This window comes from Arachis ipaensis, chromosome B9 (genome assembly GCF_059453495.1).
Source record: "Arachis ipaensis isolate K30076 ecotype BB chromosome B9, ASM5945349v1, whole genome shotgun sequence".
Taxonomy (NCBI): domain Eukaryota; kingdom Viridiplantae; phylum Streptophyta; class Magnoliopsida; order Fabales; family Fabaceae; genus Arachis; species Arachis ipaensis.
The window spans coordinates 10,871,947-11,016,125 of NC_142444.1; the positions used below are offsets into that span (position 1 = coordinate 10,871,947).

At 35.1% G+C, this 144,179-nt stretch overlaps 8 protein-coding genes, 1 long non-coding RNA gene and 1 pseudogene across 11 annotated transcripts; 7 read left to right on the forward strand and 3 right to left on the reverse strand.

Moving 5' to 3' along the window:
• The first annotated feature begins 37,472 nt into the window (after positions 1–37,472).
• NS2 (asparaginyl-tRNA synthetase 2) lies at positions 37,473–42,373 on the forward strand. The gene is made up of 8 exons (XM_016321966.3): positions 37,473–38,125; positions 38,859–39,095; positions 39,358–39,930; positions 40,537–40,722; positions 40,796–40,860; positions 40,970–41,099; positions 41,347–41,405; positions 42,003–42,373. The coding sequence occupies exons 1-8, from the start codon at positions 37,655–37,657 to the stop codon at positions 42,184–42,186; spliced, it is 1,905 nt and encodes a 634-aa protein (XP_016177452.1). The 5' UTR covers positions 37,473–37,654; the 3' UTR covers positions 42,187–42,373.
• Positions 42,374–43,758: 1,385 nt separating this feature from the next.
• LOC148543719 (uncharacterized) lies at positions 43,759–45,480 on the forward strand (the record flags this gene model as incomplete). The annotated part of the gene is made up of 3 exons (XM_088498679.1): positions 43,759–43,945; positions 44,811–45,086; positions 45,200–45,480. Coding segments are annotated over exons 1-3 (744 nt in total), but the record flags the coding sequence as incomplete, so codon positions are not given.
• Positions 45,481–46,374: 894 nt separating this feature from the next.
• Positions 46,375–46,966, forward strand: LOC148543720 (uncharacterized). The gene is made up of 4 exons (XR_015899360.1): positions 46,375–46,486; positions 46,562–46,636; positions 46,710–46,763; positions 46,920–46,966. It is a non-coding gene; the product is annotated as an uncharacterized LOC148543720 (long non-coding RNA).
• Positions 46,967–53,532: 6,566 nt separating this feature from the next.
• On the forward strand, positions 53,533–56,757 carry STIPL1 (GC-rich sequence DNA-binding factor-like protein with Tuftelin interacting domain-containing protein). The gene has a single exon (XM_016320139.3). The coding sequence runs from the start codon at positions 53,966–53,968 to the stop codon at positions 56,573–56,575; it is 2,610 nt and encodes an 869-aa protein (XP_016175625.1). The 5' UTR covers positions 53,533–53,965; the 3' UTR covers positions 56,576–56,757.
• Positions 56,758–58,977: 2,220 nt separating this feature from the next.
• On the forward strand, positions 58,978–60,277 carry STOMAGEN (stomagen). The gene is made up of 3 exons (XM_088500016.1): positions 58,978–59,288; positions 59,688–59,761; positions 59,852–60,277. The coding sequence occupies exons 1-3, from the start codon at positions 59,210–59,212 to the stop codon at positions 60,020–60,022; spliced, it is 324 nt and encodes a 107-aa protein (XP_088356142.1). The 5' UTR covers positions 58,978–59,209; the 3' UTR covers positions 60,023–60,277.
• An 18,141-nt stretch (positions 60,278–78,418) lies between these two features.
• Positions 78,419–80,331, reverse strand: LOC148543722 (uncharacterized). Its single transcript, XM_088498680.1, has 3 exons — positions 80,205–80,331; positions 79,382–79,843; positions 78,419–78,690 (listed from the first exon to the last, which is right to left on the reverse strand). The coding sequence occupies exons 1-3, from the start codon at positions 80,329–80,331 to the stop codon at positions 78,419–78,421; spliced, it is 861 nt and encodes a 286-aa protein (XP_088354806.1).
• Positions 80,332–81,026: 695 nt separating this feature from the next.
• Positions 81,027–85,259, forward strand: LOC107619108 (uncharacterized). Its single transcript, XM_016321326.3, has 5 exons — positions 81,027–81,436; positions 82,011–82,171; positions 83,303–83,333; positions 84,028–84,130; positions 84,794–85,259. The coding sequence occupies exons 1-5, from the start codon at positions 81,116–81,118 to the stop codon at positions 84,931–84,933; spliced, it is 756 nt and encodes a 251-aa protein (XP_016176812.1). The 5' UTR covers positions 81,027–81,115; the 3' UTR covers positions 84,934–85,259.
• A 2,337-nt stretch (positions 85,260–87,596) lies between these two features.
• LOC107619112 (protein PEP-RELATED DEVELOPMENT ARRESTED 1, chloroplastic) lies at positions 87,597–92,097 on the forward strand. Its single transcript, XM_016321335.2, has 9 exons — positions 87,597–88,009; positions 88,483–88,638; positions 89,161–89,229; positions 89,335–89,505; positions 90,226–90,369; positions 90,566–90,697; positions 91,084–91,149; positions 91,370–91,429; positions 91,885–92,097. The coding sequence occupies exons 1-9, from the start codon at positions 87,722–87,724 to the stop codon at positions 91,930–91,932; spliced, it is 1,134 nt and encodes a 377-aa protein (XP_016176821.2). The 5' UTR covers positions 87,597–87,721; the 3' UTR covers positions 91,933–92,097.
• Positions 92,098–93,466: 1,369 nt separating this feature from the next.
• LOC107618785 (Spc97 / Spc98 family of spindle pole body (SBP) component) lies at positions 93,467–101,730 on the reverse strand. Of its 3 annotated transcripts, XM_021110993.2 has the most exons (20): positions 101,320–101,608; positions 101,085–101,159; positions 100,593–100,727; positions 99,719–99,850; positions 99,308–99,391; positions 99,128–99,226; positions 98,894–98,985; positions 98,111–98,183; positions 97,870–98,022; positions 97,621–97,740; positions 97,451–97,504; positions 95,866–95,949; positions 95,626–95,700; positions 95,411–95,542; positions 95,189–95,314; positions 94,985–95,092; positions 94,582–94,644; positions 94,396–94,470; positions 93,923–94,107; positions 93,467–93,829 (listed from the first exon to the last, which is right to left on the reverse strand). In XM_021110993.2, exons 3-20 carry the CDS (start codon positions 100,692–100,694, stop codon positions 93,694–93,696), a joined length of 1,893 nt encoding a protein of 630 aa, XP_020966652.1. In that variant the 5' UTR covers positions 100,695–100,727; positions 101,085–101,159; positions 101,320–101,608; the 3' UTR covers positions 93,467–93,693. The 3 variants fall into 3 exon arrangements, with proteins under 3 accessions (XP_020966652.1, XP_016176426.1, XP_088355933.1); XM_016320940.3 differs by lacking the exon at positions 101,085–101,159 and having other exon boundaries at positions 101,320–101,730; XM_088499807.1 differs by lacking the exons at positions 99,719–99,850; positions 100,593–100,727; positions 101,085–101,159; positions 101,320–101,608 and adding an exon at positions 99,550–99,702.
• A 9,935-nt stretch (positions 101,731–111,665) lies between these two features.
• LOC148543723 (uncharacterized) lies at positions 111,666–112,714 on the reverse strand (annotated as a pseudogene).
• Between the last annotated feature and the right edge of the window lie 31,465 nt (positions 112,715–144,179).

Sequence of the window (144,179 nt, forward strand, 5' to 3'; positions counted from 1 at the left end):
TAGTTAAAGTATTACATACACCAATTTCACAGGATTGACACAATCCTTTCACACTCAAGTTCTAACCTAACTTGACATTGGCTATGCTAATACCTAACTCTTCACTCTTAGTGCTCACCCAACTAAGAAAGGGGCACCTCACTGGTACTAGATACAAGACACAGACTCACCTAAAGAAATCTGAAAATAACTCTAGGCTTTTCTCTCAAGTGTATCACTCAGCCTCTTTCACTCATTTGGCTTTTACTTGAAAATTTTCAATATGTCTTTTCACTCCAGAAATTACAGAAAGATAAACATTGAAAAGTAAATTACAATTTGTAAAACATGAAGGAGATTGACTTCTTCAACAACCTCTTTGCTATGTGATAAACCAGATTTGCATGTCTCTGATTCAGTTCTTCATTTTTGGCGGAATGCTTCTTTGAAAGAAAGTGTAAGACCCGGTTAATTAACGGCTAATTAACCCATAAATGAGAATTTATTCTAGAAAGCCAAAAATGTTATTTTATGGCTTAATATGATAGAGGAGATTGAGACGAGAATTTCGGTACCAATTTTATAGAAATCGGACCAAGATTGGACTGAACGGGCCAAACCGGACCAACCGGACCCAAAGTGGGCCCTTGGCCCAAGTAAACTAAACCAAAACCCTAGTTTTCAGCACTCTCTCTCCTCATTTACTACACACACACGCTGAAAATAGTGGAGAGGAAGGGAAGAACACTCTCTCAAGTTCTCTCCCTTGGTTGATCTTCAAACCACCATAACTTTTGTTCTAGAGCTCCGATTGCCGCTCCGTTTGCGACCACGCGTTCACCGTGGAGAGCTCTACAAAACCCATACAATCAATCTTGAGGTAAGCCACGTTTTACTGTTCGAAATTCCAGCCCTTGATTTCGAGTTTCATGGGTGAAATGTTGAGATTTTGGGTTCTTTGATGTTATAGGACCCAACTCTCTTGAAGGAGAAGGTTAATCTTGTCTCCTTGGACCTTGGGTGTGGTAAGATTCTCAACCCTAGTGTGATTTGTTGTTCTATGATGTTTGGGTATTGAGATGTTGTGTATGGGTATGATGATTATGGCTTAGGTTGTGTATATGTGAATATTGGAGCTTGATTGGTGATTTTGGAAAGCTTGGGAGAGGGTTTTGTGTGACAAAATCTGTTCTTGGAGGTGTTGAGACCTTGAGAGCTTGTGGACAAGTGGTTTGGAAGTGCTCTGGTTGAGCTTGGGAAATCGGCTAAGGTATGGTTTCGGTTTCCCGTATCTAATATGTAATGTGGTAGGAAATACTTAGGCTAGAGGCCCTAAGATAGGCATTGAATTGTTGGTGTTGTTGAATGGTTGAGATATATGATGTGTTCATATATGTGATTATGAAAATTGATGCCTTGATTGTGTGATATATGAGAAATGCATGTTGTGATATATGCTTGATGGATGATTGAGGTTGAATTGATGGGTGGTACCATATTGATGGTGAGTATGATGTTGATCATGTATAATGATGGTTGATTTGGAAATTGATATTATTGGAAATTGGGATGAGAAGGATGTATGACATGAGATTGTGTTTGTCCTTTAGCCATTGATTGAGAAGTGTTAAAATGGTTGGAGGTAGTTTTGGGAATTTTAGTAAAATGTCAATGTGTGAGTTGAGGATGGCTTGTTGTTGATTTTGGTACATTTTGAATGATTTCAAAGAAAAGGGTTGAAATTGGCATGTTTTGATTGATTTTGAAAAGAGTTAAAAGTGGCTTGTTTTGAAAATGGCACTTTGTGGTTTTGAATGAAAATATGGTTTTTGGGCATACTTTGACGGGACATAACTTGGAATACGGATCTCTGATTTGCACCAAATCTGTTTAGAAATGAAATTGGATCCGGGATGTCCATGCCGTTCGAAGAACGGGTGAAAAATGATTTAAAATGAGAGAGTTATGACCGTCGGAAGATTGGGGGTTGAATCTGTAAATTCTGCAGCTTTTAACTTAGAAAATTTTTTAGCAGAATGACCCCTCGCGCGTAGGCGCACTTGGCGCGTACGCGCCGTTCTTCGAGAAAGCATCATCCACGCGTGCGCGTGGTGTGCGCGAGCGCGTCGATGCGCTGCATCGAATGCCCAGCCATTTTCCAGAGAGTTATGACCGTCGGAAGATTGGGGGTTGAATCTGTGAATTCTGCAGCTTTTAACTTAGAAAATTTTTAGCAGAATGACCCCTCGCGCGTAGGCGCACTTGGCGCGTATGCGCCGTTCTTCGAGAAAGCATCATCCACGCGTGCGCGTGGAGTGCACGTACGCGTGGCCTTGTTTTCATCCCAAAGTTGATTTTTGAGTTTTAAAAGTCAAATTTCATACTTCTAAGCCTCCGATCTCACCACTTATGTCTTGAATCATTATGATATGCCTAGCTATGAGATAAGGAGCTAGTGAATGTGGTAACTTGCGAGTGAAGCAAGGGAAAAATGAATGATCATTGAGGATCAAAGATGATTATGTGAGATGCGGAGAATGGCGGTGGAAGTGCTTGTTATGCCATGGGCCGAAGGGCCATAATTGTTAATGAATTGGCTGGTTATGGATTTAACCGTGAGCCGGATGGCTAGATTATTGCCGTGTTACGGCGGAGCCATGTTTATGGCCAAGTATAAATGCATATATGCTGTTGAATGAATTGTGAATGTTTGCACTTCCACCATTGGAGATGAGGGTTTCCCTGGGTAGTAGCAATGGCTAGCCACCATGTGCTCCAGGTTGAGACTCGAAGCTCTGTTAACCCAATGTCGTAAGTGTGGCCAGGCACTGTGAAAGGCCCGGATGAGCTCGCCCCCGTAAATATTCACCAGTGATGGTGATGGATAAATATTCACCAGTAAGGGTGATGGATATGGATCATGATTATGATCAAGTTTATGATGAGTATAACTTGAGTTGGGGATGCACGACAGAGGGACAGTCCAATGGTTAGCTACCAGGACTTGTCGGGTTGGCTCTATAACCGACAGATGATATCATCAGCCACTAGGGACAGGCATGCATCATAAGCATACTACATGAATTGTTTGAGATTGCCTATTGACTGCATATTACTTGCTAATTGCCTAAATGCCTTATCTGTTCCTATTTGTAAATCTCTTGTCTGATATAACTGTGTTTGCTATATTATACTCCTGCTGGTGGTTGGGAGGTCTGAAGGAATTGGAAAGGGAAGTATTACTTAGAATGAAGGATCTTTAGTCAGTTGCCACTTACGGTTTAGCTTGTTTATAAGCTTTGATATTACCTGGAGGAAGTTCTAGGATTGCCTTCGGCTTTCCTCTATTATTATGTATTATATATGTGGAAGCTGTTACCGTACTGGGGACCTCTGGTTCTCACCCATACGGATTTTGTGGTTTTCAGATGCAGGACGCGAGGCTTCTCGTTGAGGCATGCTGGAGACTTCTGGATTAGCGAAGATCCTTTGTTCTCGGGACTCTATTTTGATTTATATATCTTGTTTAGATACTTTTATCTCCATTAAATAATACAAACTGTGATGACTCCTTATAGAGGGGATTTTGGAGAATAGGTTTTCTGTATTTGTGTCCCTTTGGGTTTCCTTTGGGGTTTTCCTTATTTTATTATTTGTATATATTACTATGCTCGGACCGGTTATCTTCGCGGCCGGATTTTGAGTCTTAATATTCCTGTTTTTGACACTCCTTTGTATATATGTGATCTTGCGTTAGCTTATCCTTTGCTCGTTACGTTATCGATCGGAGTGTTGCGCGTTCGAGTTACGGTTTTTGTTTATCCCTTTTTCTACAAAGGCTCCTAGCTATAATCAATTATTCATACTACTATACGTACTAAATTTTTGTTTTAGAGGTCGTAATACCTTGCCATCTCTGAATTATGACTTAAGCATAAGACTCTGTATGGTAGGGTGTTACATTATGGTATCAGAGTAGTTCGTTCCTGTAGAGCCTGAGGAATGGACTGACTATGCTTCTGTGCATTCTCTGTGTGTGTGTTATGTGCTACTAGTATATCTGCTTGATATAATTGGCATAAACGTTCATGAGCATGCATTTGGGACTTTGAAGCACTAGACTTTCGATATTGAGACTGATCAACTTAATATCGATTGTTTGGTGTGTATAGGGACCAGATGGCGCCTCGTGTACGCGGTAGAGGTCGTGGGAGAGGACATACGAATGCTCGTGCGCCGGAGACTAACCCTAATGACCCGATGAACTTTATGAATGTGTTGGAGAACATGGCTGCTGCTATGCAAGCCACTGCTGAGGCTCTTGGCCAACAGATGAACAACCATGGTAATGATGGAGGTGGAGTTCAGGGCCCGATGACACTGGCAAACTTTTTGAAGGTTAATCCACCGAAGTTCAAGGGAACTACTAGCCCGACTAAAGCCGATACATGGTTTCAAGCCATGGAACGAGCACTGCAAGCGCAGGTGGTACCTGAAAGGCAGCGTGTAGAGTTCGCTACCTATTTGCTCACTGGGGAAGCGTCGCATTGGTGGCAAGGAATCCGACGCCTCCTGCAGTAGGGTGATGATTATATCACCTGGAATGTCTTCCAAGAGGAGTTCTATAAGAAGTACTTTCCGACTTCTGCTAGGACGGCCAAGGAGCTTGAATTGTTGCAGCTGAAGCAGGGTACTATGTCCGTATCTGAGTATACTGACAAGTTTGAGGAGCTGTTCAGATTCTCTCGTATGTGTCAAGGGACTCCGGTGGAATATGAGGAGTGGAAGTGTGTTAAGTACGAAGGAGGACTCCGGAGTGATATTTTCGGTTCGGTGGGGCCAATGGAGATTAGGACTTTCTCCGAGTTGGTGAACAAGTGTAGGGTTGCTGAAGAGTGTGTGAAGAGGGCAACCGCTGAGAAAGGAAGTCACAAAGGATCATTTTTACAGAACCGAGGGAAGAGCTTTGCACCTAGAGGTCCACCTTTCAAGAGGGGAGGTTCTTTTAGGAGGCCCAACAACAACTACTTCCAAGGGAAAAGGTTTGGGAAGCAGCCTCAGAATGATCAAGCTTGTACTAGGTGTGGGAGTCACCATCCGGGAGTACCATGCAAGGCCGGATGGGGTTTGTGCTACAATTGTGGAAAAGCGGGGCATAAAGCCACAAGTTGTCCGGAGAAGCAAAAGCAAGGTGCTGGGAAAGCACAACAGACTGGTCGGGTGTTCACCACCTCAGCTGTGGGTGCAGAGGGATCTGAGACACTCATTCGAGGTAACTGTAAAATGGCTGGTCAAACTTTAAATGCTTTATTTGATTCGGGAGCATCACATTCATTTATTGCATTTGAGAAAGCCCATGAGTTAGGATTGAAGATCGTAACCTTAGGTTATGACTTAAAAGTGTATAATGCTACCCATGAGGCCATGGTAACTAGGCTAGGATGCCCGAAAGTTTCGTTTAGGTTCAAGCAGCGTGATTTTGTCCATAATTTAATCTGCTTACCGATGATCGGTCTTGATCTTATCTTGGGATTGGACTGGTTATCTGAGAACCATGTCCTGCTTGATTGTTCTACAAAGTCGGTGTACTTTATGCCGGAAGATACAGAAGGGCCGGTCGTGGTGAATAATTATTACTTGAATTCGATGATGGTGAACTGTTCTGGAATCGAATGTCAGGGTATCCTGTTGTTAACCGCTGGTGTTTCGGGTGATGATCAAAAGTTGGAACAGATTCCGGTAGTGTGTGAGTTTCCGGAAGTGTTTTCCGATGATATTGAGGAATTTCCACCTAACCGAGAGGTCGAGTTTGCTATTGAGTTGGTGCCTGGGGCGGGACCAATCTCAAGTGCTCCTTATAGGATGTCACCATTAGAGATGGCCGAGCTAAAGTCTCAGTTAGAGGAATTATTGGTAAGAACTTTATCCGACCAAGTGTTTCCCCGTGGGGTGCTCTAGTGTTACTGGTAAAGAAGAAAGATGGAAGTATGTGGCTCTGTGTGGATTACAGGCAGCTGAACAAGGTTACAATAAAGAATAAGTATCCATTGCCGAGAATTGATGATCTCATGGGTCAGTTACAAGGAGCTGGGGTTTTCTCCAAGATCGATTTGTGATCCGGTTATCACCAGATAAGGGTGAGAGTTGAGGATATCCCTAAGACCGCTTTTAGGACTCGTTATGGTCATTACGAGTACACTGTGATGTCTTTTGGGTTGACGAACGCTCCTGCAGTGTTTATGGATTACATGAATAGAGTATTCCGTCCGTTTCTGGATAAATCCGTTGTTGTCTTCATTGATGATATACTAATTTACTCCAAGACTGAAGAAGAGCATGCGGAACACTTGAGGACCGTGTTGCAAATTCTAAAGGAGAAGAAACTCTATGCGAAATTGTCTAAGTGTGAGTTTTGGAAGGATGAGGTGAAGTTTTTGGGTCACGTGGTGAGTAAGAAGGGAATAGCCGTAGATCCAACTAAGGTGGAAGCTGTGATGGATTGGAGGTAACCAACCACAGTAACTGAGATAAGGAGTTTTCTGGGCTTAGCTGGCTATTACCGAAGGTTCATCAAAGGCTTTTCGCAATTAGCTTTGCCGTTGACAAAGTTAACCCGCAAAGACACTCCGTTTGTTTGGACCCCTGAGTGCGAGGAGAGCTTTCAGACATTGAAGAAAAAGTTGACCACTGCACCTGTGTTAGTGTTACCTGAGCCGAACGAGCCTTTTGAGGTGTACTGTGATGCGTCGTTAAAGAGCCTAGGGTGCGTGCTGATGCAGCATCATAATGTGGTGGCGTATGCCTCACGGCAGTTGAGACCTCACGAAGTTAGTTACCCTACGCACGATTTGGAACTCGCTGCGGTCGTGTTTGCCTTGAAGGTGTGGAGGCATTATCTCTATGGGGTTAAGTTCCAAGTCTTCTCCGATCACAAGAGCTTGAAATACCTCTTTGATCAGAAAGAGCTTAATATGAGGCAAAGGAGGTGGATGGAATTGTTGAAAGACTATGACTTTGAGTTAAATTACCATCCTGGAAAGGCGAATATAGTGGCGGATGCGTTAAGTCGGAAGTCGTTGTATGCGTCTTGGATGATGCTTCAAGAGGAGAAGTTGCTCAAGGGATTCGAGAGTCTAAAAATTGGTGCTCGAGAAGTATCTGGAACCTTGTGTTTGAGCCGATTAGAAATCTCAAGTGACTTTAAGTCCGAACTCCTAAAGGCTCATGAAAATGATGAAGCACTATGGAAGGTGTTACCGGCTATCGAGCAAGGAAAACAGTGGAGAGTGTCGGAAGAAAAAGATGGGTTATGGAGATTCAAGGGTAGGATCATTGTGCCGGATGTTGGCACTTTGAGGCAAGATATCTTAAAGGAGGCACCCAAAAGCAGATTCTCCATTCACCCGGGGAGTACTAAGATGTACCATGATTTAAAGGCGATGTTTTGGTGGCCAGGTATGAAGAATGATGTGGCGGAATATGTTTCAAAGTGCTTAACTTGTCAAAAGGTAAAGATTGAACATCAAAGACCTTCCGGGATGTTGCAACCCTTAGAGGTTCCGCAATGGAAGTGGGAAAGTATTGCAATGGACTTTGTGTCGGGATTGCCAAGGACTAGGACTGGTTTTGATGCTATCTGGGTGATCGTGGACCGACTGACGAAGTCAGCTCACTTTTTACCCGTTCGGATGACTTACACCCTCGAGGAGCTAGCTCGGTTATACATAAAGGAGATTGTGAGACTCCATGGTGTACCTGCTACTATAATCTCTGATAGAGATCCTCGTTTCACTTCGAGGTTCTGGGGTGCATTTCAGAAAGCTTTTGGAACCCGATTAAGCTTGAGAACAGCTTACCATCCTCAAACAGATGGTCAATCCGAGAGGACGATCCAAACACTAGAGGATATGTTGAGAGCTTGTGTTTTGGACCAACCGGCGAGTTGGGATCGGTATATGCCGTTAGTGGAGTTTGCATACAATAATAGTTACCATGCGAGCATCGAAATGGCTCCGTATGAGGCATTGTATGAGAGGAAATGTCAATCTCCGCTATGTTGGTATGAAGCTGGAGAGAAAGGCTTGTTGGGACCGGAAATGATAGCTGAGACCACTGAACAAGTCAAGAAAATCCGAGATAGGATACTTACAGTGCAGAGTCGTCAGAAGAGTTACGCCGATCAGAGGCGGAAGCCCTTGGAATTTGAGGCAGGAGATCATGTTTTCCTTAAGGTTACTCCGACCATAGGAGTAGGTAGAGCGATTAAAGCAAAGAGGTTGAATCCTCGATACATTGGTCCATTTCAGATCCTAGAGAGGATTGGGCCGGTGGCGTATCGAGTGGCTCAACCGCCTCATCTTTTGAACCTGCACGATGTGTTTCACGTGTCGCAGCTTCGGAAGTACACCCCTGATGCTAGCCATGTGTTAGAACCTGAATCAGTTCAGTTGAGAGAAGATTTGACGCTTCCAGTGGCTCCAGTTAGAATTGATGATACTAGTATCAAACGGTTGCGTGAAAAAGAGGTTTCATTAGTCAAAGTGGCTTGGAATCGAGGCGGTGTTGAGGAACACACTTGGGAACTTGAGTCGGAGATGCGTACGGATTATCCGCACTTATTCTCAGGTAATTTGATTTGAATTTTGTGGGCAAAATTCCCAATTAGGTGGGTAGAATGTAAGACCCGGTTAATTAACGGCTAATTAACCCATAAATGAGAATTTATTCTAGAAAGCCAAAAATGTTATTTTATGGCTTAATATGATAGAGGAGATTGAGACGAGAATTTCGGTACCAATTTTATAGAAATCGGACCAAGATTGGACTGAACGGGCCAAACCGGACCAACCGGACCCAAAGTGGGCCCTTGGCCCAAGTAAACTAAACCAAAACCCTAGTTTTCAGCACTCTCTCTCCTCATTTACTACACACACACGCTGAAAATAGTGGAGAGGAAGGGAAGAACACTCTCTCAAGTTCTCTCCCTTGGTTGATCTTCAAACCACCATAACTTTTGTTCTAGAGCTCCGATTGCCGCTCCGTTTGCGACCACGTGTTCACCGTGGAGAGCTCTACAAAACCCATACAATCAATCTTGAGGTAAGCCACGTTTTACTGTTCGAAATTCCAGCCCTTGATTTCGAGTTTCATGGGTGAAATGTTGAGATTTTGGGTTCTTTGATGTTATAGGACCCAACTCTCTTGAAGGAGAAGGTTAATCTTGTCTCCTTGGACCTTGGGTGTGGTAAGATTCTCAACCCTAGTGTGATTTGTTGTTCTATGATGTTTGGGTATTGAGATGTTGTGTATGGGTATGATGATTGTGGCTTAGGTTGTGTATATGTGAATATTGGAGCTTGATTGGTGATTTTGGAAAGCTTGGGAGAGGGTTTTGTGTGACAAAATCTGTTCTTGGAGGTGTTGAGACCTTGAGAGCTTGTGGACAAGTGGTTTGGAAGTGCTCCGGTTGAGCTTGGGAAATCGGCTAAGGTATGGTTTCGGTTTCCCGTATCTAATATGTAATGTGGTAGGAAATACTTAGGCTAGAGGCCCTAAGATAGGCATTGAATTGTTGGTGTTGTTGAATGGTTGAGATATATGATGTGTTCATATATGTGATTATGAAAATTGATGCCTTGATTGTGTGATATATGAGAAATGCATGTTGTGATATATGCTTGATGGATGATTGAGGTTGAATTGATGGGTGGTACCATATTGATGGTGAGTATGATGTTGATCATGTATAATGATGGTTGATTTGGAAATTGATATTATTGGAAATTGGGATGAGAAGGATGTATGACATGAGATTGTGTTTGTCCTTTAGCCATTGATTGAGAAGTGTTAAAATGGTTGGAGGTAGTTTTGGGAATTTTAGTAAAATGTCAATGTGTGAGTTGAGGATGGCTTGTTGTTGATTTTGGTACATTTTGAATGATTTCAAAGAAAAGGGTTGAAATTGGCATGTTTTGATTGATTTTGAAAAGAGTTAAAAGTGGCTTGTTTTGAAAATGGCACTTTGTGGTTTTGAATGAAAATATGGTTTTTGGGCATACTTTGACGGGACATAACTTGGAATACGGATCTCTGATTTGCACCAAATCTGTTTAGAAATGAAATTGGATCCGGGATGTCCATGCCGTTCGAAGAACGGGTGAAAAATGATTTAAAATGAGAGAGTTATGACCGTCGGAAGATTGGGGGTTGAATCTGTAAATTCTGCAGCTTTTAACTTAGAAAATTTTTTAGCAGAATGACCCCTCGCGCGTAGGCGCACTTGGCGCGTACGCGCCGTTCTTCGAGAAAGCATCATCCACGCGTGCGCGTGGTGTGCGCGAGCGCGTCGATGCGCTGCATCGAATGCCCAGCCATTTTCCAGAGAGTTATGACCGTCGGAAGATTGGGGGTTGAATCTGTGAATTCTGCAGCTTTTAACTTAGAAAATTTTTAGCAGAATGACCCCTCGCGCGTAGGCGCACTTGGCGCGTATGCGCCGTTCTTCGAGAAAGCATCATCCACGCGTGCGCGTGGAGTGCACGTACGCGTGGCCTTGTTTTCATCCCAAAGTTGATTTTTGAGTTTTAAAAGTCAAATTTCATACTTCTAAGCCTCCGATCTCACCACTTATGTCTTGAATCATTATGATATGCCTAGCTATGAGATAAGGAGCTAGTGAATGTGGTAACTTGCGAGTGAAGCAAGGGAAAAATGAATGATCATTGAGGATCAAAGATGATTATGTGAGATGCAGAGAATGGCGGTGGAAGTGCTTGTTATGCCATGGGCCGAAGGGCCATAATTGTTAATGAATTGGCTGGTTATGGATTTAACCGTGAGCCGGATGGCTAGATTATTGCCGTGTTACGGCGGAGCCATGTTTATGGCCAAGTATAAATGCATATATGCTGTTGAATGAATTGTGAATGTTTGCACTTCCACCATTGGAGATGAGGGTTTCCCTGGGTAGTAGCAATGGCTAGCCACCATGTGCTCCAGGTTGAGACTCGAAGCTCTGTTAACCCAATGTCGTAAGTGTGGCCAGGCACTGTGAAAGGCCCGGATGAGCTCGCCCCCGTAAATATTCACCAGTGATGGTGATGGATAAATATTCACCAGTAAGGGTGATGGATATGGATCATGATTATGATCAAGTTTATGATGAGTATAACTTGAGTTGGGGATGCACGACAGAGGGACAGTCCAATGGTTAGCTACCAGGACTTGTCGGGTTGGCTCTATAACCGACAGATGATATCATCAGCCACTAGGGACAGGCATGCATCATAAGCATACTACATGAATTGTTTGAGATTGCCTATTGACTGCATATTACTTGCTAATTGCCTAAATGCCTTATCTGTTCCTATTTGTAAATCTCTTGTCTGATATAACTGTGTTTGCTATATTATACTCCTGCTGGTGGTTGGGAGGTCTGAAGGAATTGGAAAGGGAAGTATTACTTAGAATGAAGGATCTTTAGTCAGTTGCCACTTACGGTTTAGCTTGTTTATAAGCTTTGATATTACCTGGAGGAAGTTCTAGGATTGCCTTCGGCTTTCCTCTATTATTATGTATTATATATGTGGAAGCTGTTACCGTACTGGGGACCTCTGGTTCTCACCCATACGGATTTTGTGGTTTTCAGATGCAGGACGCGAGGCTTCTCGTTGAGGCATGCTGGAGACTTCTGGATTAGCGAAGATCCTTTGTTCTCGGGACTCTATTTTGATTTATATATCTTGTTTAGATACTTTTATCTCCATTAAATAATACAAACTGTGATGACTCCTTATAGAGGGGATTTTGGAGAATAGGTTTTCTGTATTTGTGTCCCTTTGGGTTTCCTTTGGGGTTTTCCTTATTTTATTATTTGTATATATTACTATGCTCGGACCGGTTATCTTCGCGGCCGGATTTTGAGTCTTAATATTCCTGTTTTTGACACTCCTTTGTATATATGTGATCTTGCGTTAGCTTATCCTTTGCTCGTTACGTTATCGATCGGAGTGTTGCGCGTTCGAGTTACGGTTTTTGTTTATCCCTTTTTCTACAAAGGCTCCTAGCTATAATCAATTATTCATACTACTATACGTACTAAATTTTTGTTTTAGAGGTCGTAATACCTTGCCATCTCTGAATTATGACTTAAGCATAAGACTCTGTATGGTAGGGTGTTACATTATGGTATCAGAGTAGTTCGTTCCTGTAGAGCCTGAGGAATGGACTGACTATGCTTCTGTGCATTCTCTGTGTGTGTGTTATGTGCTACTAGTATATCTGCTTGATATAATTGGCATAAACGTTCATGAGCATGCATTTGGGACTTTGAAGCACTAGACTTTCGATATTGAGACTGATCAACTTAATATCGATTGTTTGGTGTGTATAGGGACCAGATGGCGCCTCGTGTACGCGGTAGAGGTCGTGGGAGAGGACATACGAATGCTCGTGCGCCGGAGACTAACCCTAATGACCCGATGAACTTTATGAATGTGTTGGAGAACATGGTTGCTTCTATGCAAGCCACTGCTGAGGCTCTTGGCCAACAGATGAACAACCATGGTAATGATGGAGGTGGAGTTCAGGGCCCGATGACACTGGCAAACTTTTTGAAGGTTAATCCACCGAAGTTCAAGGGAACTACTAGCCCGACTGAAGCCGATACATGGTTTCAAGCCATGGAACGAGCACTGCAAGCGCAGGTGGTACCTGAAAGGCAGCGTGTAGAGTTCGCTACCTATTTGCTCACTGGGGAAGCGTCGCATTGGTGGCAAGGAATCCGACGCCTCCTGCAGTAGGGTGATGATTATATCACCTGGAATGTCTTCCAAGAGGAGTTCTATAAGAAGTACTTTCCGACTTCTGCTAGGACGGCCAAGGAGCTTGAATTGTTGCAGCTGAAGCAGGGTACTATGTCCGTATCTGAGTATACTGACAAGTTTGAGGAGCTGTTCAGATTCTCTCGTATGTGTCAAGGGACTCCGGTGGAATATGAGGAGTGGAAGTGTGTTAAGTACGAAGGAGGACTCCGGAGTGATATTTTCGGTTCGGTGGGGCCAATGGAGATTAGGACTTTCTCCGAGTTGGTGAACAAGTGTAGGGTTGCTGAAGAGTGTGTGAAGAGGGCAACCGCTGAGAAAGGAAGTCACAAAGGATCATTTTTACAGAACCGAGGGAAGAGCTTTGCACCTAGAGGTCCACCTTTCAAGAGGGGAGGTTCTTTTAGGAGGCCCAACAACAACTACTTCCAAGGGAAAAGGTTTGGGAAGCAGCCTCAGAATGATCAAGCTTGTACTAGGTGTGGGAGTCACCATCCGGGAGTACCATGCAAGGCCGGATGGGGTTTGTGCTACAATTGTGGAAAAGCGGGGCATAAAGCCACAAGTTGTCCGGAGAAGCAAAAGCAAGGTGCTGGGAAAGCACAACAGACTGGTCGGGTGTTCACCACCTCAGCTGTGGGTGCAGAGGGATCTGAGACACTCATTCGAGGTAACTGTAAAATGGCTGGTCAAACTTTAAATGCTTTATTTGATTCGGGAGCATCACATTCATTTATTGCATTTGAGAAAGCCCATGAGTTAGGATTGAAGATCGTAACCTTAGGTTATGACTTAAAAGTGTATAATGCTACCCATGAGGCCATGGTAACTAGGCTAGGATGCCCGAAAGTTTCGTTTAGGTTCAAGCAGCGTGATTTTGTCCATAATTTAATCTGCTTACCGATGATCGGTCTTGATCTTATCTTGGGATTGGACTGGTTATCTGAGAACCATGTCCTGCTTGATTGTTCTACAAAGTCGGTGTACTTTATGCCGGAAGATACAGAAGGGCCGGTCGTGGTGAATAATTATTACTTGAATTCGATGATGGTGAACTGTTCTGGAATCGAATGTCAGGGTATCCTGTTGTTAACCGCTGGTGTTTCGGGTGATGATCAAAAGTTGGAACAGATTCCGGTAGTGTGTGAGTTTCCGGAAGTGTTTTCCGATGATATTGAGGAATTTCCACCTAACCGAGAGGTCGAGTTTGCTATTGAGTTGGTGCCTGGGGCGGGACCAATCTCAAGTGCTCCTTATAGGATGTCACCATTAGAGATGGCCGAGCTAAAGTCTCAGTTAGAGGAATTATTGGTAAGAACTTTATCCGACCAAGTGTTTCCCCGTGGGGTGCTCTAGTGTTACTGGTAAAGAAGAAAGATGGAAGTATGTGGCTCTGTGTGGATTACAGGCAGCTGAACAAGGTTACAATAAAGAATAAGTATCCATTGCCGAGAATTGATGATCTCATGGGTCAGTTACAAGGAGCTGGGGTTTTCTCCAAGATCGATTTGTGATCCGGTTATCACCAGATAAGGGTGAGAGTTGAGGATATCCCTAAGACCGCTTTTAGGACTCGTTATGGTCATTACGAGTACACTGTGATGTCTTTTGGGTTGACGAACGCTCCTGCAGTGTTTATGGATTACATGAATAGAGTATTCCGTCCGTTTCTGGATAAATCCGTTGTTGTCTTCATTGATGATATACTAATTTACTCCAAGACTGAAGAAGAGCATGCGGAACACTTGAGGACCGTGTTGCAAATTCTAAAGGAGAAGAAACTCTATGCGAAATTGTCTAAGTGTGAGTTTTGGAAGGATGAGGTGAAGTTTTTGGGTCACGTGGTGAGTAAGAAGGGAATAGCCGTAGATCCAACTAAGGTGGAAGCTGTGATGGATTGGAGGTAACCAACCACAGTAACTGAGATAAGGAGTTTTCTGGGCTTAGCTGGCTATTACCGAAGGTTCATCAAAGGCTTTTCGCAATTAGCTTTGCCGTTGACAAAGTTAACCCGCAAAGACACTCCGTTTGTTTGGACCCCTGAGTGCGAGGAGAGCTTTCAGACATTGAAGAAAAAGTTGACCACTGCACCTGTGTTAGTGTTACCTGAGCCGAACGAGCCTTTTGAGGTGTACTGTGATGCGTCGTTAAAGAGCCTAGGGTGCGTGCTGATGCAGCATCATAATGTGGTGGCGTATGCCTCACGGCAGTTGAGACCTCACGAAGTTAGTTACCCTACGCACGATTTGGAACTCGCTGCGGTCGTGTTTGCCTTGAAGGTGTGGAGGCATTATCTCTATGGGGTTAAGTTCCAAGTCTTCTCCGATCACAAGAGCTTGAAATACCTCTTTGATCAGAAAGAGCTTAATATGAGGCAAAGGAGGTGGATGGAATTGTTGAAAGACTATGACTTTGAGTTAAATTACCATCCTGGAAAGGCGAATATAGTGGCGGATGCGTTAAGTCGGAAGTCGTTGTATGCGTCTTGGATGATGCTTCAAGAGGAGAAGTTGCTCAAGGGATTCGAGAGTCTAAAAATTGGTGCTCGAGAAGTATCTGGAACCTTGTGTTTGAGCCGATTAGAAATCTCAAGTGACTTTAAGTCCGAACTCCTAAAGGCTCATGAAAATGATGAAGCACTATGGAAGGTGTTACCGGCTATCGAGCAAGGAAAACAGTGGAGAGTGTCGGAAGAAAAAGATGGGTTATGGAGATTCAAGGGTAGGATCATTGTGCCGGATGTTGGCACTTTGAGGCAAGATATCTTAAAGGAGGCACCCAAAAGCAGATTCTCCATTCACCCGGGGAGTACTAAGATGTACCATGATTTAAAGGCGATGTTTTGGTGGCCAGGTATGAAGAATGATGTGGCGGAATATGTTTCAAAGTGCTTAACTTGTCAAAAGGTAAAGATTGAACATCAAAGACCTTCCGGGATGTTGCAACCCTTAGAGGTTCCGCAATGGAAGTGGGAAAGTATTGCAATGGACTTTGTGTCGGGATTGCCAAGGACTAGGACTGGTTTTGATGCTATCTGGGTGATCGTGGACCGACTGACGAAGTCAGCTCACTTTTTACCCGTTCGGATGACTTACACCCTCGAGGAGCTAGCTCGGTTATACATAAAGGAGATTGTGAGACTCCATTGTGTACCTGCTACTATAATCTCTGATAGAGATCCTCGTTTCACTTCGAGGTTCTGGGGTGCATTTCAGAAAGCTTTTGGAACCCGATTAAGCTTGAGAACAGCTTACCATCCTCAAACAGATGGTCAATCCGAGAGGACGATCCAAACACTAGAGGATATGTTGAGAGCTTGTGTTTTGGACCAACCGGCGAGTTGGGATCGGTATATGCCGTTAGTGGAGTTTGCATACAATAATAGTTACCATGCGAGCATCGAAATGGCTCCGTATGAGGCATTGTATGAGAGGAAATGTCAATCTCCGCTATGTTGGTATGAAGCTGGAGAGAAAGGCTTGTTGGGACCGGAAATGATAGCTGAGACCACTGAACAAGTCAAGAAAATCCGAGATAGGATACTTACAGTGCAGAGTCGTCAGAAGAGTTACGCCGATCAGAGGCGGAAGCCCTTGGAATTTGAGGCAGGAGATCATGTTTTCCTTAAGGTTACTCCGACCATAGGAGTAGGTAGAGCGATTAAAGCAAAGAGGTTGAATCCTCGATACATTGGTCCATTTCAGATCCTAGAGAGGATTGGGCCGGTGGCGTATCGAGTGGCTCTACCGCCTCATCTTTCGAACCTGCACGATGTGTTTCACGTGTCGCAGCTTCGGAAGTACACCCCTGATGCTAGCCATGTGTTAGAACCTGAATCAGTTCAGTTGAGAGAAGATTTGACGCTTCCAGTGGCTCCAGTTAGAATTGATGATACTAGTATCAAACGGTTGCGTGAAAAAGAGGTTTCATTAGTCAAAGTGGCTTGGAATCGAGGCGGTGTTGAGGAACACACTTGGGAACTTGAGTCGGAGATGCGTACGGATTATCCGCACTTATTCTCAGGTAATTTGATTTGAATTTTGTGGGCAAAATTCCCAATTAGGTGGGTAGAATGTAAGACCCGGTTAATTAACGGCTAATTAACCCATAAATGAGAATTTATTCTAGAAAGCCAAAAATGTTATTTTATGGCTTAATATGATAGAGGAGATTGAGACGAGAATTTCGGTACCAATTTTATAGAAATCGGACCAAGATTGGACTGAACGGGCCAAACCGGACCAACCGGACCCAAAGTGGGCCCTTGGCCCAAGTAAACTAAACCAAAACCCTAGTTTTCAGCACTCTCTCTCCTCATTTACTACACACACACGCTGAAAATAGTGGAGAGGAAGGGAAGAACACTCTCTCAAGTTCTCTCCCTTGGTTGATCTTCAAACCACCATAACTTTTGTTCTAGAGCTCCGATTGCCGCTCCGTTTGCGACCACGCGTTCACCGTGGAGAGCTCTACAAAACCCATACAATCAATCTTGAGGTAAGCCACGTTTTACTGTTCGAAATTCCAGCCCTTGATTTCGAGTTTCATGGGTGAAATGTTGAGATTTTGGGTTCTTTGATGTTATAGGACCCAACTCTCTTGAAGGAGAAGGTTAATCTTGTCTCCTTGGACCTTGGGTGTGGTAAGATTCTCAACCCTAGTGTGATTTGTTGTTCTATGATGTTTGGGTATTGAGATGTTGTGTATGGGTATGATGATTGTGGCTTAGGTTGTGTATATGTGAATATTGGAGCTTGATTGGTGATTTTGGAAAGCTTGGGAGAGGGTTTTGTGTGACAAAATCTGTTCTTGGAGGTGTTGAGACCTTGAGAGCTTGTGGACAAGTGGTTTGGAAGTGCTCCGGTTGAGCTTGGGAAATCGGCTAAGGTATGGTTTCGGTTTCCCGTATCTAATATGTAATGTGGTAGGAAATACTTAGGCTAGAGGCCCTAAGATAGGCATTGAATTGTTGGTGTTGTTGAATGGTTGAGATATATGATGTGTTCATATATGTGATTATGAAAATTGATGCCTTGATTGTGTGATATATGAGAAATGCATGTTGTGATATATGCTTGATGGATGATTGAGGTTGAATTGATGGGTGGTACCATATTGATGGTGAGTATGATGTTGATCATGTATAATGATGGTTGATTTGGAAATTGATATTATTGGAAATTGGGATGAGAAGGATGTATGACATGAGATTGTGTTTGTCCTTTAGCCATTGATTGAGAAGTGTTAAAATGGTTGGAGGTAGTTTTGGGAATTTTAGTAAAATGTCAATGTGTGAGTTGAGGATGGCTTGTTGTTGATTTTGGTACATTTTGAATGATTTCAAAGAAAAGGGTTGAAATTGGCATGTTTTGATTGATTTTGAAAAGAGTTGAAAGTGGCTTGTTTTGAAAATGGCACTTTGTGGTTTTGAATGAAAATATGGTTTTTGGGCATACTTTGACGGGACATAACTTGGAATACGGATCTCTGATTTGCACCAAATCTGTTTAGAAATGAAATTGGATCCGGGATGTCCATGCCGTTCGAAGAACGGGTGAAAAATGATTTAAAATGAGAGAGTTATAACCGTCGGAAGATTGGGGGTTGAATCTGTAAATTCTGCAGCTTTTAACTTAGAAAATTTTTTAGCAGAATGACCCCTCGCGCGTAGGCGCACTTGGCGCGTACGCGCCGTTCTTCGAGAAAGCATCATCCACGCGTGCGCGTGGTGTGCGCGAGCGCGTCGATGCGCTGCATCGAATGCCCAGCCATTTTCCAGAGAGTTATGACCGTCGGAAGATTGGGGGTTGAATCTGTGAATTCTGCAGCTTTTAACTTAGAAAATTTTTAGCAGAATGACCCCTCGCGCGTAGGCGCACTTGGCGCGTATGCGCCGTTCTTCAAGAAAGCATCATCCACGCGTGCGCGTGGAGTGCACGTACGCGTGGCCTTGTTTTCATCCCAAAGTTGATTTTTGAGTTTTAAAAGTCAAATTTCATACTTCTAAGCCTCCGATCTCACCACTTATGTCTTGAATCATTATGATATGCCTAGCTATGAGATAAGGAGCTAGTGAATGTGGTAACTTGCGAGTGAAGCAAGGGAAAAATGAATGATCATTGAGGATCAAAGATGATTATGTGAGATGCGGAGAATGGCGGTGGAAGTGCTTGTTATGCCATGGGCCGAAGGGCCATAATTGTTAATGAATTGGCTGGTTATGGATTTAACCGTGAGCCGGATGGCTAGATTATTGCCGTGTTACGGCGGAGCCATGTTTATGGCCAAGTATAAATGCATATATGATGTTGAATGAATTGTGAATGTTTGCACTTCCACCATTGGAGATGAGGGTTTCCCTGGGTAGTAGCAATGGCTAGCCACCATGTGCTCCAGGTTGAGACTCGAAGCTCTGTTAACCCAATGTCGTAAGTGTGGCCAGGCACTGTGAAAGGCCCGGATGAGCTCGCCCCCGTAAATATTCACCAGTGATGGTGATGGATAAATATTCACCAGTAAGGGTGATGGATATGGATCATGATTATGATCAAGTTTATGATGAGTATAACTCGAGTTGGGGATGCACGACAGAGGGACAGTCCAATGGTTAGCTACTAGGACTTGTCGGGTTGGCTCTATAACCGACAGATGATATCATCAGCCACTAGGGACAGGCATGCATCATAAGCATACTACATGAATTGTTTGAGATTGCCTATTGACTGCATATTACTTGCTAATTGCCTAAATGCCTTATCTGTTCCTATTTGTAAATCTCTTGTCTGATATAACTGTGTTTGCTATATTATACTCCTGCTGGTGGTTGGGAGGTCTGAAGGAATTGGAAAGGGAAGTATTACTTAGAATGAAGGATCTTTAGTCAGTTGCCACTTACGGTTTAACTTGTTTATAAGCTTTGATATTACCTGGAGGAAGTTCTAGGATTGCCTTCGGCTTTCCTCTATTATTATGTATTATATATGTGGAAGCTGTTACCGTACTGGGGACCTCTGGTTCTCACCCATGCGGATTTTGTGGTTTTCAGATGCAGGACGCGAGGCTTCTCGTTGAGGCATGCTGGAGACTTCTGGATTAGCGAAGATCCTTTGTTCTCGGGACTCTATTTTGATTTATATATCTTGTTTAGATACTTTTATCTCCATTAAATAATACAAACTGTGATGACTCCTTATAGAGGGGATTTTGGAGAATAGGTTTTCTGTATTTGTGTCCCTTTGGGTTTCCTTTGGGGTTTTCCTTATTTTATTATTTGTATATATTACTATGCTCGGACCGGTTATCTTCGCGGCCGGATTTTGAGTCTTAATATTCCTGTTTTTGACACTCCTTTGTATATATGTGATCTTGCGTTAGCTTATCCTTTGCTCGTTACGTTATCGATCGGAGTGTTGCGCGTTCGAGTTACGGTTTTTGTTTATCCCTTTTTCTACAAAGGCTCCTAGCTATAATCAATTATTCATACTACTATACGTACTAAATTTTTGTTTTAGAGGTCGTAATACCTTGCCATCTCTGAATTATGACTTAAGCATAAGACTCTGTATGGTAGGGTGTTACATAAAGCACTGTCTAAGTAGATGAACTTCTTCAGAGAGTTTCTTCGCAAAACAAAACATCAATACTCTGAGTTATCTCTCCTTGATTCTGAATGAAGAAAAAATCTTCTTTTATCTCTTTGCATGTTGCTGGGTTGCTCTCCCTAGGTCAACTTCTTGAGCCTTGTACTTCACCAACCCACCATCTCACTTTTTCCTATTAATCCTCAAAATAGAAACTTTTGTTTTGACCTTCTCTTGTTGACCGAAAGCCATAGGAAAACAGAAACAGATATCTTCAATGGTAAACCCAGATCTTGGCCATTGAAAAATAACTTGGTCCCCAAGACACACTTGTGACCGTAGATACACAGCACTGAGGAATAGAAATCATCTTTCCCATGTATCCCATTTCGGACTTGGCAGATAGTTGGGAAGAGGAGAAGAAAGCAATATGCATGCAATAGGAAATGTGTTACCTTTAACCTTTGCCTTAGTTTGATTTGGTTTGATTTTGCTGATTTGACCTCAACCTTTCTTGCCTAACCTTCTCTTTCTTTCTTCTTCTGTGAATAGCTTAGAAACTAAGCACTCTCTCACTTCTCTAATATCTGATTGAGATAGGAAAAAGTGAACGTTGCTTTTGAAGCAAGATGGAGGGATTAGCTTGCTGAAATCAAATCGGGCTTGGGTCGGGTTTGATTTGCTTGACCCGTCTGATTCCTTGCTTTGTATTTCTTTGGACTTCTATTTATTTGTAGTCCACCAGCCTTGTTTTAATTTCATTCAATTTAGGCTGCAGCTGAATATTGAATTTGTGGCCTGCATCACTTTAACCAAAATAATCAAAACTAATTAGTTAATTTTTCCAATAAATTAATGTTTATCATCATTAATTAATTCAGTTAATTTCTTAACTCAACAATCTCCCCCTTGATGACAAACATAATTTAACATTAATCAAAAGGAATTGAATTTTAGTAAGATTAAGAAACTTCCCTTTGAATGATGTTGCTTGCTTTTATATTGCTCCCCCTTTCCTTTTCAAAGTTAGCTCCCCCTGGATTTATGCTCTTCTCTTCTTTCCTGTTTGCATTTAATTATAGAGAGCATCATAAAGAGCTACACAGAATTATTTTGACTTAGGGAGTTTAAACAATCAACACTACAAATCCAGCCCAATACTGAGCATATTATGTCAGCAACAAAATTAAATCATCAAGATTAATCAAGGGCAAACCAACAAAATATGAAAGCAAGTTCCAATTGTCATGTCATTGCATTTCCTGCAGGAGCACAATTGCAAATCAAAATTTATATGCTCAAAACTATTAGCAGCAATCAATTTTAGCTTTCTGCATTCAGCAGCTATTACTCCCCCCTTTTGTCATTAAGAGTGGAACCTAAGCAAGACCAATAAAAACAGCACCTTAAATTCTGCAAGAAAAGGTAATGCACAGTCTAAAACACCAAATTAATTTAAAGTAAGTGCATCAGTTGTTAAGGTATTACAGTCATCCAAAAATAACAAACATAAGTTCCAAAGTATCAAAATAGACAGGTTTTATGAAACAAAAGAGGAGCAGTCAGCAGCAACTTGATGAGACAATTCTAAGCATCAGAAGTATTTCCCTCTGAATCAATTTCCTCATCAGCATCAGTGGCAGGGTCTTCATCCTTTTGAAGGTTGTCAATGAACGTCATGAACACAGCCACTCTATCTCTTGATTTCCGGAAGAAATTCTCATGTTTGCTCGCTAGCCTCCTTTGTTCCTTGCTCATGGCAATCATGTGATTTGATTGTGAGACAAACTCCTGCACCAGATCCTTAACGACCTCATATAAAGCAAATTTTTGTCCAGTGGAGGCTGAAGTACCCGTGGTAGAAGGAGGAGAAATGTCTTCTGGTTCATAGTCATCATCATCTTCATCAAGAACCACTCTTTCAGAACGAGTGGGTCCCTTTTTTCTGCTGTTTCACTGAACCACCTCCTTTTAGATAAGAGTGCCTATTTCATATGACTCATTGAACAAATCAACACCAAAATATTCAAAAATACAAGTTAAGATCATGCCATAAGGAAGGGCTTTATCTTTCTCACTTAGAACAGAATCAAACATATATCTAACCATTAAATAAGCAAAAGAGATTTCTGTTGTTGTGAGAATAGCATACAAAACTAGAGTATCAGTGTAAGACACCCTTTGATATGAGACACCCTTTCATCCTATTTTCCAAATGTATAGGCGCATGCACCAACATCAGTGTATTTCAAAGAATCGCTGATGGTTTCATTATTAAGAATTTTGTCATTGCCTTTTACATAGGAATGAATAGTCTCCTCATGGTAAGTCATGTTTGCATAAAATTCCTTGACTAAAAGTGGGTACACTGGCTTTTTGATTTTAAAAGAGTGATTCCAGTCCAGAAATTTCAAGTTTTCAACAACAAAAAACCTTTCATTTTTAGCTTAGGTAAATCAACAAGAAAATTTGGACACAAGATGTGATGAGCAATAACCCCTTCATAGAAATCATTATTCAAAGACTTGACCTCACAAAGATGATTTACTTTTATTCAAAAAGAAAGTAAAGCAGATTAATAATAAAAATATGAAACATTTTCACTAAAAGACAAAAATAAAAGTAACACGTGAACAATGTAACACTCATTTTGGGCCCAGAGGTGGTTTATTTTAAGGAAACATATTTGGACCACCAAGAATCTGAATTTTAAAGTTTGCCCAGATGACTCTGTACTTGCAACAAGGCCTGAGAACACTGATTAAAGAGAAGGTTCTTCACTTGTCCATAATTGTCTCATACCTGTTTATGAGACAAAAGCTCCAACAGACATATCAACAGCTTTCAAACAAAGAATCATAGCTTAAAATTCCTAGACTAGTCCTAAGCATGCAAAATATGTCCTCAGCTAGTGGTTTAGTGAAAATATATGCCAATTGCTCTTCTGATTTAACAAATTGAATGATAATATCCCTTTTTTGAACATGTTCTCTTATTGAGTGAAATTTCACTTCAATATGTTTAGTCCTAGAGTGCAAAACTGGATTTTTAGAAATATTAATGACACTCATATTATCACACAATAAGAGAATATTTTTTAGCATTTAATTTGTAATCAGTAAGCTGTGTTTTTAACCATATAAGCTGAGAACAACAAGAAGAAGCAGCTATATACTCATCCTCTGCAGTGGATAAAGCCACTGTTGGCTGCTTCTTACTTGACCAAACATTCAAGGAGTTTTCAAGGAAGCAACATGAGCCTGATGTGCTTCTTCTATCAACTCTATCACCGGCAAAATCTGCATCACAATAACCAACTGCAGAAAAATCATCAATCTTAGGATACCAAAGACCAAAATTGGATGTGCCATAAATATATCTAATGATCCTCTTAACTGCAGAAAGATGAGACTCTTTTGGTTTAGATTGGAATCTTGAACACATTCCAACACTTAGCACAATATCGGGTCTAGAGGAGGTTATGTACATAAGAGAGCCAATCATTTCTCTATACCTAGTCTCATCTACATCTTTCTCAGTTTTTCCCTTGTCTAATTTTGAATTAGGGTGCATGGGAGTTCCCATGGGTTTGGCATTATCCATACCAAATTTCTTAACTAGTTTCTTGGCATACTTTTCTTGATGAATAAAAATACTATTTTCAGTTTGTTTAATTTGCAGCCCAAAGAAAAAAATTAAGTTCACCCATCATACTCATGTCAAATTCACTTGTCATGAGTTTCCCAAATTCAGAACAAAGGGATTCATTGGCTGATCCAAAAATAATGTCATCAACATATATTTGGACTAGAATGAAAGAATCATTAGAATTCTTAATAAATAGAATAGTGTCTGTGGTGCCTCTTTGAAAACTATTTTTCAAGAGAAAAGAGCTAAGTCTCTCATAACAAACTCTAGGAGCTTGCCTCAAACCATAGAGAACTTTTGATAATTTGAAAATATGGTTAGAAAGCTCTTTATTTTCAAAATCAGGTGGCTGTTCCATGTACACTTCTCTATCTATCACACCATTCAAAAATACACATTTCATATCCATTTGATATAATTTAAAACCACAAAACACAACATAAGCTAAGAGAAGTCTTATGGCTTCCATTCTGGCAACAGGGGCAAAGGATTCATCAAAGTCTATTCCTTCTTCTTGGTCATATCCTTGTGCCACTAGCCTTGCTTTGTTTCTTGCAATACTACCATCCTCTCCTAGCTCGTTCCAAAATATCCACTTGGTGCCGGTCACTTTCTTTCCATTCGGCCTTGGAACTAATGTCCAAACTTGGTTCATCTCAAACTCTTGAAGCTCATCTTCCATTGCCTTCACCCAAGAAGGGTCACCAAGGACTTCCTTGACATTTTGAGACTCCATTTGAGAAAGAAGAGCAATGTTTGTTCCTTCATTTGCCTTTCTAGTTGAAGACCGAGTTTTAACCCCATGAGAGACGTCCCCAATGACAAATTCCTCAGGATAATTCTTCAAGAATCTCCATTCACGAGGTCTAGTGGACTTGGAGGCAGATTCAGTTACCGAGGGATTCTGGGTACTGCTAGTTTCAGGATCTCCTTCAGATTCATGAGACAAAATGGAATTGTCTCTTAAATTTTCTACACCTGCTGTTTCTGGTTCATCTTGTCCAGAATTTTCATTTTCATGATTTTGTGCAGTATCGTCATCATTTTGAGCTTGATCCCTGTATCACAATCTTCCAAAACACTTTGCACCAAGTTAGTATCACAAAATATAACATGTATGGACTCTTCAATAATCCTAGCATCTTGATGATAAACCCTATACGCTTTACTAGTTGTGGAATATCCTACAAATAAACACTCATACGCCTTTGGATCAAATTTTCCCAAATTATCTTTGTTATAAGAACAAAGCATTTGCATCCAAAGATGTGCAAGTAGTCCAAGTTTGGTGAGTAACCTTTCCAAAGTTCATAAGGGATTTTCTTCAAAAATTTCCTTATGATAGTTCTATTCAAAATATGGCAAGCTGTGTTAACCGCTTCGGCCCAAAGGAATTTTGGAACATTGCTCTCACAAAGCATAGCTCTTGTCATTTCTTGAATGCTTCTATTTCTTCTTTCCACAACACCATTTTGTTGTGGTGTTCTTGGATAAGAGAAGTTGTGAGATATTCCAAATTCTTCACAAAAGGATTCAAACAAATGGTTTTCAAATTCAGTTCCATGATCACTTCTTATAGAAGAGATCTTTAAATCTTTTTCATTTTGAATTTTCTTGCAAAAAGGTTCAAAGACCGAAAATGCTTCATTTTTGTGTGCAAGAAATAAAACCCAACCAAACCTAGTATAGTAATCCACAATCACTAAACCATAATGTTTACCACCTAGGCTTTGAGTTCTTGTTGGACCAAATAAATCAATGTGTAGCAACTCAAGTGGCCTTTTAGTAGAGATATCTTCCTTTGGTTTAAAAGAACTTTTTGTTTATTTTTCCATTTGGCAAGCATCACAAGTGATGTCTTTGTCAAACCTTATCAAAGGAAGACCTCTTACTAACCCTTTTCTTTACAAGTTTGTTTATTTGAAACATACTTTTATGGCCCAATCCCTTGTGTCATAGCCACTTTTTAGATTCTTTAGAATGAAAACATGCTACATTTTGATCTTTTAGTTCATCAAAGGTAAGTCCATACACATTATTGCAATGCTTGGCAACAAAAAGCACTTCATTAGTCTTTTCATTTACAACACAGCATTCAAGTCTTTTGAAAGTCACTAAATATCCTAAGTCACACAGCTGACTTATACTCAAAAGATTGTACTTCAATCCACATACCAAAAATACATCATCAATGAAAGTAGAGTATTCATTACCTACTTTTCCAATAGCAATTATTTTACCTTTACCATCATCTCCAAAGGTCGCAAAACCTCCATCATACTTGTTTAGTTTGATGAAGTAAGTTGACCTTCCAGTCATGTGCCTTGAGCATCCACTATCCAAGTACCACATATCCTTTTTGTTCTTGGATGCTAGGCAAATCTGCATGAAATACTTCAAGTAACCTTAGGTATCCAAATTAATTTGGATCCTTTGAAGTTAATCCATCTTGGCTGCCCAAGTGCATTGAAATCATACACAACATTGTAAATTTGGTTTCCTACAATTCTTTTTTCAATGAAGCATTGTGAATATGAATGACCAAATTTTTTGCAATTAAAACAATGATTTTCTGATGCATGTTGCTGAAATTGAGATGAGCTACCATGCTGGAAATGATTGAAGGGCTGAAATTTTTTGGTTTTTGGAGGAGGTGCATTTTTTTTTGACAAGCTGATTTTTGTTATACTTATTCCTCTTTGCAAAAGCATTTTCACTAGACTTTTTGAAAACTTTTGGGCTTTTCGAAGATGAGGTTTTGTTGTAAAATGATGGTTTTTTGAAGGCAACCTCATTTTTTGAAATGTACCCCAAACTTGACCTATTTGAAGTAGGTTCGGTTCTTGGTGAAGGCTCAGTTTCACTTGTGTAAACTTCATCAAATTTCTCCTCAAATGTGAGAACATATCCAATACCAGATTTGTTGGATGTGGATTTAGTATTTGATGAAGAAGCCACAAATTTCATAGAAGAATCATTAAAAACTGCACTTTCCTTGGTTATATAACCTAAACCAGATTTTTCAAACAATGGTCTTTGCCTTGCAAGTAATTTGTCCAAGTTACTAGAACTTTGAGCAAATTTTGCTAAGTTACCATTCAGCCTTTTAATCAAATCATTTAATCTTTCATTTTCAGTAATTAACTCTTGAGAAGGATCCACAATGTGCTTTCCTTTTACTTTTTCAAGTTCAGATTTTAGAAATCTGTTTTCTTCAATAATGTCCAAAGCACATTCAATTTTCTTCACTTTTTCTTTTAAAAAATCATTTTCAACTTTTAACACATCTTTTTCAGATCTGCATTTATTGTACTTATCTAGCAGTTTTGAGGTGTTTAGAGTGAGATCATCAATAATAGCATGTAAATCATCTATAGACAAATCATAGTAATTTACCTCATCAAGTGATTATTTCCAGCCATTAAGTAGGTTTTATCTTCACCTTCAGAATCTTCTTCTTCATTGGAGTCGTTCTCAAGATCCTCCCAAGCTGCCATGAGCACTCTCTTCTTTTCTTTCTTTCCTTTGTCCTCTTTCTTGAGCTTTGGACAGTTTAGCTTGAAATGTCCAGCCTCCTTGCAATGATGACATGTCACCTTGCTCAAGTCCATCTTGTGTTCCTTTTGAGCTTGAACCCTTATACTTGCCCTTGTTCTTCATCATCCTTCTAAATCTCCTAACAAAAAATATAAGCTCATTATCTGAAATACCATCACTAGACTCACTCTCTTTTAATTCTATTTTTGACTTGAGGGCTATTCCCTTTTTCTTTGAGTCCGGGTTTGTGTGTGTGGTTTCATAGGCAATGAGTTTTCCTCTCAACTTATCATAAGTTATAGGGCTTAGGTTATTGCTCTCGGCTAGGACAGTGGCAGTGGTTTCCCATTCTTTTGTGAGGCTTCTAAGGAGTTTTCTCACTAGGGTTTGTTCTGAGTAGTTTGTACCCATAGCATCAAGGTTGTTGATTATGATTGAGAATCTCTCAAACACTTCATCAATGTTTTCTCCATCTTTCATATTAAACATCTCATACTCTTTTCGCAGCATATCAATCCTCGTTTCTTTAACTTGTTTAGTGCCTTCCTGTGTAACCTGAAGTTTCTCCCAGATTTCTTTGGTTGTCTTGCATTTAGACACCTTTTGGTACTCTTCAAAGCTGATAGCATAGTGAAGAAGGTTGATTGCTTTAGCATTCAGCTCCATCTTCTTCTTATCGTCTTCATTCCACTCAGCTTCTTCTTTTGGAGTCACCACTCCATCAGCACTTGTTTTTGTTGGGATCTTGTGACCAATTACAACAATCTTCTAAATATTGTAGTCAATGGATTGGATGAAGATCCCCATCCTCTCTTTCTAGTAGGCATAGTTCTTCCCGTTGAAGAAAGGAGGCCGGTTGTTTGATTGGCCTTCAATGAGAGTGTAGGTAATTGTGGTTGTGCACAAGTTGTTCGCCATTGGATCTTTGCTCCAAGCAGTGAAGCTTGATTCTTGAGACATTAGCTCTGATACCAATTGAAGGTTGTAGAAGGCTTAGAGAATGGGGGGTTGAATCTATGACCTTATTTGATGTTACTGGATTAACCCTTTAAAACAAACTTTCAATTCTGATTCTGTTTGAACTCAGCAGCGGAAATTTATGAGACAATTTCATTTTGTCTCATGAATATCAGAAAACAGAACAGAGCAGAGAAGAGAAAAGCTAACACCGTCATGTATCCTGGTTCGGTTGCCTTGTGCTATGCAACCTACGTCCAGTCTCTACCACAACAGTGGTAGAATTTCCACTATAGTTAAAGTATTACATACACCAATTCCACAAGATTGACACAATCTTTTCACACTCAAGTTCTAACCTAACTTGACATTGGCTATGCTAATACCTAACTCTTCACTCTTAGTGCTCACCCAACTAAGAAAGGAGTACCTCACTGATACTAGATACAAGACACAAACTCACCTAAAGAAATCTGAAAATAACTCTAGGCTTTTCTCTCAAGTTTATCACTCAGCCTCTTTCACTCATTTGGCTTTTACTTGAGCTCTCTCAATATGTCTTTTCACTCCAGAAATTACAGAAAGATAAACATTGAAAAGTAAATTACAATTTGTAAAACATGAAGGAGATTGACTTCTTCAACAGCCTCTTTGTTATGTGATAAACCAGATTTGCATGTCTCTGATTCAGTTCTTTATTTTTGGCGGAATGCTTCTTTGAAAGAAAGCACTATCTAAGTAGATGAACTTCTTCAGAGAGTTTATTCACAGAACAAAACTTCAATACTCTTGGTTATCTCTCTTTGATTCTGAATGAAGAAAAAATCTTCTTTTATCTCCTTGCATGTTGCTGGGTTGCTATCCCTAGGTCAACTTCTTGAGCCTTGTGCTTCACCAACCCACCATCTCACTTTTTCCCATTAATCCTCAGAATAGAAAATTTTGTTCTGACCTTCTCTTGTTGACCGAAATCCATAGGAAAGCAGAAACAAATATCTTCAATGGTAAACCCAGATCTTGGCCCTTGAAAAATAACTTGGTCCCAAGACACACTTGTGACCGTAGATGCACAGCAGTGAGGAACAGAAATCATCTTTCCCATGTATCCCATTTCGGACTTGGCAGAGAGTTGGGAATAGGAGAAGAAAGCAATATGCATGCAATAGGAAATGTGTTACCTTTAACCTTTGCCTTAGCTTGATTTGGTTTGATTTTGCTGATTTGACCTCAACCTTTCTTGCCTAACCTTCTATTTCTTTCTTCTTATGTGAATAGCTTAGGAACTAAGCACTCTCTCACTTCTCTGATATCTGATTGAGATAGGAAAAAGTGAATGTTGCTTTGGAAGCAAGATGGAGGGATTAGCTTGCTGAAATCAAATCGGGCTTGGGTCGGGTCAGGTTTGATTTGCTTGACCCGTCTGATTCCTTACTTTGTATTTCTTTGGGCTTCTATTTATTTGTAGTCCACCAGCCTTGTTTTAATTTCATTCAATTTGGGCTGCAGCTGAATATTGAATTTGTGGCCTGCATCACTTCAACCAAAATAATCAAAACTAATTAGTTAATTTGCCTAATAAATTAATGTTTGTCATCATTAATTAATTTAGTTAATTTCTTAACTCAACATTTAGTCTTGAAAGATGTGAAAAGACATAGCTCAGCTTGATTCTTTTGACCATCTATATGTTGTAATAAAGTTAATACAATCTTCTTGCCTTCTTTGATAAAGGAGTAAGTATTTTTGAAACCATCGTGAATAGCCTGACAATCATATTGCCAAGGACGTCCTAACAGTAAGTGACATGCGTCCATTGTGATGACGTCACACTACACTTAATCTTTGTATTTATTTCCAATGGAAAATTAGACTAAACATCACTTTGTGACTTTAATTTCATTCTCCTTTTTTAACCAATGCAACTTGTAAGGGATGTAACTTGGTTGGAAGCTTCAATTTGTCTACCATATAATTTGAGACAACATTTTCACAACTTTCGCTATCTATGATGACCTTGCAAACCTTCTCTTCAACAGTGCATCTTGTGTGAAAGATGTTGTGGCGTCGCCAACTCTCGTCTTCTATTACCCTTGCAGTATTCAAGCTTCGACAAACTACTAAAACTTCTCCACAATCGGCTGAAACTTTTTCAGTAGCATAGTCAACCTCACCTTCCTCCTCTTACTCCTGAATTGGTTCTTCATTAACCTCTTCCTCGACACGAGTGATAATCCTTCTGTTTGGACAATCAGCAGCAATATGCCCAAAATCTTGACATTTGAAGTATTTCTTACCTGATGATCAACGCTCCTTGTTGCTTTTACAAGATCCTGTCTTCATTTCTTGTTGAACATCAAGGATGACTTCTTTGTTCTTTGGCGACTGAGTGTTATTTCTTTGTGTTCTTTGCTTTTCAATCTTTAATGACATCCTAATGACATCATCCAAGATCCAATATGATTGCAGCTAAACGACATCAATAATTTCTGTGTTCAGTCCTCCAAGATAACGAACAATTATTTGTTCTTCAGACTCTTGAATGTCACACTTCATAAGCAACTCTTCGAAGTCTATTATATATTCTTCTACAGATAATGACTTTTGCCTCAAATTATGAAATTTGATGAAGGTGTCTTGCCTGTAATATTCAGGAAGGAACTTGCGCTTGAGCTCACAACGCATTTTATCCCATGTCTTGATCTTTCTTCTTCCTTCTCTTTCTCGCTGACGCTTGAGATTCTCCCACCATACTGTTGCATGCTTCTTTAACTTCATCGCCACAAGCTTCACACAATTGTCATCTGGAATGTCTTTTAACTCGAATACTCTGTTGGAGTCTCCCTTCAAACTCAGGAATATCAATTTTGATTCCTGAGTCTTTAGCTTTGTGAGTCGCATTGTGTCGTGCTCTTCGTGTGGACAAATCTTCAGATGAAGAAGAATAATGAAATGGATTTGTATTATCCTCTTCACTAGAAGGACTGTCTTCAGTCTAGTTTCCATGATTATGTTGAACGGCTTCATATTTTGCAAGTTGCTCTTGCAGCTCCTTAACTTGACGGCATAATTCCTCCACTTCAATTTCTTGAGTTGTTCTACGCTTTTTACTGATGCCGGGACGTCGAGGTTAACAACCCCACTATGGTGAAAGTAGCCAAGAATCCACCTTGGTTGGCTAAGCCAAAGATGCACCTCTTACTATCAAAGAGTTTCTAGGAAAATAAGCACACAACTTATTTAATATATAACTCAATCAACTCAACTTTATAAATAAAAGGGGTACATATGCATATTTATATTAGTAGGGGAGGAGGAACCTTCATGACTCAGACGATGTGGACTAACTCATAATACAATATAATAATATATGCTAAACTAGACTACTTTAATTAACGAAAGAAACATAAAGATACATGCTCCTGCATCAGCAACAATACGTAAACCGTTGCTGTCTCCAGCGGTTTACACTAGCCTTTGTTTTCATATAAACCGCTACTGTCTATAGCAGTTTATATTTTGTTCTATTCCTTTAGAAACTGCCGCTGCATATAGGGGTGGCAATAGGTAGGGTAGGGTAGGGTTTGGATCCAATCCTAACCCTATCCGCGGGTTGAGAATATCCCAACCCTAACCCTACCCGCTCTTAACTCGCGGGTACCCAATCCTACCCGCGGGTTAAAAAAATATACAACATTATTATATAATTTGATGATAATTTAAACTAGAACTGATTTTTATGTAAAAAAAATATTAAATTATCAATTAATGATTTTCTTTTAGTGACTAAGGATTTTTTGCATTTAGTGAGAGGTTTTTGATTTAGCATCCACTTAAAATATATTTTTATATAAGTATATAATATAAACATATATAGAGTGCGGGTTGGTCGGGTAGGATTGAAGTTCAACACGCACCCTACCCGACCGGCACAAAAACCCTATCCACACTCTACCCTACCCGCTGCGGATCGGGTTGGCAACCCTACCCGAATGGGTAGGATCGAATTGGGTACCCGCAAGTAGAGTATATATTGCCACCCCTAACTGCATATAGCAATTTCTGTTTTGGCCTTTCTTCACATAAACCAAATAGCGGTTTATATTAATTTTGAATCCGTTGCTATCAGTAGCAATTTGTATATATATATAAAAAATTACAATCGCGTCTTCAATTTAAAAAAAGTTACAATCTCATTATTTTAAATTCTAATTATTTTATTTGAGTAATTTATCCTTAATTTAAGTTAGAACTTTCACTAAACACGAAGGAAATTTCGTTTCAAAATAAATTTAAAAAAATATAAAGACTATTTTCTATTTATATTTCCATTTAATCTTGACAGTTGACAATCACTTACCAAGAGCATAGTATACAGATAATTAATTAATAACAATATAAATATTCTTTTTAAGTTGATTTAATTATTTAATTAATTTTTATAATTTTTATAATTTTATTAAATTTATAATTAAATTTTTATATTTTTTAATTAAATTCTATAATATTTTTAAATTTATAATTAAATTTTTATTAATATAAAAAATATTAAAATAAACAAAATATTTATTTGTAAATTAAAATTATATACAAAAAAATTTAATTAAATATTTGACTATATATTTAAAAAAAATATTTTATCAATTTTAATATTTTTAACATGAAAAAACTTATATAAAATTAAAAATAATATATAAATTTAATTATAAAATATAAAAATTTATCATATGCATGACTTGTTGGCCATCGGCACACTGCAATGATTCATTTAGGCATTTTCGAAACCCAAATAAAATGCCATTTTTGTTTTACAACCCAAATAAAAATAGGTAATATAACGTGTTGGGAATGGCAAAGACTGTATATAGTAATACAAAGGCAGATTCAGGTTGGCACAAATAATAATGGATTTGTTGGCCTCCATAAAACTATATCCGAATTTGAAATATGAGTTTACTTATATAGTGAAAAATAAAAATCCATATAGTTATATATGTGTGTGGGTGAATGTATAAATTTGTAATATAATATTTAAAATTAAGGATTATTCAATTTACCTAAAAATTAATAATAATACAAACGACAAAATAAAAAAATAAACTAAAGAGTTTTAGAGAGAAATTTTGTCAGGATTTTTTTTTTCATTTCGAATAGAAATGGCAAAAAAATATGCACCTACGAATATTCGCAACGAAAAAATTTACAGAAATATGAAATTTTAACTAAGACAAAATTCTGCCCTCATGAAGAGACGGGGACATAGATTGAGGTACCCATTTTACAGAGATTCACAAAATCTTACAAAAGAAAATTTATTTAAATGTCTTTGTATATATATAAGTAACTCTAATTTATTTTATTTTAATTTATATATTAAAATTTTATGTGTATGTTATTATGTTAGATGTGTATTTAAATTATGTTTGATTTAATATATTTGGTTAAATTATATAGAATTTTATTATAATTGTGTTAAAAAAACAAATTAAAACTTAATAATATCAAATTATTTATGAATATCTGTGGATATTTGCCTCCTTCAAGAAGAAAATAAACGGGGACCCATAACAAAGATGGGGCGGAAACGGGGAGCATTTTACTAAATGAGGACAGAGAGTGAATCCCCTCCTCATGAATATCCATTGTCATTCCTAATTTTGAGAAGTGCTTTTTCTACTAGTTAGGACCTTAGTTCTTAGTCATTTAAGGGTTTTGGGTATGGTTCTAAAAATCGAACAAAATTGACCGGATTAATCGAAAATCTTTTTTTTTTTTTGCCAATTCTGTTGACATAAAAAATTATTTGGCAAAAAATAATAAAAAATCGGTTGAATTGACGGTTAATTAGTAAATCACAAGAATTGATCCGATTTAGTTTGTAGACGGTGATATGCACAGTAAATAATGTCGTTCAAGTTTTCTTTTCAATTTACAATTTTCAGCAACTCTGACCTAAACCCAATAACTCACTCGCCATCTCCTTGCTTGTACGACCATACATGATTCAGATTTCAACCTATCATCAGCAGCTCTAGTAGCCACCGTCAGTAGTTACCCCACCTTTTCTATTGCCGTCGACACTGGCAATTATAATTATATGAAATATGGATTCTGAGTTTTGTTGTTGATTGTTGATGTAAATGCACTTATATGGTACTTGTTAATTTTAGGGGTAAGTACGATTTTGGTCCCTAAAGTTTAGCCCCAGAATCGAATTCGTCCCTCTTCTAATTTTCGATTTATAATCGTCCTTAACGTTTTTTTTTTGTATTAAAATCGTCCTTTTTATTTTTTTTTGGATAAAAATGCCCTCCCCTTTCCTCTCTCCCTCCACCCCCACCCCCACCCCCACCCCCACCACCATCCTGCGTCCCTTTCCCCCCACCCCCACCACCACCCGGCGTCCCCTTTCCCCAGCACCACCACCACACTGCGTCCTCCCCTTCCCCCCACCTCCACCCCCACCTCGTCTCCCCTTCCCCCCCACCCCCAGTCACCCCCACCCCCAGTCACCCCTTCCCCCCACCTCCAACCACACCGCGTCCTCCCCTTCCCCCCACCTCCACCCTCACCCCGCCTCCCCTTCCCCCCCACTCCCACCCCCAGTCACCCCTTCCCCCCACCTCCAACCACACCGCGTCCTCCCCTTCCCCCCACCTCCACCACCAGCCCGCGTCTCCACCCCTTCCCCCCAACACAACCACCACCACCACCACCACCACTATCAACACAATAACAAATAATAAACAGAGATCAATGAAAACCAACAACTCAAAACCAACAATGATTCAACAAATCAAATATTCAACAGAGGAGGAGGAGCATAGGAGGAGGAGGTCACGGCAATAAGGGCGAAGAGGAGCAGATGCGGCGAGGAGGGCGAGGTGCGAGGGCACGGCGGTGGTTCACGGACGCGGCGAAGATGAGAGGAGGAGGAGGAGGCAGAGGCGGCGAGGCTCGCGCGGCGACGCGCGCGAGGCGCGAAGGCGGCGAGGCGGCCGAGGCTCGCGAGGCGGCGGCGGTCACCCTCCCCCCCTTTCCCCTTCCCCCTCCCCCTCCCCCACCCCCACGCGTGTTTTATTTTATTATTTTAAAATTTTATTTTTTTATTAAAATAGGGGTAGTTTAGGAATTAAATTAAAAATTTTATTAAAAATGACGAATTTAATACAAAAAAAACGTTAAGGACGATTTTAAATCCAAAATTAGAAGAGGGACGAAATCGATTTTGGCGCTAAACTTTAGGGACCAAAATCGTACTTTTTGTGTTTAATTATTGGTAATTAGAAATTATTAGAAATAATTAAATATAAATATTTAAAATTATATATAAAATTAATAAGAGGCATGCTACACATACAAGTCTTTTTGACTTACAAGTCTTACAAGTTGGTACAAGCCCAACAAAAAATACGCATTACACTTCCACATTCAAGAGTAAATAAACGCACGTTATTCAACCATTTTCCTGTTTTCAAAGCGCGCTACTCACCATGCATTATAAACGACTCTTCTTCTTCTTCCTCCATGAAAACGAGTTTCTTAAAAAATTTGAAAATAATGGAACTTCAGAAATACACCCAAACGATTACAGAAATACACTCAAACGATTACAGAAATACACCCAAAGAATTATAGAAATACACCCAAACGGTTACAGTAATTCACCCAAACGATTATAGAAATACACCCAAATAATTACAGAAATACACCCAAAGGATTACAAAAACTACACCTAAAGGATTTAAGAAATACACTCAAAATTTGTTGAAGTACACCTTATGCATAATTCAAAACTCTTTCTCTTTCTCTTTCTCATCTTCTGCTGCTTCTTCTTCAAAAACGATTTCAGAGCTTGATGTCAAAAAATAATGGAAATCGAGAATAACGAAGAAAGAAAATAGAGAAAAAAGCACATAAATGAAGAAGGAGAAAGAGAAGGCAAGAAACGAAAGAAAAAAAGAAGAAGAAGAAGAAGAGGAAGAAGAACGTGCAGCAAGAAGAAGAAGGTGCAGTAAAAACGTGCAGTAACGGTTGAAGAAGGAGAAAGAGAAGGCAAGAAACGAAAGAAAAGAAAAAGAACGTGCAGCAAGAAGAAGAAGAAGGTGCAGTGAAAACGTGTAGTAATGGTTGAAGAAGGAGAAAGAGAAGGCAAGAAACGAAAGAAAAGAAGAAGAAGAAGAAGAAGAAGAAGAAGAGGAAGAAGAACGTGCCCAAGAAGAAGAAGAATGTGCACTTGTAAAGACTTGTATAAAAAAACGCTTGTATGTGAAGAATTTCTCAATTAATAATACATTAGTTTTTATCATTTCATGTGAAAAAAATTGCTTAATAAAAAATGATAAAATGGAGATAAAATTAGTAAAGTTAAGAAATACTTAAAATATAAAATTTAAAATTTTTGAAAAAAAAATTAAAAAATTATTTAAGGATTAATTTAACTCACTTTTTAAATCTTTAGAGATAAAAATAATTCATGCCTAAAATTTTAAAGATTATTTTAATCTTATATAAATTAATGATATAGAAAATGACACACATAATATGTCACTTATCAATAATTATAACATGACTAAATTATTTTTATAATACGTAATATTTATCGCAATACGTCATTATCTAATTAATAAGATGATCAATTTAACTCACAATTATATTTTTCAAAAACTAGTTTAAATCATCTAATATTTTTAGCACCAAATTAATTATCGTGTAATTTTTTAAGAAGAATTTTAACTATTAACTCTTTTTAGAAAGAATAAGGTGATGCAGCAAAATTTGAACTCAAAAACATCTAAGCACTGATTATAGTCATAGTAGGTACAAAAAAGATTAAAACTCATTAAATAAAGGTTTGAGATTTGGACGGAAGCAGTAAAGAAAGGCGAAATCCCGCCAAAAATACCGAACTTGAAAGAATACGAAACCCACCACAATCACCCACGTCTTCTCTGCTCATGAAACCAAACAATCCCTTTCCTCTTCCCCCAAACCTCATTAACCAAAAACCCAACTCCAAAAAGAAAAACCCTTCTCAAGCAAAGCATCTTCCCAAACTATATCACCCACCACAATGCCCACTTCTCGCAATAGCAACACACTATTTCTCGCCATTTTCAATTTCTCGCAATCACAATGGCCATCATAACTCGTCAACAAGATCCTCAGCTTCAACCTCAACCGTCCCTCCTCCCTTTCAAATACTCGCACCGCGTTCTCCTCAAGACGCTCCTGGACCGCCAGGACGGCGGACGGGCTTTCGCAGGCCAGCGCGTCGTGGTTGGCGGTTGGGTGAAGACTTCCAAGGAGGTTCAGAAACCGTTACCGCCGCCAGCTCCGGCGGCTTCTGTGCCACACGAAGAGAGGTTTATTGATCGTGAGAAGAAGGGAGATAAGGATATATCGTGCGTTGAGATGCTTCAGTCTCGGATTCCTCTTATTCGATCTATTTGGGAGGTTTTCGGAGGGGGCGGTTACGGGCGTTCGCATGCTCCTTCTCGCAAGAGGATCGAGTCCGCGCCTCCTAAGCCTGCAACTCCGCCGCCGCCGCAGCTTTCTACTGCGTATCTCCTCATCACTGATGGTTCCTGCGTAGCTAGCCTTCAGGTATTTTTCTTTAGTTCTTTTTAACATTTTAATTATAAATATTATGAAAAATGCTAGATAGTCAGTAAATATTATCATTTTAGATCCACACTTTGGCCAATAATAATTTGTATATATATTTACAGAAGTTTAAACTTTGAACACAAAGAATTAATACGATTTATACTTATATTTTTCAGAATTTACACACATAAATTGGTAAAATTGATTTGTTGAAAAGAACTTAGTATTTGTACTAATCAAATGATAGTTAAAACTACAAAAAAAACTGATGGTCCCAAGAGTTTGTCAAATATTATTTGAAAAACAATAAAATATCAGTCTAAGAACAATTTCAATTTATCTAATTTTGTAATTTTTAATTATTATTTATTTTATTTTATATTTATTAATTAAAAAAATAAATAACGAAGCCAACTAATCAAACAAAGGATTTAGTTTTTTAAAGATAAGAGAAACTTTTAAGTACTCTTACAATGCCAAGTGTATTGTTGTGTTCTCAACAAAAATGATTATGTCGTTTAGGATAAAATCTAAATGATAATTTGTGACTATTGAAGAGTTTCACATGAAAAATGATGAATGAATGTTTCGGATTAAAAATAAATAAGTATACCTATCATAACTTTTTAAGCTGACAATGGCTACTCTAACTACTAATGGGATAGGCTTGGTTAGTTGTTATAACTTGTACTAGTTTTCATGGCTCTCATTTTCATTCACAAACTTTTAGGTTGTTGTTGAGTCCTCAGTAGCTCAACCCAGCAATCTCTTGCCTACTGGAACCTGTATACTAGTCGAAGGTCAAATAGAAAGACCAGCAAAAGAGGGAAAGCATGTCATTGAGCTCAAAGCTGACAAAGTTCTTCACATTGGGACAGTAGATGTTGACAAGTATCCATTATCAAAGAAGAGAGTTCCACTGGAGATGTTAAGGGACTTTCCCCAGTTTCGACCGCGTACAACAACGGTGAAATTCATAATCACTTTGATATTTACTCATTCTATTCATCTTGATTATCTATAGTTAGCTTAGATTTCTTGACAGGTGACATGGGTAGTTGGTTGAATTAACTCAATTTGTATAGAACCTTATCACCTTAACCATAAAATAAAATTGATGGTTGCTCATTGCATCCTAATTATAGGAATGACAATCATATATTTATTTCTTAAAAAATGATGAGAAGTTAAGACTAAATTTGTTTTGTTTTTCACTAAATGACATGTAGGTGGCAACTGTCATGCGTATTCGCAATGCTCTGTCGTTTGCAACCCACTCATTTTTCAATGGTCAAGGATTCCTTGATGTGCAAATACCAATTATAACCACCACAGACTGCGAAGGATTTGGCAAATTGTTCCAGGTGACCGGCCTGGAACAGAAAGCTGACAAGCAGAAGCTTAGTACTATCCATGAGACTGATGGTGTTAGCCTTGATATTGTGAAGGCAGCTGCTAAAGAGAAGAGCAATATAGTCGAAACTTTGAAAAGGACTGAGAGCAATAGGGAAGCTCTGGCTGCTGCAGTTCAAGATCTGCGAAAAACAAATGAACTGGTATCACAGTTGGAAGCCATAGAGAAGAAAAATTTAAAATCCTTATCATCGAAGGATGAGGCGGTTGATGCTTCTAGAGATTTGTTCTTGACTGTCTCTGGTCGCTTGCATCTGGAGAGTTATGCATGTGCTCTTGGAAATGTCTACTCATTTGGACCAAGATTCCAGGCAGATAAAACAGATTCGGCCAAGCATGCTTCAGAAATGTGGATGGTTGAGGTTGAAATGGCTTTTTCGCAGTTGCGGGTAACATTTTTTCCTCTCTATATCACTGCTTTATAATATACTCAGTTTATTGCATATCATTTATCTATTTAACATTTCAATATCTGAATCCATAGAATGCAGTATTACTTATATATACAGAATTATTAGCCATCCTTCTAAGTAGCTGATCCAGCCCGATGAAATTTGCTAGAGTAGAAATAATTTATATATGCTGTATCTCCAAAGTTAATAATAGGGAAAATTGAGACAAGCAAAAACAATGGTTGGATTATGATTAAATATGAACAAGCAGAGAATTTCTATATTTCTTTCTTTACAGAATTGAATTTTATCTTCTGAACAGCCACAGAAAATTATATATATAGCAACCTTCTCAGAATGATATTGAGAGTAAAAAAAATGGAAGTTGCTCATTAAGAAACCTTAATTTAATATAAATATGACAAAAATTTATTATACTTTTGCATCAAATTAGTGCAGTTTTACATATTTAAAATAACATACAAAGTTCTCAAGTCATAGTCCCTTTAATTAATAGTTGTAAACTTCTAATTCTTTCTTATATTCTGATTTGGAGGCTTCTTTTGTCATTTGATAGCACATTGTACTTTGTGGTGCTTGCAGGATGCCATGAATTGTGCTAGTGACTATTTCAATCACCTCATTATGTATGTTTTGGAAACATGCCATGAAGATATGAAGTTTATTGCCAAAAGAATTGACAACGCCTGCTTCACTCGTCTTCAGCAGACTGCATCAGGTTTTCCTGAAATGCTTTCCTACAATGAAGTCATAGATATTCTAAGAAAGGTAGTTGCTACTTCTAAATGCTGAGATGAAAACAAGAGATTTTCTTTCTTACTTGTTTTAATTGTGCTCCCAGGTTGAAGATAAGAAATTCGAAACAAATTTCAAATCAGGTGTTGCACTCACTGCAGAACACTTAAGGTACATTAATGTTATAATCATATTCTAGACTTTGCTGATTTCTAATGGAAGCAAAAGCATTGCATTCAATTTAAATTTTTGTTACTTACTACTCTATGTCTTTCTTTAGCTATCTAGTGGACACCATCTACAAGAAGCCGGTTATGATATACGATTATCCGAAAGAAGCTAAGCCGTTTTACTGTCGCCTGAATGATAATGGAAGAACCGTAGCTGCATTTGATCTGGTTGTGCCAAAGGTACTGCAAAAAAGCGACTGTTAATGTGATATGTAGACATATTCTTATTTAGCAGGATTTAGGGTTTATCAGACTAGTTCGGAATAGTGTTATTTGAATATAGCTATTATTATACTCCATGCTAAACTATCACATATTCTCCATCTAACCATGTTGGATGGAGCTTGACAGTTGGACCATGTTTCTACTCTAGTATTGTGCGTTCAAGTTTTAGAATAACAACTTCTACATGCACAACAATCTGCAGGTTGGAACAATAATTTCAGGTAGCCAGAATGAGGAACGAATTAACATTATACATTCCAGGTACTGTTCATTTGTTTATTTAGGATAACAATTTGTGCTTACCTTGTTATGTCTTCTAATAGCAAGTAATGTGAAAGAGTTCTTGTTCCTCAATAATTCGTTCAAAACCACAAGAAGGGCTTAAGGCAAAACTTTAATGTTACTTTCTTGATATGAGACATGACAATTTTCATGTCCTTAAACTTGAAAACTGTTCTAACATCAGCTACACTTTCAAAAATAGAATTGGGAAAAGTTCCTTAAAGTCAGTAATCCTTTATGTTGTGGCCATCCTTGACAATTTGATATTTAAGAATAAAAAAAATGAACACAACTCCCTCTGATATATACATGATATGGATAAATAACTCACAAACTAAGTGGCTGTATGAAAATTGTAAGTAGTAATGTAGTATACTGAAATTTTGGTTTCAAGTTCAGTATCTCAAAGTCTTCTGGTTCTGAGTTTTTGTACTATTGTACACAAAACCAAACTCATGATAAATTAGTTGTTTCTTTGTAGGTGGCAGTTTGTATTAGTTCTATTGATGACTTTGCTTGTTTTCTTGTTGAATAAGAAATATTTTTTTTTTCTCGTTTTCTGCATTTGTATGTCAGAATCAACGAGTTGGTCTTGCCGCGAGAGAAGTACGAATGGTACCTTGATCTTCACCGAAATGGAACTGCCAAGAATTCTGGTTTCACTCTGCGGTTCGACCTTATGGTCCTCTTCATAACTGGTCTTACCAATGTTAGGGATGTTATCCCTTTCCCAAGAAGCTATGGCAAAGCCAACAACTAACTAACTTTTATGGATACAAGAGAAGTATGATACTCTGGTTGTGTAGCATATCAGTTTGAATGTATGTAAGTCCTATTGTATATAAAAAGGAAATTTGCGATTGAAATGAAATTTAAGTCTTGTTGGGAAGTTCTTCTCATCAAAGCTGTTTACAACAGATCACTATATTTTAACATTCATTTTATTCTTTCTGAGTCAGCAACATTCATATTTTAAATGCCATATGATTAGATTAGAACATTCAACCAAGCACTATCTTACATTCACTTCACGATCATATTTTGGATCCTCAAAAGGAAAATCCAAATGTGGATGCACCCTTTTGTTGGTCAAGACGTCTTTTCCTCTGTATTTGAAGGTTTGCAAAGGATTCTCTCCATTGCAATCACCTACTATTTAGTATTTACCCTTTGTAAAAATTCAGAACACAAATTTGTCTTTGCTAGAACAACTTTAAATGATGAATTTTTATAGTGGTTATGGAGATTATAAAACCAAAATTAAAACCATATTTTTTTTTATCATTTGTACTTTTTATTTTTCTCTAACTGAAAAATATTAATAAATAATAAAAAAAGCGAAAATTTCACGTACAGTTATATTTATATAAAGTTGATATTTAAGAATCGTTAGATGATTTGATAAATTTGACTAAATCATCATCTAATTATTTTCAACTATTAATTTTATATAAAAATAACTGTGAATCTTTACCAATAAAAATACATACTATGGCTTATTAAATTATTCAAAGCCAACATAAAATGAAATATGAAAAAATAGAGATGACAACTCTATTCTAACTAGGAATAATTAAATTATAAATCACTTATCATCTCAATTAATTCAATTTTTATTATTTTTATATATATTTAATAAATGAAAAAAGTGAATTAGTAGAAATATTAGTGTCTATTATTTTTATTAAATTATTAACAAGTGCTCTAAGTATACTTATCATTAAAATTCTTGGATTTTATTTCAATTTTGTAATATTTTAAAGGTTTGTTTGGACGTATTTTCGAAAAAGATCTTTTTTAAAAGATTTTTTCTTTTACAAAAATAAAAGTGATTTTATGTTTAGATATTTCATGTAAAAAGATCTTTTTATTTATTAATATGTTTGATAAAATAAAATAAAAACACTTTTTTATTCATATTTATATTATGTAAAAAATATCTTTTTTTTTAAATTTTTTTAAAAAAATATAATTATAACTTCTAAAAAAAAGATATTTTTTATTTTTTAATATTTTTATTTTTATTATTAAAAATTTGTCAAATACACTAAAAAAATAAAAAAAAATTTATCAATTTAATAGCTAAAAATAAACGAAGAATGGAAACTAATAAATACACAAGTATATTAAATTAACTAATATAATTATTTTAGGAAGATATATACATGTCTGTTTTTTTATTTTCTTTTTTTATTGATTTATTTTATTTACGGGCCTGCTACACATACAAGTATCCAAGCATCCAAGTTGGCCCAACCCAAATCGAAGACACGCGTATAAGGAAGCATAACATGGCGCGTCAAAATCACGCGCTCAACACAAACAGTTACGTATGGCAGACTCTTCCACTTCCTCCACTTCTTCCACTTCTCAAAACGCTTCGAAAACAAGGAAACGCTCCCATTTTCGAGCAAAAATCAAAGTTCAAAATATACAAATCGTTGTTCGAAACCTCCATCAAAACAACATCAAACTCTCCGTGAAGAATCTGAAGAGAAAACGAAGCAACAACACTCAACGTAAGTTCATTAAGATTACTGTATATTTTAGTTTTCTTCTACGTCGTTCTTCTAGGGTTTACTGTGCTATTATTCTTGCTTCTTTGTTACACTGTTCTAAGTTCTACGTCATTCTTCTAAGTTCTACGTCGTTCTACATTCTTGTTCTAAGTTCTCTTGCTACTGTTGTTGATTTTTGGGGGTTTATTCCGTAGATTGGGGGTTGTATACTGCTTGAACTTGTAATGTGGCTTGATATTGATGCATGTTTGACTGATATCTGACTGATATATATGAATGTATCTGAATAATATCTATCTCACTGTTATCAATGGGTGTATCTGATTCTTACATATGGGTGTATCTTACTGTTATCAATGGGTGTATCTGACTCATATATGCGTGTATCTTACTGATATCTCAATTAATTTGATATTGAAGCATGTTTGAGTGATACCTGACTGATATATATGGATTTATCTGAATCATATCTATGGGTGTATCTCACTGTTAACAATGAGTGTATCGGATTCTTACATATGGGTGTATCTTACTGTTATTAGACCTTGTAATGTTGCTTGATATTGGAACATGTTTGACTGATATCTGACTGATAAATATGAATGTATCTGAATAATATCAATGGGTGTATCTCACTGTTAGCAATGAGTGTATCTGATTCTTACATATGGGTGTATCTTACTGTTATTAGACCTTGTAATGTTGCTTGATATTGAAGCATGTTTGACTGATATCTGACTGATATATATGAATGTATCTGAATAATATCTATCTCACTGTTATCAATGGGTGTATCTGATTCTTACATATAGGTGTATCTTACTGTTACTAATGGGTGTATATTTGTGTGTATTTTTTGTTTCAGACAAAATGGCAGCAAGAAACCAAACAAAGGATCTTAAGTGTGCCACACATCTCCTGAGTGATAAGTTCAGAAACATGACTGAGGAGAAGAAGGCAATTGTCAGGGATCTCGGATTTGGTGGGTTGATGCACGTCCCACCTCTAAGGGTGGATCACCAACTCTTAAGGGAACTGGCAAACAACTTCAAACTTGGGGAGAACAGACTGAAGACAGGATATGGTTCTTTCCAAATAACACCAAAGACAATAGGTGATGCGCTTGGCATCAATGCAACAGGTAACTAGCTCAAAATTATAGGTGTATATTAAGTTCATGCTTGGGTATATTTAAGGTTGATGCTTGGGTGTTTTTGAACCGATTTTGATACTTTGTTGTTTTCTTTTTTGTAGGAAATCTGTTTCCTGAGAAAGTTGAGTATAAGCAACTTTATAAGCAACTTTCTGATGATGACAAAATAATTTATAGAAGATTCCAGGGTAAGACCCTCAAAAGTCTTACCGATGAAATGATGGAAATAGGCGTTGGCAGCGAAGAGGAACGCCTGATGTTCAAGAGGATATTCATCCTCTACATACAGATGGCGTTCCTTTTGCCAACGACGATAAACAAAATATCGCCCGTGCACCTCGCCCCAATTTTTAAGATGGACGGCATATCGGAGAGAAACTGGGGGGGGGGCATGTTTTGACGTTCTTGATCAAAGGCATCACAGACTACCAGGAGAAGAAGAAGAAGGCAATTGATGGCTGCCTCTTTGCCCTCATGATAATATACTTCCATCTTTCTGAAAACAAAGGCAAGAAGAGGGCTGAAAGACCACCAAAGCCTTGGATTGCCAACTGGACTAAGGAGCAGTTGGTGGAAAGAATGACTGCAGAAAGAGAAGAAACTTTGGTAAGTAAACATAATATGTTGCTTGTATTTTATTTACCTGAATGCTGCTAGCTAAAATATCTCATGTTTCAGGGGATTGTGAAGATGGCGGAGACAAGAGCAAGAGAAAAAATGAAATAAAAAGAAAAAAAAAGAAAAAAAACAAGAAATCAAAAAAACAAAAAAAAGGAAGGCGAGTCCAACATCGTCTTCGGAGACAGAAACAGCTACTGACAGTGACACTTCTACCTCTGAGTCTGAGACTCAACAAGACTCAGAGGATTCAGCAAGAAAACACCCCATCAAAAAGGGAAAAAAGTAAGTACCATACTTGGGTGTAATTTCTTTTTCGAGTTGGGTGTATTTTGTTGATCACGTTGGGTGTATTTTTAGTATGTTCTAAATAATCACTGTTTGCCTTCCAGAATGGACTCCAGAAAAAGAAAGCAGAGGCAAGAGGAGCCAGATTCTGATTCAGAATCTGAATCTGAACAAAGTGATGAGTAATGTCCTGAAATTATTACTCCTTTCTTTTGGCTTCATTATAAAGATTCCGTGTATTAACTGAAGTGTCTATTATCAACTTATAGGAGCGAAGAATCATCACCTGCAGAGAAGGAGAAGGAGAAGAAAAAAACAAAAACAACACAAAAAAAGTAAGCACTTCTTTGCATAATATTCTGTGATAAAATTAATTTTTTATTTCTGATTGGTACTCTTTTTTTTCCACCCAGAACACAACCAAAAAAGAAAAAAGTTCTCGTGGAGGATTCACCTCCTAAAGAAGACCAATACTTTGACGGGTACAGTACCTCGTAAGCTATATTACCGTCTATCGTCGTAATTATTTTTGTTAACATCTTCTTTTATGAATGTAGTGAGACATATGAAATATCAAGTGACGAACTGGATGAATGGCTAGGGCAAAACGTTGATAAATCTGCTGCAGAGGGGTATGTCTTGCTGGGCTGTCTATTTCATATTTTGTTGTGTTTTGTATGCTAATAATTGTTTCTTGTTTCGCAGCGAGAACCAACCTGACCTGCGATCGACAGAAGGTCGCTATGTGTCGTCTGAAACGTAAGAAGCTTTATTATTTAATAAAATCTTGTTATCATGATTTGGGTGTGTCTTGTGGAACCATTTGGGTGTATTGTGTGGATCAAGTTGGGTGTATGTTGTTTAATAAGTTGGAATATTAACTTTGTTGTGTTGCTTGGATCAAATCTGTCTTAGAATACCGGCTGTGAACTTGGGAACTGATGCTCCTTCCTCTCAAGGACACACAGAACAGAGTAGTGTAAACCAGCCGTCACAGAGCATGTAATTTCTCTTTCAAATAACCATTACTTTTGTTCTTCTATTACCCTTCTACTTCTAATTCTGTATATATTTTTTTTTAGAAAAAAAAGCCCTTTATTATTTTATTCAAGAAAAAAAAGGCAGGAAAAAAAAAGCAAAAACTGCAAGTATGTAAGTTCTCAAAAAAACAAAGCATGTCTTCTTTTTGAATTGTTCGGGTGTATTTCTTGAATTTCTTTGGGTGTATTTTAGGTTGAGTTCGTCTGATTCGAATATGATGGTTGTGAGGGAACAGACACCGTCCGAAGCGCTTGCAATGTGAGTTTTACAATAATATTCAGCCTTATAACCTTATTATTTTCAAAGGCGTTGTTAACCTTTCATTTTTCTTCTTGTTTAGAGTCCCGATTCAGGTTTTTGTGCCGGCATCCCAAACAACCACTGACACAGATTTTGAACCAACCCCTATGCTACAGATTGAAGGGACTACAGAAACGTAAGAAATAGTATTGAGTGTATATTTGTTTGGAGTTTGGGTGTATATTAGCTAACAGTTTGGGTGTATATTGTTCCTGATTAGTTTCTTTTACGCCTTGATTAATTTTTTGTAACTGTGCAGCACTCCTGAAACCCCCAAACAACTTCAAGAGACCACACCGACGGTTCCCCCAGCTCCAACTAAAATGTAAGTTCATCAGACTAAAATCAATCTTTGCTTATCATCCGTATATTCTTATTCTTATTCTTATTCTTATACATGATGACGCAGTCATCCAGATGCAGAAGACGCTGCTGCCCTGTTGATGATGGCACGGACAGCTTCCTATGTTCCTAAAACAGATCCAGGGGTGCCATCATTCAGCCTTGGATTGACTGATTCAAGCCAGGAGGGGGCGTCAACGCAGGAGACAGAAAGGGAAAAATCTCCAGAAGCTGCGAATTTGATAGAACAATTGGACAGTTTGGTCCAAAGAATAGCAAGCAGTGCGACGAAGGGAAAAAACACAAGTCCACAAATTCAGAGGGAGACTGGGGGAGAAAGTTCTGCAAAGTTTGAAACTCCTCGGGGATTATATCAGATTACGGATGATATGAAACAAAAGTGCTACATCTGGGGGACAAGACTGAAGGAAGATGCAGATGGCAATACTAACGAGTATGAGGAAATGTGCACTCTGATTGGCCAAGGAAAATACATTTTGATGAGAATGCACCTTGCTTCCCTCCAGGCAAAAAGTGATATAGAATCTCAGGTAATATTATAATAAGATTAATGTTTTTACACCAAAGTCAATTACAATGCTTATTAATGTAAAATTGATTTCGGCATATATTTCTAGATTGTATCTGCCATCTGCCTCATCCTCAACAACAAAAATGAAAAGAGATTTCAAGAACAAATATACTGTCTCCCCACCGATATTGTGGTAAGTGTTACTTCTACGAACTTCGGGTGTATTTTCTGTATTGATTTGGGTGTATTTTTCACATTCGATTGGGTGTAAGTTTAGTATTTCATTTCTTGTTTCCCATTCTTGCAGTGCATGGCACTTTCGGATCACCCAAACGGGAAATTCGTATCACCGAAAACGAAAAAGGAATTCAGGGTGGAAGCCTACCCGAGTTTCATTCCCTTCATAGATAGAAAAAAATTGACTTCGCACCCATATGTAAGTTTTCGTTTGCTAAATTTGTTAGTACGCTTATTTACTTATTTGCAAAATAAAATAACACACTGTTCATGTGTGGCAATCCTTCAGATTTTTGCCCCTGTCTGCTACGCGGGGCATTGGTGGTTATGACTGATAAATACAAGAAAGCGGAAATGTCAAATACTTGACCCACTACACAAAAAGGCTCCCACCGATGAGAGAAAGGCCATTAATAAATTCACTGTAAGTTGCCTCTGTCTTCTTTACTTTAATAGATAGGTCTATTTCGTTAGTTGTAATGGGTGTATATTGTCCATTCAGTTGGGTGTATCTTGTCCATTCATTCGGGTGTATTACTGATTTGTTTTCGTATTTAAGGGATACGTATTTTCAAGATTGATAACATATGCCGGCGGGGAACCTCTTCAGAAAGGGGAGAGGGAGAAGGAAATTAAATCACCATATGTTAAAATATTTGGCCAAAAAACAAGGTATAAATTTGTAACTCTGAACATTAAACTTTTGTAAATGAGATTTGTAATTTATTTTCTTCGTTTTCAGCTATGACTGCGCTGTGTACGTTATGAAGTGGATGGAGATAATTGAGCCGGAAAACATCAAAAAGGGAAAGTATCAATGGGATAATTGGCCACAGGTAACTGTCTTTAGAATCATATAACTCTGTATTACTTTACTGAATTAATATTGCTGTTTAAACAGAATATACTTTTTAATTGTAGGAGGAGGTGGACCACTATAGAGTGGAGTACGCATCCCGGATACTATTCAGTGAGATGAATACACAGAGAGATCGGGCAATTAGAGAAAGTAGTGCTATAAGGCTGTCGAAGCCATCCTCTATATTATTAAGTCCGTTTTGTCAGATTAATTCTGCTGATATAGAAACTGCGTAATCCATCTGCTGGGTAGTTTGTAAATTAACAAATGATGTAAATATTTGCCATTTATCAACAACTTCTATTCTATGTATATTTTTTCCCATAGTTAAACTATCTGTGCTGGTAAACTGTCTGTGATGTATTCAAAAGCTGTATTACAGGTGGTAAAATATGAAGGAAAAAATCAAGGCATATATAAACACAAATTATAAACTGCTACACCCAACGCAAGTCTAATAATACACCCAAGGTTGTATAAAATATACACCCAAACTGTCTGCGCTGTATTCAAAATGTATGAATTACATGTACTAAAATATGAAGAAAAACATCAAATCAAATATAAACCCATAACCTGAGAATTTTTACAGCTTTTGTTTTATATATATCTATATATGTGTCTATATCTAAATTGTGAATTAACGAAAATACACCCAAAATAACAGTGCTTTTACACCCATATTCTGTAAAACTATACACCCAAGGAGTTATCCCCTGCTGCTGGTACCCTAAACTGATAACTCATAACGTGTCCTTGATATTGGCTGCAATTTGAATGCGCCGCTGATGCAGCATCAAACAGGTTTATCTGAAATATAACACACACACATTACCTAAACTATTAACGAGAAAAATAAACTCAATCGCCACAAATTTAAAGAACATTACTTTTACCTCGCTTAAAACTTTCGTCTTCTTCTTCTTTGTGGCATTTGCGATCTGTTTCTCCAGCTTTGAACCTAGCCTGTTTTTTGGACGTCCTCTTGTTCGAATCCTTGGCGGGCTTTGAAGCTCGTTAACGGATTCCAAGTTGGCGTCTTCGTGGGATAAAGAAGATGTCCCCTTCCTTTTGGCTTTTAATGCTTCCATCTCGGCCATGACGTTATCGTACGCACGGTGCAGAATTGCAGTCAGCTCCTCCGATTCGGAAGCAAATTCGCATATATTTTGCGAACGAAAAACCAATTGGTCGAACCTCTTGCTTCTTGGCTCCATTAGTGGCTCGTCGTGGCTGCTCTTGATGTGTGTGTGTCGCCTCTTTACCTTCTTGCTCCATCGTTCCAGTATGTATCTCGGTGACACTTGGCTTACTTGTTCGAAACTTAACACGCTTAGTGCGTGACGGCACAGTATCCCTCTCGACTCGAATAATAAGCAATGGCATTTTACCTCGGCTGCAACCGAGTTGTAAGTAACCACGAACTTGTTGAATATTGAGCTGGAAACTTGTTCTCCGACTTCGTATACTGAATAGCCTAGAGCGGAATTCTTTAGTCTGGTGATGCAATTCGCCTTTCCTCTGAATTGCGCTTGGACTTCCATAAACTTTGCATGAGTGTACGCATCTTGAAACTGAGCTTCAATGCAGGATTTGGTTGCACACGGTATGACCGTATGAAAATCTGCAGCATCTGATTCTCTCTCTGCTTGCTCCCTGCTTCCGAGGCAATTATCATATTGTTTGACGAACTGAATAAGCGAGCTGTTCCGGGTGATATACTTGTTAAAAAATGAATGCATGCTCTCGCTCCTTTGTGTGCTTCTCATCCCTGCCCAGAAATGGTGATCCAGATAGATAGGAACCCATATGTGACGGTCTTCGTACAGATCTGCATAATACACCCAAAGACAGTCTATAAATACACCCGAGAAAACATGCAATTTACACCTCTGATGCAGATTTTAAAAAGACATTACCTGAAAGCCACTTGTTGTCCCCAAGACCAAAATTCAGCAGAAAATCGTTCCAATTCCTATCGAATGAGTCTTTGCTTTGAGAGTTCCAAACAACTTGGCTCATTTCTTGTTCGATATCGGCATGTCCCTTGTACCCGTTTAATTTGCTTGGAATCTTCTTCATGATGTGCCAAATGCACCAGCGGTGAACTGTTGTTGGCATACAGGCCTCTAAAGCCCTTTTCATGGATGCGCACTGATCGGTGAGAAACCCTTTCGGAGCGTTTCCTCCCATGCAACGAAGCCAGCTTTGAAATAACCATTTGAATGATTCAATTTCTTCGTTCTTCATCAAAGAGCATCCGAGAAGTGTTGATTGACCGTGGTGATTCACCCCGACAAAAGAACCACAGACCAAATTATACCTGAAACAAATTACCATGGTCCAGAATGCAAAATCATTAGCTACACCCTAACAAATGCTTCGCATACACCCAATGAAACAGCCAATATACACCTCTACTGCGGATTCGTAAAAATAAATTAACTTGGCATCATAAACAGGGACAGTTTCTTACCTGTTTGTATTGTAGGTGGTGTCGAATGAAATGACGTCTCTGAAATACTCAAAGGCGGCTCTGCTTCTTGCATCGGCCCAAAAAGCCAGCTTAATCGATTGATCCTCTTCGAGTTGGAGCTCAAAAAAGAAATTCGGATTCTTCTCTTTCATTCTTAACAAATATTTCCCGAATTCCTTTGCATCTTCTTGTTCGGAAACATTCCGCACTTCCCTGGTAATGTAATTCCTCACGTCCTTTTCGATAAAATTTAACTCGCGGTGACCCCCGGCAGCCGCAACAAATGATTGGTAGGTTTTGCTTGGTCTGATACCGGCCTCCTCGTTATTCTCTATCGTACGACGAATGGACATGCTTAGTTCCCTGTGCTGTTTGAGCATCTCTGCTTTGCTTGGACAGCAGGGGTGTGAATGATCCAGCACAACCTTTGAAATGATCCAAGCACCGACATCCTTCAATGTGTGTATATAAATTCTTGCAGGACTGTTTAGACCAGCTGTCGGATTGGTCTTCTCGGTCGGAGATATTTTAGATTTCCATTTTCCCTCTCTGCTACATGTAATCAGTTGGTTCTTAATCTCGTTTCCCTTCCTATTTGTGCACCGAACTCTTGTAGAGAAACCTGCAGCCTTGGCGTAGTTCCTGTAAAATTTTCCAGCATCTTCAAGGGTGGTAAAGGTCATTCCGACCTTTGGAACAAGCTCGTCATCAACAACTGAGAGAGGCTGCAAAATACACCGTGTCAGAACTGTAAATACACCCATAGATATGATTCAAATACACCCAATCATGTCTAATACAATACACCCGAACCGCAACAACTCAACTACAGAATGACTTTTAAAGCCATAAACTGTAAATACACAGCATGCAGATATACACCATCTCAAAAACTAAAAACACACCTAATCATGTCTGTTATAATACAGCTGAACAACAACAAGTAAATTAAAATAACAAAAAACCAGTAAAGTGTAGATACACCCACACTTCTAACTAAAATACACCCAAACAAGAATTGATCTACACCCGAGCGTCTGCTACAAATTCCAGGTAATTAATCACAACTAATACATTGAATCGACAGATTCAGGTAAACGTGTTACTTTCACAGTCAATGTTCAGCAATTTTTCAACTACACAATGCTATACAAATTACTGAAAGAAATTTCATACTAATCCTATGTAAATCAAACCTCAGAGACTTCGTTAGATTCTGACTCATAATCCACTTCGCCTGCATTCAGATGACAATCTGAGGTTGAATGATCCATTATCTTTAAAACGAGATCAAACTTTGATTTCGGAAAACAACAAATCAAAAATAGAAAACGAAGCTCGAGTTGCAGAGAGAGACAAAGGTAACCTAAACGAAGAAGATGCTAGTGAGAAAAGGAGAAGAAAAGAACAATGGAGAAGAAGGAGGGAAAACGCGGGAGAAGAAGAAGAACGAAATCTCAAAATAACGAAAACGAAAAGGGAAAGAAATATTTTAAATCTGGTAGTTAGATATACGCGCGATGTTATATAGCGCGTGTAATCAACGTACCTGAAGCAGCGCATATTTTGATTTTATTGTTTAATGAACTTGTAAAGCATACAAGCCATTAGGGCTTGTATGCAGAGTTTTTCCGTTTTATTTAATAGATAAAATTTTTAAAATATTAATTAAATTTAAGAATATGATTTTGATTCGGACAAACTCATATGAAACAAATTTAATACCCTAAAACTCAACACACACAACTCTAATAATAAACCCTTTGTCACACACCCACACGGTAGAAAGGGAAAGAAAGAAAGAAAGGAAGAAAGAAAGGGGGGAGTCCGAGGGAGAAGGGAGATCGGGAAGGGAGAAGGGAATCGCGCCGCATCCTGCCGCCGCGCCACCATCACCGGAGAGGCGCCCAAACAAGCACTAAGAATTCTAATATAAGCGAGAGATAAAACTGTGTAACAAGGTTCAGGGGTTTGGTTTCATTGTTGGCGAATTTGTGTGATAATATTTTGAAATCATCATCAACATCACTCATCTCTCTGCCACCGCACCACACATTAGATCCTCCTCCGCCTCCCTCTCGCAACTATCGCAATTATCACCTCTTTCAAACCCTCGCCTCGTAATCGATCCCGCACGTCCACCTTCTCAGTCCCTCCGCGGTGTGCCCTAAACCATGGACGAGGATCAAGAGATGGAGAGGTTCGAAATGGACAACGATTTCGAAGAAGGCCAGTGGATTAACGGCGAATTCTACTACAAAAAGCGCAAAGAAAAGCGTACTCAGACCAGAGACGATGTCCTCTACGGTGTTTTTGCCGGCTCCGACGATGACGACGACGACGATTATTCCAGCAAGAAACGCAGGAAGGACCTTTCCAAGAAGCAGGACCTCACCAAGCCGGTAAATTTTATTTCTACTGGAACTTTTATGCCGAATCAAGATGTTGTTGATAACAATAGAGATTCTAAAGAACATGGTGAGAAAGATGGTTATGTTAGTGAGGATAGGCCAGGTTTAGGTCTTGGAATGGGATCTGCTTCCACTTCAGGTGCTGGTTTAGGGTTTACTAGTAGTAACGGTGATAGGAATAATGGTTCTGATGAGAACATTGATGATGGTGATGATCATAATTTTTTGCCTACGGCTTTTGGGAAGAAGATTAAGGAAGGGGCGATGCGGAGGGAGAGGGAAAGGGAGAGGGAGAAATTGGAGAAGAAGAGGGGTCAGCGTCAGAGTTCGGATCAAGATGGGTTTGGTAATGCGGGGAAATTCTATAACAATGGAATAGGGATGAAGCTGTTGGAAAAGATGGGTTATAGAGGGGGCGGTCTTGGAAAGAATGAGCAAGGTATTGTGGCTCCTATTGAGGTGAAAATGAGGGCTAAGAATTCAGGTATTGGTTTTAGTGATGCAAGGGAGGCGCCGCCACCACCGTTGCCTATTTTGCAGCAACAGAACAAAAGCACGGTGGGAGCAGTGCAGCCTGCGGCTAGCAGAACAAAGGAGAGGCTTTGGTCAAAGCAGTCACGGTTGAAGAAGAAGAAAGAGGAGGAAGTGTATGTTACTGCTGAGGAGTTGTTGGCAAGCAAGCAAGAACAGAATTTGGAGGTTGTTCAGAAGGTTTATGATATGAGGGGGCCACAAGTTCGGGTTTATACAAATTTATCTGATTTAAATGCCGAGGAGAAAGCAAAGGAGGAGGATGTCCCAATGCCGGAACTTCAGCATAACATTGGATTGATTGTTCGGTTGGCTGAGGCTGACATTCAAGAGATTGATAGAGATTTGAGGAGAGAAAGGGAGACAGCTCTCAGCTTGAAAAAAGAAAAAGAGAAGTTAGAATCTGAAGCAGCATTCCAAAAGCGTCAACTGGATAATATGGAGGAAATAATGAGGGTCTTGGACCAAGTAGCCGAAGAGAGCACTTCTGGAACCCTAACATTAGATTTCCTTGCTAGATGCTTCAGTGACTTGCATAAGAGATATGCTGATAGCTACAAGTTGTGTAATTTGTCCTGCATTGCTTGCTCATATGCTCTTCCTTTGTTTATTAGAGAGTTCCAATGCTGGGATCCTCTTCGAAATCCATCTCGTGGGTTGGAGTTGGTATCTACGTGGAAGACCTTGCTTCAAGGAGAAGAATGTCTTGATATATGGGATGTTTCATCACCTTATACACAATTGGTTTCGGAAGTTGTGTTGCCAGCCGTCAGAATATCTGGAATCAATACATGGCAGCCACGGGATCCTGAGCCAATGCTACGATTTCTTGATTTGTGGGAGAAGTTGCTTCCTCCTTCAGTCCTCACTGCCATATTGGACAATATAGTCTTGCCAAAATTGTCAGCTGCTGCAGATACTTGGGAACCACATCAAGAGACCATTCCTATCCACACTTGGGTGCATCCATGGCTACCAAGGATAGAGCACAAGTTGGAAGGCATTTACCAGGTCATTCGTTTTAAATTGAGTTCTGTTCTTGGTGCCTGGCATCCAAGTGACGCCTCTACATATACCATATTGTCTCCGTGGAAGACTGTCTTTGATGCTGTAAGCTGGGAACAACTTATGCTTCGATTTATTGTGCCTAAGTTGCAACTTGTCTTGCAAGAGTTTGAAGTCAATCCAGCAAGTCAGAAGCTCGATCAGTTTTTTTGGGTAATTAAATGGGCTTCTGTGATTCCAATTCATATCATGGTGGACATGATGGAGAAGTTCTTCTTCACAAAGTGGCTCCAGGTTTTGTATCACTGGTTGTGCTCAAATCCTAACTTTGAAGAAGTTATGAAGTGGTATAATGGATGGAAGGAGCTTATTCCAGAAGAACTATTGGCAAATGAAAGTATCCGATTCCAGATAAACCGTGGTTTAGATATGATGAGTCAAGCTGTTGATGGAATGGAGGTTGTCCAACCTGGTTTGAAGGAGAATATCAGCTATCTTCGGGTACGTGAGCAACGACAATTTGAGGCTCAACAGAAAGCAGCAACCTATGCTCAACAGCAAGCTGCTGCAGCATTGGGTGGTGCCAACGCAGATGGTGTGCATGATTTGAGCTTGAAAGAAGTCATTGAGGCTCATGCCCAGCATCATGGTTTGTTGTTCAAGATTAAGCCTGGTAGAATGCACAACGGTCACCAAATATATGGGTTTGGTAATGTCAGCATAATAATAGACTCGCTACATCAGAAGGTATATGCTCAACATGAGGAAACATGGTCCTTGGAATCTCTTCAAGGATTGCTGGAGTTGCATAATAAATCCCTTGGTAAAAGACACTGATTTCTGTATTATTATAGTGTAATGTGAAGTAACATCGTAGTTGGGAGGTACTCTTTCTCTCTAGGTTCCCAGTAATTTTTATTTTCGTTTGATTTATGGTTTAGACCTGGGATATTTGGTTTATTTGAATATAATAGTTATTTAGGATGTTTTCACTTGATCTACATCTGGTAACTCTGCTACTGTTTCTTTTCTGCTTGGTTCCTTCCCTTGGGGCTGGATCGTACAAACTTGCATTGTATGAGTGCCATGATTCATGGCAAAAAATGATCTGTTTTTGAATCTGTTTATATGATCAATACTTTTTAGTTAATCATTGTATTTAGTTAAAAGCTGGTAAATTAAGAAATAATTTCCATTTGTCTTGGTTAAATGAATTTATCTACTTTCAAGGATGTGAGTATGTGACTTATCAATTTCAAAACCAACCGATGTTGAAGCTTGAAATAAAAGCATCAGAATGACCTTGTTCACATAAATAATAATTCCAAGTGTTCATTTTTATTTATAGAAACAAAGTGCTCTTGTTCCTCTATAATTCGTTCATAAGGCAAAAAATTAATGTTACTTTGTTGATACGATGAGATGATAATTTTCCTGTCCTTTAGGTTGTGGCCATTTTTCTAATTTTCTAATTGAATTGAGAATCCATGAGTTGTTACCGAGACATTCAGTAGTAAAAGTTGCAAGCAAACAACAAATTTGAGTGCAAGGCTTAACTCTTACAGTTCTACTATATTTATTCTTTTGAAATTGAACATTGATATTTTGATGCATTAGACTTATTTGTGGTGATAACTTTGATGCAAGTCCTAAAATGACTAAAAATATCAATCATCAATGCTGTTTAAGAGCATTCATTTTTTTCTTTTTGGGTTAGTAACATTCATATTTTAATCAATCAACATGACATGTTCATTTCAGAATCATATTTTGGACCCTCAAAAGGAAAATCCAAATGTGAAAGCCCCTGGATGCTCCCTTTTGTTGGTTAAGATGTCTTTTCCTCCGTATTTCAGCGTTTACAAACGATTCCCTGCATTAAACTCGCCTACTATTTACCCTTCACAAAAATTCAACACACAAACTTTGTCTTCACTAGAACAATGTAAATTAAGGCATGGCCATTTTGGTCATTTTACAGTCTCTAGAATTTCTCGTCATGAGTAAGCCCCTACAAGCGATCTGTCGATTCTGGTAATATATGGGACCTCTTCATTATGAAAATTTGTTCGCTGCTACACATGAGCATCATATCATATACACTAAATAAATTACAATTTTAAATGAGTTTATCGATTTTATAAAATTCGTATTTTTTTTGTGACTTTACGAAATTTATACTAAGTCTGACAATTTTACGATTTAAATTTTGTTAAAATTTTACGTTTTACGTTCTTAAATTATTTTTTTAATTTTATGTAAAGTCTTGATTTTCTCTACCTTAAATGAAACTCTCTATCTATCTTTTCTCTTTTTTTTTTTTACACAATTTGAGTCATATTACATATAAAATTGATTTATTTTGTAAAATGTGACACTGATTAGGTGTTTAATTATTGTGCACAACATATATGCGAATAAAATACAAATAAAAATGAATTTGAAAATTTTCATTTTTGAGTATTGGAAAAAAAAAACACATGTTAAGAAATTAATTTAGGAGCGCATAATTTCAAGAATATATTATAGTGTCTGGATAAGTCACCAATATATATATATATATATATATATATATATATATATATATATATATATATATATATATATATATATATATATATATATAGTGTCTAGATTAAATTAGGTAGTGAAAAGAAAAAAAATAAAAAGATAAAGATTCTCTTTGATAGATAATTAAATATTTATTTAAAAAATATATATTATTTTATTTTTATTAATTCTTTAAAATAAATTATACACTTTTTTATTCTCTTCATATTAAAATTTTTTTATCATAGAATTATCTATTAAATTAACTCCATTTCTTTCTCATAGTAATATTAAATAAAGAATATTAAATTATTAAGTGCACTTACATACATAACAAGTGTCAATTGAGAAGTAAGAGCGTGAAATTGAATAAAAAAATTATTATTTTCTTAATTTTTTCTTTTTGTAGAATGGTATATATTTTCTCAATTTAATTGAATGATAAATAATTTTAACTAAATGTTTAGCTTAAAAATTGCCATTAAAAATGGGCAGATTATCAAAACAATTAATTAAGCATAAAGAGTTTAATTAATAATCATTGATGGTATAAAATTATATATATTTTATTTTGTCAATAAATTATATTAATAATATATATAACATGGTGCAAAAAAATTACACAATTCTGATAAGCATGCTATCCACTGCTCTTTGCAGATATTGTCTTCTATGTCTCTTTATATTCTGAATATTTAAATTGAAGCAAACACATCCCTCACCATTTTGTTTCATCTCCCTCTTCTATCTTCACATATTCATTTCCCTCTAAGCTTTTTATCTTTCTCTCTACTCAAATAAATTCCCCATTATCTATATATCTCTTCCCATCACTCCCTTATTTGAGGTTATTCCAACACATAAAAGATACAATAAGGGAGTAGAATAATAATAATAGTAGTAGTAATAATAATAATAATAATGGGAACTACTAAACTTGCCAAATTACTTTTGCTATTTTTCACCTTATTAACACTTGCTACTCCTAAAGTCATACAAGGTTATACTCATGTCTTTTTTTTTTCTTCTCTCATTACTTCACTTCTTCTTCTTCTTCATCTTCAATTGTTATATTACTAAACTCAATTCTATCATGTCTCACTTCTTTTACTTTCTTCTATCTCTTATATATGTTATTCTTGCTTATTGCTTTCCTTTAATTTAATTTCTTAGGATTTTAATATAAACTTTGCATTTAATTCTTTGTCATTATTATTTCACAAAGGGTTTATGCTTGAATAATGCAACTTTTACAATAATAACATTTGTTAAGATGAAAAGTTATTAATTAATTGTTTTAAAAAAATGTTAACCTTTTTTTGAATTTCCTATTTTCTACTATTATATATGTAACTTATTATAATATTATTATTATTTCACTAAATTATTATTGTTGCAGGAATTCAAACAAAAGGATTATTGGTCTCCCATGAGCACTCTTTTTCCCAAGCCCAAATAGAACAAAGTTTAAAGGTAATTAAATTATATTATTATATTATATGAAAATTTGAATTTTGTTAGAATCCCAAAGAACTGAGTTTGATGCAATAAGAAATAATTCAGGAATTGAAAATGAGGAATTCAAGGAGATTGATGATTGGATCAACAGCACCAACTTGCACTTACAATGAATGTAGAGGATGTAAGTATAAGTGCAGAGCTGAACAAGTACCTGTTGAAGGAAATGACCCAATTAATAGCCCATACCATTACAGATGTGTTTGTCATAGATGATATTATTAATTAATTATTAATTATTAATTATTAATTAGTTAGTTAGGTTAATTTTGTGTTTTAGCTTGAGATATTATTGTAGCTAGTTGTGGTTTAATTTATTTTATTTTATTATTATTATTATCTCCATAAATCATCCTAATCCCATGCATCCCCTAGGGAACTTATTATTTCTTTTTGGTTATGTGTAAGTGCAAGAATTGCAAAGCTATGATGAGTGCAATTGCTGAAAGATGAAAGCCTTCAATTCTTTTCTTTTCTTTTCTTTTTATTTTGAAAAGTTTTTCAAGTATACCGATACATCACTGTTTCAGTAATTTTAAATTGTTGATTTTAATTATATATTTATATATATTTTTTATAATTAAGATCACCAGTTAAAAATTACTGAAATATCAGTGTACCGATACACTTAAAAGTTTTTCTTTTATTTTATGTCTTTTACATTTCAATTCATATAGTATACTATTGTCATTCAATTAGTAATATATATGAAAAGCAAGTTGAAGTGTTGAATAATGTATGTTACTTAAATTAGAAGGATTCCTTTATTTTATTTCGTTGTTATTATATTACATTAATTAGTTTTATCTTCAATGCTTTAAATATTTGCTAATTTGTGAATATACTAAATATATAATTTGAATATAATTTGTTTTGTGAAAAAAAAAAAGCATATTATACTACTAGTGGTATATATGTATACTATGTAATTTATTAAAAAATATATGTAGATAATATTATTTAAGTATTTCCGCTGTTCATTCATTCTCAGATTTTCATATAGTAATTTTTTTTATCTCATTTTTATTATTTATTTAATTTTATCTTTTAAATATCCAATGTCATGTGAGTTCTAATCCCAAATTTAAACATTTTTTTGGAAGAATAAAAAAATATTAACAAACCCTAATTTATTGCAAAAATCTTTAGGACATTGTTTAATTAATCAGAACCATTGACATTTAGGTAGTATGTTATATGCATGCAGTATGATACAAGTATCTAAAAGCTTGGATTAATAGTTTCTCAATTAAGAATGGTCAAAGTTAGATATTAGTGTATGTGTAGAAGTATCTATGTCAATGAAAAAGCAAAGGGATTTTGAGGCATATACTCTATGAATGAAGAACGTAGAGCATTTGAAATTCACAAAAAAAAAATAATGAATGTGCACGCTTAGCCTGCAAGTTGTCACATGGCAATGGAATTGAAAGTGGTCCCTAAAGTATATATTATTAGACAAAAATGGCCAAGAGATCACATGGCAACTTAATTTATTTATTTGTTTGAATCTTCTTATTATTATTCCATCTTCACTAAGGGGCAAACATTAAATTTGTACAGTGCTGAATAAGGGCAATATAATATATATATATAGGTCCCATTTTTGTGTGTGTAAAAAGCAAACTGAATTTACCTAGCCACTGAAACCCTAAATATATGTTTGTTCTATATGCAATTGGCCTCATCTATATATATATATATATATATAGGCTTTTTTATTTATATATGCATAGAAAAAATATTATTTTTTATAAAGCACATGTCTCAAAAATGTTTTTAAAATGTGCATAATCATTTTACGTCAAGCATTCACGAAATGGAATTAGCTTCTATTTTAAAGAAAGTATATGCATAAAATGGTGCACGTCAAAAAACTCATTCCAAAGAAAACAGGCACGAAATGGAGCAATTTATGTATACCAGCCACAAAATAGAATAATTCGTGACTTAGACACGCAAAATGAGGACTTCAATAGAACTGAACACGAAATGGACTACTCCTGTATGTCAATTGAGCTGAACACGAAATGACCACTCATATATAGGTGATGAGTCATATATTATTTAATTGTGTGCATAATTCATTCTACAGTTAATGTTTAATCTTAAATTAATTGAATTTCTTACTCCGTATATGCAATAAAATGTGATGATGATTATAAAATTAAAATTTTTTAACATTACACCAATTTGATGAGCTTTATTACTATTATCCCTATTATTATATTGTATATTCTCATAATTTGATGAGTTTTATTACTATTATTCCTATTATTATACTGTATATTTTCATGCTTTTAATGGATAACATTAAAAAATATTATATAAATTTAATTTTGGATCATTTATATAAATAAAATAAATGAAGCTCAAAATTATATATACTTCTATATATTGAAATTGAATCAACTTAATTTGATTTGATTTATACAATATATGATTTTAAAAGTAATTAAAATATTATATCAATTAAATTATCCTTTAATTTGTAAAATTAAGTGTAGAATAAACGTTTTGATGATATTATATGTTACTTCTAACTCTGAAAAATCCAAGTTTTAATTCATATGCCACTTTGAAAAGTTATACTTTATATTAACTTTTTTAACATCAAAAGTCTCATTTATGACTCTTTAGATACTAATGAGTCAAAGAATAATTTTTAATGAATTTTTAAAAATAATTTATTGTTTCATTTTGAATTTATAAATTTGTAAAAATGTAAATTTTTAAAATTTGAACTCAAATACAAAATTTGAATTTATATTTTTATTTGTTTTGATTTTTTTGATATTTTATTTGAATCTAAATTCGAGTATTTTTATTGATATTTATATTTTGAAGTTAATGAAAAATAAATCATTTATACAAGTAGTAAATTATTTCGTGTTCAGCTCCATTGAAGTTTCCATTTCGCGTGTATCAGTCACGAATTGCTCCATTTCGTGGCTGGTATACATGATTTGTTCCATTTCATGCCTGCCTCCCTTAGAATGGATTTAGGACTCCTCATTCATTCTCCCTTAAAATAGAGGCTAATTCCATTTCGTGAATGCTTAGCATAAAATAACCATGCGTATTTTAAGAATACTTTTGAGACATGCGCATTATGGAACGGAATAATATTTTTTTCATGCGTATATAAATAAAAAAGTCTCTCTATATATATATGATTTTGAGCACAAAAATCTTATCAATTCAGTAGTACAAATTATTATATATAATTCCTCTACCCAAATATATATATTTTCAGAGATGAGAATACACACCCCAAGGACGAAGTATGAACAATACACAGTGCAAAATGAGAAGTAGAGATTTAAGACCAAATTGGTGCACCCTTAAGATATATATATATATATAGAGTAGAGAATTAAGACCAAAATTTTCTTTTTTTGAAAGAACTAAATATTGTATTTGAATGAAAAGTAAATTTGTTTTTTGTGAATTGGATCAAATAAAGTCGAATTAAGAAATTTATGATGGGAATACAGCTAGATGAAAACTTAAATCCTACCGTATTTACCTATTGCGACCCTATGCTACTCTAACATTAATAAGACGAAATAAATAGGTTTTCTTTTGTTGTTACTTTTTTGTTTAGTAAGTTATGAACTTATTTAGTTTGGAACTATTTAGTTAGAAAATAGGACCAGATAGTTATATATCCAACTTTCTAAGGTAAAAATTCACCTGCAATCAATTTTACGAAAAATTGTTTAAATTACTATGATGTTATTATTTGATTTGATAAAAAAAATTAGTTTATTTTATATAAATATATTTTTTAAAAAAATCGATTTAGATAAATTAAATAATTTTTTAAAGATTTTTTTTAAATTTTTTTACATATTATCCCTAAATGATAAATTTAGTACGTTCTTTTTTTTTATCTTTTTTGACCAAATTTTTTTTTAAATTTATTTTTTATTTTTATTTATTTAATTCTCGTAAAATATATGTACACATAATTGTTTAAAAAAAATAGAGTTTGGTATTCTGGAAAAAAAAACTCACGCCTTTTTTGTTTGTATAAAAATGGTGAAAGAGAAAAAATTAAGAATCCGAATGGAAAGTAGAGGAAAAAAAATTAAAATTCACATATAAGGATAAAAGGAGTTTGTGATACGAACAAAAAATTATAAATGATTCTATCTTTTTCTGTTTCATTTTGAACATCAAATAGTATAATGAGATAAACAGTTACGTATTTATTAAATAATTTTTATTATTGATAAAAAATTAAATAAAAAAAATTAAAAAATACATTTAAAATAAAAAATTTGATTAAAAAATATGAATAAGAAGAATATATCCAATTAAAAGTTTGAGATTAGTTCTAAAAAATTAAAAAAGAATAAATTTTAAGAGCATAACAAAAAAAGAGAGTAAAAATAAGTTATTTTTTTAAATTATTTTTTTTAATTAAATTATTTATTTACATAAACTGATTTTTTTAAACCAAATAATAACACGTATCAACAATCCAAAAATAACTTTATGTAAAGTTAACTGTATATGAAATTGACTATAAATAAATTTTTGCCATTTAATTATGTAAAGATTTTAATGTTTGTAATGCTTCAAAGTTAAGGTATATTAAGAATAATTAGAGTTAGGTAATATACCCAAATCATATATATTGGTTAAGATTTATTCGAAGATTCATGGAGCTTGAATTGAAGGGAGGGTATGGCTTATGTCTCTTCTTTTGAACATCAAGCTCCTCTAATTGCTCCCACAATTAACCATGTTATTATATAGCCAAACTTGATTTAAAAGAGATACAAATTCAGATATAGTTAATTTTATGTAAAGTTAATAGTTGAAAATCGTTAAATAATAATTTAGTTAAATTTTTTAAATTATTTAATGATAGTCAATTATCAGTTTCATATAAAATAACTGCACGGAGGGACGGATATACCGAGGCCTCGCCTTGCCCCCCACATTTTTAAAAAAAGATTAATAGTAATAAGTTATTAAGTATGATTTAATCTTTTTTAAATTTATTTAGTATTTAGTCTAATATAAATAAAAGTCCAGCATAACTTAAATATTAATAATTTCTAATATCTAAAATAATAAGTAACAATATTAAAAAAAATTTGAAAAGATATTATTATTAATATTTTTTAATTAAATAAAATTTTTTAAATCTCATAAAGTGGATTTTTTTGTCTTCTTGTTAGCGTCCTTCTTGATTCATTTGGTATTAATTCTCTCTGTTTCAATTATTACAATTGAGAGATTTTTTTCAATGATGAATATTGTGAAGAATAACTCATAAACAAAATGAAAGGTTAATTTCTTGCTAATTGCTTTTTAATTATATTGAAAAAAAAATTGCTAAAAATTTTGACACAAATTCTATTATCGATAAATTTTATGATACGAAAAATCGACCACTTCATTAATAAAAAATACATACAAATTTATATTTTAAAATATATTCTCTATTAATATATTTTTTGTAATACATTTTACATTATATAATTTTTTATATAATTTTTTAATATTATATATATATTATTGGCCCTTTCAATATAATATTTCTGTATCCGTGTACCTGAGTTTTTATCTTTGAAATATATATATAATACTCATGAATTGTTTTCAACATGAAATGAAGAATAATAAGGGTGAAAGTGTCATTTTGACGTACGTTTGATGAAGAAGTGTAGTTTCTAGTTTCTACTTTCTAGAGTGTACATAACGGTGCAATTAAAGCAAATTGTGTACGTGATGATAAGATGCGTAGTTTCTAGTTTCTGTAGTGTACATAACTCTGTATTGAAGAAATTAAAGCAAATTGTACAATTATTAAATAAAAATAGAAAAATTCTACTTGTACAAAACAAATTAGTCTTTAGTTAACCTTTAAATTTAATATTTTATTATTTTAATTTTTTAATTAATCATATTTTATATTTTTAAGAAACCACTCTTATTTTAAATGTTATTAACTAAAAAATCTCTAACTTCTTATTACTATAATAAAACATTTTCTTTATTTTCTCTCTTTCTCTTTTTCTCGTTCACACTCTTTTTTTTTTTTTTACTAAAGATATGAATATTTGAGTTATTACTCATTAGCTTTTCGTTCACATTCTTTCTCTCTCTCTTTCGTAGAGATCATATCGTTCTCTCATCTAGCAAAGTTCTCCGCTTCAAATAAAAAAAAACTTATGTAAGTATTTTATCTAAATATCCAAAACTAGAATATCATTATAAACTCAGCTGGTCCAATTAAAAACAAACACATTCAAAATTATGTTGCCTTTGATTATTCAAAAAAAAAAAAAAATAAGAACATAAACACATCCAAAATTATGTTACCTTTCATTAATCGGGAGAAAAATAAAAAATAATATAAACGCATCTAAAATTATGTTGTCTTTCATTAATAAAAAAATTAAAAAAAAAAAAGAAAGAAAGAGGAGACAAACCACTACAAATAATGTAGAATAATAAACGAAAATTATCTACACATCCAAAACAGTTTGATTACAAGCTCAGCTGGCTCCAATTAAACACATAAACACATCTAAAATTATGCAACTTTTCAGTAACCAGAATTAAAAAACAACAACAATATAAACACATCTAAAACACATAAAACACATTTAAAATTATACCACCTTTCATTAACTAGATTAAAAAAAATAAAAACACAAACACATCCAAAATTATAGTTTAATTAATTAGAAAAAAATAATAACAATATAAACACATCCAAAATTATGATGCCTTTCATTACTCGAGAAAAAAAAGCCAGCAAGAACAGCATAAACACGTTTATTAACAGAAAAAAGATAAAATAGGAGAGAGAAAGTACTACAAATCATGCAGAATAATGAACAAAAATTATTAACACAGCCACATCCAAATACCTGATGAGTGCTTCCGGCGCAGAGGGAGCGGCGTGGAGGAGGAAGGCGGCACGACAGAGCTGCGAGGGGGAGTAGCGCGGCATGACGGAGCTGCACAGGGGGAGGAGTGCGGTGTGCGAAAGCTGCGCAGGGGGAGAAGACCGACGCGGGAGGAGGAGAGTGCGGGCAGAGACCGGCGATGACGGCGACGAAGATGAGCTTGGAAGGAGAGGAATGCGACGTTGTGGATGAGCGCCGAGGTGGAGGAAGGCAGCGTCGAGAATGAGGGATGAGGAGGACGGTAGCACGGACAAATGACGGCGGAGGATGACTTCTCTAGGTTTTCAAAGTGCGCGCGTTGAGTTTTGAATTTGAGCCTCTGGATTATGGATGTGGGGTAAATGTGACTTCTCTACTTCTACGAGGGTTTTGAATGAGTTTAGTTAATAATTAGATGGTTTAAGGTTTATTTTAAAATTTTAAAATTAAAATTTTGAATTTTGAATAATTTGATTTTTAGATGTGTATTTAAATTATAATATATTAATAATTAAATATATTAAATCAGAAACAAAAATTTAAAATTTAAAATTTAAATTTTAGTTTTATTTAGTTTTATTTTAAATATGTATTTAATTTTAAAATGACACTAAATCTATTCACAATTTTAGATGTGTTTATTTTATTTTTTTTAAATTATTGTAATAAAAGACTGAATATTGTACCATTTTTAAAGGATACTAGTTGAATTGATAAAAAATAGTATTTACACCATTTTACAAGCATATTTTTTAAATATTTTTTATAGTATAAAAATAATTTTTATTTTTTTCTCGGTTTACACTAATTATTTTTATGTTTAATTACTCTATTGATCCCTATAGTTTTGCGAAATTTTCAATTAGGTCCCTATACTTTTTTTTTCTTTTAATTGGGTTCCTGCACCAATTTTTTTTTTCAATTAGGTTCCTCTTGGTAGTAATTGGCTTAGTTGTATAAGGACCTAACTAAAAAAAAATGGTATAAGGACTCAAATAAAAAGAAAAAAGTGTAGGGATTCAATTGAAAAAAAATTGGTGCAGGGATCCAATTAAAAGGGAAAAAAGTATAAGGACCTAATTAAAAATTTCGCGAAACTATAGGGACCAACAGAGTAATTAAACCTTATTTTTAATATAAAAATAAAAAGCATACAAAAATAGAACTTTTTATTTTTAATATTTGATTGGTAATGGTGTTTTTTTAAAATGTGGATTGTTAGGGTGTTATTCTCAAATGTGAAACCGTTTAACTAGAAAAGTAGAAATCGGACCGTCTGATTTATTAGAGGTACAAAAATCGGACAGTCCGATTTGTAGAGGTACAGAAATTGAACTGTTCGATTTGTATTAAAAAAATTAAAAAATTTGAGGTACAGAAATCAGACCCTCCGATTTATGTACTTTCCACAATTTTAAAAAACACAAAAAATTACAATGTTAAAGTATATCACTACTTTTACTTCCATACAAAAAAAAGCCTACAAAAATAATCAACATATATTTTTTTATTATAAAATATAAATTTTGATACTACGGTGATACCAACAATCATGGTACAGAAATGGAGTAAATCTCCAAAAGTGGTCCTGAGATTGACGTCGTGCACTAAAATCGTCTTTGAGATTTTAATTGCATCAATTACGTTCCTAAGTTTAAAAAAATTGTACCATATTAGTTCCTGATCCGTTTTTCATTAACGGCACGCTGACGTGGCTTGATGACGTGGATATTTGGTGACACGTGTCACCTCATGATTTGGTCACGTGTAACGGTATGATGATTTATTGATAAGCAACACATGACATGTTGATGTGGATGGTTATGCCACGTGTCACCATACTATTTTGCCACGTGTCGGGTTATGTCACGTGTCACAATTTTATTTGTCCACGTGTCATCCACTATGTCATCATTACATATGTATCAAATTGGTCTCTTACTTTGCATCAAATAACTCATTTTAATCCCTGAAATTAAATATCGTGTACCAAATTAGTCTCTTTGTTAGTTTGTTCTCTTTTTATTATAAATTCAAAATTTTTAATATCTTTAAATACACTATTTTAATTTTATATTTTCACAAGTTATTTAAATATAAGTGCTTTTATAAAATGTTTTAAAAATTTTAGTTTTAATTATACAATTTTTTTTACAATATTTTATTAAAAGAATTATATGAGATATTGATATTAATTTAGTAAAGAGTGTAAGTTAAGAGTATAATAATGTTTTTTAATACAAACTTTTTAATATTTAATACCTTAATAAATATTTTAAGAATACTTGATAAGGCACTTGTTAACTAATATAAATTTATTATTCCCATCCAAGAATATTCGATTCTTCATATAATTGACTTCTCACTAAATTAATAAGATAGATTTATACTGTCGATTATAATAATTTATTTTATCTATAACTTAGTTAGGCGGCCTTTTCATATATTATACTATTAATTAATATAAGCACTTATTGTAACCATGGTTTGAAAAATATTAAAACATATACAAATAAATACAAGAGACAATAATAAAGTTTTGGATTTTAGCTAACATGTGCTTTAATGATATAAGTTAAAATTATTAATTAAAAATTTATTATAAAAAATTATATAATAAAAAATAAAATTAAAATTAGTGTATAAAATAAATTAAGAGTTTTAAATTTATAAAAAAAATGAGAACAAACTGATAAAGGGACTAATTTGGTGCACGATATTCAATTTTAATGACTAACATGAGTCATTTGATGTAAAGTAAGGGACCAATTTGGTGCATATGTAATGATGACATAGTAAATGACATGTGGACAAATAACATTATGGCACGTGACAATATAGCATTGTTACACGTAGCATAACTATCCATATCAGTATGCCACGTGTTGCTGATCGACACGTCATCATACCGTTAGACGTGGCCAAATCATGAGGTGACACATGTCACCAAAGATCCACGTCATTAAGCCACGTCAGTGCGCTATTAACAAAAAATGGGTTAAAGATTAATATGGTGCAATTTTTTTTAATTTCAAAGACGTAATTGATGCCATTTAAATTTTAAAGACAATTTTAACGCACAAAGTGAGTATCAAGAACCATTTTAAACATTTACTCTACCAAAATGTTAACATATCATAAGCTTGATACTTGATATGACTGGATATGCCCAATATGCTTCCCTCCCACCAAAATTTTCTTTTGGGCTGCTATGTTCCTGGCTGGTAGTTAGGACTCAACATTAATTTAGTGTGTCAATTTTGTAATATTGGAATTGGTGCTCTAAGAGGTTTCTATATCATGTTAAAAGTTGCTCTAAAAATATATATATATAATCAAAGAAAGACTTCTTAAGTCTTTAAATAATTTAAATAATAATAAATAGAAAATTTCCCTAACATGGAAATCTATTTCATTTTTATGGAATGTTCGGGCAGAAATAGACCCCTTTTTATTAGAAAACAAAAAAGCTATCGAATGAATCGTTGTACATTTCAAATTTGAATTAAGAATTCGGCGTTCTTTTAATGGTTTCAGTACCCGCGGAAAAAAGATGTTAGTGAAAATACAAGATTTACTGGAAGAAAAAAAAATAATTTTTAGATCATCAAAAAAAAAAATTGGAATTCGAGTTAGAGACTCGAAATCAAGCAAAAGCGGAAGACACGAGTGGGGTGGATTTGGAATCATCTCTTTCAACCCAAGAAAAAGATATTGAAGTAGAGTCTACAGCATCAGGATTGGCCAGGAAAGAGGAAAAAAAAATACAAGAACAGAATGGAGGTCGAAATAAATCTCTTATTAACAAAGTTTTTTATTTTTCAATTGAATTGGAAGGGTTCCTTAAATCACAGAATAATGAATAATATCAAAATTTATTGTCTCCTGATTAGGTTGAAAAATAATATAAAAGAGATTGCTATAAGCTCTATTCAAAGAGGAGAACTCAATCTAGATCTTATGGCAAATCAAAAGAGTTTAAGTCTTACAGGATGATCAGCCACACTGGGACTGAGACACGGCCCAGACTCCTACGGGAGGCAGCAGTGGGGAATTTTTCGCCCTGACGGAGCAATGCCGCGTGGAGGTAGAAGGCCTACGGGTCGTGAACTTCTTTTCCCGGAGAAGAAGCAATGACGGTATCCGGGGAATAAGCATCGGCTAACTCTGTGCCAGCAGCCGCGGTAAGACAGAGGATGCAAGCGTTATCCGGAATGATTGGGCGTAAAGCGTCTGTAGGTGGCTTTTTAAGTTCGCCGTCAAATCCCAGGGCTCAACCCTGGATAGGCGGTGGAAACTACCAAGCTGGACTACGGTAGGGGCAGAGAGAATTTCCGGTGGAGCGGTGAAATGCGTAGAGATCGGAAAGAACACCAACGGCGAAAGCACTCTGCTGGGCCGACACTGACACTGAGAGACGAAAGCTAGGGGAGCGAATGGGATTAGACCCATTATTGGGTTATTTACACAGAGGGATGGAAAAAATTGCGGAAAATCGAACAATTATACAATATCTGCCTGGTCACTGCGACCCCCTTTGTGAGGGGGAACCCCTTCTCCCGAAGTTACGGAGCTATTTTGCCGAGTTCCTTAGAGAGAGTTGTCTCGCGCCCCTAGGTATTCTCTACCTACCCACCGGTGTCGATTTCGGGTACCTCAAGTTTCAAATTTTTATTCAGTTTACCTTTTAATAACTCATAATCAAATCTCGATGAATAAAAATTTGAAACTTGACAAGTTATATATATATATAGAAAACTTTTGAAATTTTGAATGTATTTAATGTAGCGTTTAAGTTGGATGAATTGACACTATTTTTATTTTTTTGGATGATTATTATTCATATAGTCAATATAAAAATTAATTATTTTTATTGATATAATATTATGTAATTAAATGTACATGTAAAATTATTTTATATTAACAGTGTATTAAATTAAATTCTTTAATGTATTGTACAAATATAAAAAATTTATTTTTTCAATAATTTTAATGAGATTTTTTCTTTTATAGCCTTTTCAAAAGCAATTTTAGTGTATTAACTAGCAAATTCTAAATTTATTATTCATGATTAAATTTATTATTTTAATAATTTTAGTGAATTTTTTTCTTTTACAGTGTTTTGAGGAATATCACTAGGACATTACCCTTTTTTTTTTAAATTAAATACCTCTTTTTTTTGTGTGCTCTTATTAAAACTATTAAATTTTATTGACTATCTACTAATTCAAAGAAGAAAAGATAAAAATATTTTTGTTTCGAAACGTACCTGAAACGATAAAATGATTGAGTCTTGAGTAATGAGATCAAAGATGATGGTAAAGGTATTTAAGATAGTTTTACGTCAATTTTAAATTTTTTAAGGTATATAAGTCAAATCTTAATCCGTGTAGTTTTAGTCACAAAAAAAAATTCGTATAATTTTTATTGGGTCAAGGCTCTATTTAAGAATTTGTCGTTGAGTAATGGGTTGCTGCATATGCAAGGTGAGATTCGAACTCCCAAATCTCAATACTTGTTTAAACAAATGAGTGAACTGACCATTCGATCAACATAAGTTAATTGACAGAACAAGGCTTTAATTGTCAATACTTGACTTGGTTTCTCACATTTGAAGAGAAAATTGTTGAGTAAAAAATGAGTGAAAAAAAATTAGTCCTATATAGTACATACATCATAAATAATTAAAAAAATAAAGGATATATAAAATAAAATACTTAGATTTAATATTTTAAGGTCTTGATTTAAACATAGTTTTTTTAAAATCATTGTATCTCCATCCGTATTTATTATTTCTCCACCAATATTATTACCACCACCATCACGGTCACAATTACACACATTGTCAACGATGGCATGGTGGTTGTTGATTTTTAAGGCGGTTGTTAGAGAAATATAGAAGACGAAATGATGGTGGTGGAAGATTGGAACGGTTAACGTGGGTGACAAAGAAAAAGGTTAGGGTGGCAGACTGGCAGTAGTGGGTGGAGTTGCAAAATAGGAATGGTAATAGGGAAATGGATCCTCTCTATTGAAAAAAATACTTGAGAGAATAAAGTGTGATCTTTCACTTTTAATTTTATAAGTGGGACCAAAATTAAATAAGAGAGAAAAAATAATGAAAGATTAGATTCAACACTTGACAATATCTAGTTTTTTTTTTTTCACTGGAGATGATTCACTCCCATAGTGGATAGTGATGAAGTGTGGATGTGGGTCAGTGGGTAGCATGATCTATAGTACACAATAGAGCTGGTTAAAAACACCGCTTTTTAATTTCTATATGGAAGCTTGGCTGGTGTTGCACCCGGTTATGGGAAGGAGGAGGGCTGCACATTGGTGTGGTGTCAAGTGTTGAAGGAAATCGGACCGTGCGACATCCAAGTTGCAACACGAACGGTCCGAGAAGTAGCTACCAAAACGGACGATCCGTTTTGTGGCATGCTGGACACGCGTCACGCAAAGCTCACTCCCCAAATGGTGCCCTAAATACCAACATTGACCATGCAATAAGGACTCTCACCATCCGGGATATCACTCTCAGCATTTACTCTCAACCTCAAAACTCCATTCTTCTTCTTCATTCCTCTGCTGCTAGTGGGTGTGCATGGTGAAAAAAAAAAGAAAAATGCCAAAGAAATATAAAATTAAAGATGTTGATCGCCCTGAGTTTCATATTATACATTATCTCAGTCATTCTGATTATGTAAGTTTATTTTAATTTTTTTTAATTTTTATAATTATAATTATTATTGTTAAAAATTTAGTTGTTCTTATTGTTGTTAGGATCTGAACTTAAAAATATACATAAAATAGTTAGGACTATTCTTCAACGTTTTTAATTTTTTTTTTTCTGAAATTTTTTCACTATTTTTTTATAAAAAATATTATTGTTAGGGGGTTAATTATTATTATTGTTGTTAGACATTGAATCTAAAAATGTAAATAGAATGATGTTATATTTATGTAAAAAACGTAATATTTTTTTTTAAATTTGCTTAATATTTTTTATTATAATTATTAGTGTTAGGAAGTGAATTATTAATATTCAGAAAATTAATTATAAAATGTAAACCGAATTATTATTAATTTTTTTATACCACGTTTAGTTTTTTTGAAATCTTTTTTAAATTTTTAGTTATAATTGTTAGGAAATTAAATATTATTGTTGTGGTTGTGAGTAATTGAATTTAGGAATAAAAACTGAATGGTTAGTATTAATTTTTAAAAGTACGTTAGTTTATTTTTGTTAATTATAATTATCATTGTTAGGAAGTTAATTATTATTGTTATTAGAAAACGAATTTAGGAAGATAATGAGAATGATTATTAGTATTTTTTAAAATTTAGAAATATGTGTTTAATTTTACTTAAGTAATAGTTAATAGATAATTAATATTACAAATTATAATGTTATATATTAGAAAAAATTTTTCTACCGCAAATAAATAAACAGCATCTCTAATGTTGTAACATTTTTTAGAATTGATTAGGAATGTATGTATTAGTTAATGTTATTAATAGTTAGTTTTAAAAAATTTTAAGGATTAATAATTCATTTCATTTTAGAAGTTATAATTATTTGTTTTAGTTGGATTTAGTCAAATAATTTATGACAGTTGTGTTATTTCAAGTAATATGTGTTGTTGAGTTAATTGTGCAAATTTTGTTAATGAGTTGCTGTAGTTAAAAAATTTTTGCCTTTTAGTAGTAAGTTAGTAATAGTTAATGAATGAGTTGACTAATAATTTATTATATTTTTTTGTAGAAATTAAGAATGTTGACATGTGACCATCCAATTCCTCCGGATCGGTACAATGATAGCGTGGAGGAGCATTTACGAGTTACTGAATTTTATCATGCATCTCAGATTGGTGTAGTACAATGTCAGAAAGTACTGGTGAATGCTCTAATCGAACGGTGGCACCCAGATACACATACGTTTCACCTTCCCATTGGTGAATGTGTCGTGACTCTTGAAGATGTGGCTCTAATTCTTGGTCTTCCGACAGATGGTCTTCCAGTCACAGGGATGACAATGAGTAGTTTTGAAGCCTTGGAGGCAGAGTGTTTGCTTCAATTTAGAGTTGCACCGCGTAAGTCGGACTGTAGAGGTAGTTGCATAAAATTGACCTGGCTGCGGGATCTAAAAGAAAATTTAGAGTTGACTGATGAAACAGTATACAGAGGTATGTGAGGTGCCACATTATGTTGCTGATCGGGACGATTTTGTTTGGGGATAAGTCTGGGGCAGGTATGCACTAGAAATTTCTACTCTTACTTCGTGATTTTGTTAGTATTGGACAGTATAGCTGGGGATCGGCATGCCTAGCACACCTCTACAGCGCGTTATGCAGGGCATCTCGTTTTGATTGTAAGAAAATAGATAGTCCACTAACACTTCTACTCGGTTGGGCTTGGATCTGACTGCCATATCTATTGCCGCTTCCTAGGGAACCCCACAGTTTTTCACTAGCAAACAGGTAATATTATGTTACAATGTACCCGTATCTTGATATTTAAGATTCAGTTGAGCTAATTGAATATATCATATTAGGTGGCGTAACTGGGAGCGTAGTGACCAACGATATAGATATCTGAATCTAGCTCACTTTAGGAAGGCCTTTGATGAACTTTAGGAAGGCCAAGTGTGTTTTAATTAAAGAAGTATTAGTTTCGGGTTTAGGGTCTGGGACAAAATTATGAAGCATTGTTATTGTTATTGGTATTGTGGGTTGTAATCATGAGTTTCCTTTATTTTTTTCAGTTTGTGTGGGTTGCTTATGCTGTGGATCGCGTAGATCCGAGCATAATTCCTGCTGAAATCTACATGCAGTCGGTTGTCTGGAGCGCTACAGTTCCGTTGGTTTCATTTGAATGTATTGAGTGGCATGCTACCGATAGGTTTAGGCGACAGTTTGGTTTCGTTTAGGGAGTACCTAATCAGGAGCGGAATATGGACAAGGCGCATGGAGAAGACCTGACTGGTCCTAAGAATCTTAACTGGGCCACGGCATCGAGTCATTCGATTTGGGTGATGCATTGGACAAACAGGTATAACTACATTCTTTTTGAGCTTCCCATTCCTTCACAGCATCCATTGGATAGTTACATGTACTGGTACCGATCAAAATTTGGGGACCACTTGAACTTGTCGAATCTTGTGGGTCAAGAGAATGATGAAGGTAATCAGGATATGGATGAGGGTAATCAGGATACCGATGAGGGTAGTCAGGATATGGATGACGACAATGAAGAACAGGAGCCACATTCGCCGCATATATCACCTCCAAATCCGCTTCCACATGAACAACCTCAGTTCTCAAGCCAGTATGTACCTCAGACACATAAATTGTGTCTCTGTTTGGTTTTTCATAAATGATGTGGTATCTATGTTGGTTTGATTACCTAATGTGCTACATTTAATTGTTTTTTTAAATTGTATACAGATCAGGCACGCACTCCGAATGACAAAGCCAAATGTTACAATATGAGGATTGATCCGCCACATCGTAGCGCTAATCGCTACACTCCATCTGTCTTAAAAAAGGCAGCCAAGAAATGCAAGAACTTTGTGAAAGATATAAAGTGGGCAATCAGAAAGTAGTTATGGTGTAATGTATTTATTTAGGTATTAATGATGTGGACTATGATTAGAGTACTTTGTATCTGTTGGACATTATGTATTAATGACCTGGACTATGGTAAGTTTACTTTATATGTTTAGAGTATTTATGTATTAATGAACTTATTCATGTATTAACGATCTGGACTATTTATTAATGTTTCATAAAATCTTAATATATTGCTACAGATATCATATCAATATACCTCATTTAGACAATTGATGTCATATTATATAATGCTACAGATATCTTATAATACTAGCTTGTCATAATTTATAATGCTACATATATCAGGTCATGTTAACTCAATATGAGAATTCATGTCATATTATACAATGTTAGATATATCAGGTCATATTAACTCAAATGGACAACTCATGCCATACTATATAAAGCTACATATATAATATCATCTTCGACTGTGAACCTATTGAGCATCTCTGTCGGCATTTACACCAGCTGACTGGCGGCATCTGCTACGACTGTGTCCCTCAGCCCCACATAGCCCACATCGCCTAGGACGACGTAACATTCGCGTGTCCATCTCATTCAAGAAGTGTGTCATCCTGGGGCGACCTTTCATGACGCGTCTCAGGTACAGATTCGGTACGAACCGAGGTCCGTTGTAAGCAGGCCATGTAGTAGGATTACCTAGTGGCCTAAACCTTGCTCGGTACACCCGCCGAAATTGGTCCATCTTATACACATCATGCACATACAGTTGTCAATCCAGTCGCTGGTTGGCACAACATGCGAACACATGTCTACAGGGGATCCGGTCCACCTGGAACTCACCACAGTCACATCGAAGGCCACGTAGATCGACTGCAAACTCCAGTCCGCTTGGCATCTCACGCACCTCAAAGACCTCATTTTGCCGGTCAAAGCAACTAACCTGAATGTTTCCTGATGCAAGTTGGTTTGCATGAAACTTCGAGGTCACGACATCAGAAAACACATGGCCAGCATTAATCCGGGCTTCCGCCTCCGCTCTTTTTTCGGGTGAACAACTCGTTTAACCTGTAGAATGTGGCCTTCACAAGAGGAGTAATGGGGAGATTGCGTGCACCCTTCAATACTGAATTGATGCATTCCACTAGATTCGTCGTCATGTGACCCCATCGGTATCCACCATCAAATGCCAATGCGTACTGTTCGCGAGAAATTCGGTTTAACCAGTTTGTATACGCCTCGCCCCGTTCCCGTAAACGCTGGTAACACACTTCGTACTCCCGCACCATCCTCGAATATCCTGGAGGATAACAACATAAAAAAGAAAAATAATAGAGGTCAAAACAAATATTGAAGGTAACTCTGTTAAATAACTTACTTAAATTTACTGAATGGTTACCAATGTTGACGACCAATTTTTGGAGGTACGGTGCCTTGAACTTTCTCAGAAAATTCAACTATATATGCCTGATGCAAAACATATGAAAAGCTCTAGGAGGTGACCAAGCTACGTTACTGCGTTCCACAGCAACATTGATGGATTCGTGTCGGTCGGATATTAGACCCACACCATCCCGAGTGACAACATGTTGACGTAGGTTACTAAGGAAAAAGTGCCATGCATCAGAAGTCTCTCCCTCCACAATAGCAAACACAATTGGGACGATATTGTTGTTGCCATCCTGTGAAACCGCCACTAGTAGACAACCCTTATACTTTCCGTACAAGTGAGTCCCATCCACCTGGAAAATTGGCTTACAATGTCTGAATGCCCTAATACAGGGGTAATAACTCCAAAATACTCGATGCAGGACCCGAATATCACCCACCAAGTCATCGCCTTGATATGTAGGCATAGTCTCAAAATGGACAACAGCTGCTGGCTCCTTATGACACATGGCCTCAAACCACATAGGCAACGCTTCGTACGATGCTTCCCAACCTCCAAATATTTTTTCTACTACCCTTTGCTTAGCCAACCATGCTTTCCGATAACTAACGGTGTAGTTGAACTTCAATTGCACTTCTGCTATAACCGATTTTACCATTAAAGAGGGGTCAGCCTCAACCACTGGCTTTATTGCTTCTGCGATTGTGATAGAATCTAGCTTCGAATGATCCTATGAAATGGTGGCTCTGTTACAGGTGTGACTACCATTATACCTTCTTATAATCCAACAGTACTTCCTGCTGATCAAGCTAACCCTGATAAGCCAATCACACCCTGACCCATACTGTGTACACTTGGCATAAAATGTCAACGGCTCAGACTCATACATCCGGTAGTCTACGCTTCGTCGTATGATATACTCTTTTATCGCCTTAATAACAGCTTCCCTGGAACTGAACTCCATACCAACTGCAAATTCACCATCTGCGACAATAGGAATTTCTGCTGGGACAACCACCATAGGAAAAATTAAATTAATACACAGATATTTCAAATTCGATAATAAAGGTAAATCAATATTCACTGCATGTAGTATGATATAAATCCAAACCTTACATCATGTTATTATGTCACTCTAAACAAAATAAGAACATCAGCATCAGATGTAAAAATCGGACTGAACCGGTCGATTCGACCGTCAAACCCAATGAACCGGATCCTAACCGGTCCGGTTCATTGAGTTTGAACCGTACAAGGCATCGAACCAGTGCGAATAATAATTACAAACTCACGTAATTTTTAATAATCATATTGTAGAGAATTTTATTATTATTTTTTAATAAATACTTGTAGTATATAACAGTAAAAAAAATAAAATATTTATTGTTCATGTTCCATATTGGTTTAAAATAACTTCATATTTTTAAAATGTTAGCAAAGACATACATTTTGAAGTTTCTTATTTAACATTCTTACTATTTTTTATTTTTTATTTACATAGGACCGGATCAACCGGTTCAATCACTTATCCAGCGGTTGAACCAGTGACCCAGTCACCTAAACCGTTCGAGCACCGGTTCGATCCTGACAACTTGCACATCAACGCATGATTGAATAATGGTAAATAAATACTAATTTATTCATAACTAAATCAATAACTAACTAAAAAAAACTAATACGACGAATTACGTACCTGCAGTCATATATTCCGGAAACTCCGGAACATGCATGGTATCCAAGTCCAAAACTCGCATGAATGATGGCTCCTCAAACGGCACTTCGTTTGCGAGCGCATTTGCCACCTCTGTCACATCTGGAGCCATAGTTCTGTCACCGTGATCTTCATCTCCATATGGACCAACAAATTCGTAGTTGCTTTCGAACTCTTTTTCACTGTCACTATTATAATCTTCCCGTAGAATATTCCGGTCGGCCTCAGATTGTTCAAACTCAACATACAACTCGATGAACGAGATCTGAGCCCGGTTTTCAATATACATTGAAAACATCTCTTGCATGCTCGCTTCGTCCGTCACATATTTAGTTTGATACTGGACGAATCCACCAAACACCGGTATGGGATATCTGTATAGAATACAGGATATTTTTCTTGTCCTCTCAGAATCAATCTTTTCACAGATCACGCCTTTGAGCTCTTCAAATGAGATGATAAAAGAAATAACAACATCTAGCGGATTTTCACAAATAAATTTTACTCCTTCAGACGTTTGTAACAAAATCTGACCAAAATAATACACTTTTAGTAACACTCTGTCACTCATTTCTCTCAATCACAAAAAAAAGCATAACTTTAGCTACTAGATTTTCAGGTTCAAAACAATCAAAGAAGAAACCAAAAAGAAGAAATAGAAGAAGCAGCCGTTCAAGAAGCGAAAGAAGACGCAAGTAAGCTACCACCAGTTCACTTCACACTTTTATATAGGCCTCTTTAAATAACTCGCACCCTTCGACTAGGTTAACCTGATTAAAAAAAATATTAAAAAATAAAATCGGACCATGCGATTTCATGTACCAGTTCATATAAAAAATTGCCAAGCTCATGCAAAACGGAGGGTCCGAGTTCAATCTTCCCAAATTCAAATTCTTAGCATGGAACTCGGACCATGCGATTTGATGCCCCATTTCATATTAAAAAACCAAGCTTAAGCAACACGGAGGGTCCGATTTCAACCTTCCAAAATTTAAATTCTCTTAATATACAAATCGGACCGTGCGTTTTGTTATGCAAAAGTTTAAAACCAAAGAACTCGCACGGTCCGAGTTCTTCTACCTCACACTGCCAAAAAGCTGTCCCACATATATGTCTAGTCCTCATGAATCCATATCGAAGAATAGCACACATATGCCTTTCATTTCCATAAAATTGAGCCTAAAAACACTCCCTTAGCAAATCAAAATTTACTTGATGATTAATTAGACTAGTAATATTTGGGAGGTAATAGAAATTAGTCTAAATAGTCTAAAATTATCTAATTTAATATTTATTAATTATGTCTGAAATAAATATATAATTTTAGATGTTATATGCACATAATTATAGAATTTTAATTTTAATATACTATCAATATAAAATAATTTTACATGTGCATCTAATTAGTAATATTACATAAAAAAAAATTATTTTTATATTAACATAAATAATCATCCGAAAAAAGGATGAAATTGCATATCAAAATTAAACTCATAATAAATTATTATCTCAGATTTATCAGTCATGCTCAATTTTTTCAAAATATTACATTTGTTTCAATATTTCATGAGTATTTTTATTAGCATTCAAATATTTTATGATTAAAAAATAATTTTTATTATTATCTTATTCAAAATTTTCAAACCCAGTTAAAATTTCAAAATAATAGTTGATTAGGGGAAACAAGTTGAAGAGAGTGCTACAGTGAGCGTGTCCATGCTCTCTCTCACGAAGCGGCTACAAGCGCTTACGCCGTACCTCCTTCGCGGCCCTTGCCAGCTCCGCTATGCCCGAACCGACACCACTGCCGGCAGAAGCGGCGGCCACAGAAGGCGCCCGAAGTCGCCGCCACTTGTGCTGAGGAAGGTTGATGAGCGCTCCGAGTGGTGGGCGGTGGACGGCGAGATGCACGAGGTGGGCGATCACGTGCCGCCACGTGAGCGGTTCGTTATTCCGAGAGACAACATCCCTAACAAACGCCGCAAGCAGCTCAGGGAACAGTTCATGCGCAGGACTCGCCTTCTTCTCAAGGAATCTGTTAGTTCCTAATTTCTTTTCCCTTTTTTTTTTTTGAAAAAAAATAATTCTCTAATTTCTGTTTGGTTTCATGATTAGTCTTCACATTTCACAAAAAAATTTTCATTGTAGGCATCAAATTTAAATGATTATGCTGTGATTTTGCTCTGCTGTTTGTTAATTCTCTTGAAATTGATGTATAAAACTAGAACGGTGTATCTTTATGATTTGCTAGCTCGTTGATAGATTAACATTGTGGTAATTGGAGTCCTCTATGTGCCGATTGAGTTTGCTTTTGACTCATAAGTTTATTTTATTTTTTGACTATTCTGTAATTTGATATTTCCCGTGTACAAAAGAGGACTTTTGTTGATATCATAGAGACAATAGGGGCACATTGTATTTTATCATTTCTTTACGGCTTAAGTAATCAATTTTCTTATTACCATGATAAATCTGATGGATCAACGTGAATCATGTGTTATTTGATTTGCTTGCTGGAGTAATGGAGCTGTTAACTTGTAATGCTTTTATGGTTGAGTGTGAAGTTCAAAACATGATTGTAGTCCTGAAATAGTTTTAATTGTAATGAAAGGAGCATGAGCCTTGGTGCAAGAAATATATGGAACTATATAATGAACTTAGAGAAAACTGGGAGCGGCTTTATTGGGATGAGGGCTACTCTAAGAAGCTTGCTCAGGATCATGCAAAGTATGAGTCTGCTGAAGAAGACGATGAAGACTTTTCCCCATACAGGTTTGCCTCCTTCACCGTTTCTTTCCCTCTATGCTAGTTGCTTTGACTGCGAAAAAATATTATTCTTAGGTATATTTTAGGGAAAGAAGGTTTCGTGCTAGTGGATTAATGAATCCTGTGTAGGCAAGGTGGGAAGTTGGACCTAATTTATAAACATGCGAAACATGTGGCATTTATTAAGGTGGGAAGGTGGATTAAACCATAAGAGGGGAAGTGAACATAAAGCATGATTTTATTTTTTTTTTCCCAAAAAAAGGGTGTCTAAGGTTGTGCATGGTAAGTGTTTCAGGACAAAAAATTATAGAGAAAAGAAAGAAAAGCTGTATATTTGTTCCCTATCATATTGTCCCTTGCTTTTGGGTAGATAGACAATTCGGCAAATTTTGTCCTAGGTCAAAGACTTTTTCTCTCTTTCTGTATGTTGCATCCTCTAAACGAATTTGTGTCTCTAATAACTCTGGATTTTTGTCCTAAGACAATTAGTTAATGGGGTTGGAGAGAATAGAGATGATGTCTTGAATGCCTTCAGTCATCCTTATTTCTCCCTTTTCTGCATACCATTTTCTAAATAAATATGTACATTCTGCTACTATATCACACTGATATCAGCTGCAGAGGATAAATAATACAGTATACTAGCATTTCATTGAGTAATCTGATGATTCTGATCCAATCTCTATCAGTCTATCTGATACATCTTTTTATTCACCTGCGAGTTTAACAGCTAAAGTACTTCATGATGGTCATTCAGATGGGTCTTATTCAAATAGATATTCTTCAATTTCTCTTTGGCTCTAGCTCTCCCTATATATAGTGCCGAAAAGTTCTGTTTAAAAGTTTGTGCTGGTCTTTAATTGACGTGTTGAGAGATTGAAAAGCTATGCTTTATACATAAATCTTTTGTTTGTTTTTCTTGTGTAGAGGAACTCTCATAATATTATTGTTCTTGTCATCTTAATGAAATTCTTCTTTTAACCACCCTCCCCCCCAACAAAAAAAAAAGGAATATATCAATTTAAAAATATTACGTTTGGATTAATCTGATTAATGGCTTGAACTGCTTCAGTGATTAAGTTATGGAGGTCATGGAGTTGGACTCTAATTTTGGTGTTGTCTATTATGACATTTCAGGAATAGAAGGTCCCAGATGGAGCATAATAAGGTACATTTAAGTGATTCAAATATAATGGGGACCTTTTTTTTTCTTTCCGGTATTGTCCCGTTTGTGTATCATGCAACTTTTATCCATCACTTCATGAGCCATCCAGAATAAAGTGCCAAAAGAAATGCATCATCTTGTAGAATGCATTTGCACTTGGCCATGGATAATTATAGTTCGAATGTTGTAATTCAAATTCAAGTTGTGCTATTCTTCTCTGAGAGGGGATAGACCTCAGCTATGCCAACTATAATGGAAAATAAATTATTAGAGGTTTAGCATCTATTTGGTCATTTAGTGGAAAGCTCATAATCTTTTTTGAGGGATTTCTCTTCCAGATTTTAAGAGATTGGGTAGCTTCGTTTTGTTGATGATTTTTTAAAACTTGTATGAGTATAGAGGATCTCTTCATTTTTTTCCCGCTCTTAATAAAATGTTATATAATTAAAGAGTTTTAACCATAAGAAACGTCATTCTATGGGGATAATGTGTAACTAAAACTTCTTCCTTTGGAAAACTCAAATTCTGCTTCTGTCACTTATACTGTTATAGCCTTTCTTTTTTTCATATTGTTACTAGTTGGCTCCAAAACTTGGATCTAATAGTGTGAGATTGTTGGAATCTATAACATTTGCAATATTGTTCACTATCTTTTTTTCTCTACCAATCCTATCTCTGACAATTTAATTCAATGCAGGAGCATAATTTTGTGAGAAACAACCAGTCTGATACATGGGAGAAAGTCAGCCTTATTCGGGATAAATTTGAGTATGACAGAGAGAAAAGAATGAGAGAAAAAGGTTAGTTAAGTTTCTAGCTGGTTATACTCTAATTCATGCAACCCCTCAAATTCTAGTAGTCACTGCATACAACTTTTCTCATTGGACATTCTTGGCGAAATTCTTCAAAATGGCCAATGCACTTCATAACAGCTGGAGTTTCAAGGCACTTAAATTTTTTAAAACCAAGAACCAAGTTAGAGCCATACTTAAGTTGATTGTAGTAGAAGTAACTCGTAAGCAAACAGGCTCCGTTAGTTAACAGTTGAATGCTTGATTGTATTTTATAGCATTCTTAGAAAGCAAAAAGAATTTATAAATTTCAATATCTTAAAGCAGTAGAGTTAACTTATTGAGATTATGTGGTAAGGGAGCTTTAAGTCAACATCAATGTCAAGATATATAATTCACCTGTTCACTGTGACTTCAGTTTCTGCTTATAAGTTCACTTCCTACTAACTCAAGCCTTAAACTTTTTGATCCAGGCATTGACATAAAAGAAGAGTTTATTGTTATTCACTTGTTTTATGAGTTGCATGAAGCTTATGTTCAAGAACATCTCTGAATCATACTGCGCTCTGTTTTAATGAGTGATTTTGTTCTGCGTGCTCGACTAACTATTTTTGTTCTTCAACAAAACTAATTCAGTCAGTTTTCATTGATCCCATTGACTTCTTTTTGCAGCATTTGCTCCCATGCATGGGGCTGGAACCATGTCTGACTTCCGCGATTCACATTCCTGGAACAAACATGATTCAGACTCCTGGAACCAACCACTAAACACTGATCGATATTTTGGCCAAACAGAAAGAAGAGAAGAATAAATGAAAATTCATTCGCCATCAAGGCACGAAACCGGATATTTTTTCCATGCATTCCCCCTCGGTGTTAATAGCTGTATCTGCTGCCAATATGACTACACCCAGTGATTCCATGAGAAATAGTTAAAAATGCCTTAACAGGAGGAGAATGTATCACATGGATGTTTATTTATGGTTTAAAACTCCATTGCTATGGCAGGAGCTTGTTTTTCTGAACCGAGGATATCATCATGTATCAATTACTTTTTCCCTGACCCTAATATTGCCCTTTGGACTGATGAGATATTGTATCTTACCAACTTTTTGATCTGTATATATCTTTATTTTCATGTGGTGTGATGGTTTTAATTGATGTCATCTTAGTAGCATCATGCGTCTTCAGCAACGTCAGAAACTTGTTAGTCAGCCCTCTCATTAGTTGGAAGAATGGATACGGACGAAGGTGGTTGGTATTGGAAATTTAAGAGACTTATTTGATTGATTGATAAGTTAAGCGACCAATTTAACAATCAAGTATTCAAGTGAAATTTGAGCCGTTATTTTGACAATTTACTACAAAAAAAATATGGGATTACATTAACAAAACTGTTTTTTTACGGGTAGAGTGAATACCAAAAAAAAGCTAAAAAAATTTGGAATTGTTAATCGGTAAAATAATGTTTGTCTTTATGTAAAATGAATGTTCAATATATTCACTGGTTTTTTTATTATGATTTTCCTTGACAGTTGTGATGTGTATGTTTTTTGGATTTTGGTAGGCTATGATCTTTTTCAGGTACATTAAAAAACACTTTGAGAGTTAAACTTCACAATAGGAAGATAGAAAGGTTCACAATCGAAAGATAAGAAGGAGGTGTACAAGAAATGCTTGGTGTGTTTTTTTGCAATTATCTAAAAAGTCTTAATGAAAATGAATAGAAAGATATTCCAAAACAAGGATATCCAAAAACAAGGTTGAAAATATATATTAATATTAATATTTCAGAACAAGGATATTTTACGAGTAATTATCCAAATTAGTCCTGAAGTTTTTGAAATCGAACACTTTAGTTTCTCAAGTTTTAAAATACACAACAATTCTCAACGTTACTTCTATTAGACAATATAATTCTTAGTCACTAATGATAACTGCTGATTTGGAACGTTCACTCATATACGTGGTCATTAAGTGTCCACGTGTGCAAATTAGACCGTTCTCAATGTGAAGTACAAAGTAGTTCCCGAAAAAATTGAAAAATATCAAAACAGTCCCTTAAAAAATTTTAAAAATTTTAAAATAGTCTCTTCGAATATTTTTAATCTTTTTCAAAAGTCGATGTTTAATAATATTTTTATTAATCAGAATAATAAAATATTATTTAAAATATATATAATAAATAAAAATACAAAAAATAACAAAATATAAACTAAAAGATAATTTTATTCACTAACACTAAAATGTCATAAGAAATAACATTATTTAATAACTAATATATGATACCTACATCGAAGTGATGTAAAAATAATAATAATAATAACTAAAAGGTCATTGCATTATAAAATGGATTTGATCAAATTTTACTCTTTAAAGTGAAATTCAAAATTTAGAAGATTCCTTATAAAATATACCTAACTTTTAAGATATTGACATCAAATAAACTTAGAAAAATATCTATAAGTAAAAAAATTTATTTTTTCTTGATATAACTATTAATTGTAGTAGCACAAATAGCTTTAACTGTAAGTCTAGTGTATGCAACTTTACAATCATGAATCCCAAAACTTAAAAAAAAAAAAAACATGAACAAAATATTTAAATTTGTCAAGACATTTCTTCTTCAATTATTACAAAATATTAGGACTTAGGAGTTTTCACATTGCATGCAAGTTTTAAAGTATTACCTTCATAAGTATTTGCACAAATATTCTCAATTATTTATGTAAATTTTTTTATGTTAAATGAAAATTCTCTACTAATAGGAGTTTTCACATTACATGCAAATTTTAAAGTATTACTTTCATAAGTATTTGCATAAATATTTTTAATTATTTATGTAAAATTTTTTATGTTAAATAAAAATCCTCCACTAGCTCATTTTTTTTTTCATCATTAAAAAATCACCATAGAATATGATACTTGTAAATTAAATTAATATTTTACATGATCAAAAATAAATAAGTTTATTTAATTATTTTAAATTAATTATTTTAAAAAACTTCAAAATTAATTTATAATATAGGATTTGAAATGCATAATTTTTTTTATATATGAATAATCAAATTAGAGATAAATAGAACAAAAATTTTAGAAATTAAAATTTATCAATTTAAAAATAATTATATATAAATAATTCAAAGAGACTATTTTAAATTTTTTAAAATTTCATAAGGACTGTTTTGAAATTTTTAAAATTTTTTGGAGACTATTTTTAGTGTTTTGTATTTCATTTTCGAGATTGAATTGTTCGCATAAGTGAATATTTAATAATTATGTGTGTGAGTCAACGTTTTATGTCAGTAATCACCGTTGATAATTAATAGAAAAAATTATATTATCTAATAAAAATAATATTAAAAATTATTTTATATATTTTAAAATTTGAGAAATTAAAATATTTAATTTTAATATTATTGTATATTTTAACGTGTATTTTATATTTATGTTAATTGCTGACCGTACTTTAAATTTCCTTATTTCTATCCAATCCAACATGTCGCTAAAACCCATGGCAGGAGTGTGAGACTTCACTTGAGAAAAAGAAAACCCCCACAGAATGAAGTGAAGCGGAAAGAGAGTAAGAGAGAGAGCGAAATGGTTGTGGCGTGTTCGTTCATCACAGCTTGCAGTCTCTTCCGATTGTACGGTCCAGCAGCATCAACTTCCTCACAGCAGCAATTTCTTCAGTTGCAGTTGAAGAATCCCAAGAGAAAGACCCAACTCTTCCTTTCGGGAACCAGCAGCGCAAGTTACGAAGTAGGTAACGGATACCCTAAAGAGGAGAATAATGATGATAACGGTTTTTCTTCGGAACAAGAACGCAAAGCACTTCTCAGAGGAGGGGAACAAGTCATCTCTGTTCTCGAAGAAATGGTCACCCTTGTAAGCTCCAACATTACACTTTCACTTCTCAGATTTCAAATTATTGCTAGCTTGATGATAATAATAATTCATGTGTGGATGCTCTCTTAATCTGTGTGCAGAGAATTCATGTGTGCGTGCATCTGTGCAAAAACAGATAGAATGAAAAAAAAAAAAAATATTTAATGTGTTGATCAACCTTTGGCCAAAACGTTGTTGGGAAATACTTAAAATCCAAATGTATACTTAAAGAAAAGTAATTTTATGTAATTGAAAATGCTGAAAACTTAAGAGAAAAAAAAAAGATCTCAAAGTGATTTTCTTTTTAAACACTCGCTTCATAATTATGTTGCCTCCTTGGCGTTGATAACTAATCCTGAGTTGTTATTGTTAAGACATTTATATGCAGCGTGCAATTGTTTGCTCATTAGTCATTTATATGTACTTCCTTCAGCCTTTGAATGACACTGTTCGATGTGTATGTTTGGCTTCAGTTGGAAGATATGAATATGGATGAAGAATCTGAAAAAGTGGCAGTGGAATTGGCTGCACAAGGAGTAATTGGAAAGAGGGTTGATGAGATGGAATCAGATTTTATGATGGCCCTCGATTACATGATCCAGCTCGCTGAGAAGGACGAAGATGATAAGGTATTGTTAATTCGGAACTTGTCTACTTATATTTGGATTTTAGAAAGGTACATGCTTATAGATTTTATTTTAGTGGCTGAATCTTTTTTGAACACGTACAAGTGCAAATTATTGGTCCTTCTCATAATTGGAAAAGTGAGAGAAAATTTGTCTTTCATTCGTCATCAATCATCATCCCTCAAATGTGTCAGATGAAGAGTAGTCCAATGTTTAAAGGTAGAGCTAAATTAATTGCAGTCATTAAGGTGTACTTAATTTTAAACGTCTAGTCATCAAATATGGTTAATGATAGATATTATATCGTCGATTGATCTATATATAGCTGATCTCCACCAAGTAGATAGTTTACTTGTTCTTCTTTTTATTCCTCAACCTCTTTTTCCCATTAAACTTTAACTTGAAAGGTTGATTAGTTAGTTAGTAGTATTCGATGCCACTATAACGTTACTTTATATCCTGTTGAGCATAGTTACTGCATGAAGTAAAGATTTTGACTTAACTGCGTTTGTATTTTCCATTTAGCGCAAGTCACTGTTGGAAGTTATCAAGGAGACTGTATTATCACATCTGACAAAAAAGTGTCCGCCACATGTAAGGAACCTTATTTTTGCCACTTCTTTATCAATACTCTGGCTGAAGCAATGTTCCACCTTTTATATTGGATATCAATGTGCGTTTTTCTCCTTTATATTGTAGGTTCAAATTATTGGTCTTCTATGTAGAACTCCCCAAAAAGAAAGTAGACATGAATTATTACGCCGTGTTGCAGCTGGTGGTGGTGTATTCAAAGGAAAAGATGAATTAAAGATTCATATCCCAGCGGCAAATCTAAATGACATAGCTAACCAAGCTGATGACATATTAGAGGTAATCATAGTAACTTCTAACATTCTATGAATTACCAGGCAATTATTGCAGCCTCTTAAAGTAATATCAATGACCGTCATATGTAACTAGATCAAAATAATAAGTATGGAAAAAGCTGAATCATATTTCCACCCCTACGATACTGATATCGGACAGAATATCAGTAATGGCGGAGCTAAACTGTGTAAGATGGATGGATAAGAGTAGAAAAATACAGATGGCTCAGGCCATTTACAGAGTGCCTGATTATCTTTATCACTAAACCTCACATCTCTTCCTCTCCTTAACACAGTCTCTCTTCTCTACATACCCCTCTAATGTAACTGAATTCCATAACACCCTGTGACATAGGCTATCTGAAGTAGCAATGTAGCCTTGCTGCCTTGGGGCTTAGATATATCATTCAACTTTGAAAACAAAAATTGAATTGTTCTTTAAAATATATACCTATATAGTTATATAGTTTATATAGATCAGTCATTTGACAAAATATGGAGTCATCTTCTGTGTCCTCTCTTTCTTTTATAGTTAAGATTGAAATTTACTTTTCCTTTTGACTTGCTCTTCTTTTTTATTAATTTTTTAGAAGCAAAAGAATATTGTCTTTCAACTTCAAGTATAGCTATTAAACATTCCTTGACTCTTGACTTGGAACCTTAATATACTCTAATACTACTTTGTTAATTATAACTTATAAGGTGATTATCAATATGTTTGCAGACAATGGAAACTCGTCCTGTTGTCCCCGATCGAAAACTTCTTGCAAGGCTTGTTTTAATTAGAGAAGAAGCACGGGATATGATGGGAGGGGGAATTTTGGATGAAAGAAATAATCGTGGATTATATACTCTTCCTGAGCCGGAGGTGTGCTTGATATGTAGTTTATGTATTTTGATTTTGCCATGGTGCTCATTTGAAGGGAAATATTATTTAAAAATACTCCTTTTGTCTTATTTTATCTATACATAATGTAGAGACCTAAAAGTGTACTACATTTTATTTGTCATTGTTTAAAAAAAAAAACTTTATATATGCATTTTTAAAACTTCTGTCAGTGCAGGTGAACTTCTTAGCCAAACTAGTGGCTTTAAAACCCGGAGATACTGTGCTTGGCATGATAAGAAATGTAATGCAAGGAAAAGATGAAGGTGCCGACAACGCTGGTAATGATTATGAAGGAAATGCTGAAAGGGTAAGTTGAATTGGCAAATGTATTACTTAACTGGAGTATGCTAAGTGTGAGTAGTAAGAAGTAAAAATTAGAAATGGGGTAGAAAAGCCTAAGATAGAGGAGAATGCACTGTGTTATGCAAATGTTAGGCAATAAATATATTACACGCAGCATATCAATGTGAGCTTTTTCTTCTGTCATTTAGTTGTTAGGGGGGTCTTTAGCGAATTCTTTAGGAAAATAAATCATCTCTTTTCCTGCATGAGAACTTATTTAAAATTGTATGCACAAATCTCATCTATGAAACATTCTCCCTCATCTTTATTCTGTTAGCATACTCACCCTAAGTTTTATGCATGAATGCAAATTATAGCGACATAACATGTATAACTTTCCATTATAATCAGGTGAATGCGACAGGAAGGAAGTCGCATCCAGTACGTCCTGGCATGTTTCTTGAGACTGTCTCCAAGGTAATGTCAAAGTCATGCTTGTTACATTGCATTCTTTGGTATGAAGCAAACTAGACCAAGATGATATATTTTATACACTCTTTTGGGGGGTTTCTTCACCTTTGCAGTGATATTTTCCCCATAGGCAGTTCTATATAATTGATTTAAACATGCTGATCTGATCACTACTCCACTACACATTAGATGTAAATTATCTTTTTCTGCATTATGGTTCTACCAGGTCTTAGCTGGTATATATACTGGAACTGAGTCTGGCATCACTGCACAGCATCTTGAATGGGTAAATTCTTTGCTTCTCTATCGACTAATTAGCATTATGTTTATTTATATAGTATAAATTAGTTTACACCTAAACTTCTATTGAATCTTCTTGTTATCCGTGTACGCTTTTTTCATATATCGGGTAGACAATTCCAATTGGAGAGTTTGATAATCATCTTTTATTTATGAAAAGGAGGGACTGTTGATAATGTAGAAAGTAGAAACCTACATATGCTAAGTGAAATGGTTGGACTAATCAAGTTTAACATTAAATTTTATGTTTGAGCATGCATTATGCATAAGTTCATTTCCGAATTATTAAATATCTTGTTTGAGAATCCTAAAGAATGGTTAAACCTTAGATATCACTCCCAAGGAGTAGGTTGGATAATCTCCAATACTAACTAGAAGCATAGTAACCTTTATGCTTCGCTGAATGATGTGGTTTCTCTTGCTCATTTTCCTTGCTTCCAGGTTCATAGAAAGACACTTCAAGTTCTTCAAGAGATAGCATTTAATTAGTAGTACCTTTATTTTTATAAGATCGCCAACTTTGTAGCCTTATGTAAAGACATGGTAGGTTGTCTATATGATAGCTCAGGAACCTTTGTAAAGTGGTAAGTTCATCAATTTTTGTGTGCTTTGGAATCTTTGGTTCATCTAATGATCAATATTAACTTTGCATAATTTATGCTACCCAGTTTACAATATATTGAATCTCTTCAGTCAGGTGTCTCGGTGTTCTTCCAGGTTGTATTTGAATTATGTCTCAGATATAAATACAGAAACAAAAAGCCAAAGAAATGAAAACTGATATTTTGTTCCTTAAAGACTGAAAGATTGTGTCTATATTTGTGTCTTCACAACTAAATAAGTTTATGTAACTACTATTTCTGTACTTTTGTCTTATAGATAATATGTAAATACAATCTTAAAAGTTGGATGATATATACTAGTTAATTTATTATGCTTACAAAAGTTAGCATTACATTTTATAAAATAATATGTTATGGATAATATCTTTTAAATCTCGAGAGAAATCAAGGAATTATATATTATTCTTAGCCTTACAAGTTAATGTAACTAACCTTGATTCTTGAATCAATTTATCTAAACGGTAAAGAAGATGAAATGCGTCGTTTATCATGGATCATCAAATGAGTAAATATTGCTGTAGTTCCAAATCTTTCGTGAGCTAATACAGCAAAAGCTGTCGTTATAGTTAAGATACTACAAAAACATGGTCTTCAATAATTTTGAATGATGAGTAAAGTATTGTTTTTGTCCCAAACGTTTGGGGTAAGTCCTATTTGTGTTCCTAACGTTTAAATCGTCCTATTTGTATCCTTAACGTTTATAAAAGTGATTCAATGTTATCCTACTACCAATTATACTAACAAATCAGATTATATTTTTCAATTATTCTCACTTGGATGTATTCATTCTCAATTAGGTCTCAGTTAGATGTGGTTGATTTTAATATTATACCCACTATTTGTGTTTAGATTCAATTATGTCTTTAGAAAAGTGAATTATGTAAATGTTGTAGGAATTAGTTTCAACATTTGATGAGCTATTTTTCGGAGTAGATAATCGATTCTATCCCAGACATTTATATTCTAACTTCAAAAATAGATTTTTAAAACTCAAACTAAAGCGCTCATGATGTGTAATTGACGGCAGGATAACATTGAATCACTTTTACAAACGTTAAGGATACAAATAGGATGATTTAAACGTTAGGGACACAAATAGAATTTACCCCAAACGTTGAAGACAAAAACGATACTTTACTCTTGAATGATCGTTCGATTCAATTGATACGCACATATACAATAGCTAACCACGTTATAGTCACAGTTAAGGGAGGTTCTGATTGAAGTCGTGATTTTGAATAATTGCTATTACTAATACTTTTTTAGATGTCCTTACGTAAAACATTCCTCTATTTGGTGCAAAGAATGTCGTTAAATAAAATTATAAAAAAAAAAAATTCCCCATCTACGTTTCTTGAAGAATAGAATTCACAATGCAAAAGCCCAAAGATAAACTCTACATTGTTTTAGTGCAAATTGAGAAAAGATCTTATATCATTTGAGGAATCAAATATTGACTTGGCGGGACAAATTTTAGCATCTCAACAAAAATACCATTCTTAAATATTCATTTGTTGCTAAGAAACGTGAAGACAAGCATTAGTAAGAATGACACAATCACACAGCCCATACTCGAAAATTACAATCACGTATTGAAAGCTTGCATTACTTTTTACAGAAAACCCATTTAAAAACCATTCTGTTCGCTTTTAACACCAAGGATCAATTGTGCAAGATGAGCCAAATATGGCTCTGCCTGGGAACTACTACTCAACATTGATCCAAGACTCTGTAGCTCAGCATTGAATTCCTTTTCAAATTTGCTGCAATTGTTCATTTTGGTTAGAATACCGAGTTGAGAGGAAATACAAGCGCATAGAAATAATGTTTGGTAAATGTAGTGTTTTTGGACATACAGAATGGACTCGGTGACTGCCACATTTCTGGTGGTTGACTTTAGAACCTGGCCAGATTTCCGTTGCTTGGCTTTCGTCGAGGATTCAGTTGGTTCGTCTGGATTGTGTAATACTATAGAAGATGATATAAGCCACTGAGTTGCTGCTGCATATTGTAGGCACATGGATTCAAGTTTCTGCACCTTCTGCAATTGGGAACATAAACCAATAACCAATCTTGAGAGTCACAAACCTATATGACATAATGGGAATGATCCATCTTGAAAGAAAGGAATCAATAAAACATGTTTCTGAATAAATTTATTCTACACATCACAAAGGGTATATAACAACTACTTTGACTTGCATATATTTCTTTCACTTGTTAAGGGAAGATGATATTTATTATTTTCTAAAAAACACTGAAAAACCATTGAGAAATAACAACAAAGAAAAAAAAAAACTTATCTGGAGAAGTGAAAATAGAAACTAACCTTGAGCAGCTCAGGTAAAAGAAGCAAACATTCTCTCAAACATTTATCGAGGAAAAAATCATGATGCTGTATAACCTGTTTCAAAGAGAAAGCATCAGAATCTATCAAGCAACCCCACCACAGAAGTAAACAGAATTGGATGCAAAAAGTAAACATGTTAGAAAATTTATGCGGACAATAACTTACCTCATCTATGCTATTTGCTGATTGAAGTCTGTCATGCATCACATGCCAATTGGGTTCAATAACCTAATAAATATAGTCATACAACAGGGACCCACCAAACTGCTTAGATAAGTAAACAAAATTTAAGGAAAATAATGAAGCAAATGAAATGTATTATGCAATCCTATAAACTCTGACAGGCCTAGTAATGATTTATCCTTTTGAAGTTTGTAATAAGAAAAAATAATATATCTGAACTCAAATATCTGGACCTTTTCAAATTAAATGCAGGAGAAGAGATAAAAATATAAAAAATAAATTTAAAAAATTCCATAATAAAATAACAAACAAAAAGAGGCTAGTTCCTGAGAAATTTAAAGGTCCAAAAAGGTTAGCAGAGAAATCAAAGGAAAGTAAAACCTGCCTCAAATGTCAGATAGTGTAAAAGGCTATTGATGAATTTAAGCATACTACGGCAAAGAAGGGATGATCTGGAGAGAGCAGTTCCACGTGTATTGAGAGCTTTAACACCCTACATGGGACCACGGATAAAGGTCAATGGAGATAAATACAATCCGATGAATGGAGATTAGCACAATCAGATTAAGTGAATCGTATAAAGCCATACTTGATGTACTTGCCATGCTCCACACAGTTGACGCTCAACATGTTTACAATGGAAAAGAAATCGAAAAATTAACTGGTATCTTGTAAGGGCTTTTCGTGATAATACTATAGACAATGGCCATTGCACCTGAAAACAGAAAATAATAATAATAAATAATAAAAGAACTTCTGAAAATGATGCAATAATTAGCTCTTCCAAATACTTAAAAGGGTATACAAAGACCTTATAACTAAGTGAAAATGTTTCAAGGCTAGTGATGCTAACTGGCTCCTCCAGGTCATTGTCACCCGAACTTCGCTGGCTAAGTTCAAGATCTTTGAATGTGCTCGACCTTTTCAGCAAAGATGACCTTTCCTGGAAAAGTAATTTTTTTATCATTCATAAACATTGAAAATTAGATCCAAAGAATTTTCATAAAAACTGAGTCAGTTACTTGCCACAACACAGGTTACGCCTTCATGAAGAGGATCTGCTGCAGCTGCTGTAGTACGCAAAGCAAGGTCTAGAAGAGACTAAACCATGCCAAAGAAGAGAGATAGAGAACAAAACAAACAAGAGAAAAGAACATAATAAGAACCAAGGTCTCTTTTAAAAATTAAAATAGGCAAACTCTGATCTGATACAAATTTACTAGGACAAAAAAAGTTTTAAGTGTGAAAAAAAATCCATTACTATACCTGCAACTTCTCAACTGAGACTTCATCAGGCTTTTTGGCTAGCTCGTCTCGAGCAATATCCATAAAATGTACCAAGAAATCACCCTATGTGATCATAACACTACGATGTCAGCCAGAATCGACAGTGAGAGTTTACTTCCAATAGAAAGAAAATCACTCTTCCATAAGCACATGCATAAGCACAACTACATGACCCATGTATGTCAAACCAGCTTAACATTTTCTTAAATGTAGACACTTGGGCAGAATACAAAGCAGCAAATAGACTAAATTATGCAAATTATATAATAGCAATAGGTTCAGAAAACTATGGCAATGTAAGTACTGTATGTAGACTAATTTTGAAAGAACAATCTGCACAAGCGATGTACAGCTTAAAATTAGCCTCGTGCACCTGTGCACACACACATTTTTATATCCTTAATGAGATGAACAGATGATGAGCTTACAGCAAATAAACTAAATTATGCAAATTATATAATAGCAATAGGTTCAGAAAACTATGGCAATGTAACTACTCTATGTAGACTTATTTTGAAAGAACAATCTGCACAAGCAATGTAAAGCTTAAAATTAGCCTCGTGCACCTGTGCACACACACATTTTTATATCCTTAATGAGATGAACAGATGATGAGCTTATTTGATAGCAGAAGGATAATGACTTGCAAATCATTTCTGATTCTTCCAAATCAACCCCACATAACTCCATGATTATGAACAAAATCAGGTCCTTTTCTGGATAAAAGCTAAAACTCTTCTACTTCCAAGCATTGGATATCAAGAGCTTTGCTTTAATTTAATATAGCATAGAGCAAACCAGAATATCAACTATTCTTGCAAGAGTATAATAACCACAAAGATGGTAGGACACAGATGGCAATTTTTTGCCTATTATATATAAGATAGAAGACTGACTAGTGAAAGAAATATCTAAGCTTCCCTTGAAGGATAATAAAAGTTGTAGTGGAAGAGGCAAAATATACCAGGAGAACTTTTTTCTTTTCTTTTTTTTTTTTTTTTTTTGTAACACACAAGTAAAAAGACTAACTTTGAAACAAATCTTTTGACAATTTTGGAGGGAACCGAACTGAGTTTGTCACAAGGACCCACATCAGCTTCTTAGTAAATTCAAGAAAGGCTGAAATTCTTTAGCAATCTTCAGTTTTTGTTACTAATGCAGTGTTTTTGCACAAGTAATATTCCTTGTTTCTAGAAAATAAAAATTCTTTGAATCACTATGCCAACAGCAACACAAAAGCACAAATCAATTGAATTACTTAGTCTCATCAAAATTAAGTATCATGATACAGAGGAAACACAAATCATTGCAATCAAACAAGATTTTTAGCTTGTCCAATCTGTTCAATAAACACAAATACAAGGAACAGAAAATTATATTAGCAATCGCTACATTATTAGTTTGTTCCATCCAAAACCATCCTAGGATCTCTAGACTCAACACTGGAAGGAAGAAGAGAGATGATACTCAAGTCATCTTTAAATTTGAGCATTTAACAATTTAAGCTTTTCCAGCAAGACATGTGTCTCGAAATTTAAATAATATAAGATGATCAAGATCATACCTGATCAAGAAGAAGGTAGTGCTTTATAGATCGCAGCTTTCCCATTAGATCATACTAGATAAAGAAAATAGTTCAGCATTAGAACTTAAGATTTTTTTTAATAGTAATTATTGCAGAAACACAAGAATGTAAGCTGAGAATTCTATCACCTTATGTGAATGCAATCTTACCTTTTCCTTAATGAGATTCAACAGTTCACGACTAGCAAAGTTATAGGCAGCCTTAATACATTCAAGATAATGATGATTTGAACCAGAGCTCATTAGTTTTGAATTTTCTGATTGAGGGACCTAAAGAAAAAGTAGCCACTAGTTACAAAGTAACCACTCGTGAAGAAATAACATATGCATGCAGCAAGAAACATAAAGAGTTGCAAATTATTAATCTATTCAACATTCAAAGCATAATAGCCACAATACCTGAACGTTGTGCCCACATTCTCTCATGACATTTAGATATTTTCCAGTGGTCAAAATTGTCTGAGCAATATTTGCTAGAAAACTAGGAATTCCATCTTTGAGGCTGTAACGCTGTCCCCAATACTTGGCATCATAATCTTGAGTGAGGCTCTCCTATAGAGATTTTGAAACTACAACCATGTTAAAAACAAATTTCAATATTCATTTTGGGCCATGTTAAGCACAGAAATATTTCATTGACCTTCTGAAAAGATTTGTCCTCTGCAATGAAAAATTCTCCGTATGGATCGTCAATAACTCCTTCATAGACCCATCTAAAATGGTTAAATTCCCAAAAAGACAAGATAAGTGAACACAAATCGGAGTCAACTAAAGCTTTATAATAAGAGCACACAAGACAATGGCAATGTTTTGCAATAAGTGCTAATTGGCAAATACTGTTAACTTTATGCATTAGAATAGTGTATTATAATGCATCGATATTATTCCTCAAATATGTGTTTGCTAAATGATATCCTTTTATTAAATCAAGTTGACTAATCTTCCTTTTTCGTTTTTTTTCTTTTCAAATATGGGATGTTAAGACCGGGTAAGAAGATGGGGAAGGATTGTATTGTAAAAAGGACTAAGCTTCTAAGTGTAAGCATTAAGACTATGCTCAGCTAGATGAAATGGAAGGAGGACAAATGTGGTGAAATGAAAATCAAACTTTCCTTTTGTTTTGACACATCAAAGAAATCAGGGGAAGAAAATGAATTTTGAACTTTGAAGTTATCCTCCAAAACCATCCCTTATTGTATTTGCAGTGAAAATATGTATGATCCCCCAAGTTCAGAAAATTACAGACATGTCAAAGGGAGAAACATTTTCTGAACCCCTCAGTTTCTTCCATTCCTTTGTTTTCCAATTTTTCCTTTAATTTCTTCCATTACTTTCTCCTTATAACATCCATACATACTATAAAACTCAAAGGAGATGGAACCTGAGACCAAGTGCTTATGGAAGGAGGGAGAAAAGAACCAACCTTTCCAATATGCTCATGTAGGCATTGCTCGCACATTGTGTCATTTTCTCAAGCAATAACCTGACAGCATTGTCTCCAGCCATAGCCTTTGCCTACACAAAGCAGAAGCCATAGTGGGAAGAATTCAATGCTTAAGAAACTGGTTGATGAAATTAAAAATGAATCTTTTAAGACATACAAGGTAGTGTCAGTTAGAATCACTGAGAAATGTGGAAACCTTAATATAAAGTTTACCTGGCTCTGCAGTAAGTTAAGAACAGCAGATCCAGAAAAATTGTTGGATGCAGCCTTCTGAATAACAATGGATAATGCTTGCATTGACCCCATCATGGGCTGAAACACATAACCAAAAGTGACAACATCAAGTAACTGACAAATTTTTATGTTAACTGAACACCCAAGACCAATCCATACCTGACAATAGAACCACAATCCTTGAAGGGAAAGTCTACCAAGCCGAAATTGGTGTTCGAGCTGTGCTACCATGGCTTGGTAATCCTGAAAACATATCCTATAATGGTAAAGGTAGGTTCTTATTCACATTGTATATTTTAATAAAAAATAATAGAATCTATATAGAACTCCAATAGAGCAAAAGAGAGTCTGAAATCACATATCTAGACTGAAATTTCCAACTCAAAGGAACAAGAATGTACCGAACAGGATGGCATTCAACAGTAGTAACTAGTAACTGCCCACTATGCCCATTATATCAAACAGTATACGTTATTTGTAGGAGTAAAAGACGTCTGGTAAAACTATGGCACATGAAAGTTTATGTATCTCTCTGTTAGAACTCATTTAGGCATGTTCAGAAAAACCTACAAGAAGAAGAGCCCTCAGAGCAGCAGAGAAAGCATGATTAACAAGGCCATTCTGGAACTGAGACCTTGACTCCACAAACTGGTTGATCAACAAAAAGCTCCTACAAAGAGGGAATATCCGTTTTGCCAATTCCTGCAAAAGCAAAAAATAAGACAGTAACATCGTAACACTATATGCTTTATACATACATCTTTTGTTTTCTGTTGCTTTTGTTATCCTTCTCCTCATCTTAATGAAATTCTTCTTTATCAAAAAAATCTTTGAAGTCAGTCCCAGTCAGGGAACGGGGGGAAAATAAAAAATGTAACAATCTGCTATCATTATATTGCCCATAATATTAAAGTTACACTTGTATAGAATAGGCCAACCTTTCATTTCCCCATTAGCTTCCCACACTCTATCTTTGTCAAAAAATGCAACCACCTTATTGTGGCAGAAATTGCAGTTGTGGACAGCAATTTTAAAGTTAAAATATAGACCAAAACTATAAACTACAAAACAATTACCTCTATTTGGACCACTACCAAATAGGAGGGGTACATTACACGTTTAAATAAATAGAAGTGCCCATCGAGTAACCTAAACAAAGCCAGTTGCTTCACATAACATTACAAAAAATTCACAAAATTGAAATAAGATATTTAGAAAACACAAGACTCTGGATGTGAATAATAACATTTTCACTTTGATGCATGGCACTAGGTTGGGATACAGTACATATTGAGCACCCAATAAAGTATATAAGAATCCTTTCCAACATGAACACACTACCATATTATAACTAACACCGAGGAATAAAATGTGGATATTTAACACCTCTGTTAAATTGGAAACTAAATTGCAGCAACTTGCGGCTGAAGTCAATAAATCTCACCTGCAGTGCCAAATCCATAGATGGGTCAACATGGAAAGTAACATCATCCGTCTTTCCACGAACTGTTCTGATTAAGATGTAACGTCCTTCGACCCCAACCATAGCCGAAAGCACATCATCAATAACAATAAGCTCCTGCATTGTAGGAGAACAAACTAATATATAAACTCATGTAATGAAACGAGATAGCATCATAAACAACCATGTATACATACAACCATACATAAATTCTAAACCTATCCAAGATGGCATCGTATAAAGGACACAAATATCACAAAATCATAACAACAATAAAAAGAGCAATCAGGTGCACAAATATCTCAAGTATCTCATGCTAGCGCAGGGTGCGAGAAGGCTGCACCCGAAGAGTGTAATGTACGCAGCCTCACTGGACAATTACATCAGTACAAAATAAAAAATCATAACAACAATACTTATATATATAAACAAGAGAAGTTCGTCTCAACACAAAGTTTGATGAAAAAAGCGCACAGGTTAGGCATTGCTTAGTCAAAAAGTTTCACCACAAGTCCACAACATTATTAAGCATTTTCAAACGAACCATATCTGCAACACAGAACTATGAGAATTAAGTATTTTTCGAATGAGTGAGTATGGAATCGAGCAATGCTGCTTTAGATAGAAGCAGATATTCTATAAATTTACTCATTAATCAAAGAATCAAAATGAAATGAACAAGTGCGAGCGAGAGAGAAAAGAGAAATACTTGAACTGAAGCAGCGTAGTAACCAATTGGTTTCTCAAAGTCTACGGAGGAGTGATTCATAATTGGAAGTGAATGCAGCAATGAGCAGATCGGAGGCTGAAGGTGCTACGAGTATGGGAAATTAGGGCTCGAAATGGGTTATCGAAAGAGAGAAAGAAGAAAATGGGGATTGGAGGGAACAGAGTAGTGAGTAGTGAGTGAGATCAAGATGATGAACACACAAAATCACTCACTCATATGCTGCTCAATTTTAAGTTTACAAGTTAGAACAATTCAATGCTCATGTACGCTATTTGGATATTAATTCTAACCCGCTTTTTAAATAATATTTGCGAATTTCACCCAATACTTTTTCTCAAATTTGAAAAAAAACCCTTACCCGCCGCTGGTTCTCGTTATGATAATGGGTATCCTTCTCTCGTCTCCCACTAGAAAGGGAAATAGGCCATTTTAAATAATCAATTTAATTAAGTTATTTTTAAAAAAATAATTTAAATAATAAATATTATATTATAAATAATTTATATAAATTATTTTGTATTTAGATTTTTAGTTTTAAAAATATTTATTTTATAAAAATATAATAAAAAATAGTAGTATTATAAAAGAAATTATTTTTTTAACTTCTCTGTTAAAAAGCTGAAATTTGATTTTAAAAATTATACTAAATATTAATACTACTACTTTTCATAAGTCAAAAGCTCAAAAAAGTTACTTTTGAAACTTCTCAAATTCCCATGGTAGATTATTGGGTTAACCACCAAAAAGTCCCTGAATTATTTAAACATTGATAAAAATATACGCGAATTTTACCATCGATAAAAATATCTTTAAATAATTTAAAAACACAACAAAAATATTCAACAATAAATATATATTTTCAAAAAATACGTTAGAGATTGAATTTTGATACAAATTTTAGCAAGCATGATTATAAAATATATATATATATATATATTATACTTAAAATTTGATAATTTTTCGTTAAGTATATATTTTTTATAACTTTTTTGTTAACAACTAATAATACTTTTAAAAAATCACAAACAATATATACTAAACAAAAAATCACTAAATTTTAAGAATAATAATATCTCATTTTTCTAATCATACTTGCAAAAAATCGCATCAAAATTCAATCTCTAATGTATATTTTGAGAAATACATATTTAATGTTAGTTTTTTTGTTTAATTACTCTATTAGTTCCTATAGTTTCACAAAATTTTCAATTAGGTTCCTATACTTTTTTTCTTTTAATTGAGTCCTTGTACCAAAATTTTCTTTTAATTGGGTCCCTACACTTTTTTTTCTTTTTATTTAGGTCCCTGAACCAATTCTTTTTTTTAGTTGGGTCCCTATAAAATTAAGCCAATTACTACTAAGAGGGACTTAATTGAAAAAAAATTCGGTGCAGGGACCCAATTAAAAAGAAAAAAAGTATAGAGACCTAATTAAAAATTTCACGAAACTATAGGGACCACAGAGTAATTAAACCTAGTTTTTTTTTTCAAGATTATCTAACATTAAATATGTATTTCTCAAAAAATACATTAGAAATTGAATTTTGATACAATTTTTTTCAAGCATAATTAAAAAAATAAGATATTATTATCCTTAAAATTTGGTTATTTTTCGTTAAGTATATATTTTTTGTAATTTTTTTGTTAACAATTAATAATACTTTTAAAAATTATTAAAAAATATATACTTAGAAAAAAATTACCAAATTTTAAAAATAATAATATCTCATTTTTTTAATTATTCTTGCAAAAAACTACATCAAAATTCAATCTCTAAGACATTTTTTTAAAATATATATTTACTGTTGGACATTTTTGTTGCGTTTTTAAATTATTTAAAGACATTTTTGTCGATAGTAAAATTCAGGTGTATTTTTGTCCGCATCTAAATAATTTAGAGACATTTTTAGTGGTTAACCCTAGATTATTATAAGAATTTATTATTTTTTATTATTATTTTTAGTTATTAGTCTAATTTTTTTGTTTAATAATTTAATAATATATTTTATTCTATATTTTTAAATAATAATGATCAAAAATAAATAAATTTTGATTATTCTCTCGTATTTTTTGTCTAGAAAAATGTCCTTATTTCTATCTCATTTTCGTTACAAACTTTTTGTTTTTTTTTTTTGTTTTTTTTTGTTTTTGCAAAAAAAGACAGATATTTATAGATATTTATGAATATTAATTTAAAAAAAAAATCAACACAAAACAAACTATAATATAATTCAATACAATTCAACCATATATTGATGTATTGAAAGTTAAAACAAATTTAAATATAATCCATATATATCACATACACATTAAAAAAAATAAAATTTAAAAATTACCAATATCTACCAATGAGAGCATTTTAGTAATTTCTTCGTTTATCGGGATTTAGCAAATCCTATAGAGCGAATATTTCTGCTTTTGTCTTCGTCTCCGTCGAAATTTTATGGATTTCCATTAAAGTCCTGTGATGAATAATCCTAATTAGTCAAGCTGTTAACTCATTTGTTTACGATAAATTTTTAAATAAAATTCTAATTTACGATAGATTAGTTATAATTTGTTAGATTGTAAAATATCGTATGAAAAAATAAATAAATTTAATGAAAAAAATTAAAGAATTTAAAATAAGTTTTAAATAGTTAAAAGATTTATAAAAGATTATTAGATAATTGTTATCTGTAGGCTAATGCATCGCAAAGGAGAAGGGGCAAGATATCTTATATTTTATGACAATACAAAGGTAATTTATACATTAAGGAAAAATATTTTGGATTAACTACTAAAAATGTATTCAAAAAATTTCATCCTCGACAAAAACTAATCATAAAAAGTAAAATAACAAATTCAAAAGATAGTATTAGTTTTGACAAAAGTAACAAACATACCTTTTATAAATAAAAAAGAATTTTTGTATTTGATAAATGTCTTATGTATTTTATCCCAATTTCTTTGTGTAAACATTTTAATAGTTATGTAAAAACTAAAAAATGTATGTAAAAATTTGGAATAAAATTAGATCTCTAGACTCTTTTATAATGGTAACGGAATATTCTTCCTATTATAAATTTTAAATAGTATTCTTTTATATATATATATATATACTTAACTCTTGGCTTTTTATATTGGCCAAGTTCGTATGCATCTTTGCATTATATAATGATCCCTTGTATTTAGCTGCCATTTCTGTTAGATCACAAAAAAAAAAAAAAATTTTTTTTTTCTTCTTCTTCTTCATTATTTGTTTTTTAAATTTTTTATTTGAGTTTCCGATGATGAGCACAGTGATCATATGTAACTCAAAAGCTTATTTATCTTTTGCTTTTTTTAGTTTTCTCTTATCTTTCCAAGTCTTTGGTGATGAATTATCCCAAGGTTAGTTTTCTCTTCACCGCTATTATCCATCTATATTAATATATATTATGAATGATTTTTTTTATTAAATGTGTGTAATAATAATAAATATGTGATATTAATTAAAATAATAAAGATCTTATAATTTAATTAAGAAATTTTTTATTCAAGTCTTTGAAATAGTAAAAAAATTTTTTAATAAATATATATAACAAAAAACATTTTATTAAAAAAAAGTATAGATCACATTCCTCTAAATTTCTATTATACACGGTAAATGATATAATTTTCATATTTCGTTAGCACATTTCATATTTTTTGCTTTTCTTTTGTTTCTATCTTGATAAGTTTTGGACTTCAGGCTGTTTTCTTTTTTTTTTTTTTTTTTTTGTCTTTCTAGCATATATATATATATATATATATATAATTTAAACTAGAAAATCTTTTTATCAAGAAAATAGCACTTTAATAAAATAATTTTATTATAAGTAGAAACTGATTATTTTGACATTATATCATTTTTGTTACTAGCAAACCATTAAGTAGTGCATGCTATATAATTATACACAAATAATTTATATTGTGAATATAAGTGATCTTTTCATACAAAACTACAAACACACATTACCATTGCCATTATATATATATATATAATAAAAAAGATAATTGAAATATAATTTTAATTTCACATTTAATCCAAGTATGGCTAATTTCACTGTCAATTATTCCCTAGTTCATAACAAAATTGCCATTTAACTTTGATGCCTTTTCATCATTTCGGACAAATGTATCTTTTAACTTCGATTTAAATATTCTAAATATTGCTGTAGAATATTAACACTTTCTTTTTCTAAAAAAATATATAATAACAGAGAAAATAGTTCCCACAAATAATGTGGTGTTTGGTGAGTTAGAAGGTTCAACAACAAGTAATTCTGGTGAATGGGATACTCCTTGTGGCTATTTTTATCATCCTAGGGCACGCCGTCGTGTCCGTTCGCCTCCGCCTCTACCTTCGTCGTCTCGGCCACGACGTTCTCGGCCTTGTCCGAAGAAGGCATGTCCTTCTCCGCCTCCACCTCGGCCTTGGCGTCGATTCCGTGGTCCGAATCCGAATAAAATTATTGAAAAAGATTTTCCATTTGTACCTGAACCTAGGGCCTTGCCACCTTTGCCCAGACCTCCCTCTTACCCTTAGCTAGGTAAGTTGCTTCAACATATTTATTAGGTATATAAAAGTAGGTTATACTTATATATCATCTTAATTATAATATATATAAAATAGGCTCTACATATGCTTTAATTTTTGAATTTCTATTCATTGATGTAAGGAAATTAAAATTGAACAATATTCTTGATATCATTATCAAAAGGAAAAGTATAGGCATATAGTAATAACCTTTCTTTTTCACTTGTGATTTCCGTAGAGGTGTAGTGTGTTATTGTTCATATTATTTATGAAAGTCATTATCTACTTAACAAAACCATTATAAAAAATAGTGATTTAAAATAATTTTGAATTTGTGGTTTGGTATCTTAAATTTAAAAAAGTTTTATTTCAATATTTCAAAAATTTGTAACGCATGACTAATTCAGTCTTTTTTTAATATATTATTTCTACTAACACTTATTTAATCACTACTAACTATACTTATTAATAATTTGCAAACATATATATATATATCATTGTTCTTTCAAAATATATTACAAAAATATTTAAGAAAAAAAACCAGTCTAAAATAGTCTAAATTTTTTTTATATTTTTAATTACTGTTTATTTTATTCATTTTTTAACTAATGTTACAATAATTGAATAATATTAAATGCAATAAATATATAACTATAGATATTATATACACAAAATTACAAAAATTAAATGAAATAAAATTAATTTATATTATTATCTCTCTAACCTTACCCATTGAAAAACTAACGTGCCAAGTTTGATTCACTAATTTTAATTAGTGGTTTCGATCTTATTTGAACATACATGTCCGTCCCATGTTAGAATATTTTGATGAGTTGTCAAGAAAATTAAACTTTTAATCTAATGTTTTCATAAAATATGTAAATTTGAGTATATTCTAACTATGATAATTAATTGATGACTATACAGGGAACTATGAAGGACCTTCAGAATTTGATGATTTGATCATTGGATGCATATTAGTCTCTATATCAATATATTAATCACGAGCATAGTATAGGTTTAAATGCTCTATATATAGTACCATTTGTAACAATTTCATGCTATAATAATTGCTAAAAGATTATTTCATCAAATGTCCAACATAACTTTTTGAGCATATCAAATATATCCAATAAAAATTTTGTGAAAAGATGTATCGATTTATTCAAATTTGTAAATTTTTTACTTTTTAAAGATAATTTATCAACATCAAATAAAAGATAATATAAAAATTGTAGTATTTTTATGTTTAGTAAATTATATTAAATTAAAAATAATTTTTAATAAACATAAATAACAAGCCAATAATTATTATATTTGATAAAAAAATAACTTTTAAAATTTTTAAAAATTATAATTGGCAAAAATATAAGGAAAATTTAGATAATTGTTAATATATAAGTTACATTAAAATTTTGGGTAAAGTATATTTTTTGTCCTATCAGAAGTTTCAAAAGTATTCCTAAGTTTTATTTTGTTTTAATTGTGTTTAAAAAGTTTTCGATTTGCATCAAATATACCCAAAATAGCTAAATAATTTAAAAAATTTAAGACAAATCCTACAAAAATGTATAAAAATTATGCTTGATTTGCTTATATTGGAAGGTTGTTCTTATGAAATTATCGTTGCATTGGTCTTAAAATTTTTGAAAAATTAGCGGCAAAAAATATATATAGTTGATGCAAATCAAAAAATTTTGGAACAAAATTAAAACAAAACAAAATTTAAGGATATTTTTAAAATTTTAGCCAGACTTAAGAGAAGAAAAATATACTTTATTCTAAAATTTTAAATTTTGATAAATATAAGTTAAATCTTTAAAGAGTATTATCTTCGTATGTATTTTCAAAAGTGCCATTAATTTTTGAAAGTTGTAAACACAAGAAAAAAAATTAGGAATGACAAAAACTTATAGAAATGGGTATCCATTGGAATTATTGGCGATGGATTAAATAGGAACCTGCAAAATTTTTAATTTTTATAGAAACGGAGACTCGTTTTCACGAATAAATGAAGGGAGATACTCTCATAAAGACGCTTAAAACATCTTTTTGTAAAGACCCTTATATTTTGTATTATTATTAGACGTATTAATTAACCAGTTATTTTAAATTTCTTAACAAGTTAGAATAAAATCGATTTTTTTATAGCAATAACAATAAATCTATTTTTTTAGAGATTTAACTGTATTTTTAAATTTTTAGGAATTTAAATGTCTACAAAACAAAAAATCAAGGATATATTTGTTTTTTTATCAAAAAATTTAAAGATATTCAGTTTAGATTGTGTAATTCGATCGGATCAAATCAAGTCTAATAATTTTTTTTTATCAAAGATAGAAGACTCGAACCCACAACCTCTTAATTGAATATGGGGAGACTATGCCGTTTGAGCTATAACTCATTGCAATCGAGTCTAATAATTATAATGCAAACAATTAAATTTATTATTATTGCTATAATGAACTGATTTTATTCTGATTTATTAAAAAATAAATTATTAACTAATTTAATAAAAATATCCAATAATAACATGATACATGTAAATATTTTTTTTAAAAAAAATATTTTTGGTATCTTTATTAAAGTGTTCTTCATAAATAAAAACTAAGATAGGGATTTAGAGTCTTACATACACTACGAGGATCCGCAAAATTTCGGCGAAATGAAAATATACATTTGCTTATTATATAAAAGTTATAAGTTACCATGTTAATAGTATTTAATATTTGTAAGGATTATATTAAATTGTGTTTGAAATTTTTGATTGGGTTACATTGTGTTTTAAGGAATATTGTGTTATTACCGCATATTAGTAGGCATGATTATCAAGTTTATTATTTTTTAGTTATTATCCTAAATGCTAATAATATGGCATTAAAATGGTATCCTCGCTCCTTAAACTTTCTAAGTTTTTCTTATGCTTAATAATATTATTTTTTTAGTTATTATTTTTTTGTTTGGATATTAAATTTTTGTAATTTTATTTTTAGACCGTTTCATCTGTACTTTTTAATATTCATTATATTTTGATAATTTGTTCTATATTTTGATATTTTTATCTGTATTCCGTTCTAATACTTCACTTCTCTTCTGACAATTTTATTTGTATCCATTTCAATAATTTTATTTGTATCGCATTTCGATGGTTTAATTTACATTTTAAGTTTCAGTAGTTTCGTTTGCATCTTAATTCCCATAATTTTTTATTAGTTGACTGATTTTATTAGAGAATATTAAAATATTTAAATATTAATTATATTAATCTTGTTAATACTCTTGTTAATGATAAGATATTAATCATATTATTTTGTGGCTTGCTCATTACTTATAAATAGATAGTACTTTGTATTATACTAATAGAGTATCCGATTATCAAGTTTATTATTATTAAATTAGAGATAATGACCAAATCAGTATTCGAAAGATTCAAACGTAACATTTTAGCAAGGTTGCGAGAACCGGACCGATCAATAAACCGGTGAGGTCACTGGTTCAATGGTTCACTGGTTCGACTGGGGTTCAACCGGAGTTCAACCGGTTTAATTAAATATTAAATAAAATTATTAAACTTAATAAAATTCAATAATTTATAACTTAATAAAATTTAATATTTCAGAAAAATTTTGAATGAGCTGCATAATTTCAAATCGAAAAGCATCAGATCGGCAGATCCAAATCAAACACCAAAGGCAAGAAGCAATAAGAACAAAATGACAAAAAAATAGAAGCAAACAATGGATGAATCATGAATTACACCTATACTTGTCACTGAAGCAAACAGAAGCAACAAAACCCTATTTCTAAACAGATTCATGAAGCAGCAAACAGAAGCAGCAAAAAGTACAAATATTCTCAAAGCCACAGAAATTTTGAGATACAATTCAGTACATTATTACAAAAATTGTCAAGCTAATAGATAACAATCTAACAACTATTGGCTATTGATTACAAACACACACAGTAACAAGAAACAACTTTATAAATAAGCACACATAAACACACAGAGAAAAGAAGGATGAGAAATTCCCCAGCTGCCTTCAACGCCCCAGCCTCAATTTGCTTGCAATGATCATCATTCAATCCCAAGTCACCAATAAACGCATCATAATAGAAAGCCAAAAACAGATTGAAGATTCATGAAGCAGCAAAAACAGAGGAACTAAGAAGCATGTTCAAACAGAACAGGCGAGCTCAGAATTCAGTAGGAACTAGGAAGCATGTTCAAAATCAAGAAGACAAGAAAATCAGTCTTACCGGCGAATGAGAGGCGAGCTCGGCGAGCTGGTCGAGGTTCGGCGACGAGGAGGCAGCCTCAACGCGGTGGTGGTCGCGGCTGCTGTGCAGTGGTTTCGGTGGCTAATGACAAGCGCTGCTGGGTGGCAAGTGGCGACTGAGGAGCGTTGCTGGGTGGCGACTGAGGAGCGCTCTGGATTCTGGTCTCTGGAGCTTGGTGGGCGGTGGCGCTGCTGGCCTTGGTGAATGGTGGGTGAGGGGGGAAGAAAGGGGAGGCTGGGTGCTGGGAGCTTGGGTGTTGTGTTGCTGAGTGTCGAGTGATTAGTGATTAGCAGATTAGGGTTAGGTTCCGCCATTTTCTTTTTTTTTTTTTAAATAGCCAAAACGACGTCGTTTTGCTTTTGAATTTCCAAACCACTGAACCGCCAAAAAACCAGACGGTTCTTCCGGTTCGCCGGTTAACTGCCGGTTCGACCGGTTTTTTAACCGGTTCTTTGCCATTTGGTTTTTGAGGTTACCCGGATCGGCTAGGTAATCGGTTCCCAATTTTTCCGGTTGAACTGGCCGGTCCGGTCCGGTTTTCAGAACCATGCATTTTAGTATCTTATTATTGTTATTAATAAAATGGTACTTAAATGATTTAAAAAAGAGTTTCGTTAGAGAGACAATGGCATATGTATACAATAGCTACAATGGGCTGTTTATTGGGCCCAATTAAAACTAACACTTTGTTTGGATGGAAGAAAGAAAATGGAAGGAAAGAAAATGAAAGGAAAAGTTAATTTTCTTTTATGTTGTTTGGATGAAGAGAAAATGATGGAAAGAAAATAGAAGAAAAATTTTCTTGTATTTGGATGAAAGGAAAAGTAAAAAGAGAGAAAATCATAACCAAGTGAAATTACATTAATATCATTCTTTATGTTATATATAAATTATAATATACCAATGTATTTAAATTATTTTTTTAATAAAAAAATTATCTAAATTATATTTCAAAATTTTAATGTGCTATCTTCATTAACAATAATAATTTTTTGAATTCATTCTTTTCTATTATCTTTTAATGTCATAAATAAAAATATATTTTATTCTTTTTAAAAATATATAAATAAATAATCCTGTAAAAAAATAATAAAAACTACTCATACCTTACATCATTAATCTCCTTAAGCATATTTAAAAAAAAAGTTTCACTAAATTGTATTTACAAAATAAAATATTATCAAAAGTGGGTAGTATTTCTTTCCAAGTACGTACGACCAAAAAGCATATACAATTTTTATAAACATATAACAAAAGCCCAAAAAAGTAATAACCAAAAGAACTCCTAGAGAGTACTATTTTATCACCAGACAACACTTTTCAAAAGGGTAATTCTTCATGGTCAGCGTCATCACCTACTTCCAAAAAATCAATTCTACATAGCTTGAGCTATCTGTACACACCTACTTCAAAAAAATAAAGTTTCTACGAGTCAAAAATATTAACACATGATCGATAGCTACTTGTACTAAGCAGTGTACTTGTTGTTCCCAAACATTTTCAAGTATTATGATTCCTGCATGAGCATATACAACAAAGACCAATTAATTCAAAGATCAGAGTTGATCATGATAATCTATTTTATCGATGTCTTTCTATCTAAACAACCAATCAATCTCAAAGTATATATAAATAATGTGATTTTCTACCATGATTAACATAAATAAAACAGGAAATGATATCTTCTTTAAATACATCAAGATATACCCATAGTAGATGACACTCAGAAACACATAATCAATTAATGAAAGCAATAACCTGAAATTAATCAGAAATTAAATGCGTATAAAAGTTATACCTCTAACGGTTAACGTTTTATGGAAGTACCATATCTCCTAAGCGAACACCAGCAGCTGTCATGAAATGAAAAAGAGCATCCAATCGCATTTCAAGTGGAATCCCAAAAATTTGGCGCTTTTTCTGCTCATTTTCACATAAAAACTGATAACACTGTATTCGAGCTGAACCAATCAGACCCAATTCAGTCAACATATCCCATATATCTGATTTGCTATAAAGGCGATGCCTACTTTGTTGCATAATAGCTAACCCTTTTTCAGCAATTGCAACTTGTCTTTCAATTAACGACACTTATTTTTCGGCAACCGAAACTTGCCTCTCAGGCACGGAAGCTTGTCTCTCAGTTTATTCAACCTGCCTCTGAGCTACGTCATGTAGCTTGCTAGATAGATAACTACCCTCTTTGACAGCATCGGCCATGGTAGTAATTCCCAAAGCAACTTTCTCATATTGTGCCTCCAAAAAATCATTCATAGGAGACTTACGCTTTGTTTCTCTTGACGTTGAAGTCCCACCTAATTGATTTGGTTGACTATGAGGAGCATTTGGTGAATCTAAATTAGCAGAAAACGTTGGGGTATCATGTCCCATATTAACATCTATGTCAGAAAATCCAGTGTTTTCAAATGAATCATTCAAATCAATGTGATCTCTATCAAGTTATTGAAGTCTTTCTCGTGAAGTAGCAGTCCCTTTACCGGTAGCTCTATCAGCTCCGAACAACTCCTTCAAAGTATCATAATGCTTAATTTGCATTTTCTTCCATTTTTCTGCATGTGGTTTCTCTTGCATAAAGAAATGTTAAAGTTATTGTGACTAACTTGGTTATTCGTATAAGTAATAAAAAAGTATAACATACCTTAATAAAGTCTTGCCACACTTCTTCTTCAGCTTCAAACTTTCTAGTAACAGGATTCCATGCAAATCCACTTAAATGATGAAATAATTCATATGCCTCAACAAAATTATCTTTCAATGTCTTCATTCTATTCTTAATGTTGTTCTTTGTTATGTGTGGGCCTATTGCTAAGCTCAAAGACTTCACAACATTAGCATATGCTTCAGTTGTCCACGAGCCATCGTGTTTATTACCTTTCAATGCTTCTTCTGCTAATGCATTCAACAGAACTTCATCCATCTCATAAGACCATCTTAAGTTGTCTTTAGAAGGTTGATTAGCTTATGTTGTTTTGTTTCCTTTATTTGGCATTACTTGACCTGTAAAAAAATCCCTCAAAAAAATCTAATTAAACAATTCTGACTGTAAAATACAGATATTTACATATTCATATAAAGGAAACATATAATCACATAATCACTTATAAAGTTTGATACACATTCCACATTTCAGCTGCAATATTATCTCGTAGCATTGCTGCATATCTATATTCCTCATCTCGTTGTTGATTTGATTGTGATCTATCTATGTTGCGTTCTTGTAGCAATTCTCGATCAACATCGACACCCATAAAAAAGTTATACAATATACAACATACCAAAAAAATGTCTCTCATAGTTTCAAACGAATAATAAGGTTCAGTGTTACCAGCTATAATTGGAAATCTTTTCTTTAGAACTCCGAAACATCTTTCGATTACATTTCGTAATGAAGAATGGCGATGGTTGAATAGTTCTTTTAGATTTTGGGGCTCACGTACTGAATACTCTTTTAGGTGATATTGAACACTTCTATATGGTGTAAGTACCCCAGGCTTTAGCATAAATCCAACATCGCCTAGATAAAATTTTCCTACAACAGTTGTATACACAAATTAAAGTATGACATACTGTCTCTATGAATTTGAATTTATGTAGACAATTTTATAAATTACACTATTACAGACCTTCGGGGATTCGAAGTGGATATTCCCTACTTAGAGCATCTTTTAAAATTCTCGAGTCAGAGGCGGTTTCTTCCCAACCAGACAACACATATGTGAATTTCATATCAAACCCGCAGGCAGCTAACACATTTTGTGTGGGGTGATCTTTTCTTCCGCAAAAATGAGGGGCTTCCATCCTTGGTACCTTCACACGACTATGAGTACCATCTATGGCTCCAATGCAGTCCTTTTTTAGAAAGTATATGGATATATTAACATAACAGTTTCATAATTATTTCGTTGACAATTACATAAAATTCACCAGGTAAATCAAAAGATTTAGTACCTTGAAAAATGGATAGAATCGACTATTATGAAGTATTTCATAAGGAACATCCTCACCAGAAGGTTGCTTGAAGAAGTCTCCCTCTAACGATAAAATAGCATGTAGGACGTTGTGAAAGTGGCGACTGATTGTCTCCCCTGAGCGGTGAAAGAAGAAAGACATGGTCCTAGTTTTCACATTGTGCCCTATAATATGTAGGGATTTAGCTACTTGCTCTTCAACCGTAGATCGAGTTGAATCATTTACTTTACCAGTTCCTCTTAACTTTTGACACAACATTTGAAATGCTTCAAGGCTCATACGTATGACATCTCGACATTTGTCAGACTTCAATAACTGTATCATTAACTGAGCACGCCTGTTTTCTCTTTCCAAGTTTTCGTCATTAATTTGCCTAGGCCTATATCGTGATAATAATTTCAAAGTACACAATGCATGCACCGTAACACATGTAAGAGATGTGACACAAATATTTTGTCTTTTTTCTAACTCTTTCCTGACACGAGTTAAGATTTGTATTGGTTCAGGTTGATATACGTCAATAGAAGTGACTTGATGTACTTGAATTTCTAAGTCATGTATGACGTTCGTTCTATCTTCTAAATTAGCATATTCGATATTTTCGTTATCCATCTATGAAAATATAATGTTTAGAATGGACATATCGATAGTAAAAGTAAACAGAAAGTAACATATCTTGTCACATTCTAATAATTCATTTGTTGAAGAAAAAAAAACGAAACTAAATGCCGAGAAAATATGGTTTCACCTTACGCAATATAAACATACCTTTATGAGACACTTATCTCCAACGCCTAAATGGCAAACTCAATGTTAAAGCTCTCTGCCATAAATAATAAACACACTGTAAGGCATATGGCATATTAATTAATGCATTGATTTATCACCAAAATTAAGTGGACTTAGCTACCAACAACACTTATTAATTTATACGGTAAAAAATAAGTTAACCAACACAGGATTTAGTATAATTTTTGAAAGGATGGATTCAAGATACGTTGAACAAATGCTTTGTAAGTGCACCAATGAAACAAGCACACTATTTTGCTTAGCTATTTAGAAATTAGTAACAACTAAACCATCGACAATTAATAACACATTCTAGCCAGAAACAAGTAAGAAAAGCCGTTTAATTTTAAGAACTTTTGTATAATTTGAATTTCATCATAAAAAGCGAGATGAACTAAAATACTCATGATGACATTCAAAATAAATATAAAGTTTCAGCATGTATGTGCTATGCTCTATGTCCATTAATTTTTTTTTTAAATTCTATCAAAGATCCTAAAGAGAGGAATGTCCAAATATTTTGTACCTATAATAATGGTCGCTTTTTTTCACGTTATTTTAATACAAAAATTTAAAATAAAACAATCATAAAGATAAGATCTAACCAGTTGAAAAAATGAACATACTTTCACACAATAAATGTTTTTAGTATTAAATTTTTAACCTTTAATTATTTACCCTATAATTCATTAATTATTTCATTTACCTCATTTCAATTTAAAAATTCTTAACCTAAAACAAAACTAAAAACTCAAATAATAAATAGCAATTTACAAACAATTTCTAAAGATAAAGGATGATATGTACTCCCACGTAGGTACTCTTAAGTTAGTACATTCTCTTTGAAGTTCGAACACAAAGTTTGAACCTTTGAACTTGAACTTGAAACTAAAAATGATCTGATTCACAAATAAAATAAAAAAAAATTCTAACAAAACTTAAGCATTCTGTAAACAAAGTTTTTCACTTCCAATTCAACCACTTCCACTCTCAGCTAATTCATTTTTTTCCCACTATTTGGTTAAAAGAAGTGACCTTTTTTCTCTTGTTATTACAGTTTTTTGGCTCTTTCATGATGGGGGATTTGGGACTGGGTGTATTCAATTTTAATCATATTTTATGCTTTTGGGTCATCAAAATTTTTTTTAATTTATGAATTTTTTTACCATTTAGGAAGCTTTGAACTTTTGTATAAACTATAACTATAATATTGGTTCAGTTAATCACTACAATTGGTTGCAAATGAAGCAGGTAATGAAGAAATCAAATCAATTAAAAAGAGGAGAAGAAATAAAAAATAAAATTACGAAATCAAACATGCAGATATCAATAAAAAAAATAATTCACAATATCATATATATTAATTTAGCTTTTGAATAGAACAACAATACCCAAACGGGGATCACCAACACACACAAGCCAAACACTAGGCAGCAGGCACCCTCTACTGTCGAACTCTATGGAGTATCCATATTTCACAGGCCAAACCCTAGCAAGCAAGCATGCACAAAACGGTAGATTTGAGGAACAACAACAAGAAACCAAAGCAAGAGGATCTCAGTTGAAAAAAAAGAGCACATACTATGTTCATGATTATTTTTACAGTTTGTTTTTGGAAAAGGTACAAAATTGAACAAAAAAGAACTCACCTTTGGCTTGAATTTGCAAGGATGAAGAGGAGAAGGAGCTGTCACGACGATGACGAAACTGCTGTGGCTTGTGGAGAACGAAAATGAAGTCGCGGTAGCACTGTCGAGTACAACGATGAAGATGCGGTGGAGAAGAGAAGTCTCTCCAAGTTTCAGAAACAGATAGCTTACATTAGGAGTTTTTCTTCGATGTTAACAGTATGGGCAAATTTATCATTTTACTTTCATTGTAGAGTGGTCATTTGTTTCTTCGCAACTTTGGACGGAAAAGTTGGATGTGAGTTCCACGCCACTATTTTCCCTTTCCTTCCGATTTCCATTCGCATCCAAACCACAGAAAATGAAGTTTTTTGTGCATTTTCCTTCGTTGCATTTTCTTTCTTTCTGTTTTCTATTGAATCAAATAATGTGTAAAAGAGTAAATTAACCCTCAATAACCCTAATTCCTCATGGCTGTTTAATTTACCTCACCCCCAAATTAATCCTATTTCAAATTTTTCCCTAATTACCCAATCCTTTTGGTTCCCACGGTTTGTCTCCCCTACCCAAAACCCTCCCAGTCGCTGCAGAGACACCCATCGACGGAGAACCGCGTGCGCCGGAAGCTGCAACATCGGAAGGCGACCTGTCCTCGTGAGCGTACCTCATCGCTCCCCTCAAGTCCCTCGCCCTGTTGCCGTTGCACATCTCCCCGTCTCCGGAGCCCAGCCCCTGCGCGGTCCGCCTCCGACTTGAACTGCAGCCAAGCCTCGCCCTGTTCCGTTGCACATCTCGTCACGCGGAAGCCGTCATCTCCAACAAACCTGTCGCACTGGTGGCAGCTGAGCATCCAATCGTGGAAGATTAGCCGCCTGCTCGTCGACCATCCACCGGGACCACAACGAATATCACCGCCGGCAGTAGGCTAACCATCCAAGGTTAGTGGGTTGAGTTGTTCCTTTATTGAATCGTAATCTCTGTTGCATGTTGTACTATTGACTAATTTTGCTTCTGATATGAGTGATTATACGTATTGAGAAATCATTAGGTTCAATTTTAGTATCCTGCAGCATATGGAGTATGATGTTGGTTGAGATTGTTGCAATTCATTATGATCTAACTTTAGCGCGGGAATGGTAGAAAAAGTTTGGTAATCTTGTATAGATAGCAGCTAAATTTTCAATTTTTTTCCCCACCCTGTGCGGATCTGTGCATGCAATGTGACGTAAAGTAGTTGACAAATGTTGAAATTTGGTTGATATTTATAGGATGGTTATTTTTGTAAGGTATTTGATGGTTATTTTAGTAGGGTATTGGATGTTTGGTCTTCATGATAGATTTTTTTTGCCCCTTTATAGGATGGATACTTTAGTTGGTTTTCACAGTCGCATGTATCCATGCTTGATTATAGTTTTTGTTTTATTTAGATATGCTTACTATATGGTCAACTGGAGGATTAAATCGGTTGTTGTGTTTTTTTTTTGTTCATTCTTACATGGTTTGTTTTTTTAAGTAAACTAATGCATGTATGATACGAAAACTGGATTCTGATATGAGATAACAAATACTAATTTAAGTGAAATTGGTGGCTAATTTAATATGTATTTGCGTTGATGTTACTAGCTGTAGACATTGATTTATGGGGCTGCCATTTTGTTGAATCGAGTGAGAATATTTTACATTAATGATTGTTGTGTTGGTAACTGTTCATACCCTGGGTCGAGCTATCCGACCCGGGATGATCGACGACAAAGCGACCAACCTCTTCAGGTCAGACTATCCGACCTCTTCCCAAAAGAGCTCGGCCAAATCGACAGGAAAGCCCAAAAAGGGTCCAACTCAAGGAATACGACCCAGATCCAAAGGCAGTCCAAGCCTATAGAGATAAAGGCGGTTCCATTGAAGATAAGCTGACCTCACCAAAAGATAAGATAACTAACTTATCTTATCTAAAAAAGTCACTCTACAACTACTATAAATACACTAAAGCACCCAGGTATAACTCATACTCTGATTATACTAAAAACCTGCTTAATACCCGTGCTAACTTAAGCATCGGAGTCTCTTGCAGGTACCCCCCACCCTCCGGTGCCCAAGGATCAGCAGTGCAGCAAGTCCAACAAGTCAGACACAACAGCTCCGGCCGCCACCAGCCAGCCGAACACGCCATCTCCGACCAATACGGAAGATCTCATCTGAGATCGACCTCCAGTTTCAGGTAACCCTCGGAACATTGGTGCCGTTGACGGGGACCCTGGAAGTCATCCCAACACCATGGCGGACGGCCATGACAACGACCACGATTCAGATCTGGAAAATAGAACACCGCACAAGAACGCGGACACTACGCTAAAGGATACTCCAGAATCTAACGGGGACAAAAACTCATCAAATCCGGGGGTAATAGAAGCACTTCAAGACCGCTTAAAGCAACTTGAAAAAGAAACTCAACAACAACGAGAGGTCGGAAAGGATCTACAAAGAGAGGTACGGCGGCGACGAGAATTGGAGGATAAACTCCTACAATTAGAAGCCGGTCTCAAATCAAAAACCCCTCGGACCACTCCCGAGGAAAGTTCACACAAAGAGCAAGATCCATTCACTAGGGAAATCATGAAAACCAAAATCCCCAAAGACTTCAAACTCCCAGATATGATTTTGTATGATGATACCACAGATCCCAACCATCATCTCAGCAATTTCAGAAGCAGAATGTACCTCACCGACACCTCAGACGCCGTTCGTTGCAAAGCTTTTCCAACAACTCTCACGAAGACAGCAATCAGATGGTTCGACAACCTACCTCCAAAGTCCATCTCAAACTTTGACGACCTGGCCAAAAAATTCCTAGCCAGATTTTCCATCCAGAAAGATAAGACCAAACACGCCCCCAGTTTACTAGGGATCAAGCAAGGAGATCGGGAGAGCCTCTGCAACTACATGGAAAGATTCAACAAAACATGCATGGACATACAAAGCTTGCCAATAGAGGCCGCCATCATGGGACTCATCAATGGCCTACGAGAAGGACCTTTTAGCCAATCCATATCAAAGAAGTACCCTACCTCCTTAGACGAAGTGCAGGAGCGAGCAGAAAAATATATCAACATGGAAGAAAACGCTCGGTTAGGAGAAACCTCAAAATCCGGGGTCCCCTACCGAGATAAAGACAAGGAATCCAAAAAGAAAGAAGATCAACAAGGAGAGAAAATAAAAAAATACCACAATTACACCCCTCTCAAGGCATCCCTAGTCGACGTATATAAAGAAGTCTGCCATACGGAGAAAATACCCCCAGCTCGACCACTCAAAGGCAAAAGAGGAGGAGGAAATTGGAATGAATATTGCGAATATCATCGAGTGCGAGGGCACTCTACCAACGAGTGCTTCGATCTAAAAAACATCATAGAAAAATTGGTGAGAGAAGGAAAACTAGATCGGTTTCTAGCCACCCGAGATGACGACCAAAGAAAGAGACGAAGGGACGAAGATATCGGACGAACCGCGCGATCACCTCGTACACCGGAAAGACACGTCCACATGATACACGGCGGATTCGCAGGGGGAGAAATCTCAAAGTCATCCCGCAAAAGATATCTCAAAGAAGTATATCATGTCGAGGGAAAGGAAGAAACACCCGACATCCCTGCAATCACATTCACTAAAGAGGACACATCCGGTATCATCTCGGAACACGACGACCCCATGGTTTTTAGGTTTCATGCTCACACAAATTTTTAGGTTTCATGCTCACACAAAGAGGAATTGAAGCAAATCCGGATAAATGTCAAGCCATACTCAACATGAAAAGCTCAACTTGTGTCAAAGAAGTACAGCAACTCAATGGGAGATTGGCCGCCCTATCCAGGTTCTTAGCAGGATTAGCGATAAGATCTCTCCCCTTCTATGCTACTTTAAGAAAGGGAAAGCAGTTCGAATGGATAACAGAATGTGAACAAGCCTTCCAAGACTTCATGGATTTCTTTGGACGGCCACCTATCATATCTCGGCTACGAAAAGGAGAACCACTCATATTATATCTCGCAGTAAAAAGCCGGGCAATAGTCTCAGCACTAGTCAGAGAAGACGAAAGTGGGCAACAACCCGTCTACTTCATTAGTAAAGCGCTACAGGGATCCGAGTTGAACTACCAGAAAATAGAAAAATTTGCCTATACTCTCGTTCTAACATCTCGATGACTTCGCCCGTACTTCCAGGCTCACACAATTAAGGTTCGAACCAACCAGCCCATAAAAGGAATATTGCAGAAAACAGATTTAGCAGGCAGAATTTTACAATGGGCAGTCGAATTATCCGAGTTCGACCTCCAATACGAAGCTCGGACGACCATCAAATCACAGTATCTGGCCGACTTCATCGCAGAATTCACAGATGCCCCGAAAATCCCCACAGAATGGAATCTCTATGTGGATGGTTCTTCAAATAAGACTGGAAGCGGCGCATGTGTGATAATAGAAAGCAACCAAGGAACCCAAGTTGAGCTCTCCCTAAAACTCGGGTTCCCGGCCTCAAACAATCAGGCGGAATATGAAGCATTATTAGCTGGTTTGAAGCTGGCTAAAGAGGTTGGAGCTCAAAAACTCAACATTTACAGCGATTCACAAGTAGTCACCTCACAGATAACAGGGAGCTACCAAGCCAAAGATCCCACCATGAAAAAGTATTTGGATAAAACCAAAGAACAGCTCGGACAACTCCGGGAATATAAGATCCGCCACATACCCCGCGAACAAAATACCCGAGCTGACGCACTCTCGAAACTAGCCAGCACCAAACCAGGAGGCAACAATAGAAGCCTCATCCAGGAAATGCTACAGAACCCGTCAATCTTGGAAGAGGAAAAAGTCCTAGCCGTAACAAGTCAGGACCAAGGATGGATGACCCCCATAATTAACTACCTCAAAACAGAAACACTCCCCACAGAAGAAAAGGAGGCAAAGAGGTTAAAAAGAGAGGCACAGTACTACACTATCATAAACAACATCCTGTACAAAAGAGGGATCTCAATACCATTACTAAAATGTGTGCCGACCAACAACACAAAGGAAGTGCTAGAAGAAGTACACGGCAACATTTGCGGCAATCATCTCGGAGCACGAGCTTTCGCCAAAAAAGTACTCCGGGCGGGATTTTATTGGCCAACTCTACAGAAAGAAGCTACAGAATTTGTAAAAACATGCCCACCATGTCAGAAACATGCCAACTTTCACATCGCCCCGCCAGAAGAGCTCATCAGTGTAACTTCGCCTTGGCCGTTTGCAAAATGGGGACTTGATCTTCTCGGACCCTTCCCCCAGGGATCAGGACAAGTTAAATTCCTCATAGTAGGGGTAGACTATTTCACAAAGTGGATCGAGACAGAGCCCCTAGCCAACGCCACTGCTCAAAGAAGCCAGAAATTCCTATATAGAAACATTGTCACAAGGTTCGGGGTTCCACACTCCATCACCACAGACAATGGCACTCAATTCACAGATGCAGGCTTCAGAAAGTTAGTAGCCGACTTGAACATAAAGCACCAGTACACCTCCGTGGAACATCCGCAAGCCAATGGACAGGCTGAAGCTGCCAACAAAGTCATATTGGTTGGGTTAAAACGGAGATTACAAGACACAAAGGGAGCTTGGGCAGAAGAGCTTCCACAAGTTCTATGGGCGTATCGAACGACGCCACACTCCACCATAAAGGAATCCCCCTTCCGGTTAGCATACGGAATAGAGGCAATGATTCCAGTAGAGATTGAGGAAGGATCGCCTAGAGTGGTTCATTACAATGAGGAAGCAAATTTCCAACTTCAAAGGGAAGAGCTCGACCTACTACCTGAAATCCAAGAAAGAGCTCGGATCAGGGAAGAAGCACTAAAGCGTCGAATGGATTCCAGATATAATCAAAGGGTAGTGCCGAGAAGTTTCGTAGAAAATGATCTCATCCTAATCCGAAATGATATTGGAACAGCTCGATCAGGAGAAGGAAAGTTGGCAGCAAACTGGAAAGTACCCTACCGAGTCGTAGAAGTACTTGGGAAGGGCTACTACAGACTGTCCGAACTCGATGGACGAGAGCTTCCCAGATCATGGCACGCCTGCAACCTAAGAAGGTACTACAGCTAGAAAATGTAAAGATCTCACTACTGGATGCACTCTTTTTCCTGAAAAGGTTTTTTAATGAGGCACCAAGTTGAGACTCAGACACTATCTGACTTAAAGGGATGAAAAATTCCCACATGTATATATTTGCACTTTCCTTTAATAAAATATATTTTAGATATTCTACAAGTTTTCAAGACGCATTAATCTGAAGCATTCATCGTCCGATTATAAAGCAACAGATCGGCATAAAGTGAAAAGCAACTTCACTGCACGATCACGATAAAGACAATCGTCCGATAAAGGTGAAAACGCGATTCACCTAAAAGACGATCTAAAGATAGCAACCACCTTCTACAAATCGGCAAAGATGAACACAGAATAATGTAAGAAGTTATCAAAAGTGATCCGAAAAAGAATCTGACGAGGTCTTATGGATTGCTAAATAATAACTTAAAGACTGGCCGACGTAAAGAAGTCGGACCAAGTCAACCCAAGTTACAAGTAAACCCTGGAAAGAGGTCTGGCCAACCCTATTAAAGAGGATTACTTTAACTTAGAAGGGCCCGACATAACAAAGTCAGCCCAAAATGAAAAAGTTATAAAAGTAATCCCTGAAAGAGACCTGACAAAGGTCCAAGAAAGAGGATTACAAAAATAACTTAGAAGAGGACGACGTAAAGAAGTCGGCCTCCTACAAAACAAGTTATAAAAGTAATCCCTGAAAGAGACCTGACAAAGGTCCAAGAAAGAGGATTACAAAAATAACTTAGAAGAGGATGACGTAAAGAAGTCGGCCTCCTACAAAATAAGTTATAAAAGTAATCCCTGAAAGAGACCTGACAAAGATCCAAGAAAGAGGATTACAAAAATAACTTAGAAGAGGACGACATAAAGAAGTCGGCCTCGTACAAAACAAGTTATAAAATTAATCCCTGAAAGAGACCTGACAAAGGTCCAAGAAAGAGGATTACAAAAATAACTTAGAAGAGAACGACGTAAAGAAGTCGGCCTCCTACAAAAACCAAGTTATAAAAGTAGTCCTTAAAAAGAGATCTGGCAAAGATTCAAAAAAGAGGACTACAAAAATAACTGGAAAGAGGACTAACGTAAAGAAATCAGTTATGAAAGTGCTACAGATACAAGCAAAAATGAGAAAACCGAAAAACAAGTTGGACCCACACAGCCACAACCTCAAAGGATCCAAGCTACAAACAATAAGTACAAAGCAATCCAAAGAGGCCGAGCCGCAAGATTCCAACACTCTCAAAAACCAGAAGAGATACCAAGTTAAATGCAAAAAAGCGTGATATAATCTACAAAAGTTAGAAAGCTTCAGAGGCCACCAAAATCTACCTCAAAAAGCTAGAAAGCTACCTTTGTTTGTCAAAATAAAAGTTGCTAGGCAAGCGACTAGAAAGTGTCAGTAGTTAACAAAACAATAAAGAGTTTAAAAGCCCACAAGCCGGGCTAGCTACACAAATTTTCAGAGAGAAATCAGCAAACATCGGGAGCCTCCTTGGCAGCATCATTCGGAGGAGAAGGAGGGCGAGTCTGAATAGGCACAACATCCACAATTCCATCCTCCCGGTTCAAGATCTGGCAATCCGGATCGGCTACAACCGAAGGAGCTGAAGAAGTCGACACTTTGACAGAGGACGCAGGGGGAGGTTCAACATCATCATCCTCGTCATCAGGGACAATCTTGCCATCCCTGACAACGTTATCCAGGCTGAAGAGGGTAAGGTCGGCCTCGGGAGCAATAACCCGAACTTGTTCCTTCAGGTTCTCGTAAGCAGCAGTCACACTGCCAACGAGATGACCCTGAAGCTCAGAGTAATCTTCCCGGGCACTCTCCAGCTCCCCCCTCAGACGCATCACCTCCCGATAAGACGTAACGTAGCTATCCTTATGCATCAGTGCCGTGTCCTCGGCCAGCCGCACAGAAGCTGCCAAAGCAAGAGAATTTGCCTTCTCATTCTCCAAATCCTTCTCCAACTTGGCAACCTTTACCTCAAGCTCCTCTTTAAGGCCCTTCATCCGGTTGAACTCCTGCTTTGCCTCCTCCATAAACTCTTTGGTGGCATGGAGAGGAATATTCTGAGCAGTTCGGTACAAAGCAGCCCCCATATACGCCATTTTTACACTGTTTCGGGCCATAAATTCCAGATGGCGAAGGATAGACACATCGTCCATAGGAAGAGCACCGTAAGGACCGATTTGCTGATCCACGAATTCGATCGCATTGAAGTCGGGAGCATCAAAGTTGAAAGACTCAGCCGTTTTTTATTTCTTATTGGGAGGAACGCCAGAAGGAGTGGCAGAAGTTGGTGGAGGGTCAGCCATATGAACTCGGGGAGTGGGGATCACCTTCCTCGCCCCAGGAGAACTCGGCATGGATGGCTTCACACGCACTTGGGAAGATCCCTCCCCGGCCGCCTTGGCCGAGATATTTTTAGCAGTAGTCGCCTTCTGTGCTTTTTTAAAAGCCTTCTTGGATTCATTATTCTTCATCGCCTCTGCAAATAAAACACAACAGTAAGAAATTAAGCTGCAAGTCAGAAAGGCACTTCCAAGCAATATAAACAGATAATAAAGGGAAAACCAGGAACGCAAAATACCCAACTCGGTTTGAAGAAGAGAAGGATTGGTTAGAAATTTCTTTGTATCAAGATGGGGAGGTTGCCCCCAGTATTCTTCCAAGACGGTCACAAAAGCTCGCTCAGTTTCATCCAACATCTCCCACGTGTATCTGGACACTCTCACATCTTTTTGCCATTCCAAGGGAAAGGCGGGCTCATCATTTTCATCCAGAAAAAAGGGCCGAGCTCCTTCAACAGCTCGGACCTTGAAAAGGTAATTTTTAAAATCACGAAACGATTCGTCAAACATGGAGAAGACCTTCTTCCCCTGGGAAGATCGAAAGGAGACCCAAGCTGCCTTCTTTTTTACTACTCCAGGCTTCGTCAAAACAAATAGATAGAAGAAGAGAGATTGCGAAGCAGGAATACCAAAACCATCACACAACAATTGAAAAATTTTCATGAAACCCCAGGAATTAGGGTGAAGTTGAGAGGGAGCAACATTACAAGACCATAACAGGTTGGTCTTAAATTCAGTAAAAGGGAGGGTGATACCCAGCTGACCAAAGAAGAAGTTATAAGCATAGAAATAAGGGCGATCTCTAACAACCCGAGTAGAGAAACAAACTCTCTCTTCAGAAGAGGGAGGGACAAGTTCATAATTCTTTTCATCACCTGCACTACTACAGACCCTATGAAACTGCCTAAGCTACGCACAAAACTCGGAATCAACCAAAGAGACACACATAAGAACCATTGAGTCCACCCAATCGGCCATGCCCTCGGGAACCTGGGAAGACATCTCTACAACGTTATTGCGAGAAGACATGAGACCAACTAATCCTACGATAAGAAAAAAAGAATGGATTACTAAAAAGCATCTCGGACAAAGGATGAAACAACTCGACTAATATGATACAGAAGAACAAAAAGGAAAGGAAAACCCCAAGACTCAAACCAAGGTCCTGGGGAATCCTTTAGAGGCAATAACAAAGCACCATTTCAGGAAAAAACTACCGCTCACATTCTAGCATCTCTCAAAATAGAAGACCTCAAACAGCGAGCATTTTCATAGGAGAAAGACAAAACGCAAAAAAGCACAGAAAGTCATCAAAACCACTATCTTCCTACAGTCTATCAGTAAAGAACAAGCATGCATCCCCAAACATCAAAGCACGACAAGTAGACAGCATCAAAGATACCTCCTTTTTAGGATCAAACAAAATTATCACTCAAAGCATTCGAAACCAAAAGCACTAACAACAGGCAGAAGCCCTAAAAACAGCAAGCAACAGGAAAAGCAAAAAATCATGCAAAGAGGCAAAGAAACTACAGAACACACCACGATCAGTCATAAGCAAAGGCAGAAAGATCCAACCTTTCTCCAGTCAAAATCAAAACTTTCTCAAAATAAATGGCGTAAAGGAAGGAAGGAAGAAGAACCAAACCTGGAAAATGGGAGAAAAGCTGCAAAAGAAAGTAGAAGAACGGAAGGCGAAATCCAGAATCACCCCTCTTCCGCAAAAACAGCAACAAAGCAGGCGTCGTAGGAAGGAGCTATGGACTCAAAGCCAGAAACAGAAAGCGAGAGAGTAAAGGGAGAAGTTACGAAGAAAAAGTGAAGAAGAGAAACCGTTTCCTGAGTGTAAAGTTTAAAAATAAAGAAGTTAAGGGAAATGGGGCAATTAATGCCAAATTAATTGGGGCATTAAACCCTCGCACGTTCCCCATAACAAGGCGCTAATACAAAAGCGCGCGCTTTTAGAGGAAAACGTTCTACATTCAAAAAGGTTCTACAAAAGAAGAAGTCTACAAAATGCTCGAGTTCGGCTTCACCCGAGAAGGATCGAAGTCCTAAAACCAAGACTCGACCTCCAAAAGAAAGACTGAGCTCGAGCAGGGGCACTGTTCATATCCTGGGTCGAGCTATCCGACCCGGGATGATCGGCGACAAAGCGACCGATCTCTTCAGGTCAGACTATCCGACCTCTTCCCAAAAGAGCTCGGCCAAATCGACAGGAAAGCCCAAAAAGGGCCCAACTCAAGGAATACGACCCAGATCCAAAGGCAGTCCAAGCCTATAGAGATAAAGGCGGTTCCATTGAAGATAAGCTGACCTCGCCAAAAGATAAGATAAGATAACTAACTTATCTTATCTAAAAAGGTCACTCTACAACTACTATAAATACACTGGAGCACCTAGGTATAACTCATACTCTGATTCTACTAAAAACCTGCTTAATACCCGTGCTAACTTAAGCATCGGAGTCTGTTACAGGTACCCCCCACCCTTCGGTGCCCAAGGATCAGCAGTGCAGCAAGTCCAACAAGTCAGACACAACAGCTCCGGCCGCCACCAGCCAGCCGGACACGCCATCTCCGACCAATACGGAAGATCTCATCCGAGATCGACCTCCAGTTTCAGGTAACCCTCGGAACAGTAACTGATTGACCCGGTCTGTTGGACCAATTAAATTGATGCTGATGGAATCCTTTCTGTTTATGGGTGTTATACACGTATTGGATGGTTGGTCTTCATGATAGATATTTTTATCTATTTAATGGGTGGCTTAATTGAGTAAGCATTCGGGTGGTTGGTTTTCACAGTCGATTGAGTGATTGCTTGATTATGGTTTTTATTTTAATTAATGATGTGTACTGTATGGGCAAATGGAGAATTGAATCGGTTGATGTCTGATTGTTTTTTTTTTATTTATGCCCCTATGTGGTTTCTTGTTTTTTGGGTAAACATATGCATGTATGACGGAAAAACTGGGTTCTGATCTGAGTTAATAAGAACCGATTTTAACTGAAATTGGTGGCTAAATTAGTTTTTGTTCGCGTCGCTATTCGTTGAATATAGTTTTCCTCCTAATTAGATGTGCTTACTATAGGGACAAATGGAGAATTGTATTTGATGATCGTGAATGGCAGTTTGATGTTATTAGGTTAAAGGCTTCATTGAGTCGGTTGATGTTTGATCATTTTTTTTGTTCTAATTTTATTCTGGGTTGATTTTGTTAGGTCAACACACCCTTGTATGATGCGCAACCCTGGTTCTGATCTGAGTTAGAAATAACCAATTTTTACTGAATTAGTGGTTAATTTAATATATATTTGGAACACTATTGCTGGCTGTAAACATCAATTTATCGGGCTGCCATGTTGTTGTAAGGAATAAGGAATCGGTACCAAATATTGACTGGATTGTTAAATGTTGCCTTGTCGTGTTATCTATCTTTTTTCTTGGTTATTAAATTGAAAAACATATTGCAATGGATTGCAGGTGTCAGCGGCGTGACATCCATCCAAACTTCTGGAGTCGATAGGAAGAATCAGATGAGTAAAAAGGTATGAAACTGTTTACGGCGTCGCCCATACATACATGGTGTTAGTTGTGATGTGGTTTTTTTTTCCTACTCAACAGAAACTAGTCGAGACGCGATGCTCACCTTGTTATGTGAGCAACTTGTTTTCCCATTTTGAAGAGCATAACGATGATGTAAAATTGGCTGATATTGAAGCTATTGGATTTGGTTTCCTGCGGCGGATACCTTTATGGCATGTGAAGCAAAGCATCATGCTGCCACTTGCAAAGGCATATCACGTGGATTCAAACACTCTGAGAGTAGACGCTGGTGACATCCGTGTTACTGCCAAGCTTATTGGCAAGGTTCTAGGCATACCTTCAAGCGGTCAGTGGCTTACATGTATCATTTGAGAGTTTTTCAGCTTTTTTTTTATTCTGATATCCCCATGGTGTATTTAATTTAAAATTGTATCCTGTTTCGTCAATTCTAGGGGATGGCATTCTGGAACTGAACAAGGAAAATGCCTCCCATGTGGCACTGAAAAGGCAATTTCAGAAAAAAAAACAACACAATTGCGTGACTTTGAGTATGGCTGTCCGATGGATACCGTGGAACAACGGATGGCTTTTAGACGGCATTTCATTTTGGTGGTTTTAAAAATGTTTCTCAACCCAACAAGCCAACAGACAATCTCCCCGTGGCACATCCCTCCAATTCTGGATGTCTCAAACCCCAGGAGATTCCAATGGCCACAAAGTATTTTGAAGTGGTTGCAAGATGCAATTCGGAAATTCCAAAATGAGAAACGTGAAACATGTGGCGGATGCATGTTCATTTTGCTGGTAACGCAATTAGCTAAATTAATTTACCTACATATACGGATTATATGTAAATTCATAACTTTTGGGTTACTTCTATTTAGATTCTATACTTCCAGCGATTGAAGCATGGCCCGTTAGATGCATGTCAAGCACCGGAGCTATGGGTTGCTGAATGGACCGCTAGTGAACTGGATAACAAGGCTAGTCAAGTTATCTCCCAGGTACAACTCATAATGTATCGAGAAAAACCCAAATCAGCCCCTGACAATTACCTTGAAAGACAACGAGGCCCTGACAAAAAAAAAAACCCCAATCCGGCCCCTGACAAAAAAAAAAAACCCAACCCGGCCCCTGACAATTACCTCGAAAGGACAACGAGGCCCCTATGCCAAAAAAAAAATTAATGTTATTTTTTTTGGAACAGGGGCTAATCAGTCCCAAAAAAAATTATCAGGGACCGGATTGGGTTTTTTTTTTCTTGGGGGCCTCGTTGTCCTTTCGAGATAATTGTCAGGGGCCGGATGGGGTATTCACTCTAATGTATCCAGATTTCAAATCAATTTGATTACAAATATATTAGTTATTTAGGTTTACCATTTGGGATGTACGTTGTTCCACATTGAACATACAGGGCTGCATTGTGTACAATCCCAAACAAGGAAAAAAAACCAAGGAAGCAGCAAGAAGCAAAGAAGAAAGTGTCCAACCAAGGCGCCGACGCGCGCAATCAGTTTCCGCAAAGCAAAACAACAAGTGTGTGCGGAAAACCGCCAAACCACACAAGGTATATACATGCATTGCATTAAGATAGGGTATCTGTGCTTTTAAAATGGTCAATATATTGTTATTCCATTATTCAGTGTGGGGTTGGCAGCCTGGTTTGCTCTGTATTTAGTTACTATCTCTTTGACCACTACAGCATGTTGGCAAGGCTAGCGGCACAAATAAACGGCCCCGAATGAACGCAGAACAAGGGCGATGTACCAGGAGCAGGACCGGACTTCTGCAAACAAATAAAAATGAGGAAAAGGTGCTCTCCCTTCAGAATTACTTCTTGATTTACTAGGCTTCATTGTTCATTTTAATCTCTTTCCCCCTGATTTTAGAAACTAGTTATGCTGATCGTCCTTCATGTTATTATTTTTTTAATTATTCATAGTTTGTTGATTTAATTGGGTTTATTTTCGTTTGGAATGTTTCCACGACAGGAATGTGAGCCTGGTAGTAAGAGGAAGTTGCACATTCACAGAAGTCGATCCTCTGAAAGAAACAAAAAAATAAATACATCTGTGACTGTTCCGCAATGCAAGGGAACACCCTTGATTGTCCCAGACTATGATGATGGGGAAAATGAGCCGCTTGTGAGAAGAAAGAGCCGATTATTCCATAAAAAGGCATCAGCACCTGAAGAATTACAAGCGGATACGAAGGAAAATGTCAAAAATGAAGGGGGTAACGAAGACCACCATGGCTCGAGGAAATCACCTCCACGTACCCCCGTCTTCTGCAGTTGTCCAACTTCCTGAGTATAACTTTGACAGGCAAGTTGTGTGTGGTTTAATTTCTTGTCGCATTCTCATTCTCCCAAGTATTTGACAGATGTCGTACGATGAATAGCCTTTTGTTTTAGCTAATGTTAGTTTGCACTCCTTGCAGTGAGTTTGACGTCACCATTATGCAGTGTCCTAAATTTGAAGAGATGTTGGCAAATGTGGAACAAGGGCGACACAGAAGGCCCGCAGTCATGGAGCCCCTTCAAACAGTTATTTCATTTGTCACTTTTAGTATCCAAGGTAACTACAGTTGCATTTTTAATTCATAGGCCATCTATCATGAATAATCATACATATATTTCTAATCTAAACATGCAGGCCTCATTTTATTCTATTTAATTTACATTTTTAGAAAAACTCTTAATAATAACAATGCAGTTAGTTCTATTTTATATTATTTAACAATATACTACGCTAATAAGATTCAAGCGGGTCTCTAAGCATCATGCACAACATCATGGGTGATTACTTATTAACTAGCCAGTTGTCCAGTGTACCAATTACATTGCTTATACATGCTGGTTTAACCTTGCATATTTAAATTGATACATCCATATAGGATACTCCACATAAGAACTATTTTCATCGCAGGTAAAGTCCACATTCCATGACTAATTAACGCACTCATATCCTCCATACATAAATGCGCACCATGAATTTAAAACCACCACAAATATGGTTAATTGAAGAATATTCATGTTCCATTGAACTAAGCAATTAACATAAAATAAAACACTCCACCTGCACTAATGATGAACATCTAAATCTTATAGAAATAACCATCCATTATGAACAATTCAACGAACCATTCTCACCTTATTAGACTGCTCACCGTCGACGACTAAATGGTCGAGAGCGTCTTCATGTGGCTTCGATGAATTGTGATCAACAACGGATGATGGAATCAGCCCTGGCGACTGCACGACATTGCACGCCATTTACGAACTACCACACAGTGATGGACGTATCAAAGGAGAGACACTCGTGACTCTTTTATCTTGTACCGTCAATAAACAGAGGAAGGCACACGCTGGCTGCGACAGAGTCATCGCAGGTGGACTTGATGCGGTGCCGCCAGAACGAGCCACACGCTCAGAATGCGCTGCTGGGCGTTCACCAATTCAGACTTCGACGTCAGACAGAACGACTTCCGGTGATAACACATGAGCCAAGGAGAAGATGAGATAACACCGTCGGTGAGAGGGTACCCGTTTTTGGGTCTGTCCACGCCGTTCAGAGAGAGATGGTTGTGGTTTATGTTTTCAAATAACTGAATCCTAATTTTTTAAAAAATTCAAATTAGCAAATCTTCATAATTAATGATTGTACCCATAATTTAATTTTAATTTCAATTAAACCCCATTGTATACATTGTACAATAAAGGTATTGGCTCCTCATACTTTTTTTTTAAAAAAAATTGCCAAGCGTGTCCTCGTGCTTGCCGAGCCACAACTCCGGCGAGGATGATGTTGAGTTGGACATCGGTTTTTGCTGACAAGATAGGTTTTATTTGAGTTGGAATTTGTAATTAAATAAGTTATTAGCCTAATAGGAAATAAACCTAATTGAAATTGATTTTGCCCCAAATCAAATGGATTTGCCCTAAGCCCTAAAATTACTCTCCTCGTTCACGCGTAGTATATGAACCAAAATTGGAAGATGCATACAATTAGGGCTCATGAAAAAGCTACAACCGTGAGAAAGCAGTCATCGATGCAAGCTTTCGACGTGGATGGTGGTTCAGGTATTGTGAGCAGATATGGACAAATAACATGTCAAGAGAAGATATGGATAGATAACATGTCAATAATAATACATGAACCATATCTGATCATAATACCTAAACTACCATCCACGTCGAAGGCTTGCATCGATGATTGCTTTCTCACGGTTGCAGCTTTTTCACGAGTTCTAGCTGTATGCATCTTCCAATTTTGGTTTCTGTACTACACGTGAATGAAGAAAGCAATTTTAGAGTTTAGGATAAATCATTTGATTTGGGACAAAATCAATTTCAATTAGGTTTATTTCCAACTAGACTAATAACTTATTTAATTACAAATTCTAACTCAAATAAAACCTATCTTGCCAGCAAAAACGGGTGTCCAGCTCAGCATCGTCCTCGCCGGAGTTGTGGTCCGGCAAGCACGAGGACACGCTTGGCAATTTTTTAAATCATTCAGGTATTATTTTGTCAATAACAATAGTCAGGTACCAAAATGTCAGCGTTTGAATCTTTCAGGTACTGATTTGATTATTACCTCTTTTATTATCATGAATTTTAACCCATTGAATCATGAATTTTTTCAATTTTTAATGTGCAATACAAAAATTTTTAAAAGATTACATACCAATAATATTAACTCATCCAACTAATAAAATATACTTGCAGCTAAAATTTATGTATTATATACAAAAATATTTACTATTTATATGAATAAATTTATGTTATATACAAAATTTTTGTGTTATATCAATAAATTTTTTTATTCTTTAACTAAAATTTATGTACGATAGAAAACATGAAAAAAAAGAAGTGATAACGCATGTGCGCTTTTTTTTTTCCGCTGGACTAGCACCAATTTAATTAAAATTGTTTATAAAACGCTTATATATGTAGCATCACTAAAATAAAAATATTAATACATGATTAATCATTTTTCATAACTATATTCAATAAAAAAATTCACTTTCCACTAAAACTTCACCTACTATATATATTTATGTAAGAAAAATATTAGAAAATTATCAAAATGTATTATTTTTTATTATTAATTAATTATTAATATTTAAAAGTGTAAGTTAAAATATATTATTAAAATACTAAATTAAAAAGATTGAATTGATGATTACAAATAATGACCAAATAAATTTTTTTTTTCGTAATATCAATGATAAGGAAATTAACCTAATAAATTTCTTCTAATATATACTTATATACACTTAACTCTTGGCTTTTTATATTGGCCAAGAAAGTATGCATCTTTGCATTATGATCCCTTTAATGTAGCTACCATGCATTTATATTGTTATTATTTTATATATATAAGGGTATCCGATCACTACATTTCATACAATTTTTTCTTTTGTATCTTTAATTTTTGTTTTCTTTTTCTTCTTTTCTAATTTGCCTGGCCAATGATTGAGCAGATGACTAACCCAAACGCTCATTTTTCTTTAGTTTTTCTTGCTTTTCTCTTATCTTGTCAAGTCTTTAGTGATGAACATTCCGAAGGTGAGTTTACTCTACTTTCTAAATTCTCCTAAATCATTTATATTTTTCATGATCACATGCCTTTTTTCTTATCTTGGAAAAAACTTTATTTTTTAAAAATCAATTAAAAAGTTTAGTTTTAACCACAACTACAATCTTAACACCTTTTTTTCTTTATTTTTATTTTATCTATTAGAGAAAAGAATTGGAACACATAATAATATGGTGCTTGATGAATTAGAAGGTTCAACAAGTGTTGGCTCCCATGACTTTCAATCTCGGATTCCTAAAATTAAAACAAATTACAATAATGCTACTCATTCATTTAGATATTATCCTACTGCAAATCATGCTCCTCCTCCTCCTCCTCCTCGCCGTCGACGTCGCGATCGTGCTCCCAATGCCATCCGCCGACACCGCCTCCGTCCCCGTCCACTTCCGGAGATAGATCCATTATTTCCATGGATACCTCAACCCAAGGCTTTGCCACCTCTGCCAAGGCCTCCATCTATGCCTTCTCATCATCATGAGTAAGATGCGTCCACTTATTTATTAGTGAAAAATGGATAAATAGATCGTTAACTTTTTTATCCGTAAATATTTAAATTTTTAAAAATTTAAAAATACATTTAAGTATATGATTCTTTTAAAGTTTGGACATATAGATTTTTTATATTCACTTGAGTCTGTCAAACCTAATGAAAAAATTAAACGTGACTCCTGTTATATTTGACCTGATTGATATGGATGCACATGTGAAAGAGTTTTTAAAATAGAATAAATTAAACCCAGAAATCGATGCGTCCAGATTTTGAAGAAATTACAAACTTGAATGTATTTTTAAATTTTCAGAGATTTAAATATCCACAGACTCAAAAATTAGGGATCGATTTATCTTTTTCTCTTTATTAGGATTAACATTTTACTCGAATGATCAAAGAAGTTCTGTTTAGTAGCACTACTAAGTTAATCAATAGTTCAATACACTTTTATGCTTATGTTTGAGTTGCATTTTAAACATTTTTTAGTTTAATTTTAATTCATTTATAGAATAACATCTGTTCTTTTGAATTATTGTTCATGCGATCATTGTAAAAAGATTTTTTATTGACATGATATTGTAATTGAATACATGTATAAAATTATTTTGTATTGATAATATATTAAAATTATTTTTTTAAAAATTATTTAAACATTGTTTTAGTTAGAAGACTGCTGAAGACGTCTTCTTATTAAAATATTAGATAAACCAATTTAGGTTAATCAAGTAATTAACTTATTTGTCCACTTAAGAAAATGTTAGAAATTTAAACTTTGACTTGTGTATGCAACAATCCATTATCCAGTAACAAAAACTCTTAAATAGAGTTGATATTCGCTATAAATTAATCATCTATCAGATTGAGAATGTCGTGAAAAACAAAAAATATTAGATAAAGTATAGACTCAAATGATAACGTCGTTCAAGAGAAAAAAGAGGTAAAGTAATGACAACAACCAACAAAATCGATAATACTAGAAGAAAAAAATAGAGAAAACAATCGATAATAGTAAAGATTTTTTGCATGATAATTACTAACGTACTTTTAATATGGTGCCTAATTATCAAAAAGATAAATAAATAATATTTAATAAATTTTAAATATTTAATTTTTTACGTAAAAAAATAAGTTAGACAAATTAAATACTATAAAATTAGTTTTTTTTTTTGCATAAACGAATAAAAAAGAAAATAGGTTCAAAATAACTCCAGCCAAGCGACTATGGCAAGAGAGGAGAGATCTATATATAATAGAGATGGCCTGGGAAAATAAGCCAAAGAAAAATATATAGAATAATGATAGGCTTAAAGTGTGAAAATCTTAATATTCATTCATAGTTATTAAAATTGAACTAATAATTAGTTCAGCACTAGTTTATTATTGTGAATTATAATTTTGCGGAATATATTTTTTAAATAGACTCGTTAGTTTTTGGGCTTTTTAAATAAACCAAATTCAAACTTAAAAAGACTATAATAGATAACAATATTAGGATTGGGCTATATATTTATAATATGATTGAGTTAAGTTTGTCTACGGTTATATTCGGTTCGACTCAGTCTATTTTCACTCTTGTTATGATTTAGGATTTAAAATTTAGAGTTTAGAATTTAAAAAGTTATTTTGTTACAATCCTATAACCAATTTATGTTAAAAGAGATGATAATATGAAAAAAATAAAATAGAGCATAAAAAATTAATTTACATAAAAGAGCCGAGTCACTTTTTTTTTTTTTTTTGTTAATGGATTAAACAACTTTTAATTTTAGAAATTTTTCATTCACGCATATCACACTCACACACAATACAGATTTTATCACACCCAACTATAACTGTAAATCAAACTTGGAATATAACTATATGTGGTCAACAAATAAGTCATCAGTACAAAATTTCTACCACAGAACCGAATAGGGGTGGCAATGAGTAGGGTAGGGTAGGGTTTGAACCCAACCCTAACCCTACCCGTACTCAATCCGCGGGTATCCAACCCTACCTGCGGGTTGACAAAAATGGAGGCCACTGGATTGTTAAAAATTGTATTTATATCTCATTAAATGAGAAATATATTTTATAAAGATAAATGAGTAAAGTTTATAAATTTATAAATTTGGTTCAGTGGCCAAAAGATTTTTGCACATGCTTAAGGTTCTTGGTTCAACTCTCATATATAACATTTTTAATCATATATAACATATATTATGGGGGTGCGGATAGAGCGGGTGGGGTTGAACTCAACCCGCATCCTATCCGCTCCGCGCCCAACTCTATCCGCAGCGGATTGGGTTGGTAATCCTATCCGATTGGGTTGGATACCCGCAAATAGGGTCCATGCTGCCAGGCCTAGAACCGAGTCTCTTTGAATAGTTTTGATAAGGGGGCCAAGTCAAATTTAAAGAAAAAAACGAAAGAAAATCCAATATACAAACCTTAAAAAACTGTCACAATAAACTTTTTTTTTAATTTTCAAAGCAACAGTATCTTCAATACAAACCTTAAAAGGGTGTTAATAAAAAAAATTAGAAAGGCCGTACAAAATATATATTCATTGGAGATTGGACAATGCCAATACGTATTGTGAATTTGTGGCTTTCATTTTTCAAAAGCCAATGTCAAATAAAAAAATAAAATATATAAGAAAATGTTATTATATATTGCCGTGTAGCATTTCAGGACATCCAATAGTGCTCACATTAATTTTTTATGCTTTGAGGACCATAGTAGCCATTATATTAATTAAGGGGTTTTTCCCCATGCCATGTAAGGATTGAATTGAATTGAATTTCATTTAAAAAAAATGTTAACAAGTGATAATAAAATTAATAAAAAATTATGGTGGTAATCTTTTTTAAAGAAGATAATATGAAGAGAAATGTAAATTTTAATTTTTTTTTTCATATCTTTCAAAAAGCTTTGTACAGTATTCTTTTTTTTTTTTTTTTACAATACATAAATTCCAATTATGTATCAAAATAAATGTAACAATCATAAAAGATTGAAAGAAAGAAGTTTACAAATTAGATATCACAATGTGAAATTACTAATAGTTCTCAATTATATATTATGTCATAGACTGATTTTGATTTGCACACAATTCAAATGCTTTATTGTTACAGTTATATATTCTTCTAAATTCTAATACTAATAAAAGAAAAAAATATTATATATTCTTCTAGTATATATACTTAACTCTTGGCTTTTTGTATTGGTTAAGGGAGCATGCATCTTTGCATTATGATCCCTTGTATGTAGCTACCATTTATAATTTTATTTTATTAAATATTCTAAACCTGAATATATATGTATAATTAAGAAGGGTGTTAGATAAAATAATTTATACTTTTTTCCATTGCCTCCTTTACATTATTCTTTTTATTTTCTATATATATATATATATATATATTCTCTTCTTTCTTTTTAGTTGCACCTGCATGCTGATGAGTAGTCATATGATGACTAATTCAAAAGCCTATCTTTCTTTTCTTATTTTTGCTTCTCTCTTATCTTCTCATGTCTTGACTCATGAATTATCCGAGGGTGAGTTTTCCCTTTGCTTCTTTAATTTCACCTACATGATATAATTCTCATTTTTTAATTAATTAGCACATACATATATTAAAAATATTATGTACACATACAAATTTAACCATCAAATCAGTCATCATATATTTATGTATAAATATATAATATTCAATTTATTTTTAATATATATTTTATATCTATATTCGGTTCAAAAAAATTATATGTTAATATTCCTTCATATATAGCATATATATAATTACACATGTATAGTTTTAATTCCTTCTCAGCATAATACTTTCTCAATTTGCTCATAATTGGAAATTTTTTATCAAAAAATACTTTTATTTATAATAATATAGGGTATTGGTAATCTAAATTGGTCCCTTCTATCGAACAAAATAATTTTTAATTGAAAATTTAATAATTAGAAAATGAATAATAAAGAAAATCAATAACTTCTTATAAGATAATTGAAACGATTTTATTAACTTCACATGCTGACATGCATATTATTATTATTATCCAATTATGTATGCTCCCTTCATTTATTAATCCTTCCTGAATAATAAAATTCCCATTTTCATGCTCATGTAGTCATGTATGTTTAATTATTTTGAAAGCAACTTTATTCTTTAACATTAGGTATAATTTTTTTAAACATTGCTACAATCTTAACTTTTTTATTTTCTTATTGTCTTATTTATCCATTAGAGAAAATAATTTCAATACATAATATTACATTTTATGAATTAGAAAATTCAACAGGTAGTTATAGTGGTTACCATTCCAAGGATTTTCAATGGACTATGCTTTCTGAGTTACCTAAAGCTAAAAAGGATCAATATACTACTTATTCACTTGGCTATTTTCTCAGTCAAAAGCGTCCTAAACGTCGTCGTATTAATCCTCCTCCTCCTCCTCGTCGCTCTCCTCTCCAACATCCTCATTCTCCTTCACATGCAGGTCGTCCACTTGATCCTACGCCTATGCCACCTCTACCTACACCTCCACCAATATCCGATCTTAACCATTAGATGATTTTATATATAGCGAGTTCTACAGTGTAGGATCATATTTTTTTCTACAAGTATAAAAAACAAATGTAACAAAAATATGAACTTCTCTCCGACAATTTATTAAAAAATGTTGATGATCTAGTAAGTACTAAGTGTCTTGTGAAAAAAATAAATTCTGTCATTTATAGAGACATACAATATATAACAGTAGTTATTATTAGAAAATAAAATCATTATTAAGCTTGTGGTTAGATTAAGTTGGTTAATTAATTTTAATTTAAAAAATAAAAAACAATATTTATATATAATATGTAATTAGACTGGGCCTAAACAAGACTATACTATTGAAAGCTAAGGCAGGGCAATAACAATGTTTTATTTTAATTATCTTTTCTGGACTAAAGCATTGTGTCTTCGCTTCTACTTTTTTTAGTCTCGAAATTTTTATAACTAGTAAAAATAATTTAAATTGGGATTTAGCTAAAAAGTATTGTTAAAATACTTGTTAAGGAAGTAAAATATATTTCTTTCATTAAAAAAGTTATAGAACAAAAAATATTTTATCAATTATTTTTTAACATTTTTAACAAGTTTCTTAACATAGGACCTTTTAACTTATTGGTCTTACATGCACTTTTGGAAAAAAATAATTATAATTAGAAAGTTGTTGTAAAACAACTAAATAAATAAGGAAGATGTAAATATAAAATAAAATATGTAAATAGAAGACTCTAACATTAATATAATTAGCTTAATAATAATTTATATATATACATTAATATTATATGTTGTAATATGTATATATATGTAAAGATAGAAAGAAGTATTAAAAGTAAAGAGAGAGAGAATTGCATTTGTTTTATTACTGTAAAGAGAGAGAGAGAAATGGAAATATTTGTAATTGTGTGCTTGTATTTCTCTCAGAGGCAAAGGCCTCTATTTATACATATATTGGGAGCTTAATTTCAACATACATTTAATGTCATTCCTTCTTTGAAAATGTGAGTTTTACATGGGAATGGGCATCCACGTTGTTCGTTCTTATCACAACACTCCCCCTTGGATGCCCATTTAGGATTGTTGCCTCATTAAAATCTTACTGAAGGAAAACCTATGGGAAAAACCTTAGTGAAGGAAAAAGAGTACAATATCCTTTGTGATGGGGACTGCCTCATTAAAAACCTTGTCAAGAAAAACCCAATGGAAAAAAACCTGACCAAGGAAAAAAGAGTACAATCTCCCCCTCTTGCCGACATCATTTAATGTCTCGAAATCAGTGTGTAACGACCCAATTTTCAGTACGCCTAGGACATACCAGAAACTGAGTGCTACCAATTTGTCATCCTAATTATTATCTATTATTTATCATATGAGCCTGATTCGTTGTTAAAAGCGTAGTTAGTTAGCGAGGTACTTTTTTTTTGAAAACGTTTGAATTAATAAACAGAATCATTTATAATCAATTCACAAATAATAACAGATAAAACAGTTATAAGCAACCACACATAAATACATCACAAGCAGCTAACAACATTTAGTGATCCAGCCTTTATTAGAGTATAGACTTTTAGTTAGAACACCCCTAGATATAGCTAGATAATAACTATATACATATATATACATACAACATCCCAGGTCCTGACCTGTTCAAGAGGTCCCTAAGCTGGCACCTAGGCTAGCCTAGACTCTATACTTGCCTAGTCCCTCTAAACTACTAAAGCGAGGGAAAGTGCGTTCTAAGTCTTCAAAACTCAAGTCAGGTGGAACGTCACCAAAAGATGGAACATCATCTACTATTCCTCTGCACGATCAGACGTTGCCATATGATGTCTCTCTGGTACCTCATCAGGTAGCCACACAACAAGAGTCTCGTACACAGGATTTAGGCTAAAGTGCGCATACGAACGGGGTGCAGACATTGGCTGGTCTCATAGTATATACATATAAACAGATAAAGAGATTCACCCTAGACTCGGAAGACTATCTAGAGCGGAATCCTCTTTGCGAAACGGTCATCAGTAGATTACGGAAGGGTACTCCTGCTTCCATCTGAAGGGGGAAGGGAGAGAGAAGGGGTAAGAACTGGGGAGTTCTTAGTAGGGCCGGGGTTATTAGTTACGTTCATTAATTCCGTGTTGTTTAGCAGATAAATAGCAGAATACCGAGAAGCAATAGACAGAAGAAACAGATAAATAGAGAAAATAAAGAAAACAGAAAGTAAAACACAAACAAAAGAATACAAGAAAACAAAACACAGACACAGAGAATAGAATGAAAACAAAGAAGGCATACATTCAAACAACAATCATAACAGAGGAAATGCGCAACCAAATATGATGCATGTCTAGCCCTAGCGCAGGTAATGAGCTCATTTGTCGGTTACATACCCGCTCCCGACGTTACCCGAAGTCCTTTGACCAGGTAAGGCTTTCCTGTTGGCAATGTCCCTCGCAAGAGTCCTTTGACTTGTGAGGCAAACCACTGCAAGAGTCCTTTGACTTGCATGGCGGAGCTAGTTAACTTATATTTGCCCAACACACTCTCTGTAAGAGTCTTTTGACTTACAGGAGCATACACACACTCTCACTGTAAGAGTCCTTTGACTTACAGGAGTATATGCTAGTCGTGTGCTCTCGATACCTCTGTAAGAGTCCTCTGACTTACAGAATAGCATTATAGCTAAGTATCCTAGGAAAGCACTCTCAGTGGTCGTACCACCATCTTATCTGACTGCCTTCACGCAGCAGATCATCACATAATCATTCTCATTATCATCATTCAATATCATTCTCATTATTCATCATCACTTCCACATTCTTATGCAGTACCTCTTTCTTTCTCTGTATCTCTTTACTCTGTTTTAATTACCCTGTTCTTTGCATCTCTTTTCTCTTCTCTGATTACTCTTTTTATTTGTATCTATATTACTCTTTTTCTCTTTATCTCTTTACTTTACTCTGGTTACTCTGTTCTCTGTGTTTCTTTACTCTGCTCTGATTTCTCTGTTTAACGTATGTATTTAAAGCTTATGTAAATTTCGGTATGAATAGTTAGTCTGTCCCAAGTATAGGTTCATTAAGTCTATACTGAAACAGTTTAACTTTTCATATAATACCTAACCCTATTCGCAATTCCAGAACTAACTATGTTGCCCTAGTTCGTTCACTAGTCTCTGTCTGTTTTTCTGTCATTAAAACTTTACAGACTTTTTCTTCGATTTTTATCTTTTCTTTAACTTTTTATCTTTTATTTATCTTTGCCTCACTAATATGTTTTTACCACTCCCTAAGTGTTTTATGAAAGTAATTATGAGATTCTGTGCTTAAAGTTGTCTTTCTAAAGCTTTTACAGAAAACTGCCTTTTCCGCATTATTTTATTATTTTTATTAAAATATTATTTTTAATTAAATATTATTATTTAACATTTTATTATTATTTATTATTTTATCATTAATTTTTCGAAAATTATCCCTTTTTAACTTTTAACCTTTAAAAAATTCACTTTTTACCACTCGTAACTTTTAATATTTCTACTTTAACCACCCTAACTTTCAGAAATTACAAAATAACCCCTCAAACACCAAAATATTTACTTCCTTCCCCTTTCTAAGATCTAAAAGGTGTTCTTCAATGTTCTTCACCACACTCAAAGTGTTCTTCATGTTCTTCATAAATTCTTCAGATTCTTTCTCTGTTTTTACCCGTTTTTCAGTCTTTTCAGCAACCGATTTTTACCATAATTCAAAATAAAATTGTAGCCACTAAAATCCCATCTTTTCTACATGATTTCAACATAAATTGAACCTCAATTTAAGCTTAGAGTTTCGTTTTTTCAGCTGCCCAAGAACATGAACTTTAAAGCTTGAATTTCATCAAATTTCATCAAAATTTCACCAAATTTTCACCAAGAATCAATCATATATGCAACCAATTTTTAGCACAGACAATTTATACAACATTCACACAAATCAAACACAAATAATCAAGATTAATTTCGTGACACCCTACCTGGTTTTGCTGCTCCTAATTCGGTTAAACTTTCAGGTGGTCCTTAAGCACTTTTTCCTCCTAAATCACATCAAGAACAACTTTAAATCCAAAAACTCTCAACTGACCAAATCTCACTCAGTATGTTAGGAAGATATATCTCACCTTAGACTTGCTGGAAATTTACGTTTCTTGGCCCTCAAGTCAAGTTAAGCATGATTCTTAAGGAAGAACATCAAGAAAACACATGTTTTGCATGGTTTTCCTTGAAAATCGAATTGAAATGGGAGGGAGACAGCCATCTCACCTTATTTCCAGCCTTGATAAGTCACATGGTTATGTAGAGGAAGAAGAGAGGATCATTTTGGTGAAATTGGAGTTTTGATTTGAGTTTTGGTTCAGAAGAAATCAAGCTTTGAAGATTAAGTGTTCATGAAAGTTTCTCTCTTTTCTCTCTTGTTATTTTCGGCCAAAATGATGAAATGAGACAGCCTTGGAGGTCTTGGGGGTGTAAGCTGAGTTGTGATTGGTTGGCTTGGAGGTGGATTAAAATAATATTAAAATATCTCAGGTGTATAACTACTAAAACTAGGTGTATCGGAACACTTGTAAAAACATCTCTAAAAATTATTTTCTGAGCTACTAGCATAAATGACACTAGTAACATATTTATTATGAGAATAAAACATGTATAATGAGGCCTTAGCATTGCTAAAGTCATCAGAGAGTGTTGGTGCTAAGCTGCACCAGTAAACCGTAAACCCGGTTAAACCGATTTTCTATTTTTAACTAAAACAGACCAGGTAACCTTATAATATCATTCAAGCATTTTCTAATACTAATATAATGATAATATTATACTATTATCTCTCTACTCTCATAAATCGAGTCCGGTTTGTCAAACTGAGACTATTTACGAAAAACCGAATCAAAACCCCTAACCGATACGGTTCAAAAA

Excerpts from the sequence above, each read along its gene's own strand:
- LOC107618785 (XM_016320940.3), bottom strand. The coding sequence starts at position 101,379 with ATGAATCACTCCTCCGTAGACTTTGAGAAACCAATTGGTTACTACGCT. Across the intron at positions 99,227-99,307 it reads GATTGTGGTTCTATTGTCAG|CCCATGATGGGGTCAATGCA; the intron begins GTATGGATTGGT and ends TATGTGTTTCAG. Across the intron at positions 95,701-95,865 it reads TCTCAGTTGAGAAGTTGCAG|TCTCTTCTAGACCTTGCTTT; the intron begins GTATAGTAATGG and ends GGCATGGTTTAG.
- LOC107619112 (XM_016321335.2), top strand. The coding sequence starts at position 87,722 with ATGGTTGTGGCGTGTTCGTTCATCACAGCTTGCAGTCTCTTCCGATTG. Across the intron at positions 88,010-88,482 it reads TCGAAGAAATGGTCACCCTT|TTGGAAGATATGAATATGGA; the intron begins GTAAGCTCCAAC and ends GTTTGGCTTCAG. Across the intron at positions 88,639-89,160 it reads AGAAGGACGAAGATGATAAG|CGCAAGTCACTGTTGGAAGT; the intron begins GTATTGTTAATT and ends TTTTCCATTTAG.
- LOC148543722 (XM_088498680.1), bottom strand. The coding sequence starts at position 80,331 with ATGGGGCATCAAATCGCATGGTCCGAGTTCCATGCTAAGAATTTGAAT. Across the intron at positions 79,844-80,204 it reads CTGGTACATGAAATCGCATG|AGCTCAAAGGCGTGATCTGT; the intron begins GTCCGATTTTAT and ends TCTCATTTGAAG. Across the intron at positions 78,691-79,381 it reads TCCGGAATATATGACTGCAG|AAATTCCTATTGTCGCAGAT; the intron begins GTACGTAATTCG and ends TTGTCCCAGCAG.
- STIPL1 (XM_016320139.3), top strand. The coding sequence starts at position 53,966 with ATGGACGAGGATCAAGAGATGGAGAGGTTCGAAATGGACAACGATTTC.
- NS2 (XM_016321966.3), top strand. The coding sequence starts at position 37,655 with ATGGCCATCATAACTCGTCAACAAGATCCTCAGCTTCAACCTCAACCG. Across the intron at positions 39,931-40,536 it reads TGGCTTTTTCGCAGTTGCGG|GATGCCATGAATTGTGCTAG; the intron begins GTAACATTTTTT and ends TGGTGCTTGCAG. Across the intron at positions 40,861-40,969 it reads CTCACTGCAGAACACTTAAG|CTATCTAGTGGACACCATCT; the intron begins GTACATTAATGT and ends GTCTTTCTTTAG.
- LOC107619108 (XM_016321326.3), top strand. The coding sequence starts at position 81,116 with ATGCTCTCTCTCACGAAGCGGCTACAAGCGCTTACGCCGTACCTCCTT. Across the intron at positions 83,334-84,027 it reads CCCAGATGGAGCATAATAAG|GAGCATAATTTTGTGAGAAA; the intron begins GTACATTTAAGT and ends AATTCAATGCAG. Across the intron at positions 84,131-84,793 it reads GAAAAGAATGAGAGAAAAAG|CATTTGCTCCCATGCATGGG; the intron begins GTTAGTTAAGTT and ends TTCTTTTTGCAG.
- STOMAGEN (XM_088500016.1), top strand. The coding sequence starts at position 59,210 with ATGGGAACTACTAAACTTGCCAAATTACTTTTGCTATTTTTCACCTTA. Across the intron at positions 59,289-59,687 it reads TACTCCTAAAGTCATACAAG|GAATTCAAACAAAAGGATTA; the intron begins GTTATACTCATG and ends TTATTGTTGCAG. Across the intron at positions 59,762-59,851 it reads AAATAGAACAAAGTTTAAAG|GAATTGAAAATGAGGAATTC; the intron begins GTAATTAAATTA and ends GAAATAATTCAG.